The 140962-nt window shown below is 37.8% G+C and overlaps 14 protein-coding genes, 1 long non-coding RNA gene, 2 other non-coding genes and 3 pseudogenes across 22 annotated transcripts; 11 read left to right on the top strand and 9 right to left on the bottom strand.

Annotated features, from left to right (window-relative positions):
* Positions 1-8947: 8947 nt before the first annotated feature.
* Positions 8948-11000, top strand: LOC116210157 (thaumatin-like protein 1b). The gene is made up of 3 exons (XM_031543979.1): positions 8948-9081; positions 9376-10069; positions 10550-11000. Exons 1-3 carry the CDS (start codon positions 9006-9008, stop codon positions 10713-10715), a joined length of 936 nt encoding a protein of 311 aa, XP_031399839.1. The 5' UTR covers positions 8948-9005; the 3' UTR covers positions 10716-11000.
* Positions 11001-19884: 8884 nt separating this feature from the next.
* On the top strand, positions 19885-23250 carry LOC116211261. Its single transcript, XM_031545555.1, has 5 exons — positions 19885-20305; positions 20687-20783; positions 21379-21646; positions 22336-22480; positions 22959-23250. The coding sequence occupies exons 2-5, from the start codon at positions 20697-20699 to the stop codon at positions 23035-23037; spliced, it is 579 nt and encodes a 192-aa protein (XP_031401415.1). The 5' UTR covers positions 19885-20305; positions 20687-20696; the 3' UTR covers positions 23038-23250.
* A 44-nt stretch (positions 23251-23294) lies between these two features.
* LOC116211260 (probable 28S rRNA (cytosine-C(5))-methyltransferase) lies at positions 23295-27709 on the bottom strand. 2 transcript variants are annotated; one of them, XM_031545553.1, is made up of 9 exons: positions 27500-27709; positions 26910-27054; positions 26241-26331; positions 25915-26115; positions 25565-25800; positions 25346-25477; positions 24846-24913; positions 24703-24764; positions 23295-23601 (listed from the first exon to the last, which is right to left on the bottom strand). In XM_031545553.1, the coding sequence occupies exons 1-9, from the start codon at positions 27619-27621 to the stop codon at positions 23468-23470; spliced, it is 1191 nt and encodes a 396-aa protein (XP_031401413.1). In that variant the 5' UTR covers positions 27622-27709; the 3' UTR covers positions 23295-23467. The 2 variants fall into 2 exon arrangements, with proteins under 2 accessions (XP_031401413.1, XP_031401412.1); XM_031545552.1 differs by having other exon boundaries at positions 25565-25810; positions 25919-26115.
* A 1242-nt stretch (positions 27710-28951) lies between these two features.
* LOC116212074 lies at positions 28952-32650 on the top strand (annotated as a pseudogene).
* A 3672-nt stretch (positions 32651-36322) lies between these two features.
* LOC116210151 lies at positions 36323-38451 on the top strand. Its single transcript, XR_004157426.1, has 2 exons — positions 36323-36698; positions 38150-38451. It is a non-coding gene; the product is annotated as an uncharacterized LOC116210151 (long non-coding RNA).
* A 7235-nt stretch (positions 38452-45686) lies between these two features.
* On the top strand, positions 45687-50157 carry LOC116211442 (protein EARLY-RESPONSIVE TO DEHYDRATION 7, chloroplastic-like). 4 transcript variants are annotated; one of them, XR_004157672.1, is made up of 6 exons: positions 45687-46863; positions 47334-47500; positions 47767-47851; positions 48201-48758; positions 48957-49040; positions 49778-50024. XR_004157672.1 is itself a non-coding variant. In XM_031545833.1 (4 exons), the coding sequence occupies exons 1-4, from the start codon at positions 45905-45907 to the stop codon at positions 48394-48396; spliced, it is 1407 nt and encodes a 468-aa protein (XP_031401693.1). In that variant the 5' UTR covers positions 45687-45904; the 3' UTR covers positions 48397-50157. The 4 variants fall into 4 exon arrangements, 1 of the variants encoding a protein (XP_031401693.1); XR_004157670.1 differs by having other exon boundaries at positions 48957-50157; XR_004157671.1 differs by having other exon boundaries at positions 48201-49040.
* A 4351-nt stretch (positions 50158-54508) lies between these two features.
* On the bottom strand, positions 54509-54580 carry TRNAD-GUC. Its single transcript has one exon. It is a non-coding gene; the product is annotated as a tRNA-Asp (tRNA).
* Positions 54581-60176: 5596 nt separating this feature from the next.
* LOC116211199 (histidine kinase 1) lies at positions 60177-65889 on the top strand. Its single transcript, XM_031545460.1, has 12 exons — positions 60177-60645; positions 60790-61032; positions 61293-62084; positions 62192-62439; positions 62625-62784; positions 62909-63035; positions 63150-63239; positions 63340-63604; positions 63740-63782; positions 63903-64043; positions 64132-65214; positions 65495-65889. The coding sequence occupies exons 1-12, from the start codon at positions 60445-60447 to the stop codon at positions 65708-65710; spliced, it is 3609 nt and encodes a 1202-aa protein (XP_031401320.1). The 5' UTR covers positions 60177-60444; the 3' UTR covers positions 65711-65889.
* A 649-nt stretch (positions 65890-66538) lies between these two features.
* Positions 66539-69103, top strand: LOC116211200 (proteasome subunit alpha type-7). Its single transcript, XM_031545461.1, has 3 exons — positions 66539-66835; positions 67986-68400; positions 68727-69103. The coding sequence occupies exons 1-3, from the start codon at positions 66663-66665 to the stop codon at positions 68886-68888; spliced, it is 750 nt and encodes a 249-aa protein (XP_031401321.1). The 5' UTR covers positions 66539-66662; the 3' UTR covers positions 68889-69103.
* Positions 69104-69577: 474 nt separating this feature from the next.
* On the bottom strand, positions 69578-69651 carry TRNAI-AAU. The gene has a single exon. It is a non-coding gene; the product is annotated as a tRNA-Ile (tRNA).
* A 13-nt stretch (positions 69652-69664) lies between these two features.
* On the top strand, positions 69665-71775 carry LOC116209962. 2 transcript variants are annotated; one of them, XM_031543730.1, is made up of 4 exons: positions 69759-69818; positions 69959-70011; positions 70412-70525; positions 71467-71775. In XM_031543730.1, exons 2-4 carry the CDS (start codon positions 69988-69990, stop codon positions 71596-71598), a joined length of 270 nt encoding a protein of 89 aa, XP_031399590.1. In that variant the 5' UTR covers positions 69759-69818; positions 69959-69987; the 3' UTR covers positions 71599-71775. The 2 variants fall into 2 exon arrangements, with proteins under 2 accessions (XP_031399593.1, XP_031399590.1); XM_031543733.1 differs by lacking the exon at positions 69959-70011 and having other exon boundaries at positions 69665-69818.
* Positions 71776-74199: 2424 nt separating this feature from the next.
* LOC116210426 (protein ALTERED PHOSPHATE STARVATION RESPONSE 1-like) lies at positions 74200-78090 on the top strand. The gene is given in 5 exon segments (XM_031544293.1): positions 74200-75257; positions 75708-75895; positions 76817-77040; positions 77255-77659; positions 77661-78090. Coding segments are annotated over 5 exon segments (1854 nt in total). The 5' UTR covers positions 74200-74593; the 3' UTR covers positions 78034-78090.
* Positions 78091-78239: 149 nt separating this feature from the next.
* On the bottom strand, positions 78240-83853 carry LOC116210427 (cell cycle checkpoint protein RAD17). Its single transcript, XM_031544294.1, has 12 exons — positions 82961-83853; positions 82251-82308; positions 81752-81837; positions 81603-81650; positions 81393-81449; positions 81131-81233; positions 80407-80705; positions 79973-80309; positions 79286-79411; positions 78978-79176; positions 78811-78871; positions 78240-78630 (listed from the first exon to the last, which is right to left on the bottom strand). The coding sequence occupies exons 1-12, from the start codon at positions 83153-83155 to the stop codon at positions 78409-78411; spliced, it is 1791 nt and encodes a 596-aa protein (XP_031400154.1). The 5' UTR covers positions 83156-83853; the 3' UTR covers positions 78240-78408.
* Positions 83604-87094, bottom strand: LOC116212073 (annotated as a pseudogene).
* A 5865-nt stretch (positions 87095-92959) lies between these two features.
* LOC116210428 (rac-like GTP-binding protein ARAC1) lies at positions 92960-96033 on the top strand. The gene is made up of 7 exons (XM_031544295.1): positions 92960-93461; positions 94141-94228; positions 94317-94426; positions 94533-94596; positions 95247-95311; positions 95402-95467; positions 95554-96033. The coding sequence occupies exons 1-7, from the start codon at positions 93363-93365 to the stop codon at positions 95650-95652; spliced, it is 591 nt and encodes a 196-aa protein (XP_031400155.1). The 5' UTR covers positions 92960-93362; the 3' UTR covers positions 95653-96033.
* Positions 96034-99264: 3231 nt separating this feature from the next.
* LOC116210766 (ubiquitin-conjugating enzyme E2 28-like) lies at positions 99265-101005 on the top strand. The gene is made up of 4 exons (XM_031544808.1): positions 99265-99539; positions 100114-100241; positions 100374-100478; positions 100673-101005. The coding sequence occupies exons 1-4, from the start codon at positions 99470-99472 to the stop codon at positions 100814-100816; spliced, it is 447 nt and encodes a 148-aa protein (XP_031400668.1). The 5' UTR covers positions 99265-99469; the 3' UTR covers positions 100817-101005.
* A 286-nt stretch (positions 101006-101291) lies between these two features.
* LOC116210765 (vacuolar protein sorting-associated protein 35A) lies at positions 101292-110100 on the bottom strand. Its single transcript, XM_031544807.1, has 21 exons — positions 109908-110100; positions 109721-109817; positions 109465-109588; positions 108230-108415; positions 107610-107697; positions 107354-107410; positions 107159-107248; positions 106921-107043; positions 106278-106412; positions 105622-105738; positions 105192-105431; positions 105049-105114; positions 104820-104909; positions 103896-103985; positions 103605-103694; positions 103323-103391; positions 103154-103234; positions 102928-103035; positions 102741-102844; positions 102085-102198; positions 101292-101985 (listed from the first exon to the last, which is right to left on the bottom strand). Exons 1-21 carry the CDS (start codon positions 109998-110000, stop codon positions 101775-101777), a joined length of 2373 nt encoding a protein of 790 aa, XP_031400667.1. The 5' UTR covers positions 110001-110100; the 3' UTR covers positions 101292-101774.
* A 5895-nt stretch (positions 110101-115995) lies between these two features.
* Positions 115996-120289, bottom strand: LOC116210855 (zinc finger CCCH domain-containing protein 18-like). The gene is made up of 4 exons (XM_031544958.1): positions 120158-120289; positions 119913-120045; positions 118105-118438; positions 115996-117983 (listed from the first exon to the last, which is right to left on the bottom strand). The coding sequence occupies exons 2-4, from the start codon at positions 119991-119993 to the stop codon at positions 116788-116790; spliced, it is 1611 nt and encodes a 536-aa protein (XP_031400818.1). The 5' UTR covers positions 119994-120045; positions 120158-120289; the 3' UTR covers positions 115996-116787.
* A 581-nt stretch (positions 120290-120870) lies between these two features.
* Positions 120871-121543, bottom strand: LOC116212072 (annotated as a pseudogene).
* Positions 121544-131417: 9874 nt separating this feature from the next.
* Positions 131418-133062, bottom strand: LOC116209887 (heavy metal-associated isoprenylated plant protein 27-like). The gene is made up of 2 exons (XM_031543634.1): positions 132835-133062; positions 131418-131994 (listed from the first exon to the last, which is right to left on the bottom strand). The coding sequence occupies exons 1-2, from the start codon at positions 132922-132924 to the stop codon at positions 131608-131610; spliced, it is 477 nt and encodes a 158-aa protein (XP_031399494.1). The 5' UTR covers positions 132925-133062; the 3' UTR covers positions 131418-131607.
* Between the last annotated feature and the right edge of the window lie 7900 nt (positions 133063-140962).

Raw genomic sequence — 140962 nt, 5'->3', positions numbered from 1 at the left:
AAATTATAGGTCTTTTTTCCTGATAATATTTGAATTCATCAGAGCTATACGTATATATGTATATGCACTCTCGTACATACTAGTAGATATATATACAACAACATGGACATATTCATGGCTGTCGAAAAGAGAGAGAAATGGTCCAAGTTTCGAGAGTGAAACCTATGACCATTTCATAATTTCCAGTCTCTTTCTTTCGATCTCTCTATCATTTCCTTATCTTCTTTTATTTTTGTCGTCATTCATTTTCCACAAGTGTGACTGCGTCAATGCCCGAGGCTAGAATGCGATAAGCGCATCTATGAGGACTGGAAACTCGGACTTAGTCACTGACGCAATCCACTTGGATATATATATATATATATGTATGTATGTATGAATGTATATAGCGGTTTGAGACGGAAAAAATCTTTGATCATCTCGATTAATAAGCTTAGAAATAATCAAAACAATGCAAAATGTGTTGGGCTTATACACAACAAAATTGACCAGGCCTTAACAATATTCTGGCCTCGAGCTTGTAGAGAGCTCGATGCCCAGATCTGGGTCGAGCTCTCAAGTGAGGCTCATCACGAGCCGACCACAGAGCTCACAGAGCTCCAGCTTGGGTCTCCATGCCCACGATCTCTCTGCGAGAAGGTTAGGACTCCAATTTCTCTTAGTTCAAACCAATGTATGAAAATCAACGGTTCCCTCCTAATTCATTACTATCCATTGGATTTGATTTATGTAGGGTTAATAGCCCAAAAATTCAATTACTTTCATAAAATTTTTTAATCTATCAATTTTTTTACCTGAAAAATCATAACGTTTTTCTCCGTTTCCCTTATCTATTAATTAGTTAATTGAGTCATCAAAATTGTTGACGGGGCCGTTAACGCGCTGATATGGTAAACAGTTGCCTACGTGGAAAATATCAGTAACTCTAAAAATCACATAGTTTGCTTCTTTTCACATAATATGAATAACTTAAAAAAATCACTTAATTTACTTATATTCCCTCATCTACCAAAATATGGCATCTTTCAAAAATTACATCTACCAAAATGTGACTTCTTTGAATGAATTATAAGTTTGAATTAGAGACTTATATATATGTATGATGGCTTGAATGCTAAAAGAATTTTTAACTGAAAAGAAGTACTAGAATAGGTACAAATTTGTCATTTGCAAATAAAAAAAATAAGAAAATGACACCATGCATCATATTTCGAAAAATTAATATGGTGCATCACAAAAATTTTGAAAATTTTCACCGTGCATCATTTCCGTCAACTGATGGACGGAAAGCTGATGTGGCACGTTATTTGGACAAACGGTGCCAATTTGGCAGTGCTTACTCAGTATTTGGGTCCCACCTGGACCTGATAATATAATGTGCTGTGAAAATTATTTTCAGACTGTGATGCGTGGTGCAATTTTTCTATTTTAATATTTGTTTGTTAACTTATTTCCTAAAACTTATTTTCAAACTTATTTTTAGACTGTGATGCGTGATTGCAATCCGTAATTTTTATGCAAAACACAAACCTTGTGGAACAGAGTGTGGTTCTGAAAACACTCATTTACATAGGCAAGGTACTTATCATGCAGTTCGATCACTTTCCTAACAAAAACCTGTACACATGATTAATATCACATATCAATTATTGATGCAACACAACTCAATGAGGAATGAGGAATGAATGTGAGAAGAGATGGCCTAGTTACCTGTTCCTGCAAGCCAACCACATCCTTCTTCTCGGCCTGTATAAATGCAAAACCAATGTGGTTCATTTCCTCACATCTAGATGTATGGAAAGAGAGCCAACCTACACATGCGTTATTATAATAGAGCTCACTCATTTACTCTACACATGCATGTAAACAACATCCTGGAGGGAAGAAAAAGCTTTATTTCATAACAGGATTTGAGCCAACCGAAAAGCATCCCTTTATGATCAAGCAGAACTCATATTATAGTGATACTCATGGTTTGGTACGAGAGCAAAACTCATATAGATACAATCGTTCCACTTACAGACCCAAAGCAAAACTCATTTTAAGTGACATCAGAATACTGCAAGATTTAAGGAGAAATAGACAAGGAAATGAGAGAGAAAATTCAAAATTGGAGGAAAAGGGGCATAATGACTATTTTGATGTTTCTTTCATTTTTCGTCAAAATCTAACAGAGATGGATAGAGGAATCGATTTGATGTTCTTTAAGGACCCAACTGGTGTTACAAAAAACTAACTTGATGTTTTTGGGACCAACTTTATGTTATAAAGGACTAACCTGATGGTACATGGACCAAATAGATGTTCCTAGGGACCAAAGTGATGCTGAGCTTATGCACGGGACAAAGTGATGCAACTTACATAACTCAGAGACTAAATTGATAGTTTACTAGTTCTTTAACTGTCTTGTTCAAGATTTTAAAAAGGTACCTGTTGCTATTATAAATTCTTTTTATGAGTATAAAAATGTATTTACTCGTTGCGTCTTCATTTTTAGTTATAGGATCTAGCAAAAGATCATCAAAGATGAACAAAGTAAAACACAAGTTTGATTGAAAATAATAACAATCAAAATAATGATGCTGCTGCAAAATACATTTTCCGTTAAGATTTGAAAATGATATACGGAAAGACTAATGACTACAATCTGAATGAATTAAACCAAGAAGGAACAATAAAATTTTAATGAACAAAAACAATGCTGGAGCAAAGAAACCGAGCCTACTGATCAATTTCTGCATTTACATCACTCCGCTGGGGAAGGTACGAGATATTGAGTTTGGAAAAGGAAATAATAGATGTATATATAATTATATATATTTTTAAATTTTGAACTACCTAATAAAGCAAAGTAGACATACGAACAATTTTTTTAAAAAAATTATTAATCATAAATAGAGTAAAATACATAATAAAAGATAACTTATTGTAGTTATTAAGATAATATAAAACGAACAAATATCGCGTGAGTATGAAATCCTTCTCGCAGTTTCCAAAAACAATAGAGTAAAACATATAATAAAAAAATGAATTATTGAAGAAAAGTTATTAAAACAATGTAAAACGAAGAAATATCGCGCAATCTCCCCCAAAAAGCACAAAACTGGGAACTTTTGTTAGTATAGATAGATAGATAGATAGATAGATATACCATCAACATCATCATATGAATTTTTTTTTATCTCATTAAATTTTTTTATTATACCCTCGTGTTTTTCTGAATGTCGAAGACATGCATGCCGAAACCGGCTGCATCTGGCCTCCAAGGGCATCGTAACATCAAATTATGATTTAGGCAAATTAAATGGCTTAATCAGATTATAGTTTCCTCGTCGGTTGAATTATTTATATTTGGCCTCTCTTGTGATGGGATTATTTATATTTGGCCCACAAGAATGTTTGGCTTGTCATTTACTATATCAATGTGAATTCCATATTTATTCTTTTCCCACAGGACCAAGTTGCTTACTTGTATCACTAAACAACAGCTCAACATAGTTTAGATTTTTTGACAAATTCACCAAAAAAATAAAAACTATTTGACTTAATAGGTTAGAGCTTCAAAGGAATAGTTCACATACATTGTCTTTCTTTTCTTTGGGCAAGCCAAATACAATATGGTCTTTAATTGACATTATTCTACAATTAGTAAGTACGTTTTTCTCTTAATTATCACCAAGAGTTGTGGCCTAAGTTGGTAAGGCGGCGACCTTTCTTGAAGTTTGAGGTTACCGGTTCGACTCCTCGAAGGCTGTTAATTAAGGAGCTAAAATTTCTCCATGCATGCCAGAATGCCAAAATCGGCTGCCCTAGCCCCGGCATCGTACCAGAATGCCACTGTCTTCAGGTCTAAAAAGAGGTTAGTCATACTTCCGCTCATTCGCCGCTCCAACCAAAGAATTTCGTCATGTGTAAAGAGAGTAGGACTCTTTCCTGATACGATGACATGTGATACTCCCAACCATTGGGGAAAAAATAACAGAAGAAAATTATCTAAGATGTGAGATTTCATATACTCCCCAGATGACGATTAGTATGTGCTATATATGTAAAGGCATTTTTATCGCCTCAAATGATAGTATACATAATATTTTTTTTCTAATATAAGGGTTGATTTGTTGAACTTCCAGATATGATTTGATGGCAGATTGAAGTTGGTTGATGGGAAGGACGAGAAAAGAGCAAATATTAGGCCTACAATCTGAGAAAGTTAATACATCAACATCAACACAGATATGAACTTGAATATGTTAATTATCATAATTATAATTTATTATATAACATTAATTTAATACTTATTATAAAGGATTAAAGGAATTTTTGGATTGACGATTCGAGGAAGGGTGGACTCTAGGGTCAGTTTTGGTGGGTTATGTTGCTTATTTATGAAGGGTTTCTTGTCTGAATGAAATTCATAAAAATAAAAAAATAAAGACCGGTCCGTCAAATGGAGGGGCGAGTTGGGGACCTTTTCCCACTCGCTCCTCCCTCTGGTTTTTTTTTAAAATTTTAATTTCAATTTAAAAAAATATTTCTCCAAGTTTTAAAACCTCACTCGCTCCTCCCCCTCTTCTTTTCTTTTTTTAATTTTCAATTAAAAAAATCATCTTTCTCTACGTTTTAAAATCCCGTTTCGATTCGAAAAGGAAGGTGTACTGTAATGACATACATTCTCACCTCTCAATCATGTTTGTAGGTCCGATTTTCATGGTGATATATATGTATTTATTTATTTATATACATATTACTAATTTTCAATTTTCAGTTTTAAAATCCTTCTTGATTCGAGAAAGAGGTTTTGCTATGATAACATACATCGTCGCCTCTCAACCATGTTTTTAGGTTTGATTCTCATGGTGAAATTCATATTACAAATTCCTATTTTTCTTTTGAAAAAATCTCATCATTTTTTTTTATGTTTTAAAATGCGTCCCAATTTGAAAAAGAAGTATAGTGTAATGACGCGCACAGTCATCTCTCAATCATGTTCTAGGTTCAATTCCCGTGTTGAGACTATCAATGTTCTTCATTAATCCATAGTTTTTCACGTTTTAAAATAAAAACATATGCGTCAAATGGAGGGGACGAGTTGGGGAACTCTTCCCACTCGCTCCACCCCTCTTTTTTTTTTTAAAAAAATTCTATTAAAAAATCATCTTTCTCTAGATTTTAAAATCCGTCTCGATTCGAGAAAGATTGTATTATGTAATGATATACATTCTCACCTCTCAACCGTCTTTATAGGTTCAATTTTCACAATGAAATATATACACATATATATATATACACATATTACTACCATTCAATTTTCTGTTTTAAAATCTTTCTTGATTCGAGAAAGAGGTTATACTATAATGACATACATCGTCACCTTTCAAGTATGTTTTTAGGTTCGAATCTCATGGTGGAATATATATTACAAATTTCCATTTTTCTTTTGAAAAAATCTCATCGTTTTCTTTTCATATTGTAAAATGTGTCCCAATTTGTGAAAGAAGTATAGTGTAATGATACATATCATCGTCTCTCAACCATGTTTCTAGGTTTAATTCCTGTGGTAAGACTATCGGTATCCTTCATTAATCCATAATTTTTCACATTTTAAAAACCGTCTCGATTCGAGAGAGAAGGTGTAGTGTGACGACACACGCCCTCGTATCTCAACCATGTTTGTAGGTTCGATTCTCATGGTGAAATATATATGGAAATATATATTACAAATTTTCATTTTTTTGAAAAAATCTCATCATTTTTTTTCATGTTTTACAACCCGTCCAAATTTGAGAAAAAGGGTGTAGTGTGGTGACATATACCATCACCTCTCAACCATCTTTCTAGATTCGATTCTCGTAGTGGACCGTCGGTGCCCTTTATTAACTATTAGGATTTCACTTTCATTGTATTAGACCATGGACCTCCCTTATTAAAAAAAGTACCGAGTCGGATAGGTAGCGCATAATTTGATTCATCCGTCGACCTAATGATCATATCTTTATAACCGAACCAATTATTCCAAGAAAATAATATTTTCTTTAAAAAAATTTTTGCTAGAATAACCATAATAAGTTTTTCTTAATTTTCACATTTAAAAAAAAAACAATTTCAATCTTTGTCCTTGTTTAAACTCTGGGTGTTCGACCTTAATGACTCAATATCTAGGTCGGACCAATAGCCCTGAGAAAAAAATATATTTTTTTCCAAGTTTTACTATATTTTATAACCAAAATGCTAGATATACAAATTCGAATATATGCAAATATATTTTTTAAATTTCAGTTTTATATTGCAAACTGATCTCACATCAAAGTAGTTTTTAAAATTAAAACCCTTAATATTCAAATACTTATTTTCATATTGTTTATAGTCTTTATATAATAGTCAAATAATTCTATTTCCATATTCAAATGCGAAATATGATGGATGACTTTCTTAGTGGTTCTAAATATAATCAAATCATATAATTTCTTATAATTGGTGGTTGAACCAGTTGACCCACAATCCAGTGAAAATTGTAGAATCACACCTAGGCCGAGTTTTAAGACATCGCTTTTCTCGCTATCTAATTATTGAAATAAGAAAAACAGAAGAGATGAAAAGGTCATATAGAAGTTATTTATCCTTTAAATAAATTTTCTATTATTGTAATTTCTTTTCTTTTATCAAATTTTTGTTAATTAATAATTTTTCCATCATATCTTAAAAATATATATAAATCTTGATTTCGTATTTTCAAATAAGATCTCATTTTCCATTAAGCAAATCTTCTTAAATATATATACTACCCAATTGATTTATAATATTTCCGTATGTATAGGGTGCTCATCATTAATGTTTCATAAGTAGCCTAATTATTGAAATATATTGTAATAATTCAAATTAAATAAAAGGCTTAATTATCTAAAAAATACGAGATTTGCACTTGTTTCCTAAATGTAGTACGATCTTTGAAAAATAGCATAAAATGGCTTGACCTTTGTATATTTTCCTAAATGTAATACGACCTTTAGAGAATAGCATATAAAGGCACTATCTTTGCATTTTTTCTTAAATATAATACGACCTTTAGATTTAATTGCACATTTAGCATAATGTAAATTATTCAGTCAAATTGTAATGATAACAGCTAATGTGGAGCTAATGGTGCCACGTGACATAACATAATTGGACGAGTAGACCCCACATGAATGGACGATAATAGTTAACATGGAGCTAACGGTGCCTGGTGCCATTCGTTTAATCATGTGTGCCACATTGCATCGTTAACTCCCGCTAAATGTTATCGTTACATTTGATGGAATAATTGAGGTCGTGCTAGAATCGCAGTTTAACCTGAAAGTAGTGCACTTCAGTGCTTTTTTTAAAGGTCGTGATACATTTATGAAAAAGTACAAATGTCGTGCATTTACATACTACTATGCAAATATCATGCTATATTTAGGAAAAAAATGCATTTCGGACATTTCTATACTATTTTCTAAATGCCATATTATAATTAGAAAAAAGTATAAAAATCATGTTTTTCTATATAATTAACCTTAAATAAAATTTAATAACACAAAGATGATGTATTGTCAGGGGAAAAGTGTAACAATAACATTGCTTGATAATATTATATAGATAACTTTATTTATCTATTTAAATTTTAAGATAATTGATTCGAATCTTATTAAACTAAAAATTAAATTAGAAATAGGAGTAATAATTTTTTTGCACCCCGCAGCGCAACGCGGGTTCCTTTTCCTAGTAGACAAATGAAACCTCCTTAAACATTAAACAAGAAGTGAAAGCAGGTCCCAAATGGGACCTACTGGAGGTGGGGAGCCTTTCCCCATTTGCATCTTTTAAAAAAATATTCAAATTCAAATTTTCTTTTTTTTTTTAGAAAATTAAGTAGGTAATTTAGTTGACCCATCGGGATTCAGTTCCTTTTTTTAGCCCCTCTAATGGTATTTTAGCTATAACCCAAATCATTTAGCAGGATATTCGAATGACCCGTAGAAATAAACGATATGATCTTTATGATCGCATCAATTATTTTCAAAAAAATATTTTTCACTCAACTTTTGTCTGGAAAAGTAAAAAAAAAATTCCTATTAAAAATATTTTGCTAATCTCGCAACTTCTTTATCTTTTTAAATATTCACATTTTTTTAACCGTTTTGTCGGTAGTTTGACCCGATTAAGGTAGCAGGTTATCCTGTCAACATGATAGGATAAACGATCCTATCATTATGGTAGGATCAATTATTTCATAATAAAGAAATACTTTTCACGCAATTTTGTATAGATTAATCAGAAGAAATTTCATTATAAAAAATGTTAGATATACAAATTTAGATATGTGTTTTTTAAAAAAATTAGGTTGCCAATGGGAAACCTTTTTTCACTCTTGGGAGTTTATCATTCACGGGCCATGAACACTTCAATTAAACACATTATCTTGAGATCTTATCATCACTAATAAATAAACTTATATAAATAATAATATTAGTACATCTAATAAATTATTTGAGACCCTTTTTAAATTCGCGGCAAGCACGGGGCTAATGCCTAGTTAAGGATAATTTTGCTATATATCCATAACAGAACATTATAAAATACACACACCCACACATGTATATATATATATATATATATGATATTTAAAACAATTATTTTTAATTTCTAATAAATTATTTTAGACCATTGCATAACTTTCTTTTTACCGCGAGATCGCCAAATTTCCTCAACTAATTAAATAAGACTCATTTTGACTTGCTCTAATCACAAAATGATTCAAATGGGTTTTGAAATCTTATTTGCAAAACTCTATCTAATATATATATACACACACATATCTGACTTGGGAACACTGCGGCAGCGCGTGGGGAGCCCTCGCGACGTCAGCAGATACACGCGACAAACACAGTTGCTCATACCTCCGTCTATAAATAGCTTTCCCGCCTGTAATTCTCATTTCCCATTTAGTCCATATTTCTTCCCCCAAAAAATAAAGAGTTTTACTAATGGTTCAAGCAATGGCGGCTAGAACTCAACCTTTCATTTTGGTACTCATTCATCTTGTCCTCTCGACCGCACCAAGTAAGTACATGCCCCGATTTCTTACGTACGCGTCTCCTAAAGTTTTCTTCACTGATATAATTATATCTATCCATTCAATGACATTAACTTGTCGATTGAATCGATTTTAAGTCGGGGAAGAACTGTTAAATTTTCACTGAATCTATAAATGATTTCGCAACCCAAAAGAACTTCCTGATTATGGACACTAAGATCACAAAGAAAATCTTTATAATTTCTTTCCACATTGAGGAACAGGTTCACTATTAATAAATAAACATATTCTTCCACGAATAATATTATGTCTTGAATTAGGTGTGGAGTCGGCCACATTCACATTCATCAACAAGTGCAGCTACGCTGTCTGGCCAGGGATCCTCTCCAATGCTGGCACACCGCAGCCCTCCATGACCGGCTTCGCCCTCCAATCAGGAGAGTCCAATGCCTTGCCCGTCCCGGCCACGTGGTCCGGCCGGATGTGGGGCCGAACACTCTGCTCCCAGGACCCCGCCACTGGCAAATTCAAGTGCCTAACGGGTGATTGTGGCTCAGGAACCCTGGAGTGCTCCGGGGCAGGGGCCATCCCCCCAGCCACCCTGGCGGAGTTCACACTCGATGGTGCGGGCGGCCTCGACTTCTACGATGTCAGCCTAGTTGACGGCTACAACCTCCCAATGTTGGTGGTGCCGCAGAATGGCCATGGCGGGAACTGCACAGCCACCGGATGCGCAGCTGATCTGAACAACCCGTGCCCAGCGGAGCTCATGGTGAGTGGTGACGGCGGGCACAGCGTCGCGTGCAACAGTGCATGCAACGCGTTCGGAGATCCGAGGTATTGTTGTAGCGGGGCATACGGGACACCGGACACGTGTAAGCCGACCACGTACTCGGAGTTCTTCAAGAAGGCGTGCCCCAGGGCTTATAGTTACGCGTATGATGACGGAACGAGCACGTTCACTTGCGCTTCTGCGGATTATACAATCACTTTCTGCCCTTCCCTTTCTACCAGGTAACTAATCAAATAATTAGTCAGTCCACCCACCATACATCTAATCTAAGGAAATAAGTAATAATATTAATAAACCCACATATGGCCTTGTTGTGATCAAACTTGGCCATATATGAATTCAAATTTTATTATTCAAAGTTACATGAACAATAATATATCGAAGAATCAAAAGGAGATTTTTAAACCACATTATACTTCACTTAGATTAATTACGTATACACGATACTTAATGCTCACGATGATAACTTACATTGTCGGTGATAGTAATGCAGTTTCATATTTTATCCTTAATGGTATGTTGATTTCAGATTCTATTCTCGCCAATGTGCCATGCAAAATTCGGGAGCTACGCTGCGACATGTCGCATATGTTTAACCAAATATGTACAAATGATTAAGATAGTGTAATGTAGGGTTTTTGGCAACGGTAGACGTTTGAAATTGTTTGGCTTATGTGATAGCTCCTCTTTCACTTGGGCAGCCTGAAGACCGAGGGGGATCAAGACCCAGTGGCGGCGGATGTCGATGGCAGCCCAATCTCGGCAGTAATCCATAGCTCCGCAGCTCACCGCACCCGATCACTCTCCGGTGTTCCAACTGCTCTTGCCGTCTTGGCGGCTGCTTGGCAGTTATGGCGTCTCCATTGAATGGGCCTGTTCAACTTCAGCCTCTGCCATTTCAACTAACCCTTATAAGTATTCAGCTTGTCTGACCCGCCCCCCTCCCACCCCCCACCCCCCCCCAAAAAAAAAAAAAAATCAAGAATGTTATTTTAAAAAAAAAATTCGGTGAAAGCAAGAATGTTAATTTAATGGGTAAATTGCACTGATGGTTCAAAATGTTTTACAAATGTTTCATTATAATTCAAAAAGTTTTTTTTCACTACATGATAGTATAAAATATTTCAAAGTTGTTTCATGATGGTACAAACCGTCAACTCGAGCTTGACGCCGTCAAGCCGACGCTGACGTGGCTACTACGTGTCACCTCCTTGTTGACGTGGCCGAAAAATTTTCAATAATTTAAAAATAATTTTAAATTTTAAAAACTTTTAAAAATAATTTTAAACTTTTAATTTAAAATTAAATTTTTTACAAAATTATTTTTAAAAATAAAAAATTATTTAAAAAATTTTAAAAATTTTAAAAATTTTAAATTTTTAAAAATAATTTTCAAAAATATCAAAATTTTAAAATAATTCTTAAAATTTTTTTCTAAAATTGTACTCTTTTTTGTATTTTTTAATTATTTTTGTATTTAAAAAAAAAGTTAAAATTTTTTAAAAATAATTTTCAAAATTTTAAATTTTTTTTTCAAAATTTTTACTCTTTTTTTGTTTTTTTAAATTTTTTTGTATTTTTTAGGACTTTTTAAAATTTTTTTTTTCTTAAATGACGTGGCACACTATGATTGGTTCCACGTAACAAAAGTAACACATAGGACGCGCCACGTCAGCAAAATGTTAACGGCGTTAGGGCCAATTGACGGTTTGTACCATCGTGAAACAACTTTGAAACATTTTGTATTATCATGTAACGAAAAAAACTTTTTGAACCATAATAAAATATTTGTAAATATTTTGGACCACCATTGCAATTTACCGTAATTTAATTGAAGGTTCTTGGAGGGCCCGCTAACTTCTGGGAGGGTTGCAATCAGGAGGACGGCCCAAATGGATCGGACGGCTGGCTTTTTTTGTTTTTTTTAATGTACTTATTTTTTTTTCATTTTGGAATTTTCTTTGTGGACAATTTGTTATTTACAAATTCAGAAGCAATTCCATTTCGGGGTTTCCTTTAAAATTATTTTCACGGTGGCTTTAGGTAGGAGATTGTGATGGCTTTTCTGTTTTTAATGCAAATGGACATGTAGATGACATATCATCCATCGTCTCATGTCCTTTGGAGTATTGTTTTTTATAATATCTTAATAAATTTCTTCAATAACAAGTAAATTAACATTATAGGAAAAATTGACAAAGATTGGTGATTAGTAGCTTGAATAAGTTCGTGAAATTCTAAAATATTGGAGACCTCTTGCTGAAGTGAGCAATTAGAATTTCATCCGATGACTCCAAGACCAAGTTGTTATTTTCAAAGTTTTAATAATGTTCGCTCGTTTAGTTTTGTCTTCGAATGATGTGAATTTGGAGATATGTTCTTTTTAAATTAAAAAGGTGTTTCGGGGTTGATGAGTAATATTATCATCTAATAGGACCGAAACCTTGGTCTAAATCATGCAAAAGACGATGCTGTCATTAGCCTCTTTTTGCTCTCATTTTCTCCATGTGCATTCTATTATCCGAAAATAAAATGGATCCAACTAATGCAGTTCAAATTCGATAGGCACTCTAAGATATAGAGTTCTTTCAATGTGAATTTTTTCGATCCTAATATTCGAACTGCAGACTTTATTTAGTAAAACAAATATTGTACCACTTAAATCAAGTTAGTTGATTTTACTTATTTAGGAATTCAAGTATGAGGAAGACTCATAAGCTTAATGTTTACACCCACTTTCCGTACATTGTGAAAATTGGGGGATCATGACACGTGTTTGATTAATTTCGGATATTTGGACTCGGTTTGATGAGTTGCATACCGGTGTTTCGTTAGTTGGATGTGGGTTATATTTCTTTGGGGTCAAGCACGTGAAGATAATGGAGCTCATATGGTGAAAATTCCAATTTAAAGCCTTGGACGTGTCTTCTTTGATCAGAGGCGGTGGGAGTTAATTTAATTGACAGCCCAATATGAAGATATATACAAGTATGCATATGCATGAGCGTGCGAATTTTTAACAGAGGCGGTGGAGATTTATTTTCCTTGGCAGTCTATTATTCTTAGTGAGCAAGCATGTGATATTTTCATAATCTTCGAGCTTAAATGATGAATAAGTCGGATATCTCTCCGATATATTTTATTATTTTCTATTTGAACAATATCTCGATATCTTGTAGTTATAGGCTTATCCATTTAGAGAAATTTTCTAGGGTTTTATATAAACGCCTATAAATATGTGTTTCAAAGTTCATCATAATCCCTCTTTAGCACAACTATTAATCGTACTACACTTTTTCTATCTTTTCTTTTTAGCACTTTACTTTCCTCACACTTATATTATCGCACTTTCAATATCTACTTTTCTAATACTTTAATACAATGCACCTTTAATTCCTTGCAATCGCCGATCATTCGCCACCTATCCTTCTACTACCCCTTTTTGAGCTTCCGGGCAAGGAATGGGCTTCCACTTGAGCTTAGGTGTCCGGACCTAGGTGTGGTTTCTCTCGGCTTTACGAGGCCGAGATCCACGCTCTACGAATCTTCTTGGATTCGTGGTTGCATCATTCTTAAAATCGACTTCCTGCTGTCTATTCCATCGAGTCTAGGTTCCGGCCTAGATTCTTTCTTTTCAGCCATTGAAGGCCGAGAACCGTCCTTTGCACAGTCTTAGTTAGCCGTGATTCAACATAGTACGAATAAATAGTGGAGAATCCATAGCGGCTAAATCCCTAAGCCGCGAGATCATCTGAAGCAGGGGCGGAGCCAATGTATATTTAGGGGGGGCAATTGCCCCCCTGAACTTTGGAGTTTTTAAGTTTTACCCCCAAAAGTATGAGTTTTTTTATGTAAAATTTGTATTTTGCCCCCCCTGAACTTTGAAATTTTTAAATTTTGCCCCAAAAGTATGAGTTTGCCCCCCTGAAATAAAATCTTGGCTCCGCCCCTGGTCTGAAGCGCATTCAACTGTCTATTTCATCTATTCGTAACCCAACCGCCACTCAGTCCAGCGGACTCTCGAGACCGTGGTACAACGCTTTGTATCGGTGGAGCCAACTGGTGTAGGGTCGATAATTTTCTTAGGACAACGTCCTGACACACTTGGTTTTCTCATTATCTACTAGTCGGCGATTTTCAACGTGATAAACACTTAATAAGAGATAATATATTGAAATACAAGGACAAGAGCTCATTGGTGGGAAATGAACTCAACATCACTCGATTTCAAATTTGGAGATTCCACCACGGTTGGTAGGTAAAAAAAAATCACCACGATTTTTTTAAACCATTAGATCACCTTACATGAAATATGCATTGTACACGTGTCATTAAGATTCACCCTCTTACTTTTAATATCGATATTTTCGACCACGCATCTTCTCGTCGACGGTCGATCTTACCCGTGAATGAGCCAGGTCCATTTCAATATTCAATCGAATTGAAATGTACTGGTCCAATCGAATTAAGAACAATTTAATTACTTAAAAAAAACTAATAATTATCGATGGAACTTGGGTACAAGGTCGACAGGACTGGTCGAATCACTTAATTCCTAACAATCCCAGATTGAGTCTCTGCTATTAATTAACAACAGAGGATCCATGAGATTGTTCATCAAAATGCAACTGCATAATTCATCATTTTAGATAAACACGGACAATAGAAAATCTAACACGTGGGGCGGACTGACTAGATTTGAAACAAGAAATTTATAATCTTGTAGTTGGGAACCTGTTCTTCATGGTGGGCCTCGCATGAAGAGGGGCTAGAAGGCTTGAGCGACGCAGCTGAGGCCATGGTCGGGGTGAGGAATCGACAATGGTTGGAGAGAGGTCAATTGTTGCAGCCAGTGCAGAATCGATGATGGACCGAGCTAGAGCCGGGCAGGGAGGCAAACACCGCGACTGACGTCGCCAGGACAGGAGGGTAGGGGGAGGAGTCCGCATCAAACCGGGCTGGTGGTAGAGCGTGGAATGGCGAGCAATCGAAGGCGCTGCGATGAAATTAGGGATTCGACGGTTGAATTGTTATGTCAGTTGGGGGAATTTGTTCTTGTAAGAGGCCCAACATATTGATTTATGGTTTTCAGATAATTATCTTACTGAATCCAACTTAATTCTATTCATCACCAAATTCAATAATATATCATTACTGTATTATTTTTTTATTATTTAATAATAATTTATCGCTCATACTTTTTCTTAACTATTTCTATAATTAATTTTCCCGGAGTTTGTCAGAATTGGAACCATCATAGTTGCACTTTGGAAGCTCAGGTGGATACTCAACGGACTTGGAAACAGTATGGTTTCCCAAAAAACAAAATTAAAAAAAAAAAATCAATAACTGGCCATGAGCCGACCCCGATCATGCAGCAAAAATAATACTTGACATGAGCAGCGCAGAAAGATAGAGGCAATATTACCTAAGATGAGTACTCGGCGGTAATCTTGGCCATGTACACAGAGCGAATGTAAAAACTGGAAACTTTGAGGAGCTCTTGAAGTTTCCATTCTTTTTCTACCTCATCATGAGGGAGCTCCATGTCTTTGCTGTCATAGGGCTCGCATTCACCAGGTTCTTGGCAATTCTCAGCTGGCATTCCATGATGGGTGCCAAAATTGAAGCCACTTTCGCCTGCTCCAAAACACAAAATATAGATCCTACCTCGATATGAAGATAATATCGATGCCGAAAATAAATAATACCATCGAAATGAAAAAGCAAAATACCATGTATGCTTCTGCGTTTGTATTAAAACCGGAAACAAGGTTAACCAACTCTCTCACTTAAAACAGCACCTAAGGGGAAGTGAAGTTCGTTCTTCAATTAACTGAAGCTCATATATACATTCTCCGTCTTTAGTTCTTCTTCAGATGCATATATATTTTCAGCATGATAAGTACCAAAATCCACTCTTTTTTTACTTTGTTATCTAAAAGGAGAGAGAACCTGAAGAATTTGGCATTTTATACACACAATATGGTTCGCAAAAATTTCAAGACTCATATATATGTATGTATGTATGTATGTATGTATGTATGACAAATATCTCTATCTTTCAAATCAATTCAATAATTTTCCAGAATTCCTATGATATGGAGAAATACATCCCGCAATTCGACGCTTAATGAAAACATCTAACTCCTATTTCTCAATTAATTGTGGAAAAGTTAATTTTATGTACATAAAAAGAATCATACTTCGAAATAAATTTCCCTCTAGCAGGGGCCATAACAGTCTTAATGGACGTTCTATACACTTCTCGGGCACGCAATGGTTCATAAGAGAAATAACATGAGCGAAGAAGGGCAAGTTAACAGGTCGAATGAGAGGATACGACTAGACGCAGAAGGGTCCTAGCAAAAATCGGCTCGTATAGTGGCACAGATGCATGCGGCGGGCATATGGTGCGTAGCTGGACTACCGTACCATCTGGAATCATACCAGCAAAACCAAAAATTGTGAAATGCCTACATGAAGCAGGGCCAAAAGCAGATTCGGCCCACGAGAGTGGCTGTGGCAGACACCTTCCATTCGCTCTGCATCTGCTGGCTCAGCTTTGGGAACCGCCCCAGGCCTCTCTAAGCTGAAACCTTCCTCCATCTCATGTTTCGCTGCCCGACCTTCCTCCAACGAACGACCCTGCACTCTGCGCTGAACAGACGCCATCTTCACGTCTGAACAGATGCATCTCCTTTCGCTGTTCTTCTCCGAGGTCGCTGCTTAAAATGCACCGGAGGATTGTAACATCCCATTCCCAGTCATTCCTCACCACCAACTCCCCCTCCCACTTGCTTTCTTACGATGCGCACAAAACAGAACGCTCTCTCTAATTTCATTGTTCTTTTGCGCCCACCAGCTGCTTTTGTTCGGTTTGTGGGCGATTATCCCAAATCGACAAGCTGGTATATATATATTAATAGCCTTTTCACCGAACACTTTGTATGATCATATTTGAAGGAATAGAAGTTTACTTGAAATTCAAAATTTTGAGCAACACTATATTGAGAAAATTTGCGAGATGGCATTTGTGTGTCTGAGTTGAATATTTGTATGTTGTATTGGCGATTAATAATATGCCATGTATATTGAATAAAACTAGTAGTGAGAGAAAAATGTTGAGCATAAATGTCATTGGAAAATAATTGCTCTACAATATTTTATAGAAAATTATATAACAAAAACTAATCCTATAAAATCAAGTTTGTTAATTTAAACTTAATATGCATAACGGTCTTAGATAATATAAAAATGATTAAATAAATATGCACTGTATTTTAAATATGAGACTTAGTTATAAATTATCACTATACCGTTTATTACCCTAAAGTATAATGTGTTGAAAATTATATTTAAATATTAAAAATCCTTATTGTTCATAAGAAATAAATTCATTTTTAAATACATGAATAATTATTATACATAAATAACCCCGTGAAATGAATGGGTTTCAAAACTGGTACAGCCACTATATTGGGGTGGTCGCAGAAGTTCTGTTGAGGTTGGGGGAGGCTACCGGCTTCTTGAATAGTTGCTGCTGCTCCTCAATTATTGGATGTCTTTTTGAGGATCCAATGATGGAGGGATAAATGTTATCGTGGAAAAAAATTGTTACTATAGAAAAGGCCGGCAAAAAACAAAAAACCAATTTAAATGAAAATTTTCGAGGAACTATATAGTCTCCATCTAAATTAATGGATTCGAATGAGTTTTCTCTGCCCAATTTTCGCTAAATCATACCTCGTGAACTTACCAGGTCATCTCATCGTTGCAGCTTGGGGATCTTGCCTATTAAACTTGCCCATTCGTCCTCTTTTCCCTATGATTCGAAATTCGAACTATCGCTATGGAATAAGAACCCTTCCTAATTACACCGAACCAAATTCATTCCATCTACAAACTACAACGCGTCCACGGTAGTTAATGGCATAACATTCAACGAGAAACTGTTACCATGAGCCCAGCTTTTTCTTCATGCTCAGGCAATGGGGATAATTTAATCACAGATTCCACGTGGAAAAAAAAAAAAAGCTCGGCTTGAGGTCAAGGTGTTTAAAGTCACGTGATACATGATGACTAGTGTGTTAAATAACAAAATAATTAATCATTAAACCAGTCCATGTTACGTCGATTTACTTCTTTGATTCTTACTCTCTCTTTGGTTCAATGGAGTAATTCTAGGAAAAATATATGTCCAGAAACATTTGAGTATATTTTTATGTAATAAATTCATATTTATAAATTCAATTTACAAAATATATTAACTAATAAATTCAATTCCCCCTCAGCGAGGTCGTTTGGATGTGGAAAACTTTTTTTTTTTCATTTTCTCTACCCTTAATAAGGTATTATTATCAAAGACAATTGCTATCTAATCAGAGAATATGGCAATGAAAAATGAGTTGCTGAAGCTTCTACCCTGCATGTAATGAATAATAGGACTTTTATGCTCCGTTTGGTTTCGCAGTTAAAATCATAAAAATTTTAACTTTAACTTTAACTCAACACATTACACAACAAAAATACATATTTCCCAAGTCAAAAATTTTAACTTTAACTTTAACTCAACACACTACACAATTATTTATTCTTTTCTACAATCAAAATCAAAGTTACTTTAACTCTGAAACCAAACGCACCATGAATATCCAGTACAAAAACAATCAAACAGACAATATTACAAGTCCTTCATTCAAGAAAATTTTTAAAGTTAAGACCTGAAACTGCAGTTCAAAGTTTAGTTCAAGAGTTGAATGAACTATAGCTATCACACGCTTGACATTCTCACATATAATAATATCTTTCACAAACTAGTCTGGTAAAAATATTGTGGTTATGGAGTTTACCTTTCTTTCAAATAAAGTGCAAGTGGATTTTGTGATCGAGCTTGAGCACATTCTAGTGTCTAACGTCCTCTCCCTCCAATTTGTGCTAGTTAAATGGAGCTCTTGCGATCCGAAACATTATAACTACATCTGACTTCAGCAGAGCATCATTCCACATCTATATAAATCAGACAAGAGGAGAAAATGATCCCTAATCTCAATCATAAACATGCAAAGATTACATTCCTCTAAACTTAAACCTCCATTCAGATTCAACAATCTTACTATACCATTTAGCCTATCAAGAATTGTAAATAACCAATAAAGGATAGGGATGTGGCTAGGACAACATCTAAAATCATTCCAGAAGACTTGATAGTCCTTGTTCCTAAGAGGCTCATATGCATCAGCAACTCATACCTTCTTCAATTGTCTGCAGTCATTCATGTCTTCTATAGCTAGCAAGCCATGTGTTACATAATAGAAGGAGCTTCAAAGCTACACTTGTTGTCCCATGTATTTTGAGCCCAAAATCCTACTAAAATGATATTGCATGTGCTCCATATTAATAAGGTTTTCTTGCACAAATTTATGTCTATTCATCCAGTTTCACGAACTATTTCCCTTGTTGCTTAAAATTCAATTCTCTCAATTATCCATTATTTTTTTCCACAATTCAACAATACAATCATTAATTTCTCTCAACTATTCATTACTTTTTCATACTTTTTTTCATAATTCAATAACACAATTATGACAATTCAATTAAAATCAAAACTCAACTCACTTAACTCTAAAATCAAACGCACCTTAATTACTTCAAAGCACCAAGAAGGTGCCCACACATATACAACCAAGTGAAAAAACAAAAGCACAACTAATGGATGGCCTAATGATGATGTACATTAAATAGACAGGCTAATAATGAACTTAACTGAAGATACCGAGATGTTTAACCTAAAAAGAGTCGCTAATGGTTAGCTGCTTCGATAATAAACTTCGCCTCGATCTCGTTCACATTTTCCCTTCATTGGAATAAGACGTTCTCATTTGTGTCACTCTGAAAGCACAATTTGATTCTAAGCTGCCCATTTCAATCAAATTTCAGAAAATTCTTTTGCAGTCATCGATGCCAAAGTTTTCGAACGATACCTATTTATTGCCCCTCCTAGGGCTGCTGGCAATCTTCAGTTAATATGATATCGGATCAATCGAGTCCCCTCCATGGAAACCTTTGACGGCACGTGTCTCCTTAACGTGCTTCCCTTCCTTTTCCCCACCTGACCCTCTCAGCCTCTCATCTCTCGCCGCGTGGCATCCTCACTCTCTGGTCAGACTATCCCTGACCGGCGCTGGCGATCGTTGCTGCTCTTCCTCCACAGCAACGTACTGCTCCCTCCCGCTCCATAGCGACCGCCGACCAGCTCCTGTTCCTTCCTGCTCCACCGCCACCAGCTACTGCTCCAGGCCCACCGCGACCAGCTCCTTTTCCAGCCCCCCGCTCCTTCTCGACCATCTGTTGCCCCAACCTTCGAATTCCTCCCTGACAGCTCAAGCTGCTGCTACTCCAAAGATAGTCGAGAAATTGCCCCCAATTTCCTGAATTACACCAGAATCCCTAGACAGGTAATTCGCCCAATTTAGGTACTCGTCTCTCTTTGGCTTGGCCTTCTCGGATTTCTGTGTCAATTTTGAATGAAGTTTGGGGATTTTCAGTTTTTTGGAGCCGGGTCGATGAGTTCTTTGTGGGAAAGGGAATTGTCTTATTAGTATGTACGAGCTGCAGAGGAAAGATATGATTTTTTCATTGTCTGTTGTTTTACTCAATTTCTTGCTAACATTGAAGGAGAGACAGTAACAACACGGTAGGGTCCGGCTTCAAAACTTTCAAACACTCTCTTAACTGGTCCCCTAGTTTCGTATTGTTCATCCTGTTTTGATTCTCGAAATTTATGCGGTCGCGCTTCCTATGATACTTACTATGGTTCCTCTTACTTGTACTGCCAGAAGTGAAGACATGGAGGAGGAGATCGAAAGGCAATACCGAGACCTTTTGTTTGAGCATGAACTGGAAGCCGAGAGATTACTTTTAGCTAAGGCACAGGTAGGTAACAAAACCATGGCTGTAGATACGAGTCTTGTGCTCTTTTTGTTGCTGCAGACGACTTAGAATTTGGGAATGTTTAGTTCCCCATCCTATTTGAAGAGCTGTTATTGCAAGAAATAAGAAAAACTGACCCTTTTCTGTGAACGAACAGTTAGACATAGAAGACTTTACTTTTTGTGGTTTCCTGGGATCATTGTATGGATTCTCTATGCGACATGATGTTGAGCTCGTTTGACTGAGTTGCCTATACTTGTTATTAGTCTTTCCTTTACCCATGGATTCTTAATGCTGTTCCACCGCGAAATTGATAGATCGATGATGCATTTGTGGCAAACAGTGTGTTGCTTGGTGCATAATCTTAGCCTTTTGGTCCATTGTCAATGGCAATCCCTGTTTTCTAAATTGAGCAAGTCATGATCGTGGAGTAGGGTTCTTGGTTATTAGGCACATCATGCATTTTCTTTTTTTTCTTTTGGCCCAAGATCTGGGCACCTTCCAACAAATTTAACCGTCAAGTGTTTCTCTTTTCTTTTCCCTATCTTGGCTCCTACCATAAACAGTTTATGTTTAATTAACATGGATTCCAATGCAGCAACATGAAATCGGTATATTAAAGGAAGGAAACCGGCAAGCTCAAAGCGCATTAAGAAGACGGGCAAGGACAACAAAAACTAGTGTTCTATCTCCTTTTGAGTCGATGATGAAGGATATCGGTGAGCCGGGGTCTAGGCCTTTGGTGCAGGAGGTGTGCAGGACGTGTGGGAATCATGACGCAAATGAGCACACTTGGATGATGTTCCCAGGAACAGATCTCTTTGCAAGGATCCCATTTCATGCTGCTCACAAAATCTTGGAAGAAGGTCTTCTTTCCCTCATTTTCTTTTAATTTATGTTTTCTGTTTAGTGAAGGTTGCTGGCCTAGAAATTCCCCTTTTTCCATTCCTTCAGATGTTTAAATCATAACTTGTAGCTGTTATGCTAACACATAGGTGAAACTGTTAGTCCTAGGCCATGTTCGTTGAGGAGGATTATGGAATAATCATATAAACTGGTTCCAAATTGTAGAGTGCTGTCATTCCTTTATATTGCAATATCTTTGTATCCATTGGAATAACTAATTCCTTAAATGTCTTGTAATTGCAGTCACTCAATGGGACTTCTATAGGTTGTACCTTTGAGCTTTTCTTAGACCCTCATTGTTTGTAGAGGAAACAGTTTATGTCTTGATAGTTAGGCATTGGATTTTTGTTATGGCTTGCATCTATCCACTCTTTGAAATTGTGTTAATTTTGCTGTTGCCTTATTATATTCAAGACTCTTAAGTCACGTTTGGTGTGAAGCATTGAAAACTGACTTGAAATGCGAATAATTGCAATATATTCCAGTTTGTCGTGGCGGTTGATCCTTTCATAATGGACTTGACATTACAATGTTTGCTGAAGCTTTTGATGTTCATCATGGTGATCAGTTTGACACGGCCTCTAGGGTTTTCTAGGTTTTTTTATTAGCATTTTCTCTGATCTCCTCTGTCATATTTCTGAGTATACAGATGAGCCACATCTGGACTTTGAATACAACAAACTACAAAGCTATATTAAGGATATGTCCTTGAGTCTCTCAGAGAAGGGTGCCCTTTCGGATAAGATCAGCCCAGATGTCTTACGATCTCTCGTGACTTTGAAGGACAAGCCAAAGTAAGTGTTCATCAACTACGCTTGACGGCTATTATAATCTATTGCTTTCACCAGTATGGTGTGTTTCTCTTCTGTCATAGAATTTTCCCCTGAGCGTTTGATAGCAGTAACCTTTGTTGTTTGTCTTCTGCATCTATTTGCGAGAAACTGCCATGATTTCTTTCTGTTTCACATCTCTTCAATGATTGGAAGAACTTTTGCATTGATATCCATGTGAAGAACTCCGGAAAGTGATAGTATGAAAAAATAGAAACGTAGAAGGGCTTCTTTGCAGATATGTGCAGCTTAGGGATGGGACTTAAATGATTATTGATCGAACAATTGAGAAATGTCAATTTTGTTTCAGGCAGCTATCTTTAATTGTTGATGAAAATAAACTTTTTGTCAACAAGAAGCAACACACCAGCGATAATTTCTTATTTGCCGTCTCTGCACCTGCCCATTCCATTTGTATCTACCCATTATATTCATGTTTCAGGGAGAAGGCTTCAAGGGATGATTCTCTTACGGAAAATCTCTGGAGAATGAAGAATCGGGGTTCAAGCATTCACATCTGATAGAAACGGCTGATCTTTATACTTTTTGTTGCGATGGTTTCCAACTACTGTGAAGGAATATATCAATTGCTGGGCCTAGTTGTATTAAGAAATGGGAGGGTTGAAAGTATAGATATTTTGTTGAGCTGTGTTCTCTAGAGATTGGAAATGCCATATCTGTTACCAAAATTCATTTCTGAACACAAATTAACCGTTGAAACCACTTCTCGTACATGAGGAAGTATTAGATCCCTTTTCTCTCCTTGAAAACCAAGAAAAAACGAAGAGAGGAAGACCGTTACATACTCCAAAGTTTTTTTTTTTTTTATAATGTTACAAACACAAAGATGACTTGAATGATCAAGCGCTTCAAAATTGTGAGATAGGAGGCGGATGTTGGGTATGAGAAGGGATCACTAATGTTCGTTGGAATCTAGCTGCGGCCTGGCAGTTACAGAGCCAATTTCGTGAACTTGGCCACAAAAAGCCCACTAGTTTGTGACGTTGAAGGATCAAATCGTAGAGTTTTCGGTATACGTCCGCATCTGCAGGGCCAACTCTTGGCAGCATCGACCTCTTGTAGAACTGAAACAAAACATTAGAACCAGTCAATGGAGATTAGAAGGCATGCAAAATGACTATAAAAGCTGCAACCACAGTGGCGAGCACGCCGTCTTTGAAAGGCTTCATGCTTCGTGAGAAACCCCGTAGGTTCACCTCTCTTGCCGGTAGCAATGAAAGTATCTCATTATGTGATCGGTGTGCAAAATGGCAATTTCATTCCCTAACAAATGGCGATTGCATTTCCCTAACAAATGGCGAATGCAATTTCATCTTTTCTATTCCTCCGTATCAATTGTCACCTCACTGTAGGCATGGCATACTTTTATCAGTCACTTCAAATGACTTTGTGCTATCATTGGTAGCCATTTACCCTCAAGCGAACTCAGGAAATCAATAATCGTGACACCACGGTACTAAATCACTCCATATATTGATAGCACAATTCATTTAAATGGAAATTCATCGAAATGATAAGCATTTTTGTTCTATCATCCCTTTCCTTCCCTCCCTCCCCAACTCTCCTCTCTTTTCCTCCTCGTCGCCAAAAACCATCCAAACAAAACCAGTTAGGAGCGCTTTGGATGAACAGTTTTCTGTTTGTTAAAGCAGAAAACTACTTTCTGATTTCTTTCTGAAGAACTATTTTGAAAAGCACTGGCAAAAATTGTTTGTAAAACATACGAGCATTAGAAAAAAAAAAAAAGATATAACAAATATCTAAATTTGCTTTTGTTTTTGTACATTTGGTTGTTTAACCTTGTATTTGCATCTTCTCGGTGTTTTTTTGCATAGAAGTTATTATCCTTTCATCGTTTAAAAAAAAAACACAATATATATACGGATATGCCAAAAAGAACAATTTTTCAACATGAGTCAATTGCCCCAGCCTCTGATGTTGGTCTCCTATAACTATTGAAAACACAACATATATACACGTATATGCCAAAAAGAACCGACGAGAACTTAAAACTAATTTTTAATCACTACAAACAGTTTTTTGGAAATTCTTTCAAAATATTCCCTTAGATGTTGACCAAATGCTTACCACATTGTTCAACCAAACCTTAGAATGCTTCGAACATGAAGGAAATCATCGAGAATTTTAGCATAAACGGATCTCACCAGCAGAAGCATTTTCTTGGAGGAAGCGCTCAACTATGTCTTCATTCTGTGCAACCGTCAAACTGAAAATAGCAGAGAAAGCAGTTAGAGTGCATGTATAATTTCCATATAGGGTCTTACGACTAACACACAGAACTGAGTACCTGCAGGTGCTGTAGACGAGCGATCCACCAACTTTTAGCAGCCTAAAGCCATTGGTCAAAAGCTTCAGCTGCAACACAGGGTGGACATTTATACACAGAAAAGACTTGATAGACTATCGTGAAGGGCTTCTAAATTACATATGGTTAAACAGAAGCCACGTTCCCATGATTGCAACATACATGAAAATGCAATTTTAATGGGAGCAGGAAAATGTGGAGATCAAATTGCAACCACATTGCGCCAATTAAAGGAGTCAAGAGCAGTCCATGTACTGGGAAATATATTTGATACCCTATCAAACTAAGACAAAACCAAGATGAAAATGAATGAAACTGAAACCCAAAAGACACTTTTGGATGTTCAAAACTATTTCTATATTCACTAACTGATCAGAAAAGAAAAGAAAGAGGAATAAATATAAGTGATTTAGATTCGTAAATGAAATACACTCATCGGCAAAAGCATGAATCATGCATGATGTGGCTATCAAAGTAATTACCTGGAGAAGGGTCAAGCTATCTGTTCTTTCTGCATTCATAACACGCTGTTGAAGAGTTTCCCAGCCCCACTGTTCAAACTTCTGTATGTGCCTAACTGAACCATCATGAGTGCATTCCGCATCAACAAGAACCTGAATTGCAGCCCCAAGGGTCAGTATCTTCTATGCTCAAGAGGCTCAAACAACAAAATCTCAGAAGGAAAAAAGTTCGCAGTTAACCTTATCATAGCCAAAGTCAGAAACATCACTGTTTTGCACAGACTGGTATAATTCATCTTTGGAGAGCCCAACTACTCCAGAGTTCTGCCCATAGAAAATAATTTCTGGAGGTTGAACGGAGCCAATCATTGCAGAACCTAACTTTCTCTGTCTTGCGGCTCTTTTCCTTTCTTTCCAGGGTCTTCTAGCTGTCCATTCCCCAAACACATCAACCTTTTCTTCACATGTAGACTCACCTGCATGATGCTAGACCAGACAAGATAATAGCAGTATAGACTTTAGTTCTGATCCTCAACAAGTAGCTTATAGAAAAAGAGTAATAAATTTACTTGGAGTCTCAGGTGGATTACATGCTTTATCTATACAATCATGATGTTTGGCAGGAACAAGAGAGAAAGTTGTCCCATCAGCAACAAATAGTCTGCACCGATTTCCCAGTGCATATTTCTGCACCAGCGTTCTGCAAGCTGCTAACCGATGCTGCGATACATCAACACCAGTCACAGAGCCCGAATCACCAAGAAAGTCCAAAATCATGCAGAGTTTAGCACCTGAGCATATAAATTGAGGGAGGATGGAAATAGGACGAAAACGAATATAACAAGTCAGCAAAACAGAACACGTAAGAGGTCTCATACAGGTATATATCAAGTAAAATGCCTCAAAGAGTACTGACCAGGAGCAGCACAGAGATCCAAGACATGATCTCCTGCTGAGATGTTCAATGCAGAAACAGCAGCTCCTGAAGCAGCATCAATACCATATATCTATAACAAAAACAACCATATCATATAGTTTTCCACATCATATAGTCTCCTATTCCAATTATCAACCTACCCAAGGTGAGACAAAGAATGTAGACATCTCATGCATATTCCCATGTATGGTGGGGTTTGAAGAACTCAAACAAGTGATTTAGAGCAACTCAAAAGAGCATATTAAGAGAGGAGAGAATTGGCTTGATGTACAAAACATCTTCTAAGATTCATACTCATTTTCTTCGATCACATGGGAAACATGACAACGATTTGCTGGCTTGTATTTTTTAAAATGTTCCCTTCATCCGGAAGATTGGGTTCTTTGTAAAGAAAGAGAAGGGCCACAATTTGAAACAATAGATCAATCAAAGTTGAGGGATATTGACGGGTAGAATTCAGTTATTCACAGTATTCCCACACATATGAAACATTCTAATGCAATAAATATATATATATATATATATATATATATATATATATATCTTAAGTTGCGGCTTTGCTGGATTTTTATGGCTTGAATAAAACTTTTCCCTCTAATAGAAGATGGAAATGCAAATCCTTAGGTAACAAAGTCCGAGGTTCCTTACTTGCCCTTGCTTGTACAGACTAGTATTGGCAATCTGAACATCGTTAGGCAGCGAATAAAACTCGGGTAACCACTCTACTTTTAAAGGTTTAGACTTGATTTCAGCTTCCAACTCCTGAAGACAAGCTTCATTCCCAGGTTTCACCCTTCAGCAAACCAAACAAATAAAGTAAAATAAGATGCCATTGAATAGCCAAACAGGCAATCACAATTGAGCTGGCGATCAATCGCGCCTATCAATGTATATCATCATAGGTGCCAAACGTACATGTAGAACATAAAACTCGCACGACCACAAGTTCGACATGGATTGGTGACGTAGCTAGATGAGCAACCCTCAGCTCCATATTATTTAAATTATTCTCCTTAATAATCTGGCTACTTTCACTGGGTATGTAACGAATATTAGAACTTGGCTAGAGTATTCATTTCCTCTGTTTTGATTAATTCGTATATGTAATGTAAAAGAACAGTAATCTGCAAAGATGGAAGCTTTTGAAGCAGATCGACGGCAATTTTCAGATTCAATTTCCGGCGGGTAATGCTATCAGTTGTCAGCAGTTGCCGGCACCACTGAAGAGCAAGTATTACCTTATATAGCGAGGAACCGATTCGGTGGCGCTGTAGATTGAGGGGTCGAGACCGTTTTCCCGGAGGAAGTCGAGGAATTCCTCCGGCAACGGCAGCAGCGCTGATTCGGCGGTTGCCTCCATCGGAGTTTGAATCCTTTTCACTGGAAGACGAAATCAGATTTGCAGAGCCTTTGAATTGGGGGAATTTGAGGATGATTAGAGCGAAAAAGATGATTACGTGTTCTCTTTTTTACCCCGAGCTCGCCACAAGTCAATATTTGGTCCTCAAACGTTTAGTGCTTCTCCAATCTCATCCTCAGGATTTTGCTCGGTCCTGTTCTTCATTCATTAGTCCTTCTCAATAAATGTCCAATACAAATCAGTCAATCAAAATTCTAAGGGGACCATGGCATTGGGGGTAATCATGCATGTGATCAATTGGCATTTGTACTAACATTCGATCGATAACTGCATTCACCGTGTGTCATTAGCATTCTAACCATGCACTATTTGTACATTGTCATTTCACCTTATGCGTATGCATTATTTCGTTAATTCCGATGTAATTAGAACTTTGTCAATAAGGTTACGCCTGCCGTTTTTGAACCAATTGAGTGCAATGTGTCTTATCGGAATCCGCTCTGTTCCTCTGATGGCTCGTTTCGTTGAACGGTTTTAGAGATATGGAGGATCTAGGACAGCTGGTATTTAAGTGAACTAGTTGATCAAGCGATTAGGGGAAATTAAAAATGAAAGACATATGGAAAGAGGAATCACACAATAACGACTTTTGGACTTTCCTCTGTTCCCGCGAATACAAAGTCAGAGTCAGTTATTAGTTACTCCGATAAGCACAGACATCACAACACATGGACTCACTTCTAGGAGCCGCCTCCTTCTTGGAACAGCCCATCTTTCCGACGTCTCTGACAAATCTCTCTCGCGGAATCTTCATGTCAAAGGAACGAAATCCTCACGTCGAACGGACGCTAGCAGTACGATTTCCTCGATGCTCATGAACGACATCCTGAACTGAAGCAAGGATCAGAATGAATTACCTGTGCCCGAGTTAGGCTCGGTAAAGTGTAAGAAGACCCAGTTGAGTTTTACACTGTTTTCTCTGATGATCTCGATTCAGTAAAATTTGCTGCAGTTTGAGTAGAGATGTTAGTGTAAATTTTTAGGGAATCAGAGGTTTCCAGGTTTGATGTTAGAGGTGTCATTTTAAGATCTACATTTTTCCATGACGCGATTTGGTTCAGTTGGAGGACAAAGAAATGATATCGAAGAGCTTACACATGGATTTGCATTCTCTTTCCAGTCCGATGGCTGAAGTAGAATAACAGTAAATTCTATGCACAAATGAATCCAGATATAATAGGTTAACTTGGAACCGTCGTGCCTGTTTTCCGGCTTAAACCTTTGCATTAATTGTTTCTATTGCTAATATCCAATACATATATAGATTGTTTGAATCAAGAGGAGTGCGTTTTCCGGATAACAATGATGGAGGAGGGACGATCTCTTGCCGAAACCCCGACGTATTTGGTGGCAGCTGTTATCACTGTGATAGTGGTTATGAGCTTCTTCTTCGAAGGCTCTATGGAATGGGCCGGAAAGGTATGAGGATATCACCCTGTCTCTCTCTTTCTGTAGCACAATGTTGATTAATCAACAGGTGAGATAGGTTGACATTTTGGAATCTTCCGAGGGAGATATCGGTTATTGAGTGATCCTAATAGGCGCTGGTCTTGCGACATTCAGATATAGTAATTGGAGATGGGAAAATTTTCAGTTTAATTTTGATAGGCAACCAAAGATATCACCTGTATTTCTTCCCCATTCACTCGATCTTCACGTGGGAAATGCATAAAAGAACTAGTGAGTTCAGTCCTGTGAAAATTGGATAACAACAATGATCTGGCATTTGGCTCAGCATTTTATCTCATAATTAAACATCCGAATCGCAGTGGTTAGAAGATACCAGGAGAGGATCTCTACTTGCTGCTCTCAAGAAGATCAAAGAAGGCAGGGAAGCGATGCACTTTTAGGATCGGAAACTCTCTCTTGAACTTTCTTTTCATTACTACATCTTTCTTAATCATCGCCGACTTTCTTGCGAGCAGAGCTGATGGTCTTTGGGGTCATGTCACTGCTTATGGGTCACTGGATAGAAATTCTGACTAACATTTGCATCAAGTCCTCGCTCGAGACCAGCCGCTTCTTTCCATGTGAATCAAAACAACTTTACAGACTGGAAAAAACCGTTCTCCTCCAAATTCCAAGTCATTGGAATGAATCAGTTTCTAAGGCGGCGCATATGATCTTCGGCAAGACCAGTGACTGTCCCAATGTAAGTTATCCTTCTCTAGTTCAGCAAATATCTGGATATGAGAGTAATTCGTTCCTCAGGTTAACGAACAATACACCTTGTTCAGAATAACTAATCTGCTGCTTCAATCAATCAGGGCAAAGAACCTCTTGTATCGCATGAAACTCTCAAGCAGCTTCACCGACTGATGTTCGTTCTCGCCTTCATCCATGTCTCTTACAGCCACATCTCCATTGCCCTTGCCTTGACCAAGGTTTGAGTCTTCCACTTGATCTGCCATCCTCCCTTCATTGTCCCGAAATAATTCTTCCCCCTTCATTACTGGTACTTATATTGTCTCAGCAGATATATAGTTGGAGAATGTGGGAAAACCAGGCAAAGTCAATGGCGAAGCTTGAGGAACAAGGTCCTTAAGTTTACTATGTCCAATGATAATTTTTCCATCTTACTCGTGCTGGTTTTGTTGCTTACGAGCCACAGGTTTATTTTGCCTGTTTGATTGTTTAGGTTCTTCAACTGATTCTACAGGCAAGACCAAAGTGGTGCGATTTTCGAGTTTCATCTTCCACCATACCTCACATTCATGGAATCAGCGCGGAGTCCTTGTTTGGCTGGTATTTCGAAATAACAGCTATCTCATCGTTTTTACAGTTTTTTTGTATGCATTATATTTTCTTGATGTTGGGTAGCTTTGGACCTTCAGTCCTCAAGCACTGCAGACATAGTAATGCAGTATGGTCCATTCCATACAGGCTTCTTTCGTTCTACGGGCTTCTGAAGTTATATATTTGTTTATGTGCAGCTTTGCTTCAGCCGACAATTTTGGGGTTCGATAAACCGAGTTGATTACATGGCTCTGCGAATGGGCTTCATCAGCGTAAGTGAAAGGATTACTAGCTCTATTGCTAGTGCTATGTCCAAGAAAGTCTCAAGAATGGAAAGCTGACGGTTTCATGTGCTGATGAATTTTGCATCAATCTACAAGAAGAAGAAGCTCTGTTTCTTTGAAAATCTTCACAAAAATCAAAAGTCGGGACAACTGCTGCCTCGAACAGGATTAGCAAGGTTTTCATGTCAACTGCTTGCTTTGACTACTTCTCCTTCTTTGAAATTGTAGACTCACGGGCTCCCTCTATCGTATGACTTCCACTCCTATATGCTTCGGAGCATGGATGAAGAATTCAAGGATATAGTTGGCATAAGGTATCATACTCTCGAAACTTACAAGATCCTGATCGAGGTTATAGTCATCTCTCTTTCCTCAAATCAACGGTACAACTTTTGCAGTGTGCCTCTCTGGATTTATGCCATTTTCTGCATAATTCTAGATTTTCATGGTAAGCCTGTGCCAAATCCTCCGGAGATGGGCTAACATCTCAATTTCCTTCATTCATTCTCGAAAATCCTAATGAGCATAGTATGACATTTTTCAGGAAGTGTGACCTACTTTTGGCTTTCCTTCCTTCCCGCGATTGTAACCTCTCAACCTCAACAACCCTTTTCAGTAATCACTTTTTTGTCAAGATTTTAGGGAGGATTTGAGTTTTTTCTGTACGTTCGCATGTGTGACAGTTGATACTGCTGCTCGGTATGAAACTCCGCCGTGTGGTTGTAAAGCTAGCTGTCGAGAGAAAGGACCCTTGTCCAGTTACCGGAAAGCATTTCTTTAAGCTGAGGGATGATCTCTTTTGGTTCGGGCGACCTAGGCTTCTATTGCACCTCATTCGAATCATATCTTTCCAGGTCGTAAAAGGGAAGAGACATATGATCATTGTCTGAAACGATCCTCAAAAATGTTCCAGCAGCCAAATTGCATATTTACATTTATGTTACTTGTGTTTTGCAGAATGCATTTGAGATGGCAACGTTCATTTGATCACTGGTAAGTTTAAAGACTGCTCATGGTTTCTCGAATCCGAGCTTTTGGAAAACTGTTGTTCATGTGATTCTGACTGCAAATTGTGATTTTTCAGTGGGAAATTAGGAACTCTTCCTGCTTCATGGATAGTAAAAGCTTCATGGTGACTCGGTTGACATTTGGGTACGTAAAGTTTTCCTCTGGATAAATACCAAATCTGCGCAAACAAATTAGCAATGGCGTTTATAAGGAGTCCATATCCCATAACCCGCATGACTTCTTGTCTTTTGAACATATGTATTCCAGGGTGGCGTCCCAGTGCTGGTGCAGCTACGTCACATTCCCACTCTACCTCATTGTCACGCAAGTCTGTTCTCGTTTATGGATAAATTTCCGTAAAGGAGTTAAGTCGTTCCTATCTAAAGCTTTCCTGTGATGCAGATGGGGTCGAGGTTCAAGAAATCCATCGTGTCCCAAGACGTAAGGAGATCATTGAGCGTGTGGCAACAGAGGGCGAGGTCGAGGCAGAAGCCGCAGGACTCCACTGCCAAGCACCTGTCCATGAGATCTGCCACTTCTCCTGATCTCCTATGGGGAAAATTACACAGCATCATTAAGGGCAGGCGCCGGTGTACTTCCTTGTCGAGAGTCCATGATGATTCCTCTGTGCCGTGCCAATCCGACGATATTCCTCCGGATAAGCGAAGCTACAAGTCCCTGGAGGAGCTCGTGGAAGAAGATATCCCGAGCCAGTTTCCCAGTCCTAGCAGCTCGTTCACCAGTTACGAGGAGTATGACCATCGGACGAGCATAGGGGTCACAGATGATTCATATTTGCTTACACATCCTTGAGATGCTAATGTAGCCTTTTTCATTGGCGGCGCAAGATCTTGTCGAAGCTCATCACAGATTATGCTCGACTGATCTAATCGAACACCCCGGTGAACTTGCTATGGCTCAGATTAACAGCATTCAGTTAAGAAACCAGTTCAAACTCTGATCTGTGTTTGGTACAAGATCGCACGTTGCGAGGGGTGAAGAAAAGTTAATTAGATATAATATTTAATATTTGTCAAGATGTTGCTCAATCTATCGAGTATTTCAATTTTATAATGAAAATATTTAACATTTATTCATAAATCACAAAAATTTCTTCTTTTTTTCCTTGAAAATTTTTAAAATTCATTTGTAATTTTTAGTATAATAATTAATTATCATATTTCATTAAGATAAATTCTTATCTTATGCTATTGTTTAAACGAAAGTTCGACTTTGTAACTACCGCCTTGTATATACAAGGTGCAATTGATAAGATAATAGTTCCCCTTATTCACAATTCTTACTACTTATTTTTGTCACCCTTAATTTTTTTTTCCTCTTCCAAATTAATCCATCCTTGAGCATCTTGGAAAAAAAAACTTAAGGGAGTTCAACAGTATCGAAATGAAATTCCCACATTTTATACTTTATTTATTCTATATCATAATTAATTAATTACAACGACTAATTAATTCAAGGACTTCCATGAAGGAGAGTCAAATAGGAGATATGGAAAGACATTCGTATTTTTAGAACTTTTATAGTACATGGAATATACGAAATTGAGACTTTATCATTGTTGGATATGACCTTCCTTATTCTTTTTTTTTTTGTTTCATATTGTTGTATATAAGTTAGTTGAATATTGGTAAAATCAATTTCAAATTTTACAAGTGTAATGAAATGAAATAATAAAATAGGGTAGAAGGAAAGACGTTGATTTGTTTCCATTCAATTCCCTACTACCAAATATAACTCTATATATGAGATAAATTAATTTTATTTTAATGTAGTAACATCTATTAATATTTCAATTATCAAAAATCATAATTACTGAATAAATAAATAAATCAGAGAGACCAATCGCTTCCTAGTTAGTTTTATTCGGTTTTGCGGATAATCAGGTCATGAAGGGTTATGGGTTCGTTCACTTATCGCTAAGTAGCAGAAGGACGAAGAGGATTAAGGATATAAACGTGAAGTCTTCATCCATTAAGAAGAGAGCGAATTAATTAATTTAATCAGTGATTTGTCTTAAATTAAGAATTGTAATTAATTGTCGTGTTACACATGCAAGGCGAGGTTAATTTTTTGGATTCTTGCTCGTGTTATGAATCCTCCATATTTTTCCTGTAATTAATTCCAGATAAATAAATTATATTTTTTTCTCTGATGGTTAAAGAATTTTACTTATAGTATTCAGGGATTTAGAATTCACTAAAAGCACTTTATGATGAGGTATATTCATTTTTATGAATAGACGAGATATAATTTGACTTTATAACAGTAATTGGCTTTCAATCAATATGTTGAAATTGTAGTGTCTCGCGGAAAAAAAAAACTTGTTTTCCATGAGATAATATATTCAACCATTAACCGTAGAGTAGTGCAATTGCAACAATAGTAGAGACACACTATTATTACAATTTTTTTCTGTTATAAAAAAGGCCAAAACTCTAGTATAATGAAAGAAAAATTTAAATAACTAATAAAGAGCACTGGTAGTTCTACTAGAACCTCAATCTCTAGGTCTATAGGCGAGATTAAAGATTTAGATAGTAAACACTGTTGTGTGATGCATATATTAAAGATTTAGATAGTAAACCTAATTAAACCCGTCTAACTGAGGTAGATAGGTCCCCAGCCTGATGCAAATCATCTGTACAAAACTAGCATGAGATGTGATCAATTTTGATATGGAGGGAAGTCGCACAACCGTTGTGATAAATATTGAATATCCTTATTGCGTATATACACACACAATTTAAGAGAAGGTAGTATGAAATATTAGTCTAAACATTTGGTCCGTCCGAAAATTGATACCACAAACATGTCAATTAACGAGAATAATTGTTTGAATATAAATAATTCCAAAAATATAAATGCATTATTTGAGGTGATCTGGCACCTCTTTTCTTTAAATAAGATCTTGAATTCAATTATTGTGAATAAAGAAAATTTACCATTGAAAGAGAGTTTTACATCTTAGTGAAACAATCTAAATCAAACTTGAATGAGTGGAAATCCATTAAACTTTCCAATCTCAAATGACATAGAAGGGAAAAAAAAAAAGAAGGAAAATCGAATGAAATAACTTTCATCAATTTGCCACTCCTTTTCCCTCTATCTCCTCTTTTTTCTCGCACTCTTTGGTCAATATAATGCGCATCCCTCTCTCCTTTTCTATTTCTTTCCCTAAGTTATAGAATTTTTTGGCTTTATTATTTAAGAGTAGATGAATATTTACAGCATAAACAATTCAGTCAATATGATTTTATTAAAAAGTATATATCAGTTAGGACTCTAATCAGTGCAATTAATTTGCTTGAATTAATTAATAAAATAAAATGATATTTGAGTTATAAATTTCTTACGTAGATTGGGTTTATTGTCTAGCATAAATGAAAAGATGGGTTAATTGCACAATCAGTAACAATGCTGTTGACAAATTAGACAACTATCAAACCATTCAAATGTTGCCATAAAATACTTAGTTTCAAAAGTTTGCAAAAACGGGATTCTCATCTACTGTTTGCATTTCCTAAACATTTATTTTCGTTAAATCTGGATATTTCTGGAGTGCTGAGAGATGAACCACATTGGATAATTTCCAACATCTATTGAGGATGACATCAAGGATGACTGTCTTCAAAAACCCATTTTGCAGTTCTCAGTATTCAATGGAGACTTATGCTATCGATCTATTTACTCATTTAGTAGCGTTGCGTAGTTTCAATTTTAAAGATATTCGTAGTCTTCGCATCGCTTTTAAAATATGTCCGGTTCCGTACAGTTGAAATATCAAGAAAGGAGGTATATATGAAAATAGTCAAAAAAATATGTTCCCATATATGCAAAGAACAATAGATTTTTTTTTATTGCAAAGGAAGCCAATGGATCTAATACAATGAAATAAAAGTCTTAAATATCTAATAAAGGTGCATAGATAGTCCCATTGGATATCAATCATAGGACTTCTTGGTCACAAGGCGATATGTGCGCCGCTGCGATACACCCTATCTTGATACATCAATAGATCTCTTTTTCAAAAACATGTTTACGCGGATTAATAATTTCCTGGCAATTTACATTTGGTTTTCCAACATGTGCTGTTTTTGACAAGTTGGTGATACTACATTTTATTTTCTCTCATAATTTCCTGAAAATTTCTCGTATTCAAACCTTCAGGATTGCCACAAACATTTCCATGTTAAGGTTCCGATCGTTTGTCCACGATGAAATTGCCAACTTGATCATTTATTATCTTGGTAATTAGGTGGGCATTTCTGGTTTTCTTTTTTTTGGTCAATTAGGAGGAATTATTCTGTTATTCATGAATTGAGGATTCTACGGCGGTTGGCAAGCAAAAATAACCATCACGATTGTCTTATTGCTAACCGTCAGATCCTCTTACTTAAAACCATTACCGTGCACGTGTCTTAGATATTTTTAGTTTAAGATTTATTCCTCATAGTTTGATTATCCATACTTTTTGGTCACGCATTTTCTCATCGACACTCCGCTTCGTTCGTGAACGGGCTGTATCCATTTCGATAATAAACCAAACTGAATTGCACTAGTTCAACCAAATAAAAAATAATTTAATTATTTAAAAAAGAAACAAAACAGAAACACCGTACAACGTCGTCTTCTATTCCTCTTCTCCAATTGAACGAGAATTAAGTGTGAATAAGAAGAATCAATCTCGTCGACAAGTGAACAAGAATCAATCTCGTCGACAATTGAACAAGAATCAATCTCGTCACCGGCCCGAGACTGCCCTCCCTTTCCGGTTCTGCCTTCAGCTCCGAGTTCGACTCGTCCCCTTGTACCGAAGGGGCACCAAAAGCCCCTTGTTCTTCACGCTCTCTGCTTGTCGGTCGGGGCGCCAAGCCGCCGCTGCTGTCTGCCTTGCCTGAGTAAATCGATCTGCCCCCACTCGAGCTCGAGGTCAGCTGCTGCTGCTGATACTCCCTCCCCTCCCAGGCGGTGAGCTGCTACTGTTCCCTATTTCCCTAACTCTCTTTAATAATCATTCCATTGTTGATTAGCTTATTTATTAGTTGGTAGTGTGTCGTTGGTCGAATTTTCACTTACTGTAGCTGATTGATTTCTCTCTACCTTCACGATTTCCCTTACCTCCACTTTCAATGTTTGATTGATTGTGAATTGATTAGCTGATTATGAAAATGAGAAGAGAGTTCGAGTGGTGAAGAAGTCATTCTCGAATACGGATTGGTTGATATTAACCATTTATTTTGTCGGGTTGGATAATATGCATTAGACGTGTTGTATTGGCTTTGTTGGACTTTGGATTTGGGTTAGATGTTGAAGTTGATCAGTCAAACTTTTGGTTTGAAGAACACTGTGCTTATAGACAAGCTCAAAAAACCACTGTCCGACTCCTCCCCATGTTCTTCACACTATATTCTTGTTCGATTGTTTCTTTTTTCCTTTAAGTAATTAAATTATTTTTTATTTGGTTTAATCAATGCAATTCGGTTCGGTTTAATATCGAAACAAATTTAGCTCGTTCGAGAGCAAGAATGAGTGTCGACGAGAACATGCATGGGCGAAAATATGTATAATCAAATTATGATGAGTGAATGATAAACTAAAAATATATAAAATACGTATACAGTCTTGATCTTAAGTAATGGGATGGGAAAAGTATACTTTTAGTCCGGTAGGTTTAATCACTTTTTCTATTTTCATCATATTTCTATTTTTGTCCTTTATCTTTTATAACTTTTCTCTTTTCGTCCTTCCGCCACTCTAACTGTTAATTTTGCTGATGTGGAATATGATTAAATGCCTAATTCGACAAAAGGACACCACTTCATCTAAAAGGCAAGGAAAGAAAATCAAGAGATGAAAATATAGGATATATATAGTCATATTTATAAAAAAAAAAAAAAAGAAATTCGTAAAAATTACTAAAATAATCAGCACACCTATGAGAAATCTAATCTACATAAGGGGAAGGGAAAGGGGAATTCTAATCATCATACCTTTGATTAATTGTTGGCGAGATCAATCATAAACATGCAAAGAGAGAGAAGAGAACCCTGAATATTATTCAAGATTGATTAATCATATCCGGAGCTCCAAACCAAACCCAAACAAATCGGAAGGAGGGACTGGTAGAGAGGCAGGTAGATGCAAGATTCTGAATTGTATGGACAATTCTACGGGAAATGAGAGGAGGGAAAAAGCAATCAGAGCAACAAAAAAAAAAGATATGGAAACCGTAAGATGGGGATTTTCTTGGAACAATTAGCTAGCTAGCATATAAATTTGAGATTTTTAGTTCAATATAGAGAATTAGAACCAGTAGATATTCAAATTGTTATTAATTAAGTTTTTTGTTCTGGAAAAATAATGAATTTGAATTTTTAAGAGAATAATGTGTGTTTGAGAATCGAGAGAGCTAATTGCAGGGCCTTGGCGGCAGTAGCAGAGGATGGAGCAAGACCTCGACAGCCTCGACCATCAGAGCATTAGTAAGGAGCCTTGGATGTTGTTGTGGTTGTCCTCTTTATAACTCGGTGTCATAAATTTTAGTTGGGAAGCTCATCTCAACTCTCTCTTTGTCATGTTCATCGACAAGAAGAAAAAGGATGAAGAAAGAAGAATTTTATTTTTCATACTTCTTACTTTGTAACTACCACCTTGTATGTAAGGTGCAATTGATAAGACAATAGTACCCCTTATTCACAATTCTTACTTCTTATTTTTCTTACCCTTAATTTTTTTTTCCTCTTCCAAATTAATCCATCCTTGAGCATCTTGGAAAAAACATTAGAGCTGGAATCTGGTATTGCGCGGGTTAAACTGTGGTATGGATGGATAAGTTTCTAGTATTTAAGGAATCAAGAGAACTTAAGGGAGTTCAACAGTATCGAAATGAAATTCCCACATTTTATACTTTATTTATTCTATATCATAATTAATTAATTTCAACGACTAATTAATTCAAAGACTTCCATGAAGGAGAGTCGAATAGGAGATAGTGGAAAGACATTCGTATTTTTAGAACTTTTATAGTATATGGAATATACGAAATTTGAGACTTTATAATTATCGGATATGGCCTTCCTTACTCTTATTTTTTTTTCATATTGTTGTATATAAGTTAGTTGAATATTGGTAAAATTAACATTTTTGAGCTTTTTGAAGAAGAAAACTCATTCCATTATCAATTTCAAATTTTACAAGTGTAATGAAATGAAATAATAAAATGGGGTAGAAGGAAAGACGTTGATTTGTTTCCATTCAATTCCCTACTACCAAATATAACTCTATATATGAGATAAATTAATTTTATTTTAATGTAGTAACATCTATTAATATTTCAATTATCAAAAATCATAATTACTGAATAAATAAATAAATCAGAGAGACCAATCGCTTCCTAGTTAGTTTTATTCGGTTTTGCGGATAATCAGGTCATGAAGGGTTATGGGTTCGTTCCCTTATCGCTAAGTAGCAGAAGGATGAAGAGGATTAAGGATATAAACGTGAAGTCTTCATCCATTAAGAAGAGAGTGAATTAATTAATTTAATCAGTGATTTGTCTTACATTAAGAATTGTAATTAATTGTCCTGTTACAAATGCAAGGCGAGGTTAATTTTTTGGATTCCTGCTCGTGTTATGAATCCTCCATATTTTTCCTGTAATTAATTCTTGATAAATAAATTATATTTTTTTCTCTGATGGTTAAAGAATTTTACTTATAGTATTAAGGGATTTAGAATCCACTAAAAGCACTTTATGATGAGGTATATTCTTTTTTATGAATAGGCGAGATATAATTTGACTTTATAACCGTAGTCAGTTTCAATCAATATTGTAGTGTCTCGCCAAAAAAAAAAAACTTGTTTTCCATGAGATAATATATTCAACCATTAACCGCAAAGTAGTGTAGTTGCAACAATAATAGAGACACACTATTATTACAATTTTTTTCGGTTATAAAAGAGGCCAAAACTCTAGTATAATGAAAGAAAAATTTAAATAACTAATAAAGAGTACGGGTAGTTTCATTGGAACCTGCAATCTCTAGGTCTATAGGCAAGATTAAAAATTTAGATAGTAAACACTGCTGTGTGATGTATATATTAAAGATTTGGATAGTAAACCTAATTAAACCCATCTAACCGAGGTAAATAGGTCCCCAGCCTGATGCAAATCATCTGTACAAAATTAGCATGAGACGTGATCAATTTTGATACAGAAGGAAGTCGCACAACCGCTGTGATAAATATTGAATATCCTTATTGTGTATATACACACACAATTTAAGAGAAGGTAGTCATGAAAAATTAGTCTAAACATTTGATCTGTCCGAAAATTGATACCACAAACATGTCAATTAACGAGAATAATTGTTTGAATATAAATAATTCCAAAAACATAAATGCATTATTTGAGGTGATCTGGCACCTCTTTTCTTTATATAAGATCTTGAATTTGATTATTGTGAATAAAGAAAATTTACGATTGAAAGAGAGTTTTACATCTTAGTGAAACAATCTGAATCAAACTTGAATGAGTGGAAATCCATTAAACTTCCAAATCTCAAATGACATAGAAGGGAAAAAAAAAAAGGAAAATCGAATGAAATAACTTTCATCAATTTGCCATTCCTTTTCCCTCTATCTCCTCTTTTTTCTCGCACTCTTTGGTCAATATAATGCGCATCCCTCTCTCCTTTTCTATTTCTTTCCCTAAGTTATAGAATTTTTTGGCTTTATTATTTAAGATTAGATGAATATTTACAGTATGAACATTCAGTCAATATGATTTTATTAAAAAGTATATATCAGTTAGGACTCTAATCAGTGCAATTAATTTGCTTGAATTAATTAATAAATAAAATGATATTTGAGTTATAAATTTCTTACGTAGATTGGGTTTATTTTCTAGCATAAATTGAAAAGATGGGTTAATTGCACAATCAGTACCGATGTTGTTAACAAATTACAGAACTGTCAAAAAATTCAAATGTTTCAAAAGTTTGCAAAAATGGGATTCTCATCTACTGTTTGCTTTTCCTAAACATTTTTTTTTTGTTAAATCTGGATATTTGTGAAGTGCTGAGAGGTGAACCACATTGGATAATACCAACATCTATTGAGGTCATCATCAAGGATTACTGTCTTCAAAAATCCTTTTTACAGTTCTCAGTGTTCAATGGTGACTTATGCTGTTGATTTATTTACTCATTTAGTAGCGTTATGCAGTTTCAATTTTAAAGATATTCGTAGTCTTTACATCGCTTTTAAAATATGTCCGGTTCCGTACTGTTGAAATGTTGAGAAAGGTTTTATATATAAAAATAGATAATAATAAAAAAACATGTTCCCATAAATGCAAAGAACAATAGATTTATTTTTCGGTTGCAAGGGAAGCTAATGAATTTAGTACAATAAAATATAAATCATAAATATCTAATAAAGGAGCATGAGTAATCCCATTGGATATTGATCGTGGAACCTCTTGATCACCAGGCGAGAGGTCCGCCACTGCGCTATACCCTATCTTGATACAAAAACATGTTTACGCGGATTAATAATTTCCTGGCAATTTACTTTTGGCTTTCCAACATGTGCTGTTTTTGACAAGTTGGTGATACTACATTTTATTTCCTCGTTGACAGAGTCCAAAACCCAATAATAAACTCTCACAATTTCCTGAAAATTTCTCATATTCAAACCTTTTGGATTGCCACAAACATTTCCATGTTAAGGTTCCGATCGTTTGTCCACGATGAAATTGCCAACTTGATAATTTATTATCTTGGTAATTAGGTGGGCATTTCTGGTTTTCTTTTTTTTTTTGGTCAATTAGAAGGAATTATTCTGTTATTCATGAATTGAAGATTCTACGGCGGTTGGCAAGCAAAAATAACCATCACGATTGTTTTATTGCTAACCGTCAGATCCTCTTACTTAAAACCATGACCGTGCACGTGCCTTAGATATTTTTAGTTTAAGATTTATTCCTCATAGTTTGATTATCCATACTATTTGGTCACGCATTTTCTCATCGACATTCGGCTTCGTTCGTGAACAGGCTGTATCCATTTCGATAATAAACCGAACTGAATTGCACCAGTTCAACCAAATAAAAAATAATTTAATTATTTAGAAAAGAAACAAAACAGAAACACCGTACAACGTCGTCTTCTATTCCTCTTCTCCAATTGAACGAGAATTAAGTGTGAATAAGAAGAATAAATTTTGTCGATAAGTGAACAAGAATCAATCTCATCGACAATTGAACAAGAATCAATCTCGTCACCGGCCCGAGACTGCCCTCCCTTTCTGGTTTTGCCTCCAGATCTGAGTCCGACTCATCCCCTTGTACCGAAGGGGCACCAAAAGCCCCTTGTTCTTCACGCTCTCTGCTGGTCGGTTGAGGCGTCGAGCCGCTGCTGCTATCTGCCTTGCCTAACTGTTAATTAGAATTAGAACTAGTAGATATTCAAATTGGTATTAATTAAGTTTTTTATTCTGAAAAAATAATTAATTAAGGCTAATGGATCTAATATAATAAAATAGAAATCTTGAATATCTAATAAAGGGTCACGCGTGATCTCATTGGATATCGAACTTGAAACCTCTTGATCACCATGCGAGAGGTGCGTCACTATGCTATACCCTATCTTGACACAACAATAGATCTCTTTTCAAAAACATGTTTACGCGGATTAGTAATTTCCTGGCAATCCACTTTTGGTATTCCAACACGTGCTGTTTTTGACAAGTTGGTGAGGCTACATTTTATTTCCTCGTTGACAAAGTCCAAAACCGGATAATAAACTCTCATAATTTTATGAAAATTTCTCGTATTCAAACCTTATGGATTGCCACAAACATTTCCGTGGTAAGGTTCCGGTCGTTTGTCGACGATGAAATTGCCAACTTGAACATTTATTATATTGGTAATTGGGTGGGCATTTCTGGTTTTCTCTTTTTGGTCAATTAGGAGGAATTATTTTGTCGACAAGTGAACAAGAATCAATCTCGTCACCGGCCTGAGACTGCCCTCCCTTTTTCCGGTTCTGCCTCCAGATTCGAGTCCGACTCGTCCCCTTGTACCGAAGGGGCACCAAAAGCCCCTTGTCCTTCACGCTCTCTGCTTGCCGATCAAGGCACCGAGCCGCCGCCGCTGTCTGCCTTGCCTGAGTAAATCGATCTGCCCCTGCTCGAGCTCGAGGTCAGCTGCTGCTGCTACTACTCCCTCCCCTCCTATTAAATTTCCATGAATTTATACGGACTTAGGTACATATCCACTTAAAAGCTCATATTGGGCCTGACGCGATGTGGGTGCGCACACGCGTGTGAGCGCGCTATGCATAATGCTCTAATACCATATTAAATTTCCATGGATTTATATGGACCTGGACCCATATCCATTTAAAATCTCAAGCTGATAAGTGGTGGTACACAAGTCATATATTAACCCATGGATTTTTCTTTTCTTTTCTAATATGGGATTTATCTTATTTTACTCCTCAACACCTCCCAGGCGGTGAGCTGCTACTGTTCCCTATTTCCTCACTCTCTTTAATAATGTAATTCCATTGTTGATTAGCTGATTTATTAGTTGGTAGTGTGGCGTTGGTCGAATTTTCACTTATTGTAGCTGATTGATTTCTCTCTACATTCACGATTTCCCTTACCTCCATTTTCAATGTTTGATTGATTATGAATTGATTAGCTGATTATGAAAATGAGAAGAGAGTTCGAGTGGTGAAGAAGTCATTCTCGAATACGGATTGGTTGATATTCACCATTTATTTTGTCGGGTTGGATAATATGCATTAGACGTGTTGTATTGGCTTTGTTGGATTTTGGATTTGGGTTAGATGTTGAAGTTGATCAGTCAAACTTTTGGTTTGAAGAACACTGTGCTTATAGACAAGCTCAAAAAACCACTGTCCGACTCCTCCCCTTGTTCTTCACACTAGATTCTTGTTCGATTGTTTTTTTTTAGATTGATTAAATTACTTTTTTATTTGGTTGAATCAATGCAATTCAGTTCGGTTTAATATCGAAATAGATTCGGCTCGGACGAGGGCGAGAACGAGTGTCAACGAGAACATGCATGGACGAAAATATGTATAGTCAAATTATGAGGGGTGAATGATAAATTAAAAAAAATATAAAACGCATATATGGCTAGTATCTTAATTAATGGGATGGGAAAAGTATACTTTTAGTCTTGCAAGTTTAGTCACTTTTTATATTTTTATCATATTTCTATTTTTGTTTCTATTTTGTCATTCATCTTTTACAACTTTTCTCTTTTTATCCTTTCGTCAAGCTAACTGTTAATTTTGTTGATGTGGAATATGATTAAATGCCCAATTGACAAACGGACACCACATCATCTCAAAGGCAAGGAAAGAAAATCAAGAGATGAATATATAGGATATATATAGTCATACTTATAAAAAAAGAAATTCGTAAAAATTACTAGAATAATCAGCACACCTATGAGAAATCTAATCTGCATAACGAAAAGGGAAAGGGGAATTCTAATCATCGTAACTTTGATTAATTGTTGGCGAGATCAATCATAAACATGCAAAGAGAGAGAAGAGAACCCTAAATATCATTCAAGATTGATCAATCATATTCGGAGCTCCAAACCAAACACAAACAAATCGGAAGGAGGGATTGGTAGAGAGGCAAGTAGATGCAAGATTCTGAATTGTATGGACAATTCTGCGTGAAATGAGAGGTGGGAAAAAGCAACCAGAGAAAAAAAATAAAAGATTTGGAAACAGTAAGATGGGGATTTTCTTGGAACAATTAGCTAGCTAGCATGTAAATTTGAGATTTTTAGTTCAATATAGAGAATTAGAACCAGTAGATATTCAAATTGGTATTAATTAAGTTTTTTGTTTTGGAAAAATAATTAATTTGAATTTTTAAGAGGATAATGTGTGTTTGAGAATCGAGAAAGCTAATTGCAGGGCCTTAGCGACAGTAGCAGAGGAGGGAGCAAGACCTCGACAGCCTCGAGCATTAGAGCATTAGCAAGGAGCATTGGATGTTGTTGTGGTTGTCCTCTTTATAACTCGGTGTCATAAATTTTAGTTGGGAAGCTCATCTCAGCTCTCTCTTTGTCATGTTCATCGACAGGAAGAAAAAGGATGAAGAAAGAAGAATTTTATTTTTCATATTTCTTACTTTGTAACTACCACCTTGCATATAAGGTGCAATTGATAAGACAATAGTACCCCTTATTCACAATTCTTACCCTTAATTTTTTTGCCTCTTCCAAATTAATCCATCCTTGAGCATCTTGGAAAAAACATTAGAGTTGGAATGTGGTAATGCGCGGGTTAAACTGTGGTATGGACGGATAAGTTTCTAGTATTTAAGGAATCAAGAGAACTAAAGGGAGTTCAACAATATCGAAATGAAATTCCCACATTTTATACTTTATTTATTCTATATCATAATTAATTAATTACAACGACTAATTAATTCAAGGACTTCCATGGAGGAGAGTCGAATAGGAGATAGTGGAAAGACATTTGTATTTTTAGAACTTTTATAGTACATATAGTATATACAAAATTTGAGACTTTATCATTATTGGATATGACCTTCCTTATTCTTTTTTTTTTCCCATATTGTTGTATATAAGTTAGTTAAATATTGGTAAAATGAACATTCTTGAGCTTTTTGAAGAAGAAAAATAAACTCATTCCATTATCAATTTCAACTTTTACAAGTGTAATGAAATAAAATAACAAAATAGGGTAGAAGGAAAAATGTTGATTTGTTTCCATTCAACTCCCTCCTACCAAATATAACTCTATATATGAGATAAATTAATTCTATTTTAAGGTAGTAACATCTATTAATATTTCAATTATCAAAAATCATAATTACTGAATTAATTAATAATAAATAAATAAATAAATCAGAGAGACCAATCGCTTCGTTAGTTTTATTCCGTACTTGCGCGGGAAGCTTCCCCGAGACATTTGCCTCCGTCGGTCCCCCCGCGGTCCCCGCCACCGCACCGCCGCCGCTCGCCACTTGCTGTTCCTATTTTCGCGCCCTAGAAAAGCTTCCATTCTCCTCCTCCTTCTCTTCGTCCTCGTCTTTCGCCTTCGCCTTCTTCCACTCCACCACCAATCTCTCAGAAACCCGATTCAACGGCAGCAATGTCCTCGCAGAAGCCCAGGCCCTCCCTCTACCCGGAGGTGATCGACTCCGGGATCCACCCCAACCCTAACCCTGGCACCTCCGCGTCCTCCAACCTGTACCCTTCCTTTGACATGAAGGACATGGTCGAGAACCTCTTCCCGGAAGGCCATTCCGCTCCCCACCACCAAGTCCACGCTTACGATGACCCACGATCCCCTTCCGCCCCTCCCGAATCCACCGAGGAGACCCTGATCCGGGTCCCCGGCGTCATGCTCCACCTCATCGACAAGGAGTACAGCGTCGAGCTCGCCTGCGGTGACCTCACCATCACGGTGCTCCGCCAGGGGGTGAACACCGTGGCCGTCCTCGCCCAGGTGGCGGACGAGATTCAGTGGCCGCTTACCAAGGACGAGGTGGGCGTCCGGGTCGATGAATCGCACTATTTCTTCTCCCTCTGCAGCTCGGGTAAGGCCAAGTCCGTGTCTAGCTCGAGCGACGAGGATGAAGGCAGAGTCAAGAAGCGAAAGGCTTACGCTGACGCTCTGTTGAGCTACGGGCTAACGATCGCATCGAAAGGGCAGGAGGGTTTGTTGAAGGAGCTCGATGCCATTCTGGATAAATACAGCAGCTTCTCAGTCCAGAAGGTCTCGGAGAAGGCGAAGAAAGTGGAAGTCTTGGACTCCTCACTGGTGAAGGACACTACTCCAGCTGAATTAGAATCGAGCGGGAAGAAGAAGGAGATGATCGAGGAGCAATCTGCGGCGTACTGGACTACTTTGGCCCCGAACGTGGAGGACTACAGCGGGATCACTGCAAAGCTGATCGCTGCGGGTTCAGGGCAGCTCATTCGGGGCATTCTTTGGTGTGGGGATGTGACTGTGGAGAGGTTGAAATGGGGCAATGAGGTGCTAAAGAAGAAGATGAGCCATTCGGAGAAACGAGAGATCAGTCCACAGACGCTGAAGAGAATCAAAAGGTATTGAGTTAAATTTTCTTTAGTTGAGATTTTTGGTAATTTCTGCTCGGTCTTTGAATTGTCTTTGGCTGGATGCTTTAGGCGTTGTTATTGCAGGGCCTTAATTTGTTGGGTTAGTTTGTTTAATTGGTCTATATTGTGTCTCGAGTTTAATAAAGCCATATTGGAAGTGTCCCCACACCTAGCTGCTGAATAAGCCATGAAATTTTCTTTAGGCATTGCAGTGTCAAACATGCCTCTCTTAGTAGCATAAGTGTTCAGCTCATGAATTGAGATTATGATACTATTGTTTGTAACTGTGGTTATTTTTAACAGTCCATTTAGTCATCTTCTATGCTGCAGAAACCCAACGTAGGGTTCGTGCTTGAATTTTTCATTCATAAAGGATTTGGAAATTGGTGCTTGGTTGTGTTCTTGGGTAGCACCGTGGTCTTGATTACAAATTCTGTGCTTCCATCTTCTTCTTGCAGAGCAAAGAAGATGACAAAGATGACGCGGAAGGTGGCTACCGGAGTCCTCTCAGGGGTTGTTGGAGTCTCAGGATTCTTCACAAGCAAAGTTGCGAATTCATCAGCTGGCAAGAAGTTTTTTGGGATGCTTCCTGGGGAAATTGTGCTTGCTTCCCTTGATGGATTTAGTACGTCGATGTCCTTAACCTTAGCTCATATTACAAACAGAAACTATGCTTCTGCTTTCTTTTCTTTAATGCTCAAAATTACTTTCTGCTCTATTTAGTCCCATTGTAGACTGTCAACTTATATATACATATATAAATAGATATACAAATCATTTGTTGATTTTCTCTTTTTGTTTAATCTGGATCCAGGTTTGAATCTTTTTTTCAAAATCGAATGATATTTGTGCAAAACCAATTTTAATCTTTTGACCATTTCTTGAAAACAGGCAAGGTCTGTGATGCAGTTGAAGTTGCCGGAAAGAACGTAATGTCCACATCATCTACTGTGACCACTGGACTTGTATCCCACAGGTAAAAACTTCATTCCATTCAGCTTGTCCAAACTATAAACTTTCAATTACGCATAGTGTATGGTAACTAATAGCTACATTCAACCCCAAGGGGTTCGGCCTAGTTGTTAATGTGCACCCAAGTTTGCACTGAGACCCGAATCCCCTTGGGGCCACCGGAGCGCCTTTGGTGTAATTACCCGCTCCATGCGCCGCCGGGGGTTCACAGAGCCCCGGGGATTAGTCGGGCGAAGCCCGGACAAACCGGGTTAGCAAAAAAAATATATATATAGCTACATTCTAAGGCTCAGGATTATAGTTCCACAATCATTCTGGAAGTATGTAAGTTCTGAAGATTATCGAAATTGCAGGTATGGGGAAGAAGCGGGTCGAGCAGCTAGTGAAGGGCTCGATGCCGCAGGACACGCGGTGGGAACCGCATGGGCTGTTTTTAAGATCCGACAGGCACTTAACCCAAAGAGTGTTATCAAACCATCCAGTCTCGCCAAGTCTGCCGCCAAGGCAGCTGCTGCTGAGGCCAAGTCTAAGGCAAAGAAGTCCAAGTGATCGCTCTTGGGTAACAATTAGATTATAGAAGTCCGAGTGATTGTGCTTGGGCTTTTGGGGTGTTCGCTGGCCCTGTTGAGTCAATTAACTGTAAGCTTATGCATTGGTATTCTTTAATTTGTGGTGTATAGTTGGCTATGCCAGTGTTGCTAGTTAGTTAAATTATTTTATTGATGCTTGAATATTTTTCGATATTGTCCTCTTGGTCAGAATAACTGAACTGTACAAAGTTCCAGTATGCTGTTTCGTGTCTATAGATTGGTTCATAGAATTATCTCTGTCTGATGATTATATTGACGAATTTTGCACCTGAGATTCTCTCGGGCTGTTTCTTGGGGACCCATCGCCTTTGCAAATCGCATGTGAGTTGCTGCATTTAACACTTATAGAATTCATCCTCAAAAATCTATGCAAGTCTTTAGCACACTATGTCATGCAATCATCAAGACTTTGTGGATAATAGTTGATATTATACTACTGCCAATCTTCCATATGTATGATGTGGTTCGCACTAGAAACGGGTTGAGTTTCGTCCTATTAATCCTAGTGTTGAACTACAGCCTGAAGGGTGAAGGCAATTGTAGGACAGCTCAAGCCATTTCTGTCAGCATCAAGAGAGCAGAAACTTTTTTGCAGCCAATGAGGTATGCCTTTGTCTCGTATTCTCTAGCAAATCTGCGCGTTGATGGTTGCTTTCAATGCTTTGGCATCGTCGACTGTGATCAGTTTGGATAGTAATTTAACATAGCCACAGAAGATTTCTTTATATTGATATTTCTGTGAGCTTGGTAGATCATGAAATGGTGGCTTCCTGTTGTTCTGATGTTTGACATCACAGTTCTTGCTTTTTCTGCATAATTAAGCAAAAGAATTATTGAAATGTGTCATGTTCATCTTTTCACCTTATTGTCATTGTCCATGTAGTGACCTCTCTGGAGTTAGGTCATGTTAGGTTTCGTTTAGTCATTAGCGTATGATGAAACATGGGGATCAAAGCCTACAGCCGAAACCTGACAAAAGTCGTGAATCAACGGTTGTAAGATTGCATGCAACCTTCTATTAGGGTGTGCACTGGTACTGGTTATGCCTTTAACCTGAGCCCGTATAACCTCTACTCTCCATGGATTTGGTGAACGTATTGTTTACGAATGATCAAGACGACTGCCATCAATTTTGGATAACTTCTATCAGCGTCAGGATGCCCACTTGGTATGATGATTCATTTTAAATATCTATGCGTTGCAAGTTGTGTTAGGCTTTTGGTTCAGGTGAATTCAATTCAATATGTTGGGGTAAAACTTTATAATAGTGCGGCTTCCACTCTGGGACTGAGCAGCCATTAGATACCATACCCAATGAGCTCAGTGAATTCTATATGCAGAGCCCACTAAGCCAGTAGATGAAGAAGAAGATGAAGAGGAAGAAGAAGTGGGTCTGGTGGCTCTCTTGGAGATTGCGAGGTGTACTCCACTTCTGGAGCCAATAGAAAATGCGACCCACTTTGCATTATATATATATATATATATATTTTTTTTTTTTTCTTTTCTCTCTTTACTTATTATTATATATTGATATATAAGATTAAGTCCGTCTAACGTGATGGGGGGTCATCGTGACATATTTGATTCTTTTTTGGTGTAAACATTGGTATCTGGAAGCCCAATTGGATCCCGACTAATCCAATCGAGCCAAGAAAGGTCTTAAGTACTTCTAGTGTTGATTTTATCCATTCATAATACTCGAATTCAAGATCTTACTTAAGGGAAACAAGTGTCATATCGATTGAATCAATCCATGTTGATTAAGTGTTTATTATTTTTAGTACTCGCAATTGGTACAAGAGTTTTTTGCTTATACTTTCGGTTCAAATATTTAATATTTTAGTTCAAATATTTGTGTTTTGTCAGTCTGTCACGTATAATGAAAATACCAAACTCTTCAATTGAAATACTAAATACTTGAATAATGAAAGTAACTTTTATATTTTGTCACGTTAGAATTCGCCCATATAATATATTATTCTACAGGAAAATTCTATGGTACTGAGAAAGGCTTATGCGACCCAATTTACATTTTAAATATAACAAATTATATATTAAAATGCACATAATTTTCATTTTAGCGGATTTTATATAATATATGAAGTGTTATAATAAAAATGTATGTTAGTTTATTAAATAATAAGCCACTTTGTTACTCGATTGGGATATACAATACATTTATCACTAGTTGATGGTTTAAGTAAAAGAAAAGTAGAAAATGACGGTATTATGCAGCTGCACTCACTCTCGATTAATTAAAACTATAAGAAAGAGGGGAAAAGAGTTAGAAATGCTGGTCCTTGTAAGATTGGCACCTTCGTATCTTCTCGTACACCACAGCTTGGGCTGTCGTGGTAGCTCGATGCCATGGGCGTTCGAGTTTTAAGAAATCGAGTTATTTTACATAGTAACTGGTTGTCCTTATGAAAGTATGATCTCAATGTTATGTTAGAAATTTTGAACTTGTATCCATCCGCAGTTGCTTTAAGTCACAGTGATACATCTAGTGCTTTTAGTTCAATTTGAGTCACAGTTTAATATTTTAGTTCAAACATTTAGTACGTTGTATTCTTCATCATAAATAGTAAAAGTACTAAACACTTGAATCAAAGTACAATATATTTAAAGTGGAAGTACTAAATATATTTCCGTGACTCACCAGTTATGTTAGGATTTCCGGAAATGTAATGGCAGATAAAAAAACAAAAAGTATAACCTGCAATTACAGCAAAGACATGAAAAAGGACAAATGTGATATGAAAGTGGTAACAAGTGACCAATTTCTACTTAGAGATAGGTACGAGGTGCAAATGTTCATTCATGTTTCGGCCATAAGGCATAAGATTAAAAAATATTGATGGAAATTTGAATGTTCACGCACTCACATCGTCGTCATGGTCCTCAACATTTTAGTGTACCTACTCATCAACAACTGCTAGTACGAACCTATCGAGATTCGGCAAGGTGTGATCGTGATTGCGATATCTTGGATCAGGGATTCCTATTACTAACAAATGGGGGACATGTTTTTGCATTTTTGGGAGAAGCATCGGGGGGGGCTTGGAGCATGTACCCCAATAGACACATATGGTGAATCACATTAGCCGACCACCACACCATCAATATGGCACGCTACGAAACACGTGGTTATATACATGTTGTTTAATTTAATCTCCTTTAATTCTACACCACTAGCTGCCCCTTGTCTTCCAAATGAATCAAAAAATCAACTGAGTAGAGATGACTTTTTTTTATTTTTTTTTCCCTCTCGATTACAAGAAGGATTCATGCTCCTCACAGGTAAAGACAAATAAAAATAGAAGGAATATTGGTTGTCTCATGATGCATCGCTGATAATTGAACACAAAATTTCTTTATTTTTGAGTCGAGAGTGAATTTTATTGCACTAAACATGTTCTCTATTTTTCTTTTTCTTTTTTTTCAATTTTTTACTTTGAATTTTTAATTTGAACCAGCTTCATGAGCAAGGACGAATCAAATCTCCCTTTTGTGTTGAGAAATCCCCCCTCTTTTTCCAATTAGAAAAAAAATATATGTGATAGCACAACTTTTGCTTTCATGTCAATTTTATCACAACATTTTAAAATTATACTATATAGCACATCGTTTAGAGTGTACTGTCAATTATAGTACAACATTTTGCTTTTGTATTAATTTTATCACAATTTTTAAAAATTACACTATATAATACATCATTTAGAATGTAATGTCAATTATAACATTTGAAAATTAAACGGAAGGCTAATGTGACACATTCGAAGATGAATAGTGGGCCAGACTTTGCCACATGTGAAATAACCCATATTCCGACCCGCTCGGTGTCCTTTCACCTGCTTGACTCTCTCACCACCAATACTCGAATCTCATTCTCACTTATTCACACATCTCCCACTTCATTGAAGCCTCAAATTTCTCTTCAGTTCAGTACTTTGTCCTTTCTTCTCATCTTTACCCATAAGCTTGTCAATCTCTCTCTTCACACTTCTCCCTCTTTTGTTTCCATTGAAGAAAACGAATTAATGTTTGCATTTCGTTTGATAGGTATGAGCTTTCATTTTCTTTTAACAATTTTTTATCCCTTATTCACTATATGTACTGCAATAAGTTCAATATGTGTTTTTTTTTTAATTCTATTGATGGCGTGATTGTTTTTAGAAAGAGCAATTACGTATGTAAAGAGGTGAGAATGCAATTTGAGTATTGATGGTGAGGGAGTCGGGTGAATAAAAGGGCACTGGACGGGTCGCAGTATGGTTATTCCGCATGTGTCAAGAGTCTGGACCCACTATTCATCCACATGTGTCCCACATTGGCTTTCTGTTTAATTTTCATGGAAAATTTAACGTCAGACAATAATTGGCACTACACTCTAAATATTGTGCTGCATAGTGTAATTTTAAAATATTATGACAAAATTGATACAAAAGCAAGAAGTTTGCAATGACATTTGTCGATTTCTAGTGAAGCTTTTGATGAACTCATTTCCTGAGCATCTGGTTCTAGATTGATATTTCTCGTCTGATTCTCGTAAGGCAACTACCTTTCTCTCTCTTGACACGTATTTTCACTAAAATTAATTTCTGACCGTCTTAGAGCACCAAAAATTTTCACGAGATTTAAATTTCAATCCTCTTAAAGCACTGAATCGAAGTCTAAAATACTCCTACATGCTTGATATATTCAATTATGTTGTGCATAATTGACTGACCCTATTTTTTACCCCTGAGCAGCCGCGGAGAATAGTCGGCTCGTTGATCCTCCTAAGTAGCTAGTGATGGGAATTTGGTGCGGCGGAAAGGTCCTTGGATGATCTTTTCGGATCAAGACAAATCTCTGGTATACCTATCAATTGTGGAAATGCATGCCTGGGAAGATAAGCAGCGATCGATTTTTATATGTATGCAATCCATTCAATAGGAAAAGGCTTTGCATGCATTCGCCAAAGAAAATAGAAGTTGAGGGGAAATGTGAACAAAAAGTAAGAAAGCCATATCAGTATCTTGATATTGCATGCGCAGTTGAAGACAATAGCAAATCTTATCATTTTATTTTCCGTGAGATCAAGATGCCCCCCTAAACGATTGGTTGAAATTAATTCTCGTTTCAGTTCGTCGGTTCGGTCCTGTACGGGATGTGGTAGTGAATCTAACCAGCTTAAGTTTGGATCCTGCTGTGGCGGTGGCGGATCTCAAAAAGCCGACTCTAATAAGTCGGTCACTGCAACTTTGCTGCAAGGCGTTTGCAGCCCCTATTAATTCCTAGGTTGGGAATTTCTTTTTTTTTTTTTTTTCCTCCCTGAACAGACAATAATCCCAGTTTGGGAATTTGCTTGCCTTTTATTATAACCATTGTATCTTTTCTGAGCGATGAAAAACAGCCAATACAATTGATATATCTTGTGCTGTTGTTCAAAGAAGAAATTCTTCTCGATTCTCCCTGTGTGCTGCCCCTTGTTGTGAGGCGGCATCCGGTTACAATCAGGCACATCACATCCGCGGACACGAAGAATAAAACTCGCAAAGATTGTTTTTCATAATATTTTGGATGTGAGAATCTCCTTTACAAAGACAATCGTTTTCTCTGTGGGCCACCATTTGAGCTACTTCATGAGTAACTGAAGCAAAGATGATATCTACCGAAAAAGAAGGGGTTGGGGGTGGGTGGAACTGAAGCATAGATGATATAATGTTACAAACCAATGTCCTTTCTTCCATTACATAATATCATAGTATTTTGACTCCCTTTTTGAAAAGAAAAAGGGGGGCGGGGGGAGGCAATGCAACCAATTATATAGCCCAAACTCTGTATCGCTATATTATTGGATGAGAAATTACCATTTGATCGATTCGAGTATTGCGTAATAGGATCATTTGGGCATAATCTTCCGTGAACTCGATATTGTAACATAAATAGAATGGTTAAGGATTAAAATAGATCGAGACACGATCAGTAATTTCCTCTTTTTTTTTTTTGCGATCCCGTATTTCTTTTGAATCTTGATAGAAGAATAATCAATCCAAAACATAAAAACAATGAAAAACAGAAAAAGTCGCCGTTGCCGGGGATCGAACCCGGGTCTCCCGCGTGACAGGCGGGGATACTCACCACTATACTACAACGACCTTGTTGGTACGGTGTTTCTTGTTTAATAAATTATCTGTCAATACACGTAGAGGCTTCTCAATTCTAAAATATTGACAGGCGAATCTGATAGTAGGTTCATATCTTTCTTTCTTTGTTTTTTTTTGGTCGGTTACATGAGAGCAAGGACCCAGTATAATGAAATGTAAATCCTAAATATCTAATAAAGAGCATCGATAGTCCTATTTGACCTAGCCTGAATTCTTCCTTGTATGAACGGTGCTCTGATTTGATTCTCTCGTTAATTATAAGTGATGAAATAATAAACAATACCGTATTATCATATAAAATTAATATTTTTTTCGTATATGAAAAATATTCTCTCACAATTCTAAGAGATTGAGTATTAAATTAATTTTTTTGCCACATTAAATTGATCTTTTAGAATTACAAATATATGTGAATTAGCGCAAATTCAAAATTTACCACATGTGTATACCTCTCATTTAACTTAATTCCAATGTGAAGAGCCTTTAAAGTTATTCGAACCCGCAATGTCAATTAAAAATAATAAATAAACACCATGTCATCTGATAATGTTAATATTTTATAACATATGGTTATGTTCAATTCAAGTTTTTACATGAACACATACGGAAGGCCATGCACATACATACCTCGTACGATTCCTAGATTCAATTCCACATCAGGTCCGGTATTGTAACAAATAAGGTCATATTTAATATCAGTCGATCCGGATCGAGTACACTGTATGTGTCAATAAGGGATTAGTCGGTAACCTTTAGAGATGCAGGCGAGCTCATTCGAAATCGAAGTGGAGACTACAGTCATAGATCCACTTCTAATATATATATTGTCCATATATTATCTCATCGTCGTTTAAGCTTTAAATTGCCCCTCAGATCAAATATTTGTAGCTTTAAAGGCAAACAAAACATGGCGAGCCGCCAGCAAGAAAAAGGTCAAATGGAGTAAACCATACTGTACAATGATTGTTGATGAAGCAAAAATTAGAGGGTCAGCATAAAAAAAAAAAAAGAATTGGTGGGCGGGATGTGTGGTTTAGTGATGTGGAGTCACAACAACAGAATTTGAGTGGTTGAACTATTTGCTAAGTTGAGGCTTACACCGATAATGGATACATTTACATTTTTTTTCTCCCCGACAGCGAAGACCTATGAGTTTGATGATGATCGAATATAGGACCATTTAGTTATAAATTGAGGGTGATTGTTACTGCACAAAAGAGACACGACCCTTCCCGAAATAATTGATATTTAATTTAGTTGTGCGTCATTAGTCCCTTGTTGTTTTTTTTTTTTTCATTCTGATTATTAAAGGAGGTCATTAGATTGACATATTCATTGTGCTCTAGCCCGACTCCATGAGCACAATGAGCTTCCCAGTGTAGTTATGCTCTAGTGGAGTCTATACCCAAACTTGGTCTTTCCATGAGCTTTTCCCTAACGCCGTACCGATCATCTTGGTCGGAGTCAGTTGGGTCGTGTTTACTTTTTATGATGGCGTTGGGAGATTATATCCCAGTGGAACGTCACATGAATAATTACCATGAGTATGCTGGGAAATAGTATAGTTTGAGTTTTGGAGAATAGGGTTGGTTTGAGTCGTATTGTGTGACTTCTTCCATAGGGAACTAAGTTGATCAGTAAATGTGAAATCATGAAATAAAATATTTTTATTGAGCCATCTGCACAATCTTTTTTTGTTGAACTTATGTGCAGTGCGCTTGTCTTAATCCAGCGTTTATATGGATCCCCAAATTATTATATATAATATAATGATTTATGGAGATTGGGGGGCGAGTGAAGAGCTTTTCCTCAATCGTCTCTGTTTTTTTTTTACATTTTTTAATTTCCACTTTTGATGTCTCCCTTATTTATGTTTTTAAATCCGACTCATATAGGGTATCAACTAATCCAATTGATTTGTGTGGCCAAATGATCGGCCATTATAATGGGTCCACTTATTTTCAAAAAAATGTTTTTCCTTAAACATTTTTTTAGAAAAATTAAAAGAAATTCTGCACTAGATGCACAAACTAGAGGATATATGAAATATTTCTTTTTCTAAATTTTATGTTGCAGGTGGGAATCTTTTCCCTCTCCAAGTTTTTTTTTTCATTTTTTGTCCAATGTGCTTTTAAACTTAGCCCGATAAAGCAGTAGTGTAACTCAATTGACCCGTTAACCCGATCATTATGTTTGGAGCAGTTATTCCTAAAAAAATTATTGCCCCTCTTTATCTAAGATCTATTCCGATTAAGTGCAAGTTTTACTCTTTTTTTATGATTACTATATATAGAAATAATGTCGTTATGGAAACAAATCTCTAGTGTTCACAAGTAGATTTAAGAATACCGTTACATTTTTTGCTCATATGGTGTATAATTTTTTTTTTCCGATCTCTATCAGATTTGATATCATGTATTTTACTTTATTCTCTCTATTTACTTTGCCTTTTTCTAAATAGTTATACGTATATCCTATATTTTATTTTCTTTACAAATTTCAGCTCACGATCACAGACGTTCTTCCTTTATATTATATCTTCCTCGAGTAATTATACTAATTATACAAATAATTTTTAAATTGCAAGTAATACTTTTTCTCCTTTGATAAATTATACCGAATTATCCTAATTATACACATAATTTTTAAATTATAATTTATACTTTTTCTCCCTTGATAAATTATATTGAATTATAATAAACGAAATAGTCTTAAATTCAAGCTCAGTGTCAATGAAAAATTTTCAATAAAATGATGACGAAATAATGATTAGAACATTAATATATTTGAAAATTTCCATTAATTTGAATGAGTTTATATAAAAAGAGTACGTTTAAAGATTGTACAAAATTATAGATATAATTTTGTATGTTTGCATTGGAATACACAAAATAAATAGAAATTGTCTAGATAAATTTTAGTTTCGTAATAAGAATTGAAGCATTATCTAATTTATAAAATCCTTATAACTATACCTCAATGAACTGCGGGTCATTTGCACTAAAATATACCATCATATTATGTTTTACCAGTCATTTTCTATATTTGATTGTAACACTCGAACTTATATGATATGATCAATTAAAGATAATAATAATAATAATAGTTTATTCGGCTCGGACCCATAAATAGTTCGAATAATTATTTTAAGATATTATAATTATTTAAAATTTAGTGAATTTAAAAAATAATAATTTTTTAATATTATATTTATCTAATAATTCATTTGAGTCCATTTTTGAATCCGGGATAAAGCGCAGGTATGTTACGGAATTATCATTGAAATCCAAACACCCCAAGACAGAATAGAAAAGAGAGAGAAGTTTGGACACTTGTATTGCTATGGATAAAATAAGAAAAGTATCCAACTGTACGAATTAATTTGAGCAGACTCGATGGTGCCATTTGTTGCATTAGGTTTCCGAGGTGTGGATTGTGGTGTACCCATCAATCACCCACCTAAAGCTACAATTCCTATTGCCTTTTCTTTCCTTTGTCATATATTATATATTTGTTCATAATATTCTTATCTTTGTGCCCTTTTTGTTGGTCAGGTGTCCACTCTTCGTACGACTTAGAAGTCTTCTTTGAATTTTTTTGATTCTTTCTCAATGGACAACTTTAATTTGGGATTTTTGTTTTCGGTATGTATCCTGGCCATTGAAAGTACAATGGATCTCCAATTCTAGTTCAGTTAACTTAATAAGAAGTAAAATTCTATCAATTATGGATTTCTTTTTCCATTCACTAGATCTTAATATGTGATTTCAGTGTGCATTGAAAGTAGAATTCAATTGTTCTCGTAAGCTATTATTTTCCCTATTATTCTCATTTAGAAAATAAAATTAATAAATACCCACAATATTTTTTTTTTTTAATGTTTGGATTCCCTGAGGAAAATGGGTGAAGAAATTCCAACTATTGGCTGACCCTCATTTTCTTTTGGGGCCAATGGCTGACTCCTTGTTGACTCGAAACAATTAAATGGAAAAAAATGTTTCTAGGATTTGTCTTTCGGGAAATCCCAACATAAAGGAAGAAGAATTGATTCCTAAGGTCACGAAAGCCTTATTGAAAAGCTTATTGAGCAGTAGGAAAAAATGGAAAGACCCACAATCGCCCTAGCTTTAGCAAAAGCTCATCCTTCCTCGATGAGAAATCCATTATGCCCTTGAGGCACGGTACGCTTTGTTTAACAATCGTTGGATCATTTGAAGAAGAGGGAAAGTGTGCGTGCGTGTGAGAGAGAGAGAGATGGACGATCACCATACAATTTTTCCTCCTTAGACCCTTACGTCGGACATAATTATCCTAGCTCTTGGCCCAACAATAAGGCTATTTTGTATCAGGTTTCTGCAATGAAAATAAATAAATTACACCAAGATAGTAAAGTAGCATTATTATTTGAGAGAGAAAACTCGACCGGGATGTAGAGTTATTCGTGTATGTTCTATCGTACAAAAGGACCTTTATGTGAACGTAGTGTTATGGTGCAACATTAGTGCTGGTACTTTCATAGGACAGTTACAAAAATATTTTGAGAGTGTGTTGGGTCCAATGACATCACCATCATCTTGCAATTAAAAAGTCCCAAATTCAAATATCACTGATGTGATTCGAGTGTTTTGTTTTTTTTCCTGTTATCCCTTTTACTCTTGTACACCTTCGTTACAATCGAAAAGAAGCTAACTGCAGCTTTTCACTTTGGTTTTTCAGTAATTGAAAAGCAACTTTTGACTTTTGAAACGCATGAATCCATTCAGCTACTAAAACATTTTGATGTGTTTTCCATGATTGCATGCTTCCTTGGCGACATGTATAAGTTTCCTTCGTCTGATATAAAAGCAGATTTCTCTGATGAATTCATATGAACACTGGATCTAATCGAAAAATGCCTTAAGAGTCATATAATTCCATTAGAATGAAAACATTAAAGGAGTGGACGTGGTCGTGGAAACATGTATCGAGTCCCAAATTTTGACAGAGCATCGTGAAAAGAGTCCAAGCTCATTCTCTTGGATCAAAATCTATTAGAATATACGCCACGTCCTAGCAACTTATATACGATGTGTAACGGATCAATGGACCTGATGACAGATACAGTCTTCATGACCAACGTGATTAACAATTATCCATTGCACTGCATGATCCAGCATATCGGGGGTGCCACTCTCATATAATTGTCCGCTTGGAGTCAATGGCTATTAGCTAGTGGGATGGGATGTTTGCCAACCCAATCTTTGCCCCCCCCCCCACCCAAAAAAAATTCGCATGGATGAGATTTTTTTTTCTTTAAAGTAAAAAAGAATAAGAAAATAACGAGTTCAAGAAATAATCAGTGTAGTGTCACTCGTCTCCTATAATTTTCTCCATCGATTTGTTACACATACATTGTTTTGTAATACGATGGATGATCCATAAAATGACTTCTCATCTCGGAGTCCAGACTTGAAATTCGACGAATTTACCGACAAAAGCACAGGAAAAATTGGGGAACATGATATATATATATATATATATATAAATATAACATAATGTTCATAGTCTAAGTAGTGGATGAGGACTAAAGAAAAGAAAAAACTGCTTGCCGCATCCAATATGTGCCTTGCCTTGTAAATGTAGGGAGTGACGCAATAGGCAGTATTTCCACACACACACACACACACTCTCTCTCTCTCTGTCTGAAACCTTTGATTGAGCAGAGCAGAGAGCAGACACTATTTTATGGTGCAGAGGACAACACTACCTGAAGGGCTTCTTCTCTTTTCCCATGGCAGATGGTGCCAATGAAGCAACACCACCAACCTCCCACAAGCTTTGAATGCTAACTTAACTTTCTAGCTAGTCCTCCTTCAATGGGAACTCCACTTCTCTGGAAAGTCTTCGGTATCTCGGGTCTAGCCCGTCCCCGGAGAAACCGAGCCGGAAGCACCTCTCCTGGCGGTCGCAACAGAATCCTCCGTGGAGATGTTGAAGAGGAGGATCAGTTCCAGTACGCCAAGACCCACTGCCTCTCCTCGTACTACAGCGTTTTTGTCGCCCGCCTCGCCATCATGGTACGTAAAAAAATAAAATAAAAAATGTCGCACTATCAGCTGCATAGTTCGATGGATGGAACGGGGGTTGGTGGACCGGTTAAAAAAACGGTCTGAGACGATCCTTGGGTGATGGTCATTTCTTTCTTTTCTTTCCTTTGGTAGGTGATGCTGGCAATTTTGATTGGGCTGCTTACCATACTGACGTGGCATTTCACGAGGAGCTATACGGCGAAGTCGCTCGAGGGCTTAGCGTACGGGCTCCGGTACGAGCTCCTGCAGCGCCCGATTCTTCGGATGTGGAACATCCTCAACTCGACGGTCGAGATTACGACTGCCCAGGTGAAGCTGTCCGAGTACGTGATCCGGCGGTACAACAAGCCTGTCACTCAGGCAGAACAAGTCGAGGTAACTAAACAGCTCCTGATCAATTTGTACGAGTGTGCGTTGATTCATTTGATTCTGGAAAACGTGGGAGAGATGTTTCCGTTTTCCATTTCTTTAGTTTCTTCATTTTCCTAGAACCGAAAAACTGAGAACTGCTTCCGTTGGATAGCAATCCAGGGCATGTTTTCTTTAGTTTCCAGGAAGCGGAAAACCAAAAACTGGAAAGAATCAAATCCTTTGCCATGTTTGCTTGTTTGACAAGTTATACCTGTTGCCGCCAGCTGTATGAGATGATGAAGGCCGTGACGTGGGCGCTCTTCGCGAGCCATAAGGCCCTGAATGCGATCACGATCAACTACCGCAACGGGTTTGTGCAGGCATTCCACCGGGACCACCGGAGCAACAACACGTACTACATCTACTCCGACCTGTCCAACTACTCCATCTCCTCCAATCCCAATACCGAGCCCCTCTCCTCGCTCGAGGGCTGGAATGACCAGACGATCAGGGGCAACCTCTCAGCAGTCTGGTACCGGGAGCCACTGGACCCGATCAGTGGCGAGAAGATTGGCAAGGCAGGGCCGATACTCCCGGACGACCTGATCAACATTGCAGGTCTTTCCCAGGTCCCTGATGGAGTGGCCTCATGGCATGTGGCAGTGAGCAAGTACTCGGACTCCCCGCTCCTCTCTGCAGCCCTGCCGGTGTGGGATCCATCTAACAAGAGCATCGTGGCTGTTGTTGGAGTCACCACTGCGCTCTACAGCGTGGGCCAGCTGATGAAGGAGCTCGTCGAGTTCCACAGCGGCCATATCTACTTGACCTCTCAGCCGGGCTACTTGCTTGCAACCTCGACAAACACTCCACTTCTGATTAATACTACCAAGGGCCCAAAGCTGATGATGGCTGCCGATTCCCAGGACAGTGTGATCAGGTCTGGGGCCGAGTGGCTGCATCAGACTTATGGAGACAATTACCCCCCCAGCCACGAGGTTCATGTCGAGAACGCGAGGCTTGGGAACCAGCACTATTACATCGATTCCTTCTTCTTGAACTTGAAGAGGCTCCCCATGGTAAATAAGACAGACTCGAAATTGCTTCCTGAGATCCGACTATTTTTGGTCTTCTGAATGTGTATTTGAATGTTAAACTGATAAAAATTCGAATTGGATTTCTACAGGTTGGGGTGACTATAATTCCAAGGAAATATATATTGGGGAAGGTAGAAGAGAGGGCATTCAAGACACTGATCATACTAATTTCAGCATCGTTATGCATCCTCGTCATCGGGTGTCTCTGCATTTTGATACTAACGAATGGCGTGTCCAAGGAGATGAAGCTGAGAGCCGAACTTATTAGCCACCTCGATGCAAGAAGAAGGGCTGAGGCTTCAAGCAACTACAAGAGCCAGTTTCTCGCAAACATGAGGTGAGATGAGACCGTCACATGTTATCACAGAAACCCAGAAAACAATTTATCTGTCCATTTTCCGGGAACAGTTTTCTTCGGAAAGGCGTTCTATAGGGGTCTCTTACAATGTTATATAGAGTCTCTCTCAGTTCCAAATGTTATTGTGGAAGTTATAAATGTATGCTTATAATGTTGCATTACAGTCACGAATTGCGGACACCTATGGCTGCAGTTATTGGGTTGCTGGACATACTTCTATGCGATGACTGCCTCACAAATGAACAGTATGCGACTGTTACTCAAATCCGTAAATGCTCAACTGCTCTTCTCAGGCTTCTAAACAATATCTTGGATATAAGCAAGGTAAAGTAGCTACTGAGTGTAACCGAGCTGAGAACGAGACTTTGAATCATAAAAGAACATAATTGGAGAAACTTTTGATGGAGCTAAACAGTGGAAAAATGATTTTTGATTGTTTCTTATCCAGGTCGAATCAGGAAAACTGGTGTTAGAGGAAGCTGAGTTCGACTTGAGGCGTGAACTCGAGGGACTCATAGATATGTTCTCAGTTCAGTGCATCAACCACAACGTGGAGGCTATTTTAGATCTCTCGGGTATAATCAGCATAAGCATTACTTGATTAATCAGTTCTGAATGAAATAAATTTCACCTCCGCTTGCTCGTGTTTCTATCATACTCATTAGGAAACAACCGTCTCTTCCTTTCAGATGACATGCCAAAATTAGTCCGGGGAGACTCCGCCAGAGTCGTACAAATATTCGCCAATCTAATCAGCAATTCAATCAAGTTCACTACTTGTAAGTTCAACGTAGTAATGAATGGGAAAGAATTCCTCGTCTCCTATTCCCTTTTGATGTAATGTTCTGGCTAACACCAGCCATTTCTCATTGACTGAAGCGGGTCACATTATCCTCCGAGGATGGTGCGAGAACTTAAATTCCCTTAACGATGATGCAAAGTTCTCTGTTGAACATAAGAAGTCGCTCCGTGCTCTTAAGGCAAAGTTGAAACAACACGGAAGAAGCACGAAAAAGGCCTTGAAGAAAGACGACAGAGTTATCCTTTGGTTCGAGGTCGATGATACCGGATGCGGGATAGATCCGAGCAAGTGGGAGTCGGTCTTTGAAAGCTTTGAGCAAGCCGATCCTTCAACAACTCGGCTGTGAGTATAATTCTCTGCTCTATCTGATTTCAATGTATTCACTGAAAAGCACGGCTTCCAAATGCAATATAAAACCTGTGACCTTACTGATTTCAGAAGGGAATCATGGAAACTCATACCTTGTTTCTATCTCAGGCACGGCGGCACAGGTCTTGGCCTATGTATAGTACGAACCTTGGTAAGTCTGACAAATTTGCAGAGAAACTTCACTTTGAGAATAAAATCTGTTCCGAATTTCCTGAAAAGGGGAAGTTCCGAAGAATGAAAGAGTTGCAATTTACGGTTTATTTCTATGCAGGTTAACAAAATGGGCGGAGAAATCAAAGTAGTGAAGAAGAACGGCCTAGGAACTCTTATGAAGCTCTACTTGGTCCTGAATACCCCTACTGACAGCTTGGAGCCGCTGCATCGGGAGGATTTCGCTCAGCATGGCATCCTAGTAAGTGCTAGTTAAAAATCTCCATTCAATTGATATTACTTTTAATTGCCTCTGTTAAGGAGATTAATGTTAGGGGACACGAATACAGGTTCTTCTTGCACTTCATGGAAGCATGGGAAGATATATAATGTCCCGATGGTTAACAGAAAATGGAGTTTCTGCCTTGGAAGCATCAGACTGGAACGGGCTAACCCAAACTCTTCGAGAACTCTTTTATCCAAGAAGTTCAGATGGCCACACAAACTCATTTGGCTTGCACCATTCAAGCGATGTCTTCAGAGTGGACGAAGCACAGAACCTAAGGGACCATGAGAGTCGGACACTCATCATAGTTATCGATATTGCTTTGCTAGACTTGAGCACGGAGATATGGAAAGAGCAACTTAATTTTCTCGACAGTTATAACCCCAGAGCGAAATTCGCTTGGATGCTAAACCATGATACATCCAATTCTGTGAAAGTCGAACTGCGAAGGAAAGGACATGTCATGGTGAGTAAGCCACTCTACAAGGCGAAGATGGTCAATATTTTGGACACGGTCATAAAGGAGAGGATAAGTTCCAGTCCTCTGAGAAATAAAAGTACGAAAGAAGGAGATTCACATGATTGCCTTGAGCTCGAGAATATACACTTTGAGGGAGTGAGCTCTGATGAATCTGACGCCATGGAGACGGCTAATAATGCTGACTCAAGAAGTGAATTCCCTGTCGAGGTAAATAATCAGATGTGTTACCGGAAGAACTGTCAGGTAAACGAGTTTTCGTGTCAAACGAGGCAAACTTTAGACCAGCTAGCAGATTTAGAAGACTTTAACCATGCGGATGAAGATCCGGAAAGGAGGGACTTGAAAACCCAAGAAGAAAAAAAGTTGACAAGCAGGTGCCTTGGGGAGCAAGGAAACTTGGGCTCGGGCAATTCAACAGCAAACAGGGACAAGTCCCTTGAAGGTTTAAGGATATTGCTAGCAGAGGATACGCCTGTGCTGCAGAGAGTCGCCACAATAATGCTCGAGAAGTTGGGAGCAAAGGTAATTGCTGTTGGGGACGGACTACAGGCTGTGAATGCTTTGAACTGCATGAAACTTGCAGATTCCGGAGATGACAACAGAATATCAGAACCCATCAGGATCGAGAATTCTCCGCCCTACGACTTGATCCTAATGGATTGTCAGGTAAAGAAACCAACCTCACTTATTTTAACGTCTAATTTATCAAAAAATGAAGAAAGGTAATGAAAAAAATTGGCTCATCTTGTTTTCTTCATCCAAATAAGATGATTAAAACTCGGAACGACAGAATAGTTATTGCTGAGTTTTCATCAGAAGTGAATAATTCAGATACTTGAGTGCATCGAAAGTTACTTCTAACGAAAGCACATCTCGCTCGGGCTTTCCACATCTTAGCTAATTCAGCATTATATTCTGATTGTGAATTACAAAAAAAAAAAAACAGATGCCGAAGATGGACGGATATGAGGCAACGAAAGAGATCAGGAAGTCAGAAGCGGGAACAGAACTTCACATTCCGATCGTCGCTCTGACGGCTCACGCCATGTCGTCAGATGAAGCGAGATGTTTAGAGGTCGGAATGGACGCTTACCTGACAAAGCCGATCGACTACAAGCTGATGGTGTCCACAATCCTGTTTCTCACGAAGAGATTGGACTAACTAGACTAACAGATGAGGAACGAGTTCTTAGGACCAGGAGCTAACGAAGAGATTAGGAAGTTTGTAAAACTCTAAAGGCGAAGCTGAATAATGTCGATAAGGATAAATATCTAGCTGCAGATTTTATTGTACAACATCCATGTTTGGTGTGTGCTGAATGCGAGTGCTTTTTGTATGTACCATCTGTGTTCATGCTGCGTCGAACTAATAATGACAGTTTTGTGCATATAACAAGTCGAACAGAAGGGGTTCTCGCATTATGAATGATGTAGCACCAATCTACAAGAGCCCCGAGAGGCAGATCTCGAGATCCAAGAAAGTACGTAAATCGCATAATATGAACTCGAATGCTAATTCTGTTATTCGTAGTGATGGTAATAGCACAAATATTACCTGACCGTCGTACAAATCATAAAAAAAACTAATTCTCAAAATTCCTTCATTTCAACAACTGCTTTTACATGAACGAGGAAATGGACCAACCTTTTTTTTTTTTTTCCCAATGTAATGATTCCGTCTATCTTGACTTTATAGGTGTGCTTCACAGTTATAAGGCCTAACATTGGGTTTCAGCAACGACAGTCCGAGTGTGGTACGGTTTTTAGCTTGAACCATAATCATATCGAATTTTCAAAAGTAGAAATTTTACGAACCCCTTAACCGAAACCTAACTAGAAGATTTTGTACCCCTAGGGGCCGTGGTGGAACAAATTCGAAAGTAGTGGAACTATTTGGTTAAAATTGAAAGAGTAATAAACTCTAAGGAGCAAATTGAAATTTTCCAATTTCTTCTGCTAAAAACGAAGAGAGGAGCGGCTTGGGGAGAAAGAAAAGAAGCATTAGTAGCAGCGAAGCAGTATACAAAAACTCAATACCAAACGGAGAGACCGCTCACAGAACCGTCGGCTCAGCTCAGGCAACGACGTCGGCGCAGTGAAGCGAGAGAGAGAAGATGGCGAGGTACGATAGAGCGATCACGGTGTTCTCGCCGGACGGCCACCTCTTCCAGGTCGAGTACGCGCTCGAGGCCGTCCGCAAGGGTAACGCCGCCGTCGGAGTCCGCGGCACCGACACCATCGTCCTCGGTGTCGAGAAGAAGTCCACCGCCAAGCTCCAGGACTCTAGGTAATTAACAACTTGTGCCTTGTAATATGTGTTCGGTTGATCTGATGCTGAGGAGTGAAGAGGTTGAGGTAGATTAGGGTTTGTCCCCGGCTGCTTATGACTAGATGATCCAGTTTGAGGCTCTGCTCTTCAGATGAACGTTTACTCATTCTGCTTGGCATTTCGATCTATATGATAGTGGAAATACTTGCTGCACTGCTGTAAATTGTGGATTCTCTTGATCTAATATTTAATCTTTTTTTCGCTTTTCCGTTTGATTTTCTTTCCAAGAATTTGTGATATCCAAATCAGTTGTTGCAAGTATTTCTTCCGTCGAAGTGCTTGAAATCGTCCTAACAGTTGGCCAGTTGCAGAATTTGTTAACTGGAGTTGATGACAACATTGGGTTTGTCATGTAAATGGTCTTCCAAATGGCCTATTATTGAACAAGCAGAATGCTTGAGATAAGTGGTGAAGCCCACGTAGGGGCTAGTGGACCACTAAAGCAATTGATTTGCTGAATAGATTCTTTGTGGGTGTTTAAATGTGTGAAAAATGGTGGGCTATGCTAATTCCTGATATTAAAGTTCTTGAAATTGAATTCCTGGAAGAACTATGATCCAATGAAAGACCTTTTTTTTTTTTCCCATTATCGAATGCAAACTGTTCGCCTTCACCGTTATTTGTGCCATATGAGTGAAATTTTGTGATTATTTCTTATGATCAAGTAAATATGACTTAAGTAGTTTTAGATCAGAATGTTGGTATCGCATTTAATACTTTGGGAAAGACTTTCTGCACTTACAGTTTTTAGCACATGAACATGTTATATAAGTCAAGGGTGTCTGTAACAGAGAAATCTAAATGGTTTTCCCCACAAACTTGTTGCCAATCTGGTCCTATGATTCTTTTTTCAGTTCTCAATTTTTTAACGAATAATAAAACTGATATGACAACGGATTCTTTGGTGAGCCCTTGGTTGAAGCCTACTGAGGTATTTAGCATTTCATATGTTATCAAAAAATGAAGATTGATGTGTCTTGTGTTCGGTCTTTTGTAATTTCTCCAGTTCCAAACACTATATTTGCATGCAGCTGGTGCTTTTCTTATTTATTGTTCAATTCTTTTGGGCCCTTGAAATATCGCCTCTTTTGCTTTCTCGCTTCTGCAGATCAGTCAGAAAAATTGTGAACCTGGATCAGCACATTGCGTTAGCGTGTGCTGGCCTCAAAGCAGATGCTCGTGTTCTAATAAACAGAGCAAGGATTGAATGCCAGAGCCACAGGCTCACTGTTGAAGACCCAGTCACTGTTGAGTATATCACTCGATATATTGCTGGCCTTCAGCAGAAGTATACCCAGAGTGGAGGTGTGAGACCATTTGGGCTTTCTACTCTGATTATTGGATTCGATCCATACACCGGTGCTCCGGCTCTGTATCAGACTGATCCATCCGGTACATTCTCGGCTTGGAAAGCTAATGCCACAGGAAGGAACTCTAATTCAATCAGGGAATTTCTTGAGAAGAACTATAAAGAGACCTCTGGGCAAGAAACCGTAAAACTTGCAATTCGAGCATTGCTTGAGGTAAATTTTTGCCTCATTTTCTTTTGATTTCTGTATTTCCTGCTTTGTCTTCTTGCTGCTCGGTTTGTTGAGCTCTGAAGGCCTAGCATATTGACCATTCTACCAATGCAGAGGAATTCTAAAAATGGTTCAACTTGATATGGATGAAGATGATTGTCCGTCTGGAGCTGTTTTCAATTGCTTGCTATTTTCTGTACTATCTGAAGAAGTGCAGTTTTCTCAAACTCCGAGCAAGCTCAAATGAAAACTCTCCTGCATTCGCTTGATGTGTTTACCTCCTAATGATTCAGAAGTTTTAGATTTTAATGGACTATTTTATGATGTAGGTTGTTGAGAGCGGGGGTAAGAACATCGAGATTGCTGTTATGACGAGGGAGCAAGGGTTGAAGCAACTTGAAGAAGCTGAGATCGATGCGATTGTCGCTGAGATTGAGGCCGAGAAAGCTGCCGCAGAGGCTGCAAAGAAGGCTCCTCCCAAGGAAACATGATTATCATTTATTCTCTGCCGAAGCTCTTGTAACTTTGTGGGGATTCATCTGTTTTTAGACATACATCGTGGATGCTTCCTTTAGACACTTGGTCATTTCAGAGATTATGTTTGAATTTGAACTGGGGTAACTAGAAGGGAAACGCTTGCATTGGAATCATGGAAGGTCTTGATTATGGAAGCCAAAGCGATTGCATTTGCTCGCAATTACCGGGATGCTTAGCATATTTTAAAATGATTCCATCTGTGTTTCCGAGGAAGTAGAGAAACATCACATTACTATCAGCAGATGGATGTCTAGTATCAAAGGCGGGCAAAGTGTTATATGCTCTTTTGTCGTATCAGAAGTCGAGCCTAGGATACGAAAGGAGCATGGCAGCAATTCTCTCTATGGTCATTTTCGTCCTAAAATACCATATGATGAAAATGTGCATTGTTAGGATCTTTTAAAAGTTATTATTGGAAATTGATAAATGCAAATTGTCAATTAAAGGTCGAATTATGTCTAATGACAAAATTAGGGACAAAATAATGCGAGGAAAATACAGATTTTTACTCCCTAAATAAACGGATAAAATACGGACAAGAAAATATTAAAAAACGAAAATATGGCCCATGCAGGTCGAGATTTTTATTTCCCTAAATAAACGGATAAAATATGGATAAGAAAATATTTAAAAAATGAAAACATGGCCCATGCAGGTCTCGAACCTGCGACCTTCGCGTTATTAGCACGACGCTCTAACCAACTGAGCTAATAGGCCGGTGTTTGATAGGCAACAATACTTTTTTGTTTTCGATAAAGCACGAAAGCAGTTCGGCACAGCTTCTTCCAAATTCTAGACGAGCACGAGCACGAGCTCGAGCTCTTAGATCGGTTGTTGTCGGAGATTAAGATTACTCAGTTTCCGCCATGAAAGAAGACTACGAGGTGAGTCGTTTCTTCTTGGGGTTTTCGAGCTTGGAACAATCCCTCTTCTGTAGTATTTGTTGCTCTTTTCAATCTCGTTCGTACCGCTTTGTGCTGGTTTATGTATCGTTCGACCCCCTAAAGCCATGCTCTGGACGTAGATCAAAGGCGATCAATCATTCATGGATGGATGAACTACCTGACTTCATTTCTGGTTTTCCTACTTGTCTCGTTTGTTTAGCTCAGCTTGGGATTTCGAGTTCGTTTTCGGTTTGCCCTTTACTTAGGGCTTTCTTGTACGGAAAAAAGATGTGATTTTGGGGATTTGTCTTTCTTCATATGGTCCACAGAGTTCATTGTTTTGGTAAAATTTTCCAGAAAATTGAGTTCGAGATTGCAAATTTTGTACCTTTAGTTTCTGCTGTTTCATCGAAAACAATTGTGGAAAATGTCGAAAGACGGGAGCTGAGTTTGTTCTAGAGGCTGCATCAGGATATTTGTTCTTCTGACTAATTTCTAGTCGTGAATATGCTGGACGGTCTGGTTTCGGGGAGCGTAGCTTGTATTGTTTTGCTGTTTGCTATTCCGACTCCGATCGCAGATAGTGACTGCAGGTTGAAGAAAGAAAGCAAGCAGCTGCTGATGTCTTGGATCAGTACTCAAAGTTTGTCATGGCATGCATTGGAAATCAGGTTCGGCCTTGCGACCTGAGGCTCCATTTGATGAAGGTAATGCCAAACCCTTCAGTCTAACATTCCTATAATCGAAATCGCCTGAGATTAGGGGGCTGCCTCAATTTTCTTTGCAAAGAGTTCCTCTCATTAACTTTTTATTGCTATCTACCTTTCTCATTCAAAATACGTTCAGACATGTGCTTTGGCAGTAGTTTCCCAGAAACAGCGTAGTGCTAGAAACCAAGCAACTATCGAGCTTTTCTTAAAACAGGAACATTTTTGAAATGCAATTTGTGCATAATGATTGCGCTGACGGTTTCAGTTTTTGAGTTCCATAAAAGAAAGTAGAACCACTAGCAAGCGCTCCCTGAGTCTCTTGATCTTGCTTCTCACTGCCCTGATTATGATCCCTTTCAGTGGAGCTTGCAATTTGGTTTGTAGTTATTAAGCGGTACTAAAAAACCTGGTTGAAGGTACTAAAACCCATGAAACTGCTGCTATTTTTCATGATGTACCTTAAACTGTTTCTAATTGTAGAAGAATCTGCTTGAAATATATCTATTCGGTTCTCACCCCCGTTTTTTGTTCTGTGTGGTATTTATGTTAGGACTGATGAATGATCAGGCTTTATCTTCGCTCATGGGTGTATCACTGGGGTTTATTATCATGGTTTTGAAGCTGTTGACATCTAGGAGCCGTTTGGATTCAGAGTTAAAGTTACTTTGATTTTGATTTTAATTTTAATTGTGGAAAAGGACAAATGAGATGTGATTATAAATTTGACTTGGGAAATGTATGTTTTTGTTGTGTAGTGTGTTAAGTTAAAGTTATAGTTAAAATTTTTGAATTGGGAAATGTGTATTTTTGTTGTGTAGTGTGTTGAGTTAAAGTTAAAGTTAAAATTAATGAATTCCGAATCCAAACGTGGCGCTAGAGTTTTAACTTATCGATCAGAAGTATTTATGTTGGATCCCTTGCCTGCTGTGTTTGTTCAGGAGATATCGGGATTGCCTACATCATTGAAGAGGGACTCTTTCCCATCACCGGCTACTTCCGAAGCAATGGGTGAGTCATCGAGCTCTGGCACAGCAAGGCTCGACAAAGCAGATAGTTTTCAGGCACTATAGGAAAGACATTCTATATAGATGGTTCCTTACTAGGTTGTGGGAATTCAGGCACTATTTCTTTATGATTGAGAAATCTATGCGACTGTTAATATCATTACAAGACAGAAGTTCGATAGACCCAAATTATTTCATGGAATAAATGATGTGCTGTTATATATACATGAAGATGCTTTATCACGAGTCGCCGATCTTCTGATGAGTCTATATATTAGTTTGTTCGACTGCATCACCCGGTCTGCCTGCCCTTGCTCGATCAAAGACCGGCCTAGGCAGCACTTACGGCCTAGCAGGATGCGACGGTAATATTGAGCCCTGGCTCTGCCTTTCTTTGTTTTTCTTGTTTGCTAAATGGTTCCGCCTGCTTTGCTTGCGTTCCAATTGGATTTCTTGGTGCACTCGACGGGGGATAGAATGCTGGGCCTCGAAAATGGGCCCAAGGCTCAAACATAGCCCAGCCCATGGTCTTTTTTTCTCTTTTCGGTTTTCCCTCCTTTTTCTATGGCTTAATTTCATTTGAATTCCATAGTTTGTTGCCAATTGCAAATATATCCCTTGCAGTTTGAGTTTCCTTGAGATGCCCAGGATTGGGTCCCACCCACAGAACTTCATTTTGAATGGGGAGGGACCATGTAATGCCCATAAAAATGAGTCTAATAACTCATCAAGACAAGGGCTCAAATTGGACTCATTATGGTTATACGCTCCTCATTTTTTAAACTATTTCACATTACATTACGTCCCTTAAATTGCTTAATTTCTTGAACAAAATCTGTATTTGTACGTTCCTTTGACCTTGACGATTGCAAATTGAGTACCGCAATCTCATCAGAGTCTGCACATGGCTGTTGAAGTACATAATTAAGAGGGTCAACTATTGATTAATGAGGCTTCTACCGAAATTTTTCGATGTTGATGGTGAAATCTTTTTTGAGCAAAATAATGTTTATTTAGTCATAATAGGCATTATATTTCAGAGACAGCAATTACCCTAGCAGGTTTCAATTTCAGAAAAGGAAAAGAGATCTAAACAGTGTAAGCGGAAATGGACACACATATTCACGAGCCATACAGCCTAGCCTAAGTACGATGATGAGTACTCAAAAGTGAAATCTCAAAACAAAAGGGGCGCTTCGAAATCCCGACGAAGTACAGGGAGCAAAGTGGAATTAACCGTTTTTGTGTTCCAAGTAATGAGAGAACGCCGCATTGGTCAATCAGTTCCGCGACTCCGAGACAATGAGACGACACCGTGCGGGCAGGTCAAATGGTTTCACAATAAGCTACGACTTTGACTTTGACTAACGGCATAACCAGCCAGCAGCTTAACAATATACTGAAACTGGGCCCCGTCCCTGCCGGGGAACATTGAAGGTTGCTGACGTGTGACGAACCATTTCAAAAGGCGAGAAAAAAAAAGAAAAAAAAGAAAAACAAAGGGGAAAAAAATTAAAAATTCGAAATTGAAAATCAAAATACTCTGCAGTGGCCGTTGAAATATCAATTTACCAGAAAACCCCTAACGTTTGTGGCCGTACACCTCTATTAAGAGTCTTACACAGCTTTGTCTAGAGGTTTAACTTAACGCCTCCCTCTAACAAATTAATCGGTTTCTTAACCACGAGAGAGATGACGCAGTTACATCAAACGTGAAAGGACTTTATTTACAGTCAAGAATCTTAATCCAATTGAAAAATAAATTTTGTGGCAAGTGTTAAGCGAACGTTCAAATGAGAATTAGTTTGAATATGAATATCTCGTGATCTCATCGAAAACTTTAGTGATTTTGTTTGGATTGTATAAAAAATGTAAAATATTCTAAAGTCACATTGATCGTAACATCACTTTGCCATTTATATGATTCATTTTTTTAAATAATCTTTTATTATAATTAATTACGTTTTCTAAAGCATTAAAAGAAAAAAAAACTTACACAAATTAGCTCTAAATTGATGAGGTTTTTCTTACTAATGTGGGTTGGTTTAATGGTTCAGCATTTGTTCCGCTCAAGTAAGGTGTCAGGTTTGAATCCTTCTGAATATAGAAAATTCAGGCTATGAGAGTTTTACCTTTTAGAGGACCAATCCGGTTCAATTGGATTAGTCGAGATCCAATTAGACTTCTGAATATTAGGATTAAAAAAAAAAAAGAGGATTTCTCTCAACTCTAGACAGCGTACTAGAAAGCATCATCACATAGTGTAACTATTATTACTTCAGTGGATTTGTATCAAGAGATTGAACTAATCTCAAGTACTTCGGTAACCTAGATGATCGTATGATTTCGAATACTGACACCGATGACCTGTCTATCGGTACCTTTTGCTAACATGCACGTTGCAGGGCACAGGGTGAGTGAGGTTAAACAAATATATCAATTTTCAAATCTAAATTGCATCATCATTGAATGAAGAATTAATACGGGCAAAGAGTACGGGTGTGGGGGCAACTAATAAAAAATTTTAAATGTAGGATTACAACATCAAATCAAAGAATTAATTAAGATGATGGATGGATGGAGGGCATGCAGAGGAGGGCATTTCTGTCCAGGAGAGCTTCGAAAGAAACCAAAGACAAAACCAGACAGCAGCAACACATAAGCATAAAAGACATACCCACACGCTCTCTCTCTCTCTTTCTCTCTCCTCTCTCTGGGCTCTCTGCCCAAAAAGCTCTCTCGTGCTCTTCTCTCTCTCTCTTTCACTCTGTTCCATCCCGAACCCAAAAACCTGTTCTTCTGCTCCCTCCTTTCCTCATTCCCTATTCCCCTTCTTTAATACCCCCACTGTCCTCTCTCGCTCTCTGTGCCAGAAAAGGGGGAAATTTGGAGGAATGCGATATTATCTCAGGCAAATGCAGCGGCTGAAGATCAAGATCAGTTCCGGCAATGCAAAGGCAGCAGCTTTCTTCTGATGGAAATGGCAAATGCCGCCAGTGTTGAAACCTGGATGAGAAGCTGAAGCAAACACCATCATACAGAGTGAAAGAAAATAGGAGAGATGGGTTCATGCTACTCGAGGGTGGACAGGGAGGAGATGGTGTCCCGCTGCAAGGCCCGGAAGCGGTACACCAAGCAATTCGTCCGGGCCCGCCACTCCCTCGCCACCGCCCACTCCATGTACCTCCGCTCCCTCCGCGCCACCGGCTCCGCCCTCCTCCACTTCGCTAACGCTGAGTCCACGCGCCACCACGCGCCGCCGCCAGTCGCCCCCACGCGCCACCACCACCAGCCCCCTCCCCCTCCCCCTCCGCCGCCGCCGCCCCCAATGAGCCCCCTGAGCTCCGACACCTGGACCTCCACCTCCTTCACCGCCTCCCCTCTTCCTCCTCCCCCGCCGCCTCCTCCCCCAGCGGCCGCCTCCGGGTGGGACTTCTGGTACCCGTTTGTCCCGCCGCCGGCCTCGAGGAATGCCACCGAGGAGTGGGAGGAGACCACCACCACGGCAGCTTCAGAGTTGGGGCCACCCACCGGGGGGACGCCGCCACCGTCATCCTCCGCAGGCAGCGAGCTCGCTCTGGTGGTGTCGAGGAACAGCGGGAAGGATCTCGCGGGGATAATAAAGGAATTGGATGAGTATTTCCTAAGGGCTGCTGACTGCGGAGGAGAGCTCTCTAAGCTGCTGGAGGTTCCTGCCACCGGCTTTTCTTCTCAGGCCAAAGGAGGTGAATTATAATTTCATATCTACTTCTTTCCGATTTTTGTTCAGGCCCCGCATGTTTCCGGCAGATCGTGCAGCCGATACCGGAGACCGGATCTAGGATAGAATTGGCATAAAATGACACGGGACAAGCCTGCGATTTGGGAATTTGGAGTCTTTGATGCACTCAGTCGGCATAGATGAAATTATAATTTCATATGTACTTTTCGATTTTTATTCGGGCCCCGCATGTTTCCGGCAGATCGCGCATCCAATAATGGAGACTGGATCTAGGATAGAATTGACATAAAATGACATGGGACTAGCCTGCGATTTGGGAATTTGGAGTCTTTGATGCACTCAGTCGGCATAGATGAGGCCTCGAGGATCATAGGAATCACCGGGTTTAAGAGATGTGAAACTTGATATAAGGTTGTGAATTCTTAGATGTGATCTGGTGCTGTGGGTTTTGCAGGTAAAGTGTACGACAATGGCTGCAGTTTGAGTCCGTCGGTGTGGACACTGGGGTGTTCGAGTCAGAGATGGGGCAGCTTTGGCGAGGGAAAAATGGGAAGTAATCTTGCCAGGAGTGGTAATGGGAGTCACTGTTCTACCGCAGAGAGGCTGTATGCCTGGGAGAAGAAATTGTACCAGGAAGTGAAGGTATCAATTGTATATTGTAGATTCTCCCATGGTGTTTTTCTCGTGAAAGTGTGCATTTTGCGATGTGGATGCATTATTAGGTGTCTCAAAATTAATGCCAATTTAGACTGCAATGCCATACTTTCTATTCATTACGAACTGTTAACGTCGAAACTGGATGAATGCCCCCGACTGAGAAAGTGTTTCCTAACCAAGAAATAATTAGACTGGTTTTCCGAGGGACCGATAACTAATTACAAGTAACATCCATCAGTCAACTCTTGGGCTGGTGGAAAGTGAGTATTCTTGTTGATATGGAAGCACTGAGGTTAATATGATAAGTCATGTCACTCAGTACTGAAAATCCATCTTCTTTCTCAGACTATCGTGTTTAAACATTTAACGATGTCCCAATTATGGAGTGTCTTAGTTCTGTCAGGCTCGTAAAATGTCCTAGTTCTCCTTTGCTCTTTTATGATTTATGAATTGATATTACTCCTGGTTGTGGAGATGGTTCCCTTCTATTGGAGCTCAGGAAAGTATCTGCTTTTCCCGATGCACATGTGTATTTTACATCAGAAAAACTCATCTAACTTTTTGGGATTGGATTACCGGTTTAATTTTTCAGTTAGGTTCCGTAATTCTCCACGAACTTTGGCCCCTTGGCTTTATTTCACATGGGATTATTCCCCTTTGTTCCAAGAAAGTAGAGAGAACTGACAGAGTCAGATTATTTTACTACTTCAGTCTGACATTATTAACACTGAAAAAATACTAATAGGCATGCGTTGTTCAGTGTCGTCTTATACCTTTTGGAATCTCAATCATACTGAGTATTCTTTTAGTCTTTTTGGGACCGTTGTTTAATTTCTTTTATATATTTATGATTTTGGTGCTTTAGAATGATGTACTGAATTTGTTAGATTCTTTGTTTCGTGAAAGAATGCGGGAACAATCAAGATTGAGCATGAGAAGAAGGTGGAGCAGCTGAGGAAGCTGGAGCTGAAGAGGGCAGATTACGTGAAAACCGAGAAGACAAAAAAGGAGGTTGAGAAGCTCGAGTCCCAGATTACAGTCGCTTCTCAGGCCATCGAGACCACCTCTGCCGAGATCACCAAGCTGAGGGAGACTGAGCTGTATCCTCAGCTCTTGAAACTCGTGGAAGGGTCAGTGTTTTCTCATTCAGTGTGCAATGAGATTTTATAAATAGGATGATTCGTAAAAACTAAGAAGTCCAATTGGGAATTTAGACCGTGGAATCATTCTGTCTTTTAATTGGGGTCATTGGAACGGTCCATATTGATCGGTTTTTGAGGAAGTCTTCAACTTTTGACGGTTTTCCATCAACTGATTGGTTCCCATTATAATTTTCTTTTGTAGGTTAATGTGCATGTGGAGAAGTATGTATGAGTGCCATCAAGTGCAAACGCACATTGTTGGGCAGATTAAGTACCTGAGCACGATCCCTTCCTTGGAACCCACCTCGGAGATTCATCGCCAGTCAACCCTCCAGCTCGAGCATGAGGTCCAGCAATGGCACCTCTCCTTCTGCAACCTCTTCAAGTCCCAGCACGACTACATCCAATCTCTCATGGGATGGCTACGGCTCAGCATGTTCCAGTTCAACAAGAGCTCGTCTCTCGTGGGGCCCACCCACATCGAGTCCAGGATCTACTCACTCTGTGAGGATTGGAGCCAGGCGATTGACCGGATCCCCGACAAGGTCGCCTCGGAGGGGATCAAAAGCTTCTTAACTGTGATCCATGCCATTGTAGTCCAGCAGGGCCGAGCACAGGCAGAAGAAGAAGTCAGAATCCGTGTTCAAGGAGCTTGAGAGGAGAAACAACGAGCTAAGGTCACTCGAGTGCAAGCATGGGCCCTACTCAATGCTTGAGGGGTCAGGGGCATCAGGCAGGAATCCTGTGGGGGAGAAGCGGGCGAAAGTGGCGACTTTGAGGGCCAGAGCGGAGGAGGAGAAGAGCAAGCAGGAGAAATCAGTCAGTATCACGCGGACTACTACCCTGAACAACTTGCAGATGGGGCTTCCCCACATGTTCCAGGCGATTCACGGGTTTTCGAGCGTGTGCATGAATGCATTCGAGTCGGTATACAACCAGGCAAAGGATATGGAACCTGATGTAAAGAGATTGCTCCCTTGATTTTTGCGTGGATTCTTGTTATTATGAGTGAATATAAGCCTTTTCTATTTATGTTGAGACTCCACTGGCCAACCCCAAAACCGACGACTGATCTGAGAGAACCGATTGAGAACCGATTTTCTGCTTCTTTACACTTAACAAACATCAGGATATAATACAGTTTGTTCGGTATCGGGGATCATTCATCCAGTTCGATATGGGGAATCTGATGAGAAAGCCTCATTAAATCCTCACTGGAGCAAAATTTGGAAGCAGAATAGAGCTCTAAGACCAGATGCAAGGAAGCTTTGTCGCTTAGAATTAACAAAAGAGTAAAGCTTCTTTTGGGGACTAATTTACATTTGAGGGTATCTCCTACATTCAAATTGTGATAGTTCACCAATCCTCAATCTCGTCGTCACCATCAGAAGGATCAGCTTCTTGGTCTTCCATAGTCGTATCTTCATCACCATCTCCAGTCCCACAATCAAGAACAGATCCTTGATGAACATCAGGTTGTTTATGCTGGATCCATCTATGTACAGGAGTGTACTCGGTGGCAATAACTGATAAGTCTGATGAGCCATGATATTCGTCTCTCTGCCTCAGCAACTCATCCTGCAGTTCAAATCAACTATGAAACTTGTAATTGCTTTCACGGGCCAAAAGAGAAAATCAACAATTCTATCAATCCAGAGACAAAATAGAAACCGGCAGGCAGATGTTATTGTCCAACTTCGCAGAAGAAAAATAGTAACAAAAATAAAGGATAAGAACAAGAAGAAGTCCTGATAATACCTTATTGTTTAGTGCTAACTTCTGAACCTGCCAAAGCTTTGGCTTGCGAATCGAATGCCACCTGCGAAAATGAAACATAAGCTTCACCATCTAGCCCGAGGGAAGACGTGATCTTTTACTTGATAACATGCAAACAATATTATAGATCGTGATTTAAAAGATGGGACCTGGGAGGCAGTGGATGATCATTCCCAAAAAGTACCCCTCGAACAGCAACAGAAGCAGCGCAAGACTGCAAGATGCCCTCTATATCACTATTTTTAGCAAAATTTCGACGGAGAGTATCCAAAAGTACATCAGCATCGCCTAAATATGAGAGCATGGTCCAGGCATCATCTATCGCATCCTCATCCAAGAAGTCCAGAGCTGCAACATGAGTGTAGGATAGCGTAATAAATACAAGAAGGGTAGATCACAGAAGTAATCTCGTTTTTGGTCTTCAACAAGTGTGCAACAAGTATCCATAAATACGTACCATTCTCATGCAAAAATTCAGCAATTGGTCTTGCTTGTCCATGTGCCTGACCGAGGACCTTTTCCGGAGAATCCATTTTCAGTGGCAACCTTAAATACTTATCCCGAATAGGAAGTTTGCCTTCATCTACCACAATAGCGCATGGAGGGTAAGTGACATAACAGAAAAGCATTAAAAGCTGGCAACAAAGTATAAACAGTACTCCAATTTGACATCTAGCATGTCATCATATCAGACAAGCCATACTGGAATAAGACCCTTAGGTCCGTGTTATCAGAATGGTGGTTATATTGGGATCCAATCAGATGGAAGGAGAAAAAACAATGTTAAAAAATAAGGAGCTTTTGTTGAAGCAGTAAAGTGTTCCCTTGGATGGCTATCTGGTTCAAAATGATCATCAGTATCCTACACAACTATGTCCATTAGTTTAAGGCTCTAGGGTTTCAGCCAGAATATTCCATCTTCGAGTCCCAAGATCAATCTCCTCCAGTACAAATTTACCGGTTTCCTGGAAAAATTGCCCAGTTTATTATGTTCACACCAGTCAAAAGATGTTCATGCTCAGAATGTTCCTGAGCGAAAGGGCTTCTGCTCATGTTTCTTCCGTGGAATCTTCCAGTCGAAACAGGGAAATTTTTATAATCACCAGAAAAGACATTTGAGTTGAGATTTCTTAATGGAACATACCTAAAGAAGAGGTACTTTCACACTCTCTTTTGTTGTGCAGGAACTTCCCCAGGGCATGAAAGAGAGAGAGTGTCTCATCTCGACCAAACTGTACAAACAACTTATCACCAGGAAGATTTTGCCCATTTTTCAGAGCAGAATCGGAAATTAATGAAGCTGGTCTAATATCTTCATCGAGGCATAAAAATTGCAATGATGTAATTGCTTGTCTGATGTCCCCTCCACTGGCTGTTGCAATTAAATCGAGTTGTTTCTCATTCACATCGCACCGCTCTTCTCTGCATATTCTAGAGAGACTCCGCTTGATGGATTTATTTGTAATAGGATTAAATGAGATCTGAAAATTCACATGCACTCCATGTCAGATAACCAGGTTGCATATGTTTTAGATATGGAACTAAAAAAAGAGAGAAAAACCCAGTTGCACTAGAGACCTTATAAGCACCAGCTTTCTCAAGGAAAGATTGAAGTTCATCTAAACTTCGCGCCGGATCATCTGCTGAATCGGATTGACCAGTATCAGAGATTAATATGACGGTAGGTGTACATGCAGTCTGCACGAGAAGATGTAAGCAGTTCTGCAGTCTCTTATAAGCACTCCTGCCGAATGTCAAAGGGAGATCATCGATCAGGACAACCACTGGAGATGATGGCCTTCCAGATAAGGTCCGGAACTTCCTTATTGTCTCGATAAAATGTTCAAACTCATCCAACTTCGAAATATACTGTGCTCCTGAGAGTGATGGGCCGATGAAGAGAACCATGTTATCAGTCATCAAGTATTCACACTTACAGAAACATTTTTACAAGAATTTGAATCTCAACATTCCGGGTAAAGCGGAAAAATTATTTCGAGCATCTATCATTTACAAAGTGCAAGAAATAAACAATAGACATGCATGGAGGTGCTCTATTCTTAGCAGGCATGAACTTTACGCATCAAATAATAAAAAATGAACTACATCTTTATCTTGTAAGATCAACATGCAAGAGCAACTGCTTGTCACTATCTTAAAAATTTTTTAGATGGTATTAGATCGCAGGTTCAAGATGGAACTATGCCAGTCTATAATCAGAATAACATAAGTAACAAAGGAATTTCTCCCCAGCTCCGAATCTTAACAGATGCCATCTACCAGATAGATATAGAAGCAGTACCTGTATTGCTGCCATAAATATGCTCCTGCCAGATTGTAGGAGTTGGTGTATTCCATTCAAATAACATGGCTCGGACATGAGACGCAATAACCCTAACAGTTGCCTACAGATTGAGAACATCAGACGTTTAGTATTGTAACCGCATTCTGAATGCCATCAAAAACTTGGAAAACCATGTAATTTTACTACATCCGTCGTTCAAGAACAATTTGCATATGTATATGCTTAAAAATATTAAGCAACATTCTATGAAAACACCTACAGATTTTCCAGCTCCAGCTTGCCCAGTGATAAGGAGAACATTAGAGCCATAATTATCCTGCAAGTGATAAGGATTAATATTATCTCAATCGAAAAAAGAAAATAAATTCATAAGAACAATATTCCACAATTTTTTTCATCAATCAAAGAAGAATGAGTGAAACGGGAATGCAATAGGGAACGTGGTTCTGTAAAGCTAACCAAAGATTACCTTTGGAGCTTGCAATCTTCCCTCAAACCAAGATTTTACTTCCTCAACCTATAAATATGAGGAAATAAAGAAATAATTATGTATCCATACCAATAAGGTAATACAATTAAAAGTCTGCAAGTCGTTTTGAAGGTCCAAACTTATTTGACCTTCTTTTTGTGAACAGCAAGATCTTCAAAGGTACAAGGCTTGTACCTATCAACCCATAACTCCTTACTGGCGTCCTTTCCAAAACCTGGTTACATCCAACACCAATCCCTGAGGGAGACAACGATAAAGAAGAGAATAGCAGAGTAAAAGATGCCAAAATCCACTCAAAATCGAGTGGACATTAGATTGTCAGTGGAGTTTTGAAAGGGTACTAACAACCATTGCACCCCACACATGAATAAGCAGCATAAGTATATTAAATTGTTATACTTAACTCTTCATAATAAATTATCACAAGTCTTCACAATATTTATCTTTATTTATTTCTCTTCTTTCTTTGTTGTGTATTCTTCTACTGATCTTTGCTTTCTGTCATTACTCGCTCTGTCAGAATTTTCTACTTTCATCCATACCAAGGACAAAACCTCTGTACAGTTAAAATGTGAAGACTGCATGGCACTAACTACACGAGGGAGCAAACTAATGGTAAGGGCATACCAGCAGATACCTTGACTCCAGTAAATACTTGTTTGAAATCTTCCCCAAAGAACTCAAACTGCAAAACAGCCACAATCTTCAGTCTTTTAATGACCAAAATCAGTTCCAAAAGTTTACTCAAGTAAGTGCTTTGCCATCATTACTTTTTTCTTCTATAAGTATGTGAGCAGCACATTGTTGCTCAACGAATGCAGGCCATGTCAATCAGTTCCCAAATCACGATCCTAAAAAGGTGTGCTGGGACCTGATGTTAGTAAGACCACAATAGACAATGACTACGGGCAACAAAATTTATGCTGCGCAGGACCGACTTAAAGAGACAATTCAGGGATTTGAATCCGAAATCCATATTAAACTACCTAAGGTTTGTATTGCTAGTGAAGAAGCTGACCCAACTGATCAGCGGATTGATTAGAACGAACTGCGCACAGAGAGAGGGACTAAGCATGTAAGAAATTCAGATATTTGAATCCAAAATCCAATTTTCTCGTACTGTGCTAAACCCATTCCCCCGCTAGCTGACCATCAATTTGAATAAGAACTCAACATTTGGAGCTATTAAAAAGTTAGTAATCAAAACAAACTTCGACTATGGATCGAACCGCAAAACGAGCATTACAATCACAACCAAGAATTAATCCAAAGCAACAGTCGAGATTCAAAATGAAGGATCAAATGCAGCACACAGCTACAGGGAAGCGATAACAAACCTCGTCCACAGTGCCGGATTGCTTACAGGAGCGAGACCGAGGACCTGCGAGGCGAGGCTTCTTCTTCGCCCCCCTGGGATCGGAACGAGTGGGAACTGACTTTAGTTTCGGCCTCGGGCCGCTCCTCGACCTCGACGAGCTCTTGACGTCTTCATCGTCCGACGACAGCACGACCACACCGTTCCTCTTCGCCATAACCTCCGACGAGAGCCGAGAGAGAGCAAAAGTTGCAGAGCAATGGCGGTCTCGTCTCGTAGAGAGAGAGAGAGAGAAATGGCGGGGAAGAAGGGAGGGAGGGGGATTTTGTGTGCGCGAGGCTTCTGAGAGAAGCCGATTGCGCGAAGGGCTGTGATTGGCTGTATGTGCACAGCGTGAGACTGCTCGGAGTACCGGTGATCTCTACCGTTGGATTGTGCCGACGGTTCCGATTGGGCTTAAGCTGACTGGCTTATTGGGCTGGGCTGATTTGCCAAAAGCCCAACTCCGTGCACAGTCAATTGTGTGCTCCCGGTGTACATGCAAACAATTTCCACAGGCAAAAATTCGAATTCGTAAGTTAATTTCGGTTCCATATTACGAGAGAGGTTGATGGCCTAGTATGGAGTAGTGGGTGGAAGGTAAACAATATTGTTCGCTCCGGTTTTTAGGTTTCCGGGTCTCCGAAGGAGAAAGCTCTTTGCGATGTTGCTCCCATGTGAACTTCCTTCATAAGAGAACCTTTAAGATATGAAGTTCGAGCTATCTCAGGAAAACTATCTTGTTTTTGAAAAAAGTTCTTCATTTGAAAAGTGTTTCATTGAAAATTTTACTTCTTGAGTATAAAGGAAAACATACTTAATTAATGTTTGTACGGGATGGAATCCTCTGCAGTTGGGATATGTTCATTATTAGGTGATCTTTTAAGATTTGAAAGGAAGGGCACATTACCTGCATATTCACCATTGACAAATGCGTGCATCAGATGGCCGAGGCTCGCGACTTGAAGTGCCGTTTGATTACTCTCTTGAATGGCAGGTCTGAGTTATCCAAATCGATACTGAAAGATTGAACCGAGATAGTTTAATAGTTTATCAAATTCTGAGAAAGTTAATTAGATGCCCCTCCGCAATCAATTCATCAGGTAGTATACCGTCGATATTCACCTAGTGGTGTACCACAGATAATCGGTAGTGTCCTTGGTCGCGCTAAACAGCTCAAGTGGGCTATTCAACTTGAGCGGAGAGTCCTCAAAGTTCGGAATCCTCTCTCGGAACATTTGCCCCTGGAAATTTTTGTTCTCCGCATTGGGGTTCTCATGGCTCCTGGAACTATGTTGTGCTACAATCTGACGATACAAGAGGTTAGGACTAATTTCAACTTCGAGCATATAATTAACAAATGAAGCAATCGTGTCACTGTTTATTTCCAGAAATCTGTTCTTTGTTTTTGGTATTCCAATTTTCATTTTTCTCATCATTAAAAAGCAAGAAACAGGAAACCGAAGAATTTCTCCCATTTTTCTGGAACCAATTGACTTACAGATGTATATGGATTTATGTGGGGTTTTTGTGTACCGTTTTCGTGTTGTAGACAACAGTCTTACAATCGGGAAGGATGCTGATCGAGTGCTGTGATAGAAAATACTTTGTGCCACGGAATGTAACGCTCATGGGAGTCTGAGGAATGTTGTTGCTCAGAAATGCCGCACATACATTAGTCCCAGGCTGTTCGTCTATTCGAGCCTGCAAGAGGTACTGTTTGATTACTCAATATTGCGAAATCTTTATCAAATCTAACTTGAATGAGTCCCTCAGTTTATAATTCTGCTACCTCGATCCCGTGACCAAACATTTGGACCGAGGGCATTCCCCATAGCAGAGCTTTGCTGCAGAGTCTCAAGGCATGGTGGAGATCTCTTAGATGACCCCATTTTGGCTCCCTCAGCAAACCTGGAATTGTTTTCAAAGAAAACTTCGGCTTCAGCTTTCAGTTTTCTATTTTCTGAACAGGTTCAAGCTCTGTTTTCCTTCAAGTGGACACGATTTTGAGTTTGTCTCTGTCTAACCATATTCGTCGATCGGAGCCTCGTCATAATACCGGGTTGTCACAAATGAATATCCTGATCTGCCGTAATTCGTCCCACCATAGTACTACATGGAAAAACACATGAAATACAATTAGCAATTTATTTGGCCAATCGGGATCATTTCTTCCGCGTTTTCTATGCTAGGAGAAGCTGAGTTTGTGTACCATGTAATAGTTCGCGAGCGAGCCATTCTTCGAGAAGAAACGAGCAACCAAGAAGGCAAGGTCCTCTGCAGCTCGTTGTGATGGTTGGTCGCTGAAAACTCTGTATCTGCCATTTTCAAATGTATGGTGAGAAGAGAATTATCTAATGACCTGGACAACATCGTTTTCTCTTCTCAGTTGTTATAAATTATCGTAATTAAATAGAAATCAAAGAATAATATATAGTTTAGTTAACAATTTCATAAAAATCATAGGAATAAAGTGCTTATTGGGCAGTCCAATTTTCTGTCCACAAAGTTGGTTTGTTTGGTTTATATTGGCCAGTGAAAGTGTCCCCACAGTTTCTGGCATTGCAAGTGTTAATCTGCACACACAACTCCATAATTAATTTTGACTAAAAGATCATATAAAAACTAAAAATATGTTGTGATTTCATTAGCTGATCAATATAAAAATAAAAGAATGTTAATGGGAAATATATATAAATATATATATATATATATATATATGACAGATATTAATGTGTGCACATATACTTCTGAACAAATTCGACGTGTCTAAGGATGAGAAGTATCGGGTAATCTTCCATTTTGAATTCGATTACGAATTTGCAGTTTCATTGAAGATGTCTGTGGGAAAAGTCATTCTAGATACTTAAGAGGAGCAAACATGACAGTCACGTACTACTGGATCGGGAGCATCCTTTTGCCTGCACATAAACCATGGGGCGGCCATCTTTAGTCCCACAGCCATAGTTCCTGCCCCCTGAATGTATCGCGTCCCTGGTTCCTTGAAAGCCAATTGGATAGTGTTGTACTCGTTTTCAATCTAGTCACAAGGAAAGACGAAAAATTATTCACCAAAAGAAAACCGCAACTTATATATATAGTTCTTCGTGGACATGTCTTGTTTCTTCTTTCGGTGAATCGGAAAAATTTATTCGGTATAAGAAAAGCGATATGAACTTTGACCTGTGATAAGATGATCGGGCCACCTTGGGAAGCGAACAACTTTGCATCCTTCATCATTCATCTCTATGATCTTCTTTGTGAACCTCTTCATGTAGTACTGTTGAAAATGTGAACCACAGGAATCAGATTACTCATTTGGCTTTTTCATATCGTAGCCCGGAATTTAACGAGTTATACCAGGACTTAGGAGCATGATCGGTAATGATACCTCAAAGGGCGGATTTTCGGTCCGAAATGTAATATCTGCCACCTCCCTTAACCAGCAGGGAAATCCACCGTGTTAAACAGAACAATAGAATCAGTTATGACACATGAAAGCCTACGTGCGATAGAGGGAAGTCGAGTAGTGAAGGCGTATGTACCCGTAGTTCCATTCGGCCTCGATGAATGGACCGACTCTTAGGGTTTGCATACATGCCTTGGTCCCTGATCATCTTAATGAATTTCATCAAATCATAGTTTCCCTCATAATTGTACTGAAAAGTTTCAAGGGATCAACTTGTCAACAACATGAACAGCAAGAGCAACAAAAGTTTGTGGAAGAAGAGATTGTCAACTGTCCCTTCACTGGCTCAAAACACAGAGGTTTGGATGACATTCAATCCTCCCTCCTTAGCTTTTCGTAGGACACCTTCCCACATCTGCACGTGAAACTTCTAGTCAGCAATCCATCAAAATTAGTAGGACTCGCCCCACCCGTTTCATTCACTCAGATCCAATAATCTATGATCGTATACTTCACTTGTTTCTCACCAGAATAATCAGCTTATAGGACAGTGAAGAGAGATGTATATTGCCTCGGGAGGGCTCCGAGGATAGTGGATCGAGCCGGAGAAGAGAACTCTCTCTTGCCATTGATGATCAAGGACCTACTATCATATGTCATACCCTTCACCTCTTTATTCTCATCCTCACTTGAGTGAAATTGCAAGAATTGAAGCCAACAGTAGTATTGTTAACACTTGGATCTCTCTAACCATTGTTGCCATTATAAACCACATTTACAACCTAAACCAACCCTAGTCTCAGTTAATAAAAATCAAACTATGAAGAAATTATGACAGTGATAAGCAGATTTTCTTAATTTCCCTTTTAGTCAGTTAATTAAAATTATCTATTTTTGTTTCTTTTTTTGGGCTATTTGTTGTCTAACAAGGAAAATCTTCTGTCATCCTCTGTGGCTGAATTGGGGATTTGACCAAGTCAGGACTGGTAAATATATAATTCAGGAATTGGGGGAAGGATGCTCTCCCCACGTTGCCTGAACTCATTCTATGGCATTGGCTCGTATCTGAGACATGGGAGACCAGATACATATACATACCATTAATCAAATTAATTTGTATGCTTCGTAAATATTACGATGACACATGAACTAGATTATCAATCGGAATCGACCTGGTTGATTATAAGTCAATCGGTCACTGGCGAGGTGCAGTCGGTTTAAAGTAATCTAATGGCTTGGGAGCTATATTTTGTTGATTTGGCATAACAAACATCTAAAACTCGCATGTTGGCACAGTTGATGGGACATTAGAATATATCACGATGATATGGGAAACTTGGAACAAAAATGGGAATTATGGTGCACAAATATTTAGTGAAACTATTCTGATCGCGCGAATAATTTCTTTGAGCATATTTCCGCGACATATTATAGCACGCCTTCTACTAAATTTCATTCTTTCTAGTAATTAAGAACCTGATGAAATCGCAAAAAGAACTAGTTCCTTATGAAATACGTACAACTAGTAACTAAGTACATAATACAGTGTATTCCAACTATATCCATTTTAATTTTTGTATAAGAGGAATAAATCAAGTTGGATGAAAATCAATAACATTGATAAAATATATTTCAATGAACAATACTTGCAACGACGATCTTTCTATATGTACTCAGGAAAAAAAAAAGAAAGAGAGAAAGAGAGAATCTTTCTATATGTAAAAAGAAGGGGAATTTCTCTCTTTTTTTCAGTCTCTTGATCCTTCGAGGTTGTCAAATTAGTACTTGGGGTCAATGCCAATATAAAGGTCCAGAGAAATTAGGGACTGCTCGAGAAAAGGATGGTGAAATTTTTCAAAGAAAAAGCTATTACGATTTACGACCTTTAAATTCCAAAAATAGACTTAACATATATAGCTTGGCCCCCGCTAATATGAAGTTGACAAAGAGATCGGCCGAAAATAAAAAATAAAAGGGATTGTTAATTAGTAATAAAGAATAAATCATTTTTGGAAAAAGACGACTTTTGAACATTTCAAATCAAACAAGATATGAATATTGTATATTAAATTACTCAATAAAAGTTGACATGAACAGGGCAGCCGATGAATTTGACTATCAAGCGGACCACTCAATCAGATTCTTCAATCATTCGGACATGTTTCGCCTAAAATTCGTGATCCACTCTCCAACTACCGCATGGCGCTCAGGTTGTCAGGCGTGCCAGGGCACAGTCCCAAGATGTGAGTGGGGGCGAAACCACCGGTCGTCCTCATCGGGCTAAAGCATTATACCATGATCCTTGGAGTCCGTAGGATTAGCGGGCAACTGGATTTTCAATGTGATGAGGTGTGATGATGTCGGTCGGGAGGTTATAGAAGTGCTGTAATTGATGTCATGGCTTCGAGGGTTAAGCCGTTTAAGTTCTTCTAGACATGTGCATGATGTTTAGGCCAATACTTATATGAGACGGCTCAGAAGCTGGTTTGTGATGATGGTCACGGCCTAGGGAAGGCCTGTGAAAAATGTGTCTTGACTGATTTGTAGCTGAAATGGATGAGTTTTCACTAAGAAGCCTCGACTCAGGTAATGCCTCCCTGTAGGTGGGTCTCGGCTAGAGGCAGTCGAAAGTGCTCATGCAAGGATAGGATCACGGTCCCTGGAAAGTTTGTGTTGGCTGATCTCGGCTACAAGATAGTCGAAAAGAAGAGCCTTAGGCCCGAAAACCTTGACTTGATAAAACCATTCTTAGCCTGAAAGCCTCGGAATGGGTAGAATGGGTAGAATGAAACCAAAGGTTCTAGTGAGGAAAGGTGAGAGAAATAACAGAACAAGATGTATTAAGGGGATAGGTGAAGAAGAATAGAACCAAGGGCTCTAGTGAGGGAGATAAGACAAAAGAGGAGAAAAGAAGACGAATAGAGGTTGAAAGATGCGAAAAAGTAAGATAAATGGCATAGAGCCAATAAGTAAATTAGATATGCATTGTCTTGTTGTGTTGTCGTGGGGCGCTTACAATAAACGGCTTCGTCTACTCTTATAGAGCGGACCTAGGAACCTTAATGAGTTGAGATGTTCCAACGGGATAGGTGAAGAAGAACGGGACCGAGGGCTCCGATGAGGGAGATAGAACGAAAGGGGAGAAAAGAAGACAAATAGAGGTTGGAAGATGTGAAAAAGTAAGATAAATGGTGTAGAGCCAATAAGTAAATTAAATATGCATTATGTTGTCGTGTTGTCGCAAGAGGGCTTACAATGAATGGCTTCGTCTACTCTTATAGGGCGGACTTAGGAACCCTAATGAGTAGAGATTCAACCTTATTACAAGGAAATGAATGAAAGAAAGCAATAAATTTCGTGCTATCCAAGCGGCTAGTTAAATTAGGAAATATAAATATTCTATCTGACCAAGATATGGAAATTGCCAAGCTAAGACAATCTTCTTGTCAACTCTCCAAGTAATCTCCACGAAATGCAATCCTCTGTCCCAGGAAACCCTCTAGATGTTGACCAAGGGCACAACCTGTGCTTCTCTTGCCTTGAACGCATCAACTCACATATTTCCTTACGTAAGCTCCCTTCTCTTATGTCTTTGACTATTCCCATGTCCAATTTAATTCGCTAAGGAAATAATTCCTAGCAGCCATGTAGAATTGTCATCCTTCCCGTATGTATGTCCAGGTTCATGGGTTGATCTCGTCTTGAAAAGGATGGGGATCATTTCCTTGTGAGAGCTACTCAGCTGAAGCTCTTATCTAATCCAAACAGATCAGCCCAACTAGAAGTTACCACATAATCTCCTCTTGAATAACCAACCCACCAGCGGCAATCTGGATCAGGTAATGCCATGGATCTTCTAGTCGGGTCATCAAGTGCTCGATCATGGGCTGTCTCTTTACACGGGCCTCTTCGTGTTTCCAATGGAAATGTTGAGTCATGGGCCTTAATTAATTCAAAAATTCGACCAACTAAGCTCGTCCAAATGTCACGTTCGTTATGATCTCGTAACGTCCATTAGGTGCGAAAAATGGGTGTAATTAAGAGAAAAGCAAAAAAAAAAAAAATCGGATTCTTCAATCAAATACAATTGTACAATGAGTTTATATACATATCTACTCAGTGACCATTCTACCCAAATAAATACATATTAAAAAATAATAGGAGTCGTGACCTCTGTATGTTAAAAAATTCTCTATTTTCCTTATCATATCAACCCATAACAGTCATCTACATCATCATTCGCGTGGTCTGTGCCCTGCTTGGCAATTGAGGATTTTTCTCGAACCGGTTTATGACATAATTGTTGGAATGTGTCTAGCGTTTTCGGATATTTTGCGGGTATTTCGAAGTCGTGAAGACTCGTCGGAATTGATCGAAAAATCGAGAACATAATATTATGGGAGTAGGCAGCTTTGGGGAACAAATTACAGAGTCTTATACAGGCTTGGAATGCAATTGACAAGTGGTAGCCATTGGTCTTTCTTAACATGCAATGCTGGGCGTGATTTTACGAGTAATTTTTTTGTGTGTCGATCTTCTCTTCTCTTCTTTACTCTCTTCTCTATTTTGTTCTTCGATCGGGTCGATTTCTCCAACAATGATGATAGTCCAAATACTCTTTATTGAATTTGAGCTGCCTTGCATTTGAATTGCCGAATGAGAACCGGTAACTACATATATTCTACTCAGAGCATTGGAGATCTACAAGTGTTTGGTTTTCCCATCTAGCGACGACATGTGAAGGAGGCAACGGTACTAAAGAAAACGACAATAATCCAACACAAAATTTGAAAAACAAGCAATATGTCATAACATAAATTGTATAAACTTCCCGAATCACATCACATATATGCATGTGAAGGAGGCAACGGTACAATTTATGTAATAATTTTTCTTGATCGGACGACATTTCAATTGAATTTTCCTAATCGTATGTATAAGTTCAAAAGGTTCTCACTAAATTAATGTTAAAGTGGGTCTAAATATAAAATGTGAACACCAACCCCATAGCACACAAACTTAACTATATAGAGTAATTAATCAAATCGGTCCCTCACAGATGGCCGATGAGGAATGGTGTAAACCGTAAAATGGATGAGTTTAGAGAAAGAGCCTACAACTCATGCAATCCAAGTGAGGCCAAGAACAACCTCAATTATAAGAAAAAAGGTGAAACAAAATTGCACTAAACAACAAGAAATGAATGTAGTGCAGTGACATAAATTCTCACATGAAATCAAAAGTTTGGAGATTCGCTCTGTCAGTTATAATATACTCTTTTCTATTTGTCTTCTCATTCTATTCTATTTTTTTTCTATTGTTATTATTATGTCTATAAACTTCGTTTAAACTAAAAATAAATAAAAATCAATAGTCATACAAAATCAACATGGATTGGTTTAAATGGTTTGACGCATATATTTCTTTAATTATGTATGGGTTTTGAGTTCAAGTCTTGTGAATGAAGAAAATACACGATTAGAAGACCTATACCTTCTATTGGCTAATCTGACTCAACTGAATTAATCGGAATTCATTAAATTTTCAAGTATTATAACGTGTATGCTGAAAAAAAAAAAAGTAGTACGGATTAAAGAGGCAAATAGCTATGTAAAACTTGGGTTTCAAGTCACCTCTCTCTCTCTCTCCCTCTCAAAAAATTCAAAAGAAGACTCACCACTATCTTATGGTGAATTCTTTTACTCCACTTTCATGTCGATTAAACTTAAGCATAAAGCCAATGTGATAATTTTAGACAGGGAATGACGATAACAACTACAAAAGCAATGATAGCAGTAGTAGAAGAAATAATGACGATGATGATGATTATAATCATATATGACAATAATGCACCAAAGATACCCTCCTCAGTCACGGTCCATGCATTCAAACATGTCAAAACCACGACCAAACAACTTCAATGTACAAACCACAACATGAACCAGTTATTTCATCTACAAATATTGTTATGTCATTGCCCTCAGTCGAGGTCGATGCGTCCTCTAACCATACCATGTCAGTGCATGAACCATGACACAAAAACTTTGGTAGAAAAATCATTAAAGAGCAAACCAAGCACTAAATTTCAAGTTAGAGGAGAGAAATGGCGGCATCTACATTAAAAGGGCATTTTCAGTTACATGCCAAGTAAAAAGGGTTCACCAAACCATTAGATGTAAGCATAGTAGCAAAGTGCGAGCTAACGGGGATGAACTTTCCTCGTAGAGCAAATGTTCCACACCTCATTAGATGCACTTCGTGGCCTGATCAAGCCAAAACGCTTTAGCAGATATTAGCTTTGGACAATAGATTAAGAACACCTTGTGATCTCATAAATTAAAAAAAAAAGAGAGTAAATGCATCATTTTCTACTCTTAAAGCTGGAAAATTACACTGGCAGTCTGAATATTGGGAATGGGACAAACGAAACCTGAACAAATTAATCTCGAATAATAAATTAAAGATATGTCGTGATTTTATCGAAAGTAAAAAGTCAATTTTCAAAAATTCAAAAGCACTTAGAAGGATGAAAAAGACAGAGTGGGGACGTGATGAGAGACGGAGACGGACTGGTGGGTTCGTTGGCAGAAGGAAAAGAGGAGAGAGAGAGAGAGAGAGATGGTTAGCTCAACGAACGCTTCAACCGCAACATTTTCCGGCCTTCGCATAAATGCGTCAAACCCCTCTCCCCCTCCCCTCCCCCCTCCCCCCTCTCTCTCTCTCTACTTTCTCTCTCTTCGGGTCCCCCAAAAACCCCTCTCCTACCCGTCGCATTCTGCCACCCGTCGCATTCTCCGCCCTGCACCTCCGCGTTAGGGTTTCACGTCCCCGTCGTCTTCCCCACCCGCGGTGGCTCCTCCGAACTCCACCACCCCTGCAGGAGGAGAGCTCAACGGATAATTGAGAGAGAGATAGTGGAGGATCATCCCGCTCGCTGCATTGGAGATCTGAGCGGGAGTGCAGCATTACCGATAAGATGAGCGCGTCGAGGTTCATAAAGTGCGTTACTGTTGGCGACGGTGCCGTCGGTAAAACCTGCCTGCTGATCTCCTACACCAGCAATACCTTCCCCACGGTGAGATTGCCGCTCGCCATGGCGTGCTCCTGGCGCCTGCATTTTCATTTCTTTCTTGCAAATGTGAATTTTCCCTCCGGACGAATTTGTTGTGACAATGCAGCCAATGGCAATTGCGTTTCAAGTATGGCAAAAAATAGCAAGATTTTTCTTGGTGTGTTTTAGGCGCAGATTGTTTTTTCGATTGAATAAAATGAGGCTGGAAGATGATACGTCCATGAAATGTCGAGGAAATTTCAATCTTGTTCTCTTGTTGAATTGACTGCGGCAATTCGGATAAATCTAGTTGGAATTCTTAGTGTGCGTTGGCCCATTCATGGTTTTATGAACTTTTAGCTCGGAGGATTGCGTCTTGGTGATGTTGATTTTTGCATTCGCTTGTGTTTAATCTATTGGATAGTCCAATTAAAGAAGCATTCTTGTCTTATAATCTTTGAATGCCGGTGTTGGCATCTCATGAGTTAGTTCATCTCTTGGTTTCGATGGAGAACCGAGGTTCTATTTACTTTGAGTTTTGCGCTGCTCTGCATCTTTTGTATTTCAAAAGTTGATGCTATCGCAATTTCCAAGTGCAAGAAAGTTGGTGGCAGTCTGTCATCGACTGATATAGGTGCACTTATTTGTTTGAATTTTTTGGTGCCTTGACCCTTTTCCTGATTGTAATTTGATCTAAAAACAGGATTATGTCCCCACTGTATTTGACAACTTCAGTGCGAATGTCGTTGTGAATGGAAGTACTGTAAACCTGGGATTGTGGGATACAGCCGGTAAATTTTTAACTCCCCTTTTTTTTCCATTTTCATGGTCAATAATTCTTCCCTTGATCCTCATTTCTGTTTCATCCTCTCGGAACAGGACAAGAGGATTACAATCGATTGAGACCTCTGAGTTACCGTGGAGCAGATGTTTTCATCCTGGCATTTTCCCTCATTAGCAAAGCCAGTTACGAAAATGTCTCCAAGAAGGTCTCTCCCCCCCCCCCCCCCCCCCCCCCCTCTTCTCTCTCTACCTCGCCTTCTCATGTGCATGTGCTTCTGAGTAAGTTTATTGATATAATTTAATTCATTTCAGTGGATTCCAGAGTTGAAGCACTATGCTCCTGGTGTGCCGATCATTCTTGTTGGTACAAAGCTAGGTAAGATTCTTGAAATCCCGTACTTAGCTCGCGTTTTCTTTAGCCACTGTGCTTCTTCATACATGTTTTGCTTGGGAGGTGTCTTCTGTATTTCTGTAACTTGTCACTTACTTTTGCACCATGAGGTCCCTTTGCCAGTTGCACCGTGAGGCAAACCTTTATGTCCTTCCTAGTAGCTGCTTTTTTTGTGTCGATATATATTTATTTTTGTTGACAGCTGATGCTCATTTTCCACCTTTCATGTTTTTTATATGCTGGAAGGAGGTCATCAGTGTCAGGACTCAGAGAGGGGGTTAACTCTTGTAGATAAACTCATGTTTCAACTGCACTATTGAACTATTTAAAGAAAGGAGTTGCTATGATGGTGATGCACGTTTAGACATTACTCTCGCCTTTTTAGAGATTGTCAGTTAAATGAGCAAATGCCAGTCCTTTTTTGCAGCATAGTACTTGCTACTTTTACTGAATGAAATTTTGCATTGAAAAGTTAGTTTCGGGATGTCCCCTACTCAGTGGTCACTGTTAATCCTTCCAGGCAATGCGCCTTTTTTATCTTTAGCAAAGGGACAGTGCTTGTGCTCTCTTATTCAGCTTCTGCTGAACAGCAAAGATGTTTCCCCTTTTGTAAGAATAACAAATGTTATATACAGATCTCCGAGACGATAAGCAATTCTTCATCGATCATCCTGGTGCAGTTCCAATCACAACTGCACAGGTACTTATGAGTCGACAACATCTCTTGCTTCACATGCTATTGTATTAAACTCTTCCAAGTTTGAGAAAATTGCTCTGTTTCTCTCCCCAGGGAGAGGAGTTGCGGAAGCTTATTGGTGCTCCTTCATATATCGAGTGCAGTGCAAAGACGCAGCAGGTACATATATACCATAGACAATTTTCCCAGTACTATATGAGGCACAAGAGTCTTTATGATGATCGACTTTCTTCCTCAAACTGCAGAACGTGAAGGGGGTCTTTGATGCAGCCATAAGAGTGGTGCTCCAACCCCCAAAGCAAAAGAAAAAGAAGGGAAAAGCAGCAGGTTGCTCCATATTGTGATAGTCACTTGGACAAAGGAGTCGCACGTTTTCCATAGATAAGAATCAATCAGCCGCATCTGTGCCCTGTTCCTGCATCTCCCTCTCGATGCTCCAAAGCTGCTATTTCCTCAATCTCATGGCACCGGTGGACAAGAATTTTCATCTTCATTGTGCAGCTTGCTGGGTATTACTCGCAGGTCTCTACCAGTTTTAATGTCTCGGTCGTCTTTGCTCTCAATATGGTCTATTTTTCTGTGTATTAGCAGACTGCAGACAAGCAAGAGTTATAAATCTTTTAGCATCTGTTCCTGTAACCTGTAAGGCTTTTCCTCTATATGTTTTTTTTTTGTTATTCACTTCTGAACACTTTCTGATGCAAATCATTAGTATTTGTCTGTCTCTTCTTCTTCTTCCTCCTCTCTCTCTCTCTCTTTCTCTCTCTGCGCAAATTGTGTGTGAAAGGAACAAAGTGTTGGTCAATTTCAAGCAAAGACAAATATGTGGATTCCATCCTTTTCATTTTTCAAATCTGACAGATCTCTTTTGGTTGAGTGACATGTTCGTGGGGATTTATAATGAATGTCAACCATTCGGGTGGATTGGTTCTATCATTTTCAATGTCATTACGAGGTGGTGTTCTACATTGAGATGTATCTCTATTCAGGCGTTCAGCTTGGCTCTGGTTATGAGGCGCTTCTAATTTTTAAAACTATCTTACAACATATAAAGTATAATTTACCAACTATATTGGTTTAGTTCGAATCTTATCTTTGGTATTGTGGTATTGCTTTTTCTTGTATAAGCTAAGTTCGAATATCTTTTCTTTTTTCCTTTTCTTTTTTATCTTTTGATATTCAAGTCAGTTACTTTTCTATAAAAAGAAAGAGAATCAACTGTGAGTGGCAGTAGAATTTTTATCCAAAATATATATAATTTTTTAAGAATGTCTGAGCAGGTTCCTCCCTATATTTTGATTTACACCTTCCCATGTGAGATATCATAGGCCCCATCTCAGTATGGAGGAATATCTTAGTGATAAAATTCATTGGTGTTTTTGGAATATTTAAAGTGGGTATTTTGCCTTTGCACCATTGTCCTTGTTGAGTTTGGGAGCTGGCTTCTATTGGAATTGCTGTTTTGCTGGTGGGAAGAGAACTTGTCAAAGGCCATCTTTCTTTGTCGAAAATTTTTGACTACATCAATCTCAACCTTTGATTGTTTTAAGTCTCATAATGTAAACCGCAACAAATAAGCAGTCGAGATAGATTCTTCCCCGTCTATGATCCTTTTTCCTCCTAAAACGGGGTCGGAAGTATAGCTCAGGCCGGAACTTCCTTTTCCTTGTATAGTTCATAGTTACGATAGTGAATTTGTGGATACTCGTGGAGGATTAGATGAGATGGCTAATGGCAAAGTTGACTGGACAACTGGGTGCCCCGTGTGACTGGCTTTACCCTGTTGGACGAGCTCATATACAAAGAATCGGGTTTTAACGATTCTATAAGTCCATTATCTGTTTGGAGTATTTCATCGATCTCAATTCTTTTGTACGACCAAATGAATACTACATTTTGTCACAGTATTGAAAGGTCTCTTTCGATGCGATTCAGATCGAGCACGAGCACATTGCATCGAGATGCGGTACAAGCAGATAAAACATCGAAACTGCCTAAAAGGTCGCTGGAGTTGGACTTGGACCGCACCAGGCTAAAAGGTGGATTCTTATTGACCAGTTGAGGAACCAAAGGGGTGAACATAAAGGAACGATGTTGGTTATGGGAATCGTCATATGCACTGAGGACGGTCAAGAATTTTTTGAAAAATATTTCCTTTATAAAACTCAAAAAGAAAAAAAATCTAGAAGAAGAAAAAAGAGGAAAACGTTTGTCTAATTCTTTTAATTCAAAATTTGATAAGAATTGGTTCCCACCAGAAGCTTAAACCAATCGATTCAAATAGATCATTTACGCAAGCTAATACTGGAGTCATGTGAACTAAATGAAAACCCGCATTACGTGAAATTTTTATAAATAATAATGTAATAATTATTCTTAAAAGTAATTATTTTGTACACCTAACATCTCGTACAATATTTTCTCAATTTAGTATAGTTATCGAAAAAATATGGTTATCGATATCCTAATTAAACCCCTAACGAAAATTTAAAGTGCCTCATAGTTTCTAACGAAATATATAAGACAAAGAATCGGATCCTCTCTTGTATAGGAAATAATCCTCATTTTGCGGTAGCATCTACAGAGTCAACGGGATCTTCCACCGCTTGAATTGGAGCATGAATTGGGGAGCCCCGAGCAAATAGTGAAGAAATTGTCGTAATTCGAGAATCAATGAATTGTTGCTTGTTAAAAAACTTGAATGGTATAAAATACATATTTGTACTCAACTGAAAAAGATATCTAAATTCAATAAAAAAATATAATATTTAAAATTTTATAATAATATGTACATAATTGGAATAGAAATATATGTATCCATTATTATATATTTTTATTGTAATTCATTTGCAACTTATATGAAATTTAAAATACTTAAAATATATATCGAGTATAAAAATTTCCTATAATTAAGGTCAAATAAGAAATTTAATATATTTTGCTAAATATATTATTTAAATAATTAAACTGACTATATGCTTATATATAATACAAATGGAATATATTTTATCATATATGCAAAAGGAATCAATATATATATATATATATATATATAGATAAAGAATAGAAAGTTTAACTAAGGGAAACAATAGATATGCATTTATGTAATACAAACGAAATATATTGTTATATATGCAAAAGGAATCAGTATGTATATATAATCTTCTATATTATGAATACAAATGAAATATATTTTTAATTTATTTTTTTCGATGGATAAATATTATGAATATATTTTTAATGAATATATTTTTTCGGTGCACATATAAAACTGTATATTGTTGCCTTGTGCGTAATATTATGAATATATTTCTTGTCGATAAATATTTCTTCATAAAAGAATACAAAATTTTTCTTAAAATAGAAATGATGGCATGACATTGCGAGAGAGCTCCATTTTATATTTTTAATGATGTGACGGTGTGAGAATTCAGTTCGAAACTTCTTTTATAATAATAATAATAATAATAATAATAATAATAATAAATTGCTTTTCATCACCACCACCTAACAAAACTCAATCCTAAGAAGAACTCGGTCTCGGGCCGAGACTTCTATTACCAGTTAGAAATATATACTTTCCACTGGATCATATTACAGCCATAAAAATTACCTCCTTGAAACCATGTACATGTATCGATTCAAGCATATCATATACGTAAGCTTATACCACGACCACGGGAACTGCTTCTCACCACTACTTAATAGAAAATCATGATTCTAAGAAGATCATAACCTGTCTATCTTTAACTTCAGTTATTCGAGCCAACCTCGTGCCCTGCCGGAACCGTATTACCATTTAGGAATATATATACTTTTCCATGAGAAATCCCCAGTTCCCCCTTGTCCAATAACTTAAAATAGAAGTAACCAGTGGCCTGGCCCCATCAAATTTGCCCCCACTAAAACATTCCCTTTTCCTCTCTTCTTATATATAATATATATATACAAACCCACAGAGCCAATTTTGCTGCAGCCATCACATTGAGAGCTACCAAAGATATCCTCACCAATCTCATTGGCTCCGTGTCTACTTAATTTCTGTGATTCTTAGGGTAGAAACTTGCTTTCCTCATTATATCATTGGAGAGGAAGACTTGGAAGAGATTATTTTAGTCTCTTCTTTCTTTGCTTGAGCTTGAGCTTTAGCATATAGTTTTCATGGCTTCCAAGAGAATCCTCAAAGAGCTCAGGGACCTCCAGAGAGATCCCCCGACTTCCTGCAGTGCCGGTAATAGTCCCTAAACAACCGAGAGCTATCTTGTTCGATCTCCTCTTGTTTTCCTCACGAAGCAAAATGATATTACATCATGCACTAGATCACCGCGCAGGATGTCCAAGGGCATCCCTGCAGCTCGACCAAGAGCAGCCGCCGGCTCTGTGTCCAACTTATGTATTAGACTTTTTCTCATGCTAAAAGCACTTCATTTCGAATTTACATGTTAACCTGATAGGGGGTTGGAGGAGTACTAGGCCAATTAGACAAGGCTTTTTGTGGGTTCCTTCAGGTTGTTCGTCGTGTCGTCGTTTTCAGTAGATCGATGTCAAATCAAACCCATTGATGGTATCTGATGACTATAACTTTAGGATATCAACAGGGATAAGAATATAAATGATTAAGTTAGAATATCAAGCTTCAAAAGGGTAATCTCTTCAGCATGAAGTTATTACTGAACCAACTCACCTAATAATTTTCCTTTTATTTTCTTGTTTTTCCATTTTTATTTTGTTTTTAACTTCTTATGTGTCATGGGTGATTATTATATATATATATATATATATATATATTTTGTATATGTATCTAGGTCCGGTGGCAGAGGACATGTTCCATTGGCAGGCAACAATCATAGGTCCAAATGACAGCCCTTACTCTGGCGGAGTCTTTATTGTCATAATCCATTTCCCTCCTGATTACCCTTTTAAGCCCCCTAAGGTAACCATATTTTTAGAATTTCTATTTATTTATTTATTGTTGATTTTATATTTTTGGATTTAAAAAATTTTATATTTAATTGTTTTTGGGGTTGAAAAAAATATTTTATTGTTGGCTAATTTGTTGGTGCAGGTTGCTTTCAGGACCAAAGTGTTCCATCCCAACATAAACAGCAATGGCAATATTTGCTTGGACATTCTCAAGGAGCAATGGAGCCCTGCCCTGACTATTTCCAAGGTGATCTGATGCCTCTCCTCCCTCCCTTTCACCCTCTCCTCTAAAGGTTTGGGTTCGGCCCTGGTCTCAAATCTAATTCCCGTCCGAGGTTCCGAGTCGAACCATCATAACTAAGGATAGACGAAACCTTTTCTTTCGGGATAATTCTATTTTCTGCCTACTTATTGAGACTCACTGGTTTGAACTTTGTGCAGGTTTTGCTCTCCATATGTTCGCTGCTTACGGATCCAAACCCGGACGACCCGCTTGTCCCGGAGATAGCCCACATGTACAAGACTGACAGACCCAAATATGATGCCATGGCCCGTAGCTGGACCCAGAAGTACACTATGGGATAAAACTCGGCTGCGTCCCACCCTCCCGGTCGACAATCAGCCCTTCACATTACTTTTGTTTTCTTCTGGAATCAAATTATAAGTTACCTCCCTGGGTTGGCCGAAATGTCAATTTAAGCTGGTCAGAACTGAGAGTCCATAACAAAAGGCTGGAAATTTTCTTCTTCGCTGGAATATAAGTCCTCACACAAACTATCAGATCTACAAACACGTACTAATGCAAATGTGAGGCTGCTCTCTCTCGACGAGATTCCCTGAGACAACAACACGGCTCGTCTTGATTTCCAACTTAAGGCCCAGAGAGTAACAACATGAACTGATATCATTCATCAAGTCGAGCAGCTCATAATCAAAACTAAAACTGAGAGATTAAGCTCACACTGATCAAGTGGTTCGAAATGATACTAAAAACTAAATAATGCAGAAAGCAAAGCCGCCGAAACCACATATGAGGCAGAAGCTGTAAAGAAGACGAGGATACTATATATAAGAAATTCCACCATTTTCGTTCTTATCATTCTTCGCAGTTGATAAAATCGAGCAAAAACGAGAGATCAGAGTAAGCACAATAACAAGACCAAACTGTTAGGAAAATAGTTGCTATATATCTCATCTATCAAAGTAAAATGCTTCACAGTGACAAGGATGCTCTCTGGGTATGCACACATCGATCCAAGTCTTATCTCTAATTCCCAAACAGAAGAATGATCTGATCAGAGAGAACCAAAAATGGCACTACACTTCTCAGGCAATCCTGAAGGATGACTAGATGATAATACAAGCAGACCCTCCTCTAATTTATGGAGTATTAACTACCCTCAGGCCTGCACTAAAATCAACCCACAAGAGCATACTACAACAGGTTAAGAACCCGACAAAGCCATGAGGGGTGTCATTGCATCAAACTCCACATTTTTGTCTTCGGCTGTGGGATTGAGACTTACCCATCAGATCATCATCGTCACACCTTAATTGGCCCGTACTTCTCGCCCACTGCCCCACCTTTCTGTTTCTGGAACTGAATGTATCGTAGCGTGCTCGCAAAGAAAGCATCTGCAGTGGAGTCCGGTGTGGTCGTGTCGCTTTGCATCTCGGTTGTTATCAATTCAATCAGGCTTTGGATTGCAGCAACAGTGATCTGAGGGTTTCCCTTCTCGAAGAAGTATAGGTACCTGCACATGGGACACACAACAAAAGGATCAGCTTACTAAGAAACTTTTTCGAAGGAATACATGACAAGAACATTGTCAATTGACTGTGCATGTCAGTACTTGTTCAGTATCTCGACAAAGAGGGTGACTGAACCAGCGCTTCCTCGTGTCACATTTGACATTTGTTGTGCAGCGTTTGCAATCCTCAAGGCACGCTTCAGGCAGAGCAAAGCCCTAACAGCAGAATACAAGAGGAAATAAGGAAACGCAAAGCAATTAAAGACAAATGCATTCTTAGAAGATGTACGACAACTCAAAAGACCATCCACTTGCTCCCTCTTGCTTGTCCAGATGGACCATAGCCTAGACGAGAGGAACTAATGTGGTTGCAAATTCTGCTATCTGCAGCCTATTTGGAGCTCTCTGCACACGCATTTTGGTTCTTGATTTGGTATTTTGTGAAAGGAAAAATTACATTTCTAGTTGAACTTGTATGATACCATGAGCAGGTCCTCCCTCTTTTCCCCCTTCATTGACCAGGGACAGATTAAGTTTGCAAAGCTCATGCCCACGTATAACCTACAAACCTATGTATTAGGTGCTAGCACACCAAGGACTGGCCTCACAAAGGACTCCAAAATGAGGATTGTGATGTACAACAGGAGAGTTTCCGCAATTCACATAATATTTGAAACAATGCGTTGGAAGACAATGTTTACCCTGTGCTAGAACAATTTCATTCCATGTTGCAAATTATAATGTCAAAGTAAGAGTACCTCTCTCCATCTTTCATATTATCCTGATCGTCGACCCAAAAGAGATGAGAGCATGCGTAAACAGCTTTGCACTGATCAGGCTTCTTTAATAGCTTCGCTGAATACTGCTCAAAGAAGGCATTCATTAAGATTAGATAGAATCAAAAGCAAAATCCACGAGTTTCCAATAGTAAAACACATCGATTACCCCAGTAGTTTTGTGTGTCAAAGTATCTCTGTTTTCGACTCCAAACACATGCATCCTCTGAAGAGTTCCTATTATCAGATGTATTGCGGTTATCTGTGCCTTGGAGTCCTGAAATAAATGATATATAAATTACAGAAATGTATAAATTATGGATCCAGTGCAAAACCCCATCTCGAATGCCTCAAACACAAAATCAACTACACCACAAAAGTGACTGCCAACTTACGGAGATCTCTTCTTCATATAAGATGTATGCCTGCGTAAAGAATTCGTACGCAACAGGTTCCAACTCGCAGTCATTTGCAGCCTGTAAACAAACTCACATGAGAGAGAAAAAATGGAAAGTAATACAGTTTATTATAGTTTATACAAATACGTAACTGCATATAATGTACCTCGGCACATTGCAAATACAATCGTAATGCCAGATCAGGTGCTGGGACATTAGATAGTGCCTCAATGATCTGTTGAAACAAAAAATCAGAGCATCATTTTTCTTGACTACAAATCAAGCCACAAAAAGGGGAAAAACAGGAATATCTGACAACATGCCCAATTCCATTGTGAAATTTTATCAAATCAAATGCACTTATGCACATATCAGTTGACTCAAGTACATAAATCAAGCATCTTCCCACATAAGCACAAAAATATCAGTTCATTCAATAAGAGTTTACCTGATTTAGAAGCTGAAATATTTTTTTAGGTGTCGTAGCTGCTTCATCTCCAAAAGGATTTTCTTCTTGGCCTTGCAATTGTCTAACCAACTGTACATCACATAAATAAAAGGATCAATATGGCCAGCATCAACACTGCTCTTAAGTTTCTCCTCTATTTCATGGCGTTACACCTTTTCTCTATTGTCCTTACTACTTCACAACCTCCTTCCTCCCCTTTTTTTGTGGTATTACTCGCCTCGGCGATCAACATATATGTGGTTAAAAGTAACATCGAAAGGAGGATCAAACCTTAAGAGATGAAAAGACAAGAGGAGGAACAGTAAAAGGTAGACGCTTGGGGCCGCCGGTTAAGATATGTTTCCTCACAGTACATATAATCTGCAGCGCAGGATGTCAGTTAGAATTCAGTTCAGAATGTACATAAGCACACAGCCGTATACCATAAGAGCAAGGAGAGCGTAATTGAACATAGCATGACTCAACTGTGAGACCAGATATAGAAAACCTAAACAGAATTTCTGATTATTCAACTATTTCACTATTTTACTACTTAATAACGGAATATCAAGAAATCTATATATAATATATAATTGCAAAATGGAGCACAAGGATTAATGTTGTTGCTCCAATATTTAAAGCTTCTCATGGCCCGACCATTCACTTACCCCATGACATTAATGAATCACTTGCCTTTATTACAAGGTTGACTTTTATTAACGCACAACATTAATTAAACCCTGAAAATTTTTTAAAGAAAAAATATAAAACATCAGTGTTATTAGAAATGGATTGGACGTCGAGCCGGCTAAGGTATGGGTTCATAGGTTCAAGGTTCAACCGGGGTTGAGCCGCATGTTTAATTAATTATATAATAAGTATTTATATGATCATTGAAAAGTAGATAAATAACAGTAAATGCTTAATATTCCAGTAAATATAAAAATAAATGATGACCACTTATGACCAAACGGAGGAGTACCCAAGTTATTTTGTATCCAAAGTCAAGGATAATGTAAGAAAATTACGCAGGGATGCATAAAAGCATGGATTTAACCTGGAATTACTAATATTTAAGCGCTATAAACTTTTTCACTAGATTAAACAACTGCAACATTCGTCAAGCAAGGAAGACTCAGAAGAAAAGTAACTCTAAATAGAGTTCCAAAAATAAAGTCTACCCGTGGGAATAACTCAGCTCCAAAAATTAAGTACCTTAAACATCTCTTCTGGATCATCATTATGCAGCATTTGAATAAGACGTGCGACAGAATTTTGCTCCTCCTTGAAATCGTCTTCATCAAGCTAAATCATATAAATAAGAATTGCTTAAAAGGGGTACAGGCACAAATGAAAGAAGAAAATGGAAGAAGTCACCAATATGAATATATACTTCAAAGTTCAAATGATTCAAGACTTGGAAGTGCATATAATTTCCATTTACCTCATCATAAGCAGTTCTTTCCAAATCCTTTATCAGTCCTTTTATCAGTTCAAACAATGCTTCAACCTAGAATATCAAAAATTTATGTTAGCTAAATGTATGACCAAGAGATATCAAGAAAATGAAGGTCAACAAAAATATACCTTGTCAACAGTAGTAATGTGTGTATTATTCTTCATTACGCTCTGAATTACAACTGTTGCCATGACTTTATTTGTTTCGTTGTCGAGGTATTCCATCACACGAGGATAATTAGAAAGCTTCAATGCAGTAACAACATTGTTGTATTTCTCAATCGGAGCACTTAATAGTGCAACAATCTGTTTTGTTGCTTTGCTGTCTTCAATCTTCCCCCTTCCAGAGAGTTGCTTTACACATGATCCCTAGAGAACGAAAGCAAATTACAACATTACAATCTGCAAACTAGGTTACTCTTTAACTTCACACATATGCCATCAGCTCTGAAGCAGAATCAGAACTTAAAGTTGATCAAATATGAATATAAAACCCAAACTTTTGCACAAGTCTGTAGAAACAACACCATTGTAAAAAGCCCGAACTAATATGGCATACCAATACTTGGTCTGCATAATCAAGACGATCAGGATGCACGTGGAGGGAAAATTTAAGAAGAGATGAATATAAGGTCACAGCTCCAAAAACAGGCATGTCCGCCTGAGCTTCTATCACCTGCGCCAACAAAGAGGAATAGTTACTTTCAGGTGTTTGTTATGGGAAACTGTTTCCTTTGCACTTGATATATATATATATATATATATATATATAACATAAAGCACTTCACAAAGATCTATAATATTTGCTTCATTGCAAGGGACTTAATGGTTAATAACAAGCATCATGATGATTACACAAGCAGCATGGTGACTTCAGTACTTGCAGAAAACATCTATGACAAAATGCCCTTTCTTATTCAGGTTAAGTGTCATTAAAGCAATGAAAGAGGTGCAATATTGCAAAGTTCATTCAATATCCAAATTTTCAACATAAGGCCAATATTTAGACCTGATCCTTCCACAGATAAAGGCCATGGAAGTTGGTTATGAGCAGATCCACAACTTAATTTACATGTAAAATAATAAAGGGAGAATTAGAATTCTACTATCATCACAGAAAACAAATAAAATATTGCAAGAGCCTACTCCTTAAAATAATACAAGCATTACTCCTCAGAATATGTTGTAGTGCTAGAGACCAATAGACACAGTTACCTTCCCTATAGCATTATTCAACTTGGAGAAAGCTTCAACTTGCAAGAACTCAGGCAAAGCTTCTGCACTTATAGCAGCATAGTTTGATAACCTTTCCATCAGTTGGGACAGAACCGTCTTGATGTCGACAGAAGGCTGGCAAACATAGAGACGGATCAAATATGAAACTTCAGAAGAGAGTAGAATCAGTCATCAAGCAAACTGCACAACCTCATTCCATCACATTTCAACTTCCCTGAGTAACCAATGTTATTTTGCTTTGGGTTAAGGAAGCCATGCACCACCTATGATATCATCTATCATCAATATTTGCATCTCCAAGTTTACTATCTTTCTTTCAAAAGCATTAGTAGAATGTTTGCTTCGATAAGCACAATCATGACAGATGTAATTTTCCTCCAGCAGAATGACAATATACTTCTATAAGCTGGGATGCACGATACGAACAAGATCAAACGGAAGATATCTTCAGGAATTAAGACAGATAAGCAAGAGGATGCAGGATAGAAAAGAACAAATCTCCATCCCGGAGGTATCCAAACATATGAAGTGCAAATATTTAATAAAGTCACTAAGAATAGTTTTGCATAATAAATTCATTGGAGCCCCACTCTAAAAACCTTTCAAAACAAGCATATGCTACCTGAAGCTGAGGGAAAACACCCAACAATATCTCCAGAGTCTGCAAATGATACTCATCGGGGAATACTTGAATTATGCAATCCATCAAGTAATACTGGGCAATATCATCTTTGCAGTTGACAACCTGCCCATATGAATGAAATATTCACAAGATATTCAGTAAACAGTGGAACATTGTGCTGAAGTAAGACATAGAGAGCAAGGCTTGATTATAAGTAGGCAAACTGAGTATATTGAACCTGCTCCAAGACTCTAGGAAGCACGGTCTCTTTGTACAACTCAAGGTCAACTCCCTCTATCTGGCTGAGGACATGCAGGTTCTTCCCAACCTAAAAAAATAGCAGGGGTGCCAAACAAAGAAAAAAGTATCTCCAATGAGCATGCACTCAATTCGATGTCACTGAAACCAGCCAATTATGAGACACTGGAGTTACAAGATCACGAAGCTCGCTCCTCTCTTTCTCCCGCTTCTCCTTCTCCCGGGCAGGTCCCTGCAGACCAGAAAGCCCGACAGCAAGCCTCAACTCAGGGTCACCTAAGATAATAAATGATTCATAAGCACTATAACCTGCATGACCAGAAATCATGCCCTCATGACATCATGTTACCTTCTTGACATGCAAACATTAAGTAATGCCATGCATGTCCAACCATGAGAGCATGTAACTGTCAACAGATATTTCAACCAACCTGATGCTGCATCCGCACCCAAAGCTTATTCATCTCAGTGAAATTCTGGAGTACAAATTCCATTGCATCCATGATGGTATCAGCATCTCTGCAGTAATGGTGATAGCAGGTCCCCAGTTAAAATAGTCTATGCTTATTTGTTACTTATGAAATATATGCACTACAGTAGAACTGTAGAAGATAAAAAAAGTTAAAATTTTAATAATCTAAAAAAGTTAAAATTTCTCCTAAAATTAGTAATAAAATTTAGACTTCCAGAATCACACCAACACTTCATTTTCAGCATGGGACAGGAAACTGCATCACCACCATGCGGTGCAAAACTCACAGGTCTTAAAATAACATGCCTGAAATCTTTTCTTCTCTTTCTCGACTAACATTTTTCTCCACACGTCATTTTTTTTTTTTTGAGGAAAAACTCCCCCCTATTGATAAAACATAAAATTTAATAACGACGTACAAGAAGACAAGCTATGATTGATTTAATGCTGGAAAAGGATATGCCGATTCTAGTTTCCTGTTTTATTAAATCTATTAATATGGATCCACTAACATCAACCTTGTTAATAGTCTTGAAATGCATGATCAACAAAGATAGAATGTTGGTGTAATTTCCTTACCCTTCATACTCAGAACCAATATCAGGCAGCTTATCTCTGCTGACTTGGGAGAGATAGCTCCTTAAGAAGAGTCCTCGTAAAGGATGTTGAATGCCTCGACACATCTCAACAAGATCTTTTAGTATGTCCTTTGCAGGAGCCTCTTTTGATTTAATGTACACGGAACCGACGGTACAAAGAAGATATCTGAAAGATGCCATGTCAAAGGCTTTCATATTAACTTGCTGAAAATAAATGCAATTGACTAATGCTCTTAATTTAACCAACGCCAATGGTCTAAGTTTTAAAGGCAATGAGGCATGTTAAGACATCCACTTAAGACTATCATCTTGCCCATCCCAATGTCTAAGATATGTAAAGGCAAATAGGTATGTTAAGACATCCAGTTATAATATTCATAACTTTAAATTGGACTACACCAGTAGTAATTTCTTCGTAGTAGTTTTTCCTGAAAATTCCACACCATTCATAGGAAAATCGAACCTGGTTTTAAACACTTCTAAACCATTCATTCTCATGCAGAACCATTCCCAAATGATTTCCAGCACCAAAAGAGGTGCAATATGGGCATCCTGACAGCTAGCACTAGGTAGAACTTCATTTATTTATTTATTTATTTTTACCAACTGAGTGAATAGGCAGGGTCTATTATCAAGCTAGTCAGATCATGATGTAAAATTACAGAATAAGTAATATGTTATAACTTTACCATTGCCCCTTAAGGGGCCCCAGAGAGGGATGGAAGCACTTGAGTTACATTTGAATTGTTATGCTCCCTCAAATGTCGGGGGCAAGCTTATTTAAATCTCTACATCCTAATTCTGAGCAGATCATTTCTGTAGGACACACACATTATTAGTCACTCAAAGCATTCTAATTTTAAAGATTCGCCAACCAGATAAAATATCTAAAAACTCTAAATTGATTCTTTACAACCAATTGTAGCACCATAAATTCGTCTCACTGCCTCCATCTTGTACCCTCCCTACAATCTTGCACTCCCAGTCTAACTATGCAGTCCTCTCACATTAATTATTTCTTAATCCACAGAGCTGAAGCTAGTTTTGATTCAGCACATATTTGATTTCTGTTCGAGCTAAAAGATTACCCAAATAACACTCAGCTCTGTTCAGCATCAACTTCACCGCCCTCTATTCAAGCAAACAAGTTGCACTGATGCCCAACACTGAAATCAAAACATCATCCAATGTAGTGGAGCTGAAATTTCAACTTACAGTCGGGGCAAAATGTTGCCAGCATGCTGCACGAGCTCGTATAGATCAACAATGGAGCAGCCCCGCCTAGCCTCCTCCTTGAAGAAAATCTCAAGCTTCCGCAACTCATCAAACGCTCTCATATCTACCAGAACCAATCAAATTACAAAAGGGAACTCAGAAACAGGAGCTACCGCATCGACCGAGAGCGAATCCAAGAAGAGAATCACGAGCAGTTAGAAATTGGAAAAGGATCCGATCCGAGAGCAGCACTCACACAGCTCATAATACTTGTGAGGAGAGAGCTTGGACGTGCGAAGCTCCGAGAGCATCTGGGCTGAATACTTGAGGGCGTCCCTCAGGTTGTTGGAATCCTGATTGCAACAACAATTTGCAGAGGATTTAGGGCTTGCATAGCCCTAATTGAACACAAGATGGGGCAGAAAAATTCGTCATTGATTTACCATGGCGCGATGCATGTAGAAGGCGTTCTGCTGCAGCCCGGCGATCCCCGCCGCGAGCCACTTCTCTTCGTCCTCAGCGACTCCGGTCATCATCTTCTCCGCCTCGCCTCCCGCCTGCTCCTCCCTCTCTCTCTCTACAGAGATGAGTCTCTCTCTCAAAAAAGTTTGCGTTTTGACTCTCTTCCGTTCTGGCATTTCCCCGCAGCTGTTCCTCGGAAGATCTCTGATCGTGTGCGGATGGATGCACGACAGGACGGGCCCACCTCATCAAGCTGACGGTCGAGATGGCGCTTGCCTAATGTTAGATGAAATCGACGGTTAATGATTGAAGTTAGCAGCTACCGGACATTCGCATCATTTTTGCTGGGACCGGAGCGGGACATTCCTGTTTGATCGGGGAAATAGCCTAAAAATTTATATAGTTTCATTAAAATTTTCAATTAAATTTTGGCTTGAAAAAATAAGGTTCGGTTTGGATTCAAAGTTTTGACTTTAACTTTAACTCAACATACTATACAACAAAAATACACATTTCTCAAGTCAAAAATTTTAATTTTAACTTTAACTCAACACACTACACAATAAAAACATACATTTTCCAAGTCAAATTTATAATCTCATCTCATTTGTTCTTTTCCACAATCAAAATCATAATTACTTTAACTCTAAAACCAAACGCACTGTAAAACACTTCCATTCGTTTTCCTCTGTTTCCCCCGTTTACTAACCTATTAGTTTCGACTCTAACAACACTGACGTGGCCATTAATTTTGCATATATGGCAGATGGAGCACACATGGAAAATAGGGCAATAAATTGAAAAATTAGATGGTTTGCAAATTTTTCCTAACCTACCAAAATATCAAAAATTTGTAAAAATCACATATTTTGCATTCTCTATTATACAAAGTAAGACAGAGTGACAATATTTGTTAGGATCGATCGTTGGTTAGGATAGATTTGTAAGGATCGAAAGGAATTTAACTCACAATAATCTCGACAAAACAAAGGAGGCAAGGGAAGAGAAGCTTGCAGATTCGTGTACTTGGTTCGAGCCGGCGTTGTGCCAACCATATGCCCATGGCAAATGAGATTTTGTCGGTTCTTCTTTTACTATTGGCGATGAAGGCGTGAAGTACAATGTGTTTTTCCCAAACCCTAATTACATTGTTCTCTCTAGATAATCTTTCCTTAACTCTCACCCATTATGTAATCTTATACAAAAATAAAAGAATTAGGGAAAATAAAATCTCATACATGAAAGAAATCAATTGAGCAAAGAAATAAAAAAAAAACTAGCTCAATCTGATATGATTTTGCTAGATCTCGCTAGAGAAAATTTTGTTATTTTCTGTAGTCAACTGCGTGGGTTATCCCACGACTCTCTCTCATCCCTCTATCTCTCTAATCTCTCTCTCTTCTCTCCCATTTCTCTTGGCTCTCTCTTCTTTCTCTCGACTCTATCCTATCTCTCTTGACTATATCCTATCTCTCTCGACTCCATCTCATCTCCCTAATCTCTCTCGACTCTATCTCACTCTCTCTCGTCTTTTTTTCTCTCTACTCTTTCTATCTCTCATCTCTCTCGACTCTCTCCCCCCTCTCTCTCGCTGAGAGAGGAGAAAGATGGGATAGAGTCGAGAGAGAGGTGAGAGAGAGTTGAGACAAAGGAGAGAGGGTCGAGAGAGATGAGAGAAAGAGTCGAGAGAAATGCAGGAGAGAGAGGAGAGAGAGTGAGATAAAGTCAAGAGAGAGGAGAGAGATGGGATAGAGTCGAGAGAAAGGGGAGAGAGAGTCGAGAGAGATGAGAGAAAGGAGAGAGAAATGAGAGAGAGTCGCGGGATAGCCCGCGCAATTAATTGCAAAAAGCAATAAATTTTTCTGCAATGAGATCTAGTAGAATCACAATAGATTTGTCTAGTTTTTTTTTTATTTCTTTGCTCAATTTGATTTCTTTCATGTATGGGAGATCTATTTTTCCTGATTCTTTTCTTCTTGTATAAGATTACATAAGGGGTGAGAGTTAAAGAAAGATTATTTAGAGAGAACAATGTAATTGGGGTTCAAGAAAAACACAATGTACTCCACGTCTTCATCACACATGGTAAAAGAAGAATCGACAAATCCTCCTTCGCCCGGGGACGTACGGTTGGCACAGCGTCGACCAGAACAACGTACACGAGTATGCAAGCTTGTCTTCCCTTATCTCCTTTTAATTGTTCCATTGAGATTATTGTGAGTTACATTCCTTTCGATTCTTACAAATTAATCCCAACCAATGATCGATCCCAACAGATATAAAAAGCATGTAATTGTAGCTTCTTCACTGTATCTTTAGACTTTAAAATCTTCTTCCTTAACTTAGAAATATGAACCCCCTTAGCTTAAGATGGTATTACCTTTATAGACTCTGAATCAATTCGAACATCCACATCACACTCCTCATCCAACTATCAAAAGTATCCACAACCTACGGCTTTATTCTTTGACGATCATTGTCATGAACATAAAAAAAAAAGACATTATCAACATAGAAAATCACAAATTATTAAAATATGTTGTTTATAAAGCCACGATACCTAAAAGTATAGGCATTTAAGAAAATGTTTGTTGTTGTTACAAGTGCTCGAAATTAGCAGTAAGGCCTTCCTCCCACATTCAGAGAACCACTATGAGCCTCTTGCTCCAGATTCCGTGGAAGCGCAACTGCTCTGACTAGATTCCTTCCCAGACCTCCTCTATTGTCGATCAACAGGAGCATATTGGACCTTCATGCTTCTCGATTAGGCAAAAAAGAGAGGAAAAAATGGAAGAAATTGAAGATAATTAGCTTCGACTTAGGGCTGTTGAGTGGAAAATAAGTGTAGAAGAGAGGGAAGAAGTGTTGCGTTTCAAGGTTGGGCATTCCGCCAACATTCAAATATCCAACAGACAAAAAGTGGTGTAGAAGGACCAAATTGATGATGTAAAAGATTTTAAAAAATGAAAAAACAAATTTTGTTTAGGAAATTCAATCAAAATGACCACATGGACCTTTTTGATTGGACTAAATTGATGCCAGATAGTTTTCCATCCTTGACTAACGGTTGACCAGACAAAGGGACGAAATTGACATCAATTGCGGCCTAATTGATGTTAAGAAGGATGAAATTGATGTCAAGAGGGACCAAATTGATGTTAAGAGGGACCAAATTGATGTAAAATTCGTGTAAGGGACTCGATTCATGCAACTCGTCCATCTCAAAAACCAAATTGATAGTTTTCTAAAAAATTATCAATTCCATTTCAATGATGTGTATAGGTATAAATTGTAAAATATAAAACCACAATAGTTCAATGAGTTATGTTTATTAACTTATTTATTAGCTATAAATATTTATATATTGAAGATCAACATTATTGACACCATATATATATATATATATATATATATAATTTATATCTTAGAATGTATCCAAAATACTGCCAGTACTACATCATTAAAAAAAAGATTAAAAGATAAAATATCCATAGAAACTATATCAATGAAATACTGATCAAATTGAGAAATTAAATATATATCACATCATGCGCTAGGGATGAAATTCCTAGAGAAAAAGTCCAATAACAAATTAAAATTTTTTCGGATTCTCAATGTCATATTAAGTATTAGTACAGCATTGATACAACTAAAATAATAATGATTCTTCTTATATAAATTTTTAATGTTTAAGTTATACGCTATGTGTCATCCTTAAGCATAAATAAGGAACTTTTTTTTCCAAAATTATGAGTTTCTCAATATAGACTAATAAAGAAAATCACTGTAAAAGACTTTTGAGTATATACAAAATTTTAAAATATTACCAGAGAATAAGAAAATAAGAATGCCGGCTCTTCATTTTGATAAATATAAGTACATCGAAGGGCATCGTAAAATGGGAACATCGAAAAGAGAGACACGTATATATAGTCTGTCAAAAAGAGAATATCTAAATTCAATAAAAGAAATCGTAATATTAAAAATTAATAGAAGAATATATGCATAAGAGAAGGAAAATTTTCAACTATTTTACTTAAGATTTACCACAATCAGGTAATATAAAGTTCAGTATAATTAAACTCTACTATAATACTATCCTTTGCCCGTGCGATGCACAAGTTTTTCCTAGGATTATTTTGTTCAAATTTATTTAAAATATTACTAAAAACAAAGTTTTTATTGAAAGATTTTTATTTTAATATAAATGTATTTCGAGAACTCTAACAATGAACAAAAAGAAAACAACTATGAGAAAATAATAACTATATCTTTCATCGAGTGATTATTGTGAATATTTGTATTTTCAATTTGCATAAAGTATGTTTTTATAAGTAAATCAATGACCATATAATTGTACATTTTATTTAAACTTCCTCTATATCTCATAATTAATGATTTTCATGTTATAAATAAATGAAAATAAATTCCTTTATTTTCTTTAAAATAAAAAATCAAAATATTAAATTACAATGTGCAATAATTCTTCATTAGTATAATATTAATAACTATATATTCATATACTTAATTGTTGCAATTATAACATAAGAGCAATTATAGTTACGAATTTTATCTAAAATATTTTTGATTTATTATCAAGGAGCAGAGTCGGAGATGGTAGTCAAAAGTTGCATATGGAGGTGGCTGTGAGTAGAAAGAAGGAAATGAGAGTGATGGAAAGAGCATATGAGAGCTAAGAGAAGGTGAGGATGGTGATGGAAGGGAGGATGAGATCATGGAAAGGGAGGCGCTAATAGGGGCCGAGAGGTGATAGCAGAAAAAAAGAGGAAGAGGAAGAAAGTATGAAAATGGAAGGAGGAGGTGATGGTTGGAGATGGTGATGATAAGGGTTGTGGTGATAACAACAGAAAGAAGAAGAAGAGGAAGAGATGATGAAGATGGAAGGTGGAGATGATGGAAATCATGGTGGTGGTGGGGAGGCCGAGAGTGTGATGGAGATGGAAGTTGATGAAGATTGAAGTTGATGGTGGTTGTGGTTGTGGCGTTGATGGCATGTAGAAGAGGGGAGTCGAGATTGGCAGAGAAAGAGCCAAAAGTAAAAGGAGAAAGGGATGGTGAGGTTGATGGAGATGACGGTGATGAAGATGAAGATAATGGAGATGGAGATGATGGTGCTGAGGAGGCCGAGGATGGTGATGAGAATGGCAGGGGATGTTATGGTGATAGTTAGAGGAGGCTGTGGTGATGGATGGAGGAGGCTATGGATGGGAAAGAGGAGGCTATGGAGAGCGAGGAAGGACGATGATGGTAACGATTGGGGGTGGGGGGTGGGGGGCAAGGACTAAGGGAGGTTTGGTCTCTTTGTGTCCTTATGTTTGCAATCGAGAGAGATCTGGGTGGTTGTGGCAGGAGGAGGAGATTCGACTGTCGGTTCCGTCGTGTGTTGTAGTGATGGATCGGAGTGGAGTACTGTTTCAGGTTGAGAGAGAGAGAGAAAAAAAGATAGAGAGAGAGAGAGAGAGAAAGAGGGCAGAAGCAGCTATAAATAAGAGGGACATGAAGATGGTGATGGTGATGTGAGTCCCATATTGTGTCCGCTATGGCGTCCAGTTATGCAAGGTTTGCCCGGAAGGAGCAATCACATCGACATTACGTCAAATTTTTGACGGAACTCTAATGAAATGCTATGTAGTGAAACAAAAAAAAAAATCATGCTACACAAGGAAATGATCTTAATTAATGCTGCAGCGTAAAAAAAAAATTAAAAAATATGTTGTACGATATTATTTGCTTAAAGAAAAAATCAATTGATATTATTTTTTGAGCATGTGAAGAGGCAAACAAATCATGAGTCGAGGGTGCAAATAAGAATACAATGTACTTGAAAGGAAAATTAATTCACAAAATTAGATCCACATAGTGTTCAGATCATGCAAAGAGGTAAAATAACGACAATCTAAAAATTTGCATATGGACACTTCTCGGAAGCACTTTTCAGTTTTTATATATAATAATAGATAATAGATAAATTGGAGTGAATTTAGGAGAAACAAGATCCTACGATTAGATAAAGTTCAATAAGACGGAAATACTTCATGAGATCAGAGGAGACTAAATTATAAACTACTTTTTGCATTAAATTTCCTTTTCCCGTTTACAACAATTCATTGATTTTCCTTTTTTTTGGCCTTATTTTTGGCCTTTTTCTTCCCATCTGAGAGGAAGCTTCTTACTTTCAACTCTATTCACAACCAACTTTCTCCCGCAAAAAAATATCCGACCCATCGATACAAACGTGACGCATACCCACATAAAACGGTTTAAAAACAATCAGTTGTAGTACTTTCACTTAGGAGAGATCAGGGGCCATCTCAGTACAAAACTGCATATAGCAGCCTCGGGTGAGATTGACAAGAAGCATCGCCAACAGGTTGCTACCATCAGTAAATGCAAGTCTGCCATTCTCGACTTTGCTCTGCACATCCGTGTTGTTGTGATCCTCCCGCAGTCTTTGGGAAAGCTATACTTGATGATCATCAAGATCTTTCTTGGGCCCTTTCAAGACGGAAGTCACCAACTTCAAATACTTCAGCTCATACGAAGAAGCGCGAGCTCTATGTGAGCCCGGTGGCAAACTTGCTTATTAGCTCAGACTATATAAACTATCTTTCCATTTTTTTTGTTTTTGGCCTGTGCCCAGCAGTTTCTTTTCTTGGCCTTTCTTCTCCCGTGGAAGCTTCTTATTTTAAACGGTACTCCATCCACAGCACCGAACATTCTCCCACAAAAGATGTCCGGCCCATCAATACATGAGTAGCCTCCAAGAACGCAAATACAAAAGGAGCTCTTACTATGAAGCGGACCCGCACCAGACATGTTTTACTTACTTGAGAGGCCATCTCAATATGGGACCGTATAAGGTAGAGCATATATATCAGCCTCGGGCAAGAGGCAGACACGAGGCCACGGCCCTAGGCTACTACCATGAGTAAATGCAAGCCTGCCATTCTCGACTTTGCTCTCCTCCTTTGCACCACTGTGATCCTCCTGCTTCCTTTGTAAAAGCCATTCTTGATCATCAAGATCCCCCTCAGGCCCATTCACGAAGGTAGGTGGAACCCAATTCTCCACCAGCTTTGCATACTTGAGCTCAGATGAAGAAGGGCGAGCCCTATGCGTGATCAATGCAGAACTTGCTTCAGCTCTATCAGCAGATGTTTCTGTCGCTGCTCCAGAAGAAAGACGCAGGTCATTTTCTTCTTTACCGACCTTAAGGGCAGAAGAATCTTGACCTGCCAGAGGAGAACACGGTTGCTCTGGTTTTGTCTTGTCCCCACTAGTCCGATCAGTAGAGCCATGTATATGGGGAGCAGCCAAAGATGCTTCACTAATGGTCCTTCCTGGGATAGAAGACTGCTCTTGCCCTGTCCTGTCCTCACTAGTTCGAGAAGCACTCCCTGTCCTGTGCCCACTACTATTCCGAGGAACAATGCCACATACTTGAGGAGCAGACAATGAAGCACTGCTAATGGTCTTTAATGGGCCAAAAGACTTCTCCTGCCCTGTCCTGGCCCCACTAGTCCGAGGAACAGTCCCACACATTTGAGAAGCAGCCAAGGAGGCGTTGCTCTTGGTCTTTCCTGGAGCGGAAGATTCTCGGCTCTTGAGGGAAGAAGTAAAGCAGACCCCATCTGAACTAGTCTGAGGACCAGTTCCGCGCATCTGAGAAGCAGCCAAGGAGGCACGGCCACTGGTCCTTCCTGGAGCAGAAGATTCTTGGCCCTTCAAAGAAGTCGAAGAGGGCTTCTCGGGCCGTGCCCTGTCATCACCATTCCGAGAAGCCGCCATGGAGGCATTGCTAATGGTCTTTCCTGGAGCAGCAGATTCACGGCCCTTGATGGAAGAAGTTGAGCAGGGCTTCTCTGGCACCACCCTTTCCCAACTAGTCTGAGGAACAGTCCCACAATTTTGAGAAGCAGCCAAGAAGCCATTGTTCATGGTCCTTCCTGGGGCAGAAGAACAAGGTTGTTCCTTGTTGGGCAACACATCGGGATCTTTCTGCCTTTGCAGGGGCAACTGGATCCGGATAATGCTCGCTTCACATTCATAATAATGAAATTCGAACAATTTATGTATCAGTCTCACATGTGAAGTTGAGTAACCCAACAAGAGAACAGCCTCCCTCCCCACACAAGGAAGAAACATAAACGCACTCACCAGATCTCTGCCTCCCCTCCATGCCTAAGCTTGTAGGGGTTTCTTGCCCTTTGCTGCTATTAAGGGTGCTGTCGGTGGAGTTCTGGGAACTGACAGGCTGCCCATGCTCTTCCGTGAGGTTGCTCTTCTCAGCGTGTTTAGAGTTGACCCTTTGTTTCTTGTTATGGTCTCCTCTTGTGTCATCTTCTTCTTGGCTCCTTCCATCCCTGTGCTTTCTCTTGTGATGATGCTTCTTCTTCTCACTGGTTTCACCTTCTTCCCGGGCCTTCTCCTTTTCCCTCTTCCTTCGCTTCTTCTCTTCTTTTCTTTCTTTCTGAGCCTTTTCTGCTTCTTTCTGAATTCAGAAATCAACAGAGTAGCATTAATTTCAGAAGTGACAGAGGAAAAACACATGCCGGAGAATGGAGGTGAAAATGGAGTATATAAACATCACTTCCAGAAATAGTTTGAGGAAAAGACAGGCAGGACAGTGGAGGTGAAATGCAGTCTACTAACAAGCAATAACAAATCTTTCCAGATTAACTTCTAAAGAGTTCAACAATCCAACAAAGCCCATTTTTTATGGTAAGACAGATTAATTAATAGCTTAAATATTTGTACAAAATTAGGAAAATATGGTTGAACAACTAAGTCAGATCCTTGCCTAAGAGACCATGAATTTTCAGGATTCAGCTTGTTGTACATTAATAATTTATCAAATTTCCATCAGTCATCTTTTACAGAACAAGCTTGCTTAACCCCCCAATTCAAATGCATAAAAAAGCTATTGTCCTAAATTTACCATTTGACTTTTAAGAAATAATGGTATGCCAATCCAGTTCAGGTACCCAAATTGGCAAGACTGATTTCATATTTGTTTAAAATTTTCTCCTCCTCCACAATTCTTCTTCATTCTTTTCCTCTCTCTGTTTTTTTTTTTTGGCTGGCTCGTTCCATTGGTTGAGTAGATACCACAGATAAATTGCAAGATCAAAGGGGAAGATCTTGTACATACATGTCAGAAAGCAAAATTTCATGCCACTTGCACATATGCCACTTTGAAAACAGAAAAGTCTGGTTTTGGGAAAACGTATTTTCTGCATGAAGATGCAGACAGCAGTGACTACAGCATGACCTCCTAACATTGCCATAAGATCTTAAATATTTCCCCTAAAGAAAAGCCGGACTGCTAATCACCATATGAAACTTCTAAAATGACAAGGAAGACTCGTTGATGCACAAGCATTAATGGGACCTAACAGTTATTGCCTCTGGCCCCTAAATACAAAGTCCATTCCAACACGTGAACATTTCACTCGGAACACATTGGTCGGAAAAACACAGACTTTGTTCAGCATTTATAGCTTCAAGGAAAGCAAATTCATTGTCTCAATTTACTTGGGAAGAGAAAGAGAACATTGCCATTTCTTCGACTTGAAAAATTGGACAAAAACAGTTGTTTGTCGTAAATGAATTTTCTGGTGGATGATGTTTGTCTGTCAAAAGACAAAAGCCAAGATTTGTTTAGACAATGGTGGCATAGACAAACAGGACGATGGCTATCAAGAATTAAGACCCCAATCACCGGAAGTACGTAGTTTTGACAACCAACAGAACTACATCAACCAGCTCCATCAGTTATGGGATTATGAAATTTCTGTAAAACCCGTATGCCTTGTGGAAAATCTGTCTTGTCTTGTTTTTTCTTTACTGAAAATACACAATCGGAAGCAAAGAGAGCAATTGCACGATCGAGAATCACAGAGAGAGATTTAGCAGTTAGTCGAGCATGAACACGAAAGCTTGTGCGGCCGATATGCTCAACAAACCTTGATCGATTCGATCAATGCCTCATCGCGGACCCCGTTCCTCGCGTACCCAGGCGGAGGGTAGGGAAAGCACCGCGACATCTCTCTCAATCGCGCAGCCGCAAAATCTCTAAATTCGAGATCGCAGCAGAATCTGAAAACCAGAAACCCTAAGATCACAAAACCTAATGAACCAAGCAGTTAACAACAGCGCAAATTTAGGGCTCCGACTTCAGAATCGGCCACAGGGTTCGTGCAATTGATACCCGCGGTAAGCCCGATTTGAGCGCCGGAAGGCGATCGGAGGAGGATCGGAGGGGCCGGGACAGAACAAGAAGGGAGAACTCAGAAGCTCACGAGAGAGAGATCTGAGATCCAAATAAGCCAACAACAGCTGCAGGAGGCGGTATTTATAAGCGGAAAATTCCCTGGAGGTTGTTTGGTAAAGGGGATAGCACATCGTTTGGGAACAGGGATAGCATGGAAGATTTCAGGATTGGGCCAAGACAGTTGGCTCGGGAACTGAAGCCCATTCTTGTTTTGGTGGCAAATTTGTAAGTGGCCGTTTGGGAACGGACCTATCAGATTGACATGAAAACTGCCCGCCATTCATGTTATAACCAAACCTATCAATTCTATTCGCATTCCATAGATGGACCGATCAAATGAGTTACGCGTAAGATCATTGGGGTGTAAGTCAATTTGATAAGGATTTCTGAGAATCTGCAGGAGATGATGATGTTGTCGCATCTTTATAAGTACTAAAATTAATACAGTAAGGACTCACTTAGTTTGTTATACCAAACAGATTAATTAATCAATTAATTAATATAAGTAAGTATACCTAAACAATAATGCATCGTGTGTCAAGGTTATCAATACTATTAACGGTTTGTTTCTTTATGGGCTTAAACTAATTATATATTTAACAGTTTGGCTCTTGTCGTGCATTTTAGCCTCCTTCTATCCACCCTTGAAGTCAACTATGATCTAGGCTGCCTTGAGGGTGTGGTTGGACCAGTGACAAATCCCCCAACACTGGCGGTATTTCCCGGTGTTCTAATTTTGCACTATCACGGCCATTTTCAAAATTTATGAGATTATTATACCTATTTGCGAGAATACATTAATATTCAAACATAGAACGAACTATAAGGATAACAGATAAGTTTAGTAGTACTGCGAGTAGCGTGGATACATGCTTCTTTTATACTAAGAGATCACAATTACCAGTTCTGAATGTGAATTTTGTGTAGAGGATGTGGAGTTTCGTGATGAATTGTTCTGTAGTTGCAGAGTTCCTTAGGATTATTGTCGCCGAATGGCGAAGTGTACTTGACCTCGGACGAGCTAGCACGGGCGTGTGAATGCCTGTGGGTCTTGGATCACGTTCCACACATACCAGGGAGAAGCCTTCTTGTCATATGCCCCTGGGGCGTATGGATGGTCCACAAGATCGTAGGTCGTGTAGGGCCAGAAGTCGGCCACCTGGCCTGTGCAATACCGGACCCGGTGCAGGACCTTCTTTAGGTCCACGTACCCGATCACCGTGAGTTTGCTCTGCTTCGGCTCCACGGTCACCCTTTCATCCCTTCCACTGATTTTTGAACCCGACGCTCGCATCCCTCGCAGTCCATCTTCACCTTGATCTCCACCGTCTAGAATTTCAGACCAACCAACAAAAATAATTTAGTTTATCTAATTTCTCGGAGAAAAAAGAAATAAAGAAATAAAGAAATAATTAAGTAGAAAACCAGAGAGGGGCAACGATTGTCATCAATAATTGACAAAACTTTTGACGTACTCTTACGTCAAAAATATATGTATAGGTATATATATAGGCTTTGTCAATGGCGGATCTGGACCCGAGAGCTACTAGATGCAAATTACATTTTCATTTTTGTCTTATAAGATGCTATTTATACAATTTTTAATTTTATATGCTAGAATCACTATAAGATATTTTGCTTTTTTCATTAGAAAAAGTAATATTCCGTCGAAAAACCTAGTTCTCCAAAAAAAATTTGTTCAATAAAAATTTTCCAGAGTTAATTTTTAAACTAAGACATATTTTGGACAATTAAATTGAAATGAGAGTGCATGTAAATCCATGACCTCTCGATCCAATACCAATATAAATCCATTCCGCAAAACTTCTTAATTCATCTAAACTTGTAACTTTATTATTTACTACACTATTTTAATTTTTAATATGTACTTGTTTTGTGGGAAAAAATTCCCAGTGAAGTCCGTTTCGAAAGATTTCCTTCATTTGTTTGCATGTTAGAGAATATTTGATATGAGAATGAAAATAAAAATTCAACCGCAAAATCTAAATATATTAAAAGATCTTAGGTTTGTTTTTCCGAAAAGGAGATTTGTGTGATTTTCTTTTTTTGAGTTGACCCCAACTTTTACGTCCTTCCTCCTATGCGGGAGAGTGGAAGAAGAAAGTGGGTTCAATTTGCATTTTACATCACGATTTAAGGAGACCTTATAAGCACCTTTTGCAGTAAAATAAAAATATATATTTACAAATATAGGTACTTTAGTATAATTTTTTCAAAATTTAGTGGGGTCAATTGACCCACTAAATGTTGGATCCGCCAATGGGCTTTTCTTTTGTATCTAAGCTAGCTTAGATAAAAAAATGGCCCAAAAGAAAATATTTAAAGCGGTCTATATCTGCTAGTCATTAATTTATCAGGTAAGTACTAAGTTAACAAGTAAGCGGGTCCTGAAATGGCAGTAGTATGATCTTCTCCATCCATTTAGGCATGCGGACGGAGGACCCACTAAAACTATATATACTAGTCTAGATCAACCGCGCGTTGCTACGGTTCAAAATTGAAAAATCACATTTCAAAAAAATTCTCACCCAACAAATCCATGCAATAATTGGATGAATATTCCAATTTACAAGAGTTCTACATTAACCATATCAGAGTCCAATTATCGGATGATACAATATATTCGTGCGGATTCTAAGATATATAAGCTCGACTTTATTTAACTTTTAAACTATTTACACAGTCCAATAATTGATCCAACACGACACAAAATCTGGACTTATTAATTACATCTACTCTCGTAATTGTAAAGAATCTTTAAGAAGGTAATTTAAAAAAAAAATTACACGAGCCTCTCAGTTCTTATTCTTTGCAAAACTCTTGCATTTCTTTCCCTCCACATCATGTATGCATAACTTGTTCAGCAGAGTCTCTTTAGAATGGACTCTTATGAATAGGCATTTGCATTCTTTTTAAATATGTGAAATAATAAGTAGGCACTCAAATATCTAAATTGAAACATCAACATGGTTAAATGAGTATGAGGGTTAAAGTTACGAAATTTTCTCCTGTCTTCCGTTTTTCACGTGGGATATAAATATAACATAAAAATTATTTTATAATGCTTAAAAGCCTGTTATCTCTAATTTCTTGGAGCAAAGTTTAAGTATTAATTATATATTTTCAACAATACTACTGCAAAAATAGTACTTACTTAAATTAAACTTAGATAAAACTTCTCTCCACATTGTTAAAGGGTCAAAAGAAAATCATATTCTAGAGTTTGTAGAACTTAAGAAAAGCTTAGCCTAAGCAAGTATGAATTCACTATACTAAGCAAGCATCACAATCAGATTACTATGACCACACAACTCAAACCAGTAATAAAGCTTAGAACTCTTACCTATATCATGATTTTCGCAATCCAAGCTGTAGCTGCCAGGGAGATGATACTGTTATCAACAATCCTGAATATTTAAATTACACTAGTTGAAGGTCACATGCATTGCACGTGGAAGATGTCTTACATGAAAAGTATAATTAAAATTTTCATCATCTGATTATTATTTTACAATTTATAATTTTTTAAAAATTTATAACAATAAAAGAAGATAAAACTATAAGATACTTCAGAGCAAAAGTTGTTCAACACATAATGTAAGGTATCATATGTCATCAAATCATCTTGTTCGCGTACTTCAAGGATGTGAGCAAAAGTAAAATTATTCATTTTTTTTTTGCTTGAAATGTTTTTTCTTATATCATGACTACATATTCTGGGGGAGCATTACATGTCCAAGAAATGCAATCACTTACCATTTTGCTTATAATTTCTTGTAAAACTTGTATATTAACAAAGAGGGCCACGGGTTTAATACAATGAAATAGAAATCCTCTTAGATAATATGAAGGAGTACAAATAGTCTCACTAAGTGTCAACTTGGAACCTTTTAGTTATGCTACATCCCCTTTTCATATATATCAACCTCTCCAATAAGCACAATTTCTGATAAGAGTTAAATAAAATATTTATGTCAAAACATCTATACTTTATATAAAATTATGAAAAGTTTCTCCATTTTTCATTATTTAAAAAATACTCCTACACCCTCGTGACTTTTTTTCCGTACATTTTCAGCTTGTGACTTTTGGTCGCACATATTCACTATATATAATTATATATATATTGGCTCTTTCTATTCATTGCTCATTTTGGACGTTTTATCTGACATCTCTCTCAATTGAATTAGCCATTCATTATAGGTATGTGTTCTATTATTATTTCATAACGATTTATATTTTTCAAAATTTTGTTACAACATATGTTTGTTTTCAATATTTGTTGTCCCGACAAGTTCATATTCTTTATCTCTTTCGGCATAAGTCTCGTGGTTGTTTTCAAAACTTCTCGTGTTCTCAATTTTTGTTCAAAAAAAATATCTGTATCCTTCATGAATTCCTATATTTTTTTTTATATCTTGTACTCACACGCTTTTGATGTGTTATGTTAGTATGACTTTTTCTCTCGATTCATCGCTCATTCTCACTATTTGTTGCATCACGTGTTCTATCATATATTGCATCAACCGAGTTAAACTTTGCACATCTTCTCTAAAATTGACACTTTCAAAAGTGTTTCTCCAATTTTATTTTCCTTTTTGCCCTTGGTAAATAAATATTTTACCATTTACTCAAATAATACAAATGCTACTAAACATCACATCTTTTTAATAGCATGGCATCTTTTCATTCGTTTTAAAATGAAAACTAACTTATATGTATTTTTTCTCATGACCTTTCGATTTCAAACACATTTTCATACTTCTTCATAAAAACTACTTAGCATGTTCTTTCTCATAATTATTCACTCCGACGATCGTATCAAACATGAAATAGCTTCTCCATTCAATGCTCACGGTTCCTCTCTCCCCTTTCCTATTTACATTTGTGTTCTTTTCAATTTTCATTTTCGATTTTTAATTACTTCTCCTTTTAATTACCTTTTATTCTTTGACTTTGCTAATCCTTGAAAAAAATTTATCGCATTCTCTTTCTTCTACCATAACCCTTTTATTTTCTTTTTTCATGTTTCACAAACCAACTTATTCTTAATTTTTTCTCATGACCTTTTGATTTCAAAGCATCCTTTCATACTTTTTCACTATAAAATCTACCTAGCATGTTTTTTTTTCCATAATTATTCACTTTAACGAGCATATCAAATATGAAATAAATTCTCCATTCAGCACCCATGATCCCTCTCTCCCCTTTCCTACTTACATTTGTATGGATAGGTTTTCAAAATTTATATTAATAATTTCCAAAAATTATTTTAGAAATGGATATTTTCTGATGAGTTACTGACATACAGCCTGTGAGTAATTCCTTTTGAAAATACTGAAGAAATTCAAATAATATATCAACAAATTTTAGAATAAAAAAGAAGAAGGAGAAAAATAATTTCTTAAAAAAGAGATATCATATCATTAATTTCTTTTTATTTTATTTTGTTATCTCTTATGTGGGTTTCTTCTTTTCTCCCCATTCTTATTCTTTTTTTTTGTTTGTAGACATCGGGTGTCGTTCTATCCATTGCCATTGTAGCATCTACCATCACCACTTTCTAACAATATTGCACAAGTATAGAGTCTTCATGCTGTCAATGTTCTCCCTTCACGAGCTCTAGGTGCATTTTCGTCATTGCTCCTCAAGTGTACTTGTGAAAAAAGGGAGAGATAAGTTGCTTCCAGCATAAATCTAATATTGATTATCAATACAACTTATCAGTTTGCAACTAAAATTAAATTTACTCTTGTGCCTTATGTGGGATCTAAAGCATATTATTTGTTTTTTATTTTATTTGTTAAGTATAAATTATAATATCTAATATGAATTACTATAAAAAATTTATAAAAATCAGGTTTGATCAACTTCCTTCCTATTTTCTTTCTATAAAACTTAAGACCATGTCTTTAATTTTTGGAATTTTTTTTTATCAATTTGGGTCAGATTTTTTTGAATTTTCGAGTTATCAATGTCATTGCAAGACTATTTGTGAAAATAATATTTCTATTAATTATTTTGTAAACTTTTATGCAAAATTTAAATTCACTTAACTATTTTTTAGGTTATTCTATTGAAATGGAAGATCAAGTCATAAATATATCAACTGGAAATAGTTTCTTGAAATATTTTTTTTGAATGCTTTAATTTCATTTTCTTTAAAAGCATTTCTATTATTTTAATCATACTTATCAAATTTTTATTATTCATACACTAGACTCTGATCCAGCACAACGTGCAATATAAAAACAACATAGCTTAAAACGTTGCCTTTCTATTTTCATCATTATATACCATTTGTAATTATGCATAGTTGTGCTGTTATTGAAAAATTATAAAAATTGAGATGAAAATTGAAAAAAAAATATTTTTTTAGTGAAAGAAAAGTTAAATAACTTAGTTTGAGATAAAGATAAGGTGGGGGTTGAAAAACAATAAGTAAAAAGTAGACTGGAGTTGACCACATATGAATTGATGGAGGAACGAGATATAAAATATGAGTTAAAATGTGCGTATACGTTTCCCTAGAAATTAATATTATTTATTTATTTATTTTATTAAATTAGATGCAATATTTTTTTGTGAATATTATTAATTACTTTTAATAATTTTTATTTTCAATTCAACATTTAAATATCCATATGGCCCACTTGGTAGATTTCCATGTGTCATGCCTGCAATATTAATGTCATGTTAGAAAAATTCATTAAAATTGACAGGAAAGTGATGACATACTAGACATGATACGAAACTCATAAGTTGTAAATTTTCATGCAATTAAAAAAATTCGCTCTAGAAATAATAAAAAAGGCATTTTTTTGCTTTTTTGGTCATGAACTACTTTTTATTTTATTTTATTTATTTATAAATTAAAGCAAGATCAAATTTCCAATTAGAAATGATCAGAAAACCATTTAAAATGAGATATTATTAATTTACTTATGATTTATGTATTTCTTTTTTTAAAGAGTTTTTCTTGATTTTAAACTCATATACATCTTGTGGCCCATTAATTCTTGAATTCTTTTACAAGTATATATTATGTCATTAGAATATTGTGTATTTTAACTTTATCAAAGAATATTTCACATGCAACACACGTGTAAATTCACTGGTCCATAAGAAAAGGTGCAGATGTGGTTCCTCATAGTGAAAGAATTTCTGGGGTCTCATGAATAATGTTGACAGTTCTCCGCCTAGAAAGGAAGGAGGGGGGAGGACAAAGATCATGCCATGCACCATCTTCACCTTAGCAAGATTAATATTTCTCCCAAATGTCAGATTTATATGCTAACAACTATATTTTATTGCACTTCACAAAAACAAGAAACTACGTGTCAAATCTTTTAGAGTTCTTTTTTAATTTTTGAAGAAAATAACCTGACCAATGAGCAATATTAGATTCCAACAATTTTTAGAGCTGATAACTTAGAAGGCATCAAAGCAACTTTTAAGTAGTCTTACATACCTTTGATGACTTAGGATTGTACCATTAATCCTTTTATCGGCCATTTGTGGTCTAATAATCTCTTACGAAATTACCCATTGGCAAGACAAGATGTTCACCCACACGTATGAAAGTTAAAAGGAAAAAAAAATGAAATAATCGAATAGAAGTATTCAATCTGAAGCAATCTTACTGAAACAATATATAAGCTAATCCAATCACTAGTGCAAATTGAAGGAAAAAACATAGTATGACATATAAAACGTCCTATCAAAAGTGCATGTAGTGGTAGAAATATATTGCATTTGATAGAACATTAAGTGTATCAGATGATTTCAATTGGGGTACTTCCACATGAACACGAGAAGTGTAAAAATCGTAAAAGAGAGGTGGCAGAGGAGAGAGATTATGAGTAGAATAGAGAGAATTATTGCAAACAAGAAAGATTATGAAGAGAGAAGCAGTATCATACTAAATCTTAAGGCTCTATTTATTTATAGAAAATTAATTTTACTTTTGTCCCAGAAGGAGGGCCAGGTACGTGGTGGTGGTGATGGTGGTGGCAACGGTCGAAGGTGGAGCAGCTGATCATTAAGAAAGAAAGCAGAAGACAGACAACTGATGAAGCATCGGAGATGGTTTCTGGAGAGTGGAGAGAGGGCGGGATGAGTATCGAGGAGCAAATAAAACCGTGCAAAAGAGAGGGATAAAAAATGGAATTATAAAACTGACCAAGGGAACATGTGGCGAAGATGTGCAGTAGTATTGGTCGAGACAACTGAGAGGGGTGGGGAAGTTTTTGTCTCTTACATCTTTTCACATGGGAAGAAATCGAAAAAGGCATAATTGGTGTATCTAGGGACCAAAACACAACAGATGGTGTCCGTAAGTGCGAAAACATATAACTTCTGTAAGATTCACATTTTTAATTATCATTATTATTATTGTTATTATTAATATTTTGTAAGTCCATTATCAACCAAATGGGATAATTGCTAAAAAAATATTATGATTAATAGCGCCACGTGTGCAATTCCGTCAATTTTGGACGGAAAGTTAGCGTCGGGATAGATTTGAAACCAATACGTTAACGTTGGGATATCTCGGGTAAAAAATCAAGTTTGGACTAGAACTAAGAATTTCTTCAAACGTTAGGCTATATGGCGCTATTATCCCAAAATATTATTATTTTTATATATAATATATGATTGTTGGGACATTCACCATTCTTTGCCGCTTATATAAAATTTACAAATGGAGGCCTCTCATTCAACGATTATTGAAATGCCTCATTTAATAAATTATTATTATTATTACTACTATTTCGTAAGCCCATTATCAATCAAATGGGATAATTGATAGGGAATTATTATTATTATTATTATTATTAGAAAATGGATAATTTGTTGGTTATTAATACTATCAAATAATAATTACTATTACTACTTCGAAAGTCCAATATCAAATGTGATAATACTATTTTGTAACCCCGTTATCAATCAAATGGGATAATTGTTGAGAAAATATAATAATAATAATTATTATTATAAAACGGATAATTTTTTTGAGTTATTTTGTAAGCCCATTATCAATCAAATGAGAAAATTTTCACATATGAAAAATTCACGCAATGTGTAAATCCATTGGCTAGTTTTCTTAAGGTGTGAAAATTATAATGGGCGACTGCCGCCCTTAATCTTCTCCTCGATTCATCCCGCCAAGGATGATGAATGCAGGGCAATGAAAAAGTGCCACGGTCTTTCCAAACTTCCAATCTTATATGAAATTTGCAAAACTATAAATGTTTTTTAAGACAAACTAAAAGATGAAGATGAGTACTAATCAAACTGCGACATGATGATGTTTTCTTCTCTGAGCAGTAGGAAGGATATCCTGCACTGATAACGTATGCGCCATGCATAAATGACATCATCCTCGCTGAAAACAGTAGAAAAAAAACTATTGATGAACTTTTCTTTTTCAGTTTTATCTTATCTGATTTTATTTTCTATATTATACTATTATTTAGCTGGAGTCTCGTAACCGCTTTTATATTTTCTATAGTTTGATCTGCTGTAAAACAACACTCTATACATATACATATATATATATATGTATTCTCCAATTTTTATGAAACGAAAAAACAAAAAAATCGGTCACTTTCTTTCCCGGGTGAATTGTGGGGCCGAAATGCAATTTTAAGAAATCCAAAGACAGTGTGGTGACTCCTATCACATTTCCCAATAGAAGAAAATCGATCCTAGAAGGACTATAACTAAACTTATGAATTCCTAAAGATAACGAAATAACAAAGTTTTAACTACTAAATATATACAAAGATAAATCATTATTCCCATAAATCTAACTTGTTTTCCTTGAATATCATAATCAAGATTGTATAAAAATACAAAAGTAATCGCGCACTACGCGTATGCCTGAGAGCTAATACATTACAAACTAATATAATCAATTAATAGTTATATTCGACAAAAAAGAAAATCAATAGTTACATATACTTAGATTAAGAAATAAGTTAATGATAAATTGATGGGTTTCCATATTCATCAATCATCAACTTTCTCACTCCCTCTTTTTTTCTCTCTCCAGTCATCATTTCCTTTCTTTTCACTCTCCCGTCCCATCATTTCCTTACTTTCATTTCACACTAACGAAAACCTTTCGTAGCATATCTATACAGATCAGAAATTATTATACCACGTACAAAGATTCTTAAATTATGAACAACAATACATAACGCATATTAGGGTCTCGTTTAATTGACCAAACACCTCAAATATATGCCCTTATCGGTATAGAAAGAAGAACCAAAGATCCCAAATTGGAATGTGTACGAACACAGCTGCGCTGACACATCATCCAAACAGTGAACACTTTTTTCTTTCATGATAGTTACCACACACTTCTAGATAACGTAGCCACTCGTACTCAAATAAATCTACTACCAAACAGTAATATAAGACAAAATTATGGATACTGTCGCCCTTTAATATTCTAGAACTAAAACAGGATTACAGCTGCCCTAGAATCTTCCAACACGTCAATCTTGGACATCAATTTTCCCACTCGTTTAAAGCACAAAGCCTAATATATAAGATTATCAAGCAAAAATAAACTTCTTGTATTTTCCTAATATACCTGAATCCAAGTTCAAATTCTTTTTGACAAATCCTCCTAAAGATTCTTTTAATAATTCTCTTAATGGATAATAATTTTATTACGATATAATCAGATATGAGATTAAAAGAATTCTTCTACTTTTTTTTAAAAAATAGCATTTCTAAAATTTAAAAATGTCTATAATGATCTACCCAAATAACAGTAAACAACCTTTAATAGTTGCCACAATTCTACCACAAAAATGAGATCCCCTGTAGAAGTTAGTTCTCACAAAACAGATTAATTATATCTACTGTGAAAGAAATTTGTCCAAAGCATCTCATTACGTAGACCAAATTAATCTAGATAAGAATTAATTTTTTGAAATGAGCTACGACTTCCCTAATTTCATTGAAAAAAACTTTTTTATAACTATATAATAATTAAGACAAAATTACAATAAGTGCTAACTACACTATTGATCTCTGATTTATTTCCTTTGCTCAAAGTGGATATTGGGAAACCACTTTAAGCGAAGGAAAACGAACCCTCACCTCAACTAACTTGTAAAAAATAAATAAATGTAAAAATTATACACAAAAGAAACAATAAATATAAAAAAAAAATTAATTTCGTAAAATTTACAACACCAAAAAAAAAATGAAAATTCTTTGCTGCTTGGTAACCCAAATTAATTTACATAAGCACATCACAAGATTTAGTAACCACTTTGTTTACCGTATGCCAGATCTACAATACAAATACATTACACATTTTCTCTTGAGTACTTAATTCCGAATCACATGACCGAACAGGCATTAGTATTTTCATCACTGAACGCGGTCGTGTACTTGACTTCGAATGAGCTAGCACGGGCGAGTGAAGATGCCTGCGGGTCCTGGATCACGTTCCGCACATACCCGGGAGGAGCCTTCCTGTCGTATGCCCCCGGGGCGTATGGATGGTCCACAAGATCGTAGGGCACGTAGGGCCAGAAGGTGGCCACCTTGCCCGTGCGATACTGGACCCGGCGCAGGACCTTATTCGGGTCCACGTACCCGATCACCGTGAGCTTGCTCTGCTTAGGCTCCACCTCCACCTTGGTCACTCCTCTCATCCCTTCCACTGATTTTCGAACCCGACGCTCGCATCCCCCACAGTCCATCTTCACCTTGATCTCCACGGTCTGAATATCAGACCACCCAACAAAAATAATTTAGTTTATCTAATTTCTCGGAGAAAAAAGATAAAAAGAAATTACTATGCAGAAAACCGTAGAGGGACAAGGACTGTTATCAATAATTGACAAAAATTTGACGTACTAATATCACTCCATCCACTCCAGAAACGAGGGGACCTGGCTTGAAATGGGTTAACTGGGACCAATGGACTTTTGAATATGTACATTAAAATTTACAAAAATCTCCATCCACTCCGGGAATGAAGGGACCCGATTCGAACTGGATTAATCGGGATCAATAGACTTCTAAATATGTATACACCGAAAAAAAAAAAGAATTTAAAGCCGAGTATATTCATGAAGAACTAGCCTGAGTATGCTCCTCCATGTACATATGGGAAAAAATTACTCCGGCTCAATGACTTCCACGGGAGAAAATCTGATATGAATACCTAGACGGTCCGATGCTCGTAATAAAACCGTTAAAATTAGAAGATTCAGAGTGGAATTTTTTTAAAAAAAAACTATACTAATTTGGCTCATGGCCTCCAATGAACTTCCTTCATAGTCCCATCAGAAGGTATACATATGACGAGGAAAAACACTGATCAAGTTATGGACATTGAATGACGAAAACTGTTGCGCCCACCAAATTGATTAACAGGAGCTCCTCTGCAGTTTTTTTTTTTTCCGCAAGTTCGTTAAACAACACTCGAAAAACCAAACGTAACAAACTGTATTTATGTTTTACTAGCTCAAAATAGACGAAGAATGAACCCTGCAGAGCAGCAAACTGACGCAATATCTTGTTGGGGGTATTGATAACGATCAGTTCAGTTAAATTACCTGAAGTTGTTTGAGCTTCTTGAGCTTCCTCCTGCTGCTGCGGCCGTGAGACAGCTCACAGACGTCTGTAACGTAATCCAAAATCCCCATCTGCCTTTTCTTCTTCTTGCACGAGACGAATGATGATTTCTCACAAAAAAAATAGAAGGCGGAAACTGTTAAGTAATGCGTTTGTGTTTGAGTGAGTGTGTGTATGCGCGTTCGTTGGAGAAAAGTCGACTGGGGCAGCTCCGTATAAATAGACAGAGCGGGAGAGACCGGACAGCGCCGCAACGGTGTCGGGGGCTGAGGGACACGTGTCAAGCGGACACATGGGCTTTATGGCGGCCCATGTCTCCTTTAAATTGAGACGAGAACCGACTCCGACCGATGATGACTAGAATGCTGAGCTCATCGATTGAAATTTGAAAAGAAAATTTTCTCCTAGTTTTTTTGCCCTTTTTGTTTCGGTCACATCGGAAGGTGTTCATAACATTTCTCTTGTAAAAAAGGAAGTTCATGAGGGAACTAAGCGGATAATGAATCTAAATTAAGGATATAAAAATTAATATTAGTCGATTTGAATGGTTCGGAGCCTATTTCCTTTAAGTAAAATTATGAATTTCGATTCTGTAAATAAAAAAAATTTACAATTTGAGGTTTTTATGGATCAATTACTATGATTGAAAATTTTTTCTCCTTGAGTAGAACTGGCATAGGCCTGAATAAATTGGAAGCTATTGGATTTCTGGACACAGTTACTGACAGCGAAAATAAACAGGGGAAGTTCATAACAATTTTCTGGCAATAGGAGAAGTTGATGAATCGAATAAGCGGATGATAAAATCTAAATAAAGAATATGAAAATATTACTAAAAAAATAACGAATATAAAAGTCTATATGAGTTGATTCGGATGGTTTGATGCCATTTTTTAGAAAAGTTTTAAATTTAAATCTTGTGAAAAGAAAGAATTCGCGATTAAAAATTTTTAATAACCGAACTACGATTAGAAAGTTTTACTCCTTGGGTCAGGCTCAAACCTAGAAAGATCGGTAGCTGTTGGTCTTATGAACATGGAGTGATGAATAAAGAAAAAAGAGAAAAGAAAGGATATGAGAAGTTTCATCGCCGAGAATCGAGTTCATAATTTCTACTCTCCAATGTAAGGAATGAGTGAGCCAATGACTACATACCTTTTTCTTTCGGAAATAACTATGCCCGAGCACTAATTTTTTGACCTTAAAATACTTCCAAATAACTTTGAAAATAATACGATTTATTGATTGCGTTTCTTATCAGTGAAATTTAAAAATATATCCCGTTTCGGTTCTCTGTTGGATGGGGAATTGAATTGACGTTTGACGATGGGCAACTGTCGGTCTGACTGTTTGGGGAGCGCGTTGGACCGACCGTCGTGGGGATTGAGAAGGCGGTGGGGATGAGGATAATGTTAAAACCGACCAATTACTTATCCTTTCCATTCCCCTGCCTCTCCGAAACTTCCTTCCTTCCCAGGGACGTTAATGTCTGGGAGGAAAATTTTACCTTCCGATCCCTCTATTTTCTGCTCAGATCAATTAACTCCCTATAGTAACTTTCACCTCGTTTTGGAATTCTGTTATCATGCTTGGCACCTCGAAATTGTGGGGCCATCGACCATCGGTTATGTTCTTTTGGGTCCACACTTTTACAACTTTCTTTTTAACTCCTCATACAAACTTTTGTTTTAAGTTAATCAAATGATACCATCAAAATAAAATACCATGATATTTCCGAACAAAAGCTCTATTTTGATGATCTATGCCCAAAATAATAATAATAAAATAAAATAAGGGTACAAAATTAAGAAATGAGTACATCTTTCTATTTGACTTACAGATTTTTTTCTTTTTAATTCAACTAATATTAATAAAAGAAACTAATATTAATGTATAATTACTAATGATGGTGTAAATTAGTGACGCACGCTTTTGCCGAGTAACTAAAATGCTCTAAATTCGACCCGCATTTATAAAATTATCCGAATACCTTTATTAGCTACCAGTAAGATTTCTATCTTATTAAATTAGACTCGGAATTCTCCAATATTAATGTGTTTAGAAATGGTAAAATTTTTTGGAAATTCTCGTGGTAGTATTTAATAGAATCCTCAGATTCTGTTCGTTAACACGTTAGGATTGTTTGGTCAAAGATGAACTCATCGCCCCGGGTTGGCCGATTGGACCAGCTAAACGGTGCTATCCGGAAACTCGGCGCCGGATACTTTTTGTACCGGAATCATCATGGAGCTTTTGAAATTTCCTATCCGCCTCCCTATCAAGTTTCGATAAATGCATGATAATTGGGTCCGTGTTAGCACTAATACCCCCATCTTAATCTGAAATGGAGAACTCCAAGTGGCCATATCATGAGCGAACACGTGGGTTCGGATAAATATCTCGTGTAAGTCATTTAACATGCGTGTTGAGAGAGATTATCCTACACGGAAAAATTAAAGAAAAATTCACGGGTTTATAAGAGATTGGATAAAACACTTACTGACTCGATTTTGAGAGTTGGAAATAGGCCCAATAATTTATAGGTCTAATGAAATTTTACAATATTATTGATCGACATAGGCCGAATTCTGCAGTCCGAAATTTGAGTATGACATTCTCTATGGAATTTGCACTCGTCCAGTCATCGGATCAAGCAAGTGAAAATTAATGAGTTTAAACGATCCACGCCTAACACTGGCCAGCTAAGATTATCTCGCATCCAAGTTGCCATTGTGATTTCTGGTTGTGTTCTATGAACAATTAATAACCACCATGACCGAATTGAAGGAGCACCATTGGATAGATAGATACATATGTGAAGAAACCATTTTAAAATATGAAAAATGGAGAACAAAAAAGAGAACAAGATGAACCGGGAAATTAAAGATATTTGATCGATGTTCATCGATAGGGATTTAACCTGTTTGCATGTATATATAATTAATAAAGTTTAACATTAGGATAACTGGTGACAGTAACAAAATAAAATTTTTCTTTAAATTATAGTATAAAATTTAAAAGTTAGAATAAGTGTTCATGTCGTAAAAGATGATATTGTAAATATAAAGATTTCAATATATCTATATGGATCACTACTATCATAAAGACAAAAGAAGGGTTTTGCTCTAATTTTTACTTCTCCACGAACACATTTAACAATAGACATTATTAATAATTGTTACTGAGATTAAGGTTATAAAAAAATTAGGAATGACTAAGAACGATTACAATAAGGACGTTAAATATGCAAATCGGTTTATGTGGCACCATCATTTCTTATAAGGTCATGTTGGGATAAACTCGAAAGTAGAACATAATATTCCTAGGATTTAGTAATGTGGTGTTTGGTAATGAAGTGTAGTTTAGCTCATTACCATTTTAAATATTAATGTATATATATTCAAGTGTGATTGTAATGATGGTGAGAAAAAAAGTATGTGTGAGAATTTATTTTATTAATGAGAAAAAGACAAAAAACAATAATTATGTTATTGAATTGATGAAAGACTTGAGTGGAGTGAGGGGATTTATCATTAAAAAATTGATTGTAATAATGGTTAGAAAAAATATATGAAAGAATATATTATTAAATAGAAAAAAAAGATAAAATAATCATGATTATGTTGTTAAATTTGAAGAAAAATGAAGTGTAATTGAGTTGTAATTGAGTTAAAATTCATTAATTAGGGAGGTAAATCAACGGCAGAGTTTTCCTTGTCTTATAAGTTACATAGTTCATAATAGAAGGCTACAAATAAAACATTAATAATAATTATCAATTAATACACTCATATATACAAAAATCTCATTTGTGTTTTGAACTTGAGACAAATTGAACCATGTGAATTTTTTATAGACAAATAACATCATGTGGTTCACTTCGTGAGAAATAATTGATCTCACTGTTAATTCTTTCGTTACTTTTGGTTCTCAATTTTTTTGTCATTATTATCTCAAACTTTCAACTTTTTTCAATTTGGTCCTAAAATTTTGAAAAACGGGGGGGGGGGGGGGGGGGGGGGGGGTGGAGGTGCCTGGGCCGTCGGTCGGCGACTCCGACCCTACTACTGAGGTCTCATGCACCCATAGAAGATGCCGGCGACCATGGAGGTGGGTTCGGGGCCGCTGATTAGTGGCCCCTGCCCCCGAATTGACCGAGGTCTCGAACTCGAGATCCCGGCCGATTCGAGGTTTAGGGCCACCAATCAATGATCCTGATCCCACCCTCAAGGTTTCCGGCACTCTCTGGGGGTGTCGGCAACCTTGATGGTGGGGTCGGAGTTGCCGACCGGTGGCCCAAGCCCCTTTTTTCTCTTTTCTTTTTTCGAATTTTAGAACCAAATTGAACATAAGTTGAAAGTTTGAGGACCAAACGTGAAGAAAAAATCAATGGTGAGGTCCATTATGTTTCACGAAGTGAACCACATGATATTATTTGTTCCTAAAAAACTACATGGTGCAATTTGTTACAAGTTCAAATCACAAGAGAAGTTTTTATACTTTAATTTATTATATATATATATATACACACACGCATGAAATGCTATATAAAAATATTTATATAGACTCCACAGAGCAAAAATGCAAAATGAGAGAAAAATAAAAGCAAACGAGTGATCAAATTGCAATAACGGAATGACTAAAAGGACATGAATGAAAAATGTGAGAAAATCGAGTAGGATCTGAGTATTAAAATAAGGAATCGGTGAAAACAAGTTTTGGTTCCAGTTCCTACATATAGGATACCCAGAACCGAAACCGATACTCGGACCTGATAATAATTTCCTCTAATTATATTAAGATATATTTCTCCCTTTTACTTTACCATTTTCCCCTCTTTGTCTCTGTCTCTCTCTCTCAGTATAAGCCTCGCATTCCTTATCGTTGGTAGTTTTGGTTGGATGACCTCGGTATGTCCTCAGTGAGGCCTAATCGTATTAAAGATGTTTAGTTTTGTGGATGGATTGATGATATATATTACTATTTGTTGTAGATGTATTGTGGATTAATCTAAATCTATACATTCTATTTTGCGTTATTACTGATTATGGTTAAGATATATTCGATTCTATTTAGCGAGACAAAAAATTTACAGGTTCCATTAGGGTACTTGGAACCTGTGGTATAATACAAGTTCTGGGTAGGTTCCAATTCCAGGACTTAACATGGTAGAGTCCGGTTCCAAAATCTTGAAATCTATTCCTTATAGGGTGGGGTCCGGATATTGTGAAAAAAAAGGGTACTCGGACCCGAACACCCATAGCTGAGACTACCCTCCTTATTTAGCTTTCTATTACGGAATATTGGGGGTTTTACAATATGTATATTATGTTTCCATATATGTTAAGGTAGTTTAGGATTAGAATCCCGTAATTTACTTATTTCCTTTCTTGAATAGACACTATTGCTTACATATTGTCCTTCTTCACAGTAATACATATAAGTATTTTTACTCTAATCTCATCATGGTATCAGAGCGCCCACGCAGTGGGAGCGAATCAATTCACGCACGCTGAGTGGTGAATTAATCAACAGAAAAGATGTCTGATACTGGTGATTTGGAGAAGGGCCCGAATAAAGGCTCTGAGTTAGGGCAGAATGACGGAAAGGAGGAGCTGCCACCCGTTTATCAACTCGGGACAGCGGATGGCACGGGAGCAGTATTCATCAGCTGCACTCAGAAGGGAGACAACTATCTCATACGGTCCCGGGCCATGTTGAGTGCTTTTAGAGCGAAAAGCAAGCTGCCTTTCATCAAGAGGACACGGATAAAGCCGGAGGAGGACGACCAACTCAGAGAGAGGTGGGAGGTCTGCAATTCGACAATTATTGTTTGGATTTTTAATACTGTGGCTGAGGACATTCAAGCAACGATTACTGGGGCTCAAGACGCAAAGCTTCTCTGGGACGACCTCAAGAGATGATACTCGTAGGGCCATCAATCCCATATTTATCAGACCAAATCCGAAATTTGTCTCCTCAAGCAAGATGGACGCACAGTGAGAGATTATTATGGCAAGCTGAAAGTTCTTTGGGATGAGCTCGAAACCTACCTCGAGAACCTGATCTGCACCAGTGGGACGACATCGATAATCACTGCATAAAGGGAGACAGAGAAGGTCTTTCAATTTTTGATGGGTCTCACACCGGAATTCAACACCATCCAGTCCACCATATTGAGCATCGAGTCATTGCCGAACATGAATAAGGTTTATCAGGTGGTTGCTAATGAGAAAAGCCAAAACGCAGTTGCACGAACGAAGGAAGCGTGCCTGAGGTGGTTGTTTTCTTGGCCAAAGGACAGAATGGTTGAGGATTAAGCATAGGCATGCAGGCGACTGGTTCAGGACATTAACTCGCGGGACAAGGCTGGCAGGGAAGCAATGTAGGTTGGCAGGGCAAATAGAGGCTCTATCAGATACTGCTTTCCAGAAATTCTTGAGTATGCTCGAGGACAACACTAATCCTGAGAGGCTCGTTGGTAACGCATCTAATTTTGTGAAATTACATAATGAGTGGATATTGGTTACAGGAGCATCGAGGCACGTGACTGGATGTCTCGATTGGCTTTTGAACCCGCTACCCATTGAGAATTTTCCAGTCCACATATCGAATGGAAGAGAAGTTTAGGCTACTAAAGCCGGAATAATGAAGGTTGCAGATTCTTTAACATTATCATATGTTTTATTTGTGCCGTCATTTAATTGCAATTTAATTTCCATAGCACGATTATCTGAGGAGATGAATTGCCAAGTAATTTTTTGCTCGGGTTTTTGTGTGATTTAGGACTGAACATTGAGGAGAACACTTGGAATGGGTGAGTTTTGGGGGTGGGAGGGAGTCTACTGTCTGAGTTGTATGGCTTTTTCTCCAGCTATGTGTGGTGCGGTTTCTACCGGGACGGACATCTGACCTCGAAGACTAGGTCATCTATCTCGGAAGATTAATTTTCATGGTATTCCTTATCGTTCAAATAACGAAGAGTGTGATGTATGCATGAAAGCTAAACAAACACGCTCAGAATCTGTTTTAAGTCTCAATAAAGTAGAGTCTTCCTTTTTTTAATACACTGTGATTTTTGGGGACCCTATTATATTAAGTCTCACTGTGGCTCTCACTATTTTCTGATGATCGTGGATGATTTTAGTGGAGGAGTATGGTTGCATCTGCAGGAAGAAAAATCCGAGGCAAAATGCTTTCTGATTAATTTCTGCAATCTCGTTCGGAATCAATTCAATCGAAGCATTAAGGTGATACGTATTGACAATGGAACGGGATTTTGTCGAGAGAGTTGCAGGGATATTTTTCCGAGAATGGGATCATACACCAGACCTCACGTATGGACACCCCGCAACATAATGGTAGAGTCGAGACCATCGCTGTCCATCTTCACCTCGATCTCCACCCTCCAGAATTTCAGACCACCCAACAAAAATAATTTAGTTTATCTAATTTCTTGGAGAAAAAAGAAATAAAGAAATAATTAAGTAGGAAACCAGAGAGGGGAAAGGATTGTTATCAATAATTGACAAAAATTTTGACGTACTCTTACGTCAAAAAAAAAAAAAAATATATATATATATATAGGCCTTTCCAATGGTGGATCTTGGACCTGAGAGCTACTTGGTGCAAATTACATTTTAATTTTTGTCTTATAAGATTTTATGTATGCAAATTTTAATTTTATATGCTAGAATCACTATAAGATGTTTCGCTTTTTTCATTGGAAAAGGTAATACTCCGTCAAAAAACCTAGTTCACCAAAAAAAATTTGTTCAAAGTTCCCTAAAAATTTTCCAGAGTTAATTTTTAAACTAAGGCATATTTTGGACAATTAAATTGAAATGAGAGTGCGTGTAAATCCATGACCTCTCGATCCAATACCAATACAAATCCACTCTGCAAAACTTCTTAATTCATCTAAACTTGTAATTTTCTTATTTACTACACTTTTAATTTTTAATATGTACTTGTTTTTGGGAAAAAAAAAAATTCCCACTGGAGTTCGTTTCGAAAGATTTCCTTCATTTGTTTGCATGTTAGAGAATAATAGATACGAGAATGTAAATAAAAACTCAACCACAAAATCTAATTACATCTACTCTAGTA

The sequence above is a fragment of the Punica granatum genome, chromosome 6, assembly GCF_007655135.1.
Source record: "Punica granatum isolate Tunisia-2019 chromosome 6, ASM765513v2, whole genome shotgun sequence".
Taxonomy (NCBI): domain Eukaryota; kingdom Viridiplantae; phylum Streptophyta; class Magnoliopsida; order Myrtales; family Lythraceae; genus Punica; species Punica granatum.
The sequence above is the reverse complement of the archived record's forward strand: the minus strand, read 5'-3'. Positions and strand labels throughout refer to the sequence as shown.

Bases quoted from the DNA above. Each gene is read 5' to 3' on its own strand.
- LOC116210765 (XM_031544807.1), bottom strand. From the start codon at position 110,000: ATGATGACCGGAGTCGCTGAGGACGAAGAGAAGTGGCTCGCGGCGGGG. The intron at 109,818-109,907 runs GTAAATCAATGA...TGTTGCAATCAG, and splicing joins TCTACATGCATCGCGCCATG to GATTCCAACAACCTGAGGGA. The intron at 108,416-109,464 runs GTAAGTTGAAAT...GGCATCTTTCAG, and splicing joins GGCAACATTTTGCCCCGACT to ATATCTTCTTTGTACCGTCG.
- LOC116211442 (XM_031545833.1), top strand. From the start codon at position 45,905: ATGTCCTCGCAGAAGCCCAGGCCCTCCCTCTACCCGGAGGTGATCGAC. The intron at 47,501-47,766 runs GTACGTCGATGT...TCTTGAAAACAG, and splicing joins TGCTTCCCTTGATGGATTTA to GCAAGGTCTGTGATGCAGTT. The intron at 47,852-48,200 runs GTAAAAACTTCA...TCGAAATTGCAG, and splicing joins ACTGGACTTGTATCCCACAG to GTATGGGGAAGAAGCGGGTC.
- LOC116211200 (XM_031545461.1), top strand. From the start codon at position 66,663: ATGGCGAGGTACGATAGAGCGATCACGGTGTTCTCGCCGGACGGCCAC. The intron at 66,836-67,985 runs GTAATTAACAAC...TCGCTTCTGCAG, and splicing joins GCCAAGCTCCAGGACTCTAG to ATCAGTCAGAAAAATTGTGA. The intron at 68,401-68,726 runs GTAAATTTTTGC...TTTATGATGTAG, and splicing joins CAATTCGAGCATTGCTTGAG to GTTGTTGAGAGCGGGGGTAA.
- LOC116210428 (XM_031544295.1), top strand. From the start codon at position 93,363: ATGAGCGCGTCGAGGTTCATAAAGTGCGTTACTGTTGGCGACGGTGCC. The intron at 93,462-94,140 runs GTGAGATTGCCG...ATCTAAAAACAG, and splicing joins CCAGCAATACCTTCCCCACG to GATTATGTCCCCACTGTATT. The intron at 95,312-95,401 runs GTACTTATGAGT...TTCTCTCCCCAG, and splicing joins TTCCAATCACAACTGCACAG to GGAGAGGAGTTGCGGAAGCT.
- LOC116209887 (XM_031543634.1), bottom strand. From the start codon at position 132,924: ATGGGGATTTTGGATTACGTTACAGACGTCTGTGAGCTGTCTCACGGC. The intron at 131,995-132,834 runs GTAATTTAACTG...TCTGATATTCAG, and splicing joins AGAAGCTCAAACAACTTCAG to ACCGTGGAGATCAAGGTGAA.
- LOC116210427 (XM_031544294.1), bottom strand. From the start codon at position 83,155: ATGGCGAAGAGGAACGGTGTGGTCGTGCTGTCGTCGGACGATGAAGAC. The intron at 82,309-82,960 runs GTTTGTTATCGC...GCTGTTTTGCAG, and splicing joins AATCCGGCACTGTGGACGAG to TTTGAGTTCTTTGGGGAAGA. The intron at 80,310-80,406 runs GTCTCTAGTGCA...GTGAATTTTCAG, and splicing joins AGAAAGCTGGTGCTTATAAG to ATCTCATTTAATCCTATTAC.
- LOC116211261 (XM_031545555.1), top strand. From the start codon at position 20,697: ATGGAGGAGGAGATCGAAAGGCAATACCGAGACCTTTTGTTTGAGCAT. The intron at 21,647-22,335 runs GTCTTCTTTCCC...CTGAGTATACAG, and splicing joins TCACAAAATCTTGGAAGAAG to ATGAGCCACATCTGGACTTT. The intron at 22,481-22,958 runs GTAAGTGTTCAT...TTCATGTTTCAG, and splicing joins ACTTTGAAGGACAAGCCAAA to GGAGAAGGCTTCAAGGGATG.
- LOC116210766 (XM_031544808.1), top strand. From the start codon at position 99,470: ATGGCTTCCAAGAGAATCCTCAAAGAGCTCAGGGACCTCCAGAGAGAT. The intron at 100,242-100,373 runs GTAACCATATTT...TTGTTGGTGCAG, and splicing joins ACCCTTTTAAGCCCCCTAAG to GTTGCTTTCAGGACCAAAGT. The intron at 100,479-100,672 runs GTGATCTGATGC...AACTTTGTGCAG, and splicing joins CTGCCCTGACTATTTCCAAG to GTTTTGCTCTCCATATGTTC.
- LOC116209962 (XM_031543730.1), top strand. From the start codon at position 69,988: ATGAACTACCTGACTTCATTTCTG. The intron at 70,012-70,411 runs GTTTTCCTACTT...TAGTGACTGCAG, and splicing joins ACTACCTGACTTCATTTCTG to GTTGAAGAAAGAAAGCAAGC. The intron at 70,526-71,466 runs GTAATGCCAAAC...GTGTTTGTTCAG, and splicing joins TGAGGCTCCATTTGATGAAG to GAGATATCGGGATTGCCTAC.
- LOC116211260 (XM_031545552.1), bottom strand. From the start codon at position 27,621: ATGGAGGCAACCGCCGAATCAGCGCTGCTGCCGTTGCCGGAGGAATTC. The intron at 26,332-26,909 runs GTAAGGAACCTC...TTTTTGTTATAG, and splicing joins GTCTGTACAAGCAAGGGCAA to ATATATGGTATTGATGCTGC. The intron at 24,914-25,345 runs GTAATTACTTTG...CCTGTGTTGCAG, and splicing joins ATAGCTTGACCCTTCTCCAG to CTGAAGCTTTTGACCAATGG.
- LOC116211199 (XM_031545460.1), top strand. From the start codon at position 60,445: ATGGGAACTCCACTTCTCTGGAAAGTCTTCGGTATCTCGGGTCTAGCC. The intron at 63,036-63,149 runs GTATAATCAGCA...TCTTCCTTTCAG, and splicing joins GGCTATTTTAGATCTCTCGG to ATGACATGCCAAAATTAGTC. The intron at 65,215-65,494 runs GTAAAGAAACCA...AAAAAAAAACAG, and splicing joins TGATCCTAATGGATTGTCAG to ATGCCGAAGATGGACGGATA.
- LOC116210855 (XM_031544958.1), bottom strand. From the start codon at position 119,993: ATGTCGCGGTGCTTTCCCTACCCTCCGCCTGGGTACGCGAGGAACGGG. The intron at 118,439-119,912 runs GTTTGTTGAGCA...TTCTGAATTCAG, and splicing joins CATTGATCGAATCGATCAAG to AAAGAAGCAGAAAAGGCTCA. The intron at 117,984-118,104 runs GTGAGTGCGTTT...ATGAATGTGAAG, and splicing joins GGAGGGGAGGCAGAGATCTG to CGAGCATTATCCGGATCCAG.
- LOC116210157 (XM_031543979.1), top strand. From the start codon at position 9,006: ATGGTTCAAGCAATGGCGGCTAGAACTCAACCTTTCATTTTGGTACTC. The intron at 9,082-9,375 runs GTAAGTACATGC...GTCTTGAATTAG, and splicing joins TGTCCTCTCGACCGCACCAA to GTGTGGAGTCGGCCACATTC. The intron at 10,070-10,549 runs GTAACTAATCAA...TCACTTGGGCAG, and splicing joins TGCCCTTCCCTTTCTACCAG to CCTGAAGACCGAGGGGGATC.